Source organism: Molossus molossus, unplaced genomic scaffold, assembly GCF_014108415.1.
Source record: "Molossus molossus isolate mMolMol1 unplaced genomic scaffold, mMolMol1.p scaffold_m16_p_8, whole genome shotgun sequence".
NCBI classification, from domain to species: domain Eukaryota; kingdom Metazoa; phylum Chordata; class Mammalia; order Chiroptera; family Molossidae; genus Molossus; species Molossus molossus.
Window position 1 is genome coordinate 102396134 of NW_023425402.1, and position 144179 is coordinate 102540312.

A 144179-nucleotide genomic window follows, 5' to 3' on the forward strand; every position below is an offset into this window, starting at 1 on the left:
TTTGAGCAGCTCCGTCTACAAATATACCTCAAAAATTCCCCAAATGCGATGTTACTTTACACATGCTTCCTCAATGCCCCCATTTCTAATCCGTAAAATCCCAAATTCTCGGGAGGGTTTATTTTATTCTCTAACAGTCGCATCCATGGTGGCCACAGCCGTGGTCACCTGAAAATCTGAAAACACCTCGAACACTCTTTCGTTGGCTGCGTGGACGGCGCAAAACAGAAAGACTTCAATTCCATGTGACTAGGAGTAAGAAAAATATACAACTATATTTAAAACACTTAAATTAACAAGATAGTACTTTTCCATTCTAACAAAATATCATACATTCAGTTTAAACAAGAGTTAATATCCAGACACACTTTTCCAAAATACCTGAAGCTACTTGAAAATGTGTGACCGTGAGACTTGCCAAGATGTTTCTAATTAGCAAAATGTGTACTATTGAGGCACTGCCTGTCCTTTCCTGGAAGACACCCCCTGAACAGGTCAAAATGCAAACTGGTGTCTCTCATAAACAAGTCCTGCTGTTTCGTGTTTCTTAGTGAGGCTTTGGCTATCAGCAAATCTTACAGCGTCTTCTCCCTCAGAGACAATATCTAACAACGATGCCCTCAGAACCATAAACTTCTCAGTGTGTGAGAAGCCGTATCTCAGTGTTTCTGCATGAAGCCACCGCTGCTGAGATGCTTAGGATCAGGGATGAACCAAGTGTAACCCGTCTACATGTCTGAGAATGGCATGTCCAAGTCAAAGCGGCTACACTTACAAACGTGAGGTGTAGCTTGAAAAGTCAAAACCACGATGTTTCCTCCGCTGGCTGTTCCGGGTGAAGAAGTTGGACCACAAACCAACACACCTGTGTGACAATGGCCACCAATTCTTTCCCGCCCCCCAAACGAATGCTGCCCGGGCCGCTCCTCCGCACTGCGACCTTCTGGCCGAGGCTGCGGTCTGGAGACGGACGCCTGTTCCCACCCAAGGCAGCAAGGAGAGGGGACCCGGCCACCTCTCCTCCTGTCCCCAGCCAGCACCAAGACCCTCTGGTTTGTTCCCACCCACTTCCTTCACCGCTCCAAGAAGGTCGGCCTATGATTTTCAAAAAAAGAAGGAAAATGAACTTGCAAAAGGTGTCTACATAATACTGTGCGTGGAAATCGGCACGGCCGGCCACTGAGGGGGAAGGCACTTGGGAGCAGGAGACCGTGGGGAGTCCCCGGAGGGCAGGGCTCAGTGAGTCAACAGTTTCAGGCGAGTCAGCCAGCTGACCAGCAGGGACGGCTCTGTGGACGAGGACTTGGCCCCGGAGGAGCCAGGTTTCTTTTTGGTCCCTTCCTCCTGGAACGGGATGGTGGCGCTGCTGTGGAGATCCGGACCGAGGTAGCACCGGCTGCCTCGGATGTAGTCCGCGCCGCGGACCAGCTGCCGCTCCACGGTGGGCCTGGAGAACCGGGCCGGGGGCGAGGGCCTTTCCTCGAAGATCGGAGGGATCCGTTCGTTACTGAAGTAGCGGCAAAGGGCGTCCTCACCTGTTTTCACACAAAGACCACACATCCATTAAAATAACCAGCCGCGTTCAAGGCTGTCGAGTGGGCCCAAAGCCTCCTCAAACTTCTGACACCCTCTGACAGTGGGCACCGCACCCTGCTCTCCTCCCAGGGTGGGCTACAGGGCCTCTCTGCCGGCCAGGCCCAGCCCCTGGGTGTGCAGAGAGCAGACATGGACAAGGGCCGTCATACAATTTCACACCTGAGAGGAGACAGGTGGGCAGAGCAGAGTCCGAGAACCTGCCCTTTACCAGTGTAAGAACTTCCATAATTTCACTTGAAACCAAAAAACAAAGAGAAAGCTGTATAGTTCCACCACTCCGCCCCCACCTGTCCTTCTGCAATGCCTGCAGCCTGCTTCCAGACGTGGTTCTTATCCTGGAGCCCCCAAGGAGCACTCAGAAAGGTGGGGTGCCTTGGGGTTCCACCTGAGTGAAGGGAAGGCACTTTTCATCTGTAATGGAGGGGGTCCAAAACCTTCAATGCTCTGCAATCCTTGTTCTTTCTGAACAAGAAAGACTGATCCCATCCCAGATGCCAGTAGACACCTGGGATTGGTAGGGAGTGTTAATGAACTGAACCGGAACCGACAATGCAGGGCACTTTGGCATTCTTTGGACCATAAAATTCCACTGCTAAAAATGTGCAATGATCCATGTACAAGGGTGCCTACTGAAGCATTCTTTACAATTAGGGTTTAGATAAAAACAGAAATAACCTAAATGTCCAACAATGAATCAATAGGTGTGACAGCCATAGGATGGATTACTTATGTAACTATTTAAAAATTTTTTCCAGATTATATTCAGCTTCCAGAGCATTAGTGAACATCTATTTCTTCTATTCTGTACATTTTTTCTAAGTGTAGACTTGTGTATATGAAAACAACTGGAAGATACACAAACCCTTCATAGCAATTATTTCTAGGTTGGGGAAGCAGATTACAGCTGAGTTTTCTTTTCTCGTACCTTTTGGATGTTCTTCAATGTACTCGTTTTGGTTTTGTAATCAAAGGGCGAAAGATACTTTTTTTAAAGGGCCCATTGTCAAAAAGCGACATATTATGTGAGTCGAAAACAGAAGATGTCCAGAAGAAGCAGAGGCAGAGACAGAAAGGAGGTTGGCAGGTGCCAGGGGCTGAGGGAGGACGGAATGAGGAGTGGCTGCTTACAGGCCTGGGTTTCTTTGTGAGATGATAAAATGTTCTCGAATTAGATAGTGGTGATGGACACACAGCTCTACGACTACACTACAAAGCACTCGATTCTACACTTCCACAGGCTGGGCTGTGGTATCTGTGAGTTACATCTCAATAAAGCTGTTGTTTTTCTACTGTGCAGACATCTTTCATTCTAACATCATCATATAAGAAACGTGACAGGACGGGGGGGGGGGTCAAGAATGTTTCCATTTACTGATTCCACACTCCCCACCCTGCCCCTCACCTGCCTCTCTCTGTCTGTACAGGAATAAAAGGCTGTCAGAGCTTAAAGGGCTGAGAATGGCGGCAAAGCTGTTGACATCCCTAAATCTAAATAAAGAACAGCCTGCCACCTGCTGACAGCTCCACAGACTCACACGTCAGCTAGAGGTGTCTTGGACCTTAGACAGGTGCCTTCTCTCTTTTCCACCTTAATCCAGGTGATGTGAGTACTCGGGTGACAAGCTTGACCAAGTCCCGGAGGATGTCAGGGGTTGATGACTTTGAGAGTTGCGCCTCTGAAATGTTTTTCTTCTTCCTTTTACTATCTGAAGCCTGCTGAACTGTAAGCTGTGACCTGCTTTGTTTCACTTCTACCAAAGGAATGTCATAATGTCCTGCCAGCGCGGATACAATCAAATATAACTAGCAAAAAATAAGAGTATTTATAAACATGTCCCTCGAGATTAGTGCAATAACCAGTAACTGATTATAGGGTGAACTAAACACAAATTTCTTTTCCGACAATAATCACTCTCTAATGCAAGAAGGATGGAGAAGGGGGGGAAGGGGGATCCATGTTTGTTCATGGAAAATTAAACAGACTCCAGGAACCATAGTCATAAAATTTAGGATGCGACTACATAATGAATAATTTATGTCTACTTGTTTAGAAACTGGCCCACTGATGTCTACAGCCTTTTTCAAAGCACACACTGCTAATCAGGAGATTTACTATCACTCATAGGATTGCATAATTTTGCCATTCTAGAAAGAAGCAGGAGCTGAGAGGTCTCCGGCATTCCTGGTTTTACAGATGAGAAGTCAGGGCGTGGAAAGGCGAAGTACTCCATCCAGTTACCCTAACACATGTAGGAAGGGGGCTGACACCTGGACCTGGGTTTGTGGCGTCCTTATGTGATGCGATTCGCTTAAGCTTACCTTTCTTCCCAGGACCCCGAGGTCTGGCGAAAGGGTCCACGATGCCCATCCAGCTGCCATCCGCAGGCATAGACAAAGGCCGGGGCTTGCCTGGGGGGAGGGAGAGTCAGGAAGGAGACAGTGGGTGACTTTTGGGCTCGGAGAATCCTTCCCTTTATTTGTAACATAGACCACCACCCCCGCAATATCACACTCCCTAAGCAGAAGCAAGAACATATTTTAAAATAGGGGAATTCTCGGGAAGCATCGGTTTCCACAGCCAGCAGCAGGGCAGGGTGCTGAACTGGAGTCTGGGGGTGCGCGGGGCGGAGCAGCCCCAGGCTGAAGGCCCAGGCCGGAGAGTTAAAGCTGGAACATGATCTCACCCGCGGGCTGACGCCAGGAGGAGCAACCGCTCAACAAGGCTTCGCTTCTTTAGAGGGATGAATAAAGGTCTCATACTTAGAATTTCATTGAGGTTTATGTTTTCCTCAGATTACCCGCAGGGTCTGCCAAATTCACCCAACAGTTCCAAATAAGGACGGGGGTGGGGAGGAGAAGGGCACCCAGAGGAACAAAACAAACACTCGGAAACGTACCGTACGAGGGTGTTTTCTGCCTCATTTTTGTGGGCAGAATGCTGGTTTCGACCGAGTACCCAGGTAGCTGATCGGAGTCAGCGATAGTGAACCTCCGCCTTCTACTCTCCTGGTCCAAGAAGGAGTTCGGGGACTCGGAACGCTTGGGACCTGGCGCTGGCCGTTTGCACTTGCTGGGTCCTCCGTGCAGAAAACTCCAGTTCTCATCCCTGGAAGACAGTGAGCAATCATGCAGCTGCTCCCCAGGCCCCCCAGGCTGAAGACCTGCAGGCGTCGGGGATGTAAAATGTCAACCACCTTGTCCACAGGGGGGAAAGCATGACTTTTTCAATCCCACTTGTTCCTCAAATACAGAGATCCTATTAAGTGAGGGTAAATACCATGGCCCTACTACTTAAATAAGGGAAAGTTTTTTTCATATGCGTTCAAACCTACCTTTGAAAAGATGGTTCTAGTTTCCCTGCACTTCTGTCCTGTCACTGAATCACCAATTTACTACAGGAAGCTCAAATGCAGGTGTGATCTGCTTTATTTTATTTTTTAATATTTTTTCTTTATTGATTTTTAGAGAGAGGGGAAAGGAGAGAAAGAGAAATAGAAACATCGATGAGAGAGAACATAGATTGGCTGCCTCCTGCATGCCCTACACTGGGGATTGGGCCCACAACCTGGGCATGTGCCCTGACTGGGAATCGAACCAGTGACCTCTTGGTATATGGGTCAACACCCAACCACTGAGCCATGCCGGCCGGGCCAGGTGTGATCTGTTGAACCACCTTTCTCATGCCCAGGGTAGCATCTTTGCCAAGACCCAGAAAGAAAGACACTTGATGTGTAAGGGAACTGTTAGATTTGAAAATTATGTCAAAAAACACAAAGGGGCCTTTAGAGTCCCCTAAGAAGAATGTTTATTTTCTAAACGAAGTATAGAAACTGGCAAAAGTTGGATCTTTGGCAATGTACTTCTTTCTAAACGTCAACTTATACTAAAAGTTAAAATTGATTTTAACGAGTCTAAGTTACCAGCGGGTTACGTTTTCTGCATTTGGTAAATTCCATTAGGTGATCCCTGTAAAAACTAGTAGACAAAATCCGGAGTCCACTGGATCCAGAACAATCCGGAGACCAGCCCAGCCTGTGTGCCGTTCCCAGTGCGTTCCCCCTGAATCTCTCTCTTTCTACATCTTCAGCCTGGAATGTCACTTCCCCATTCTCACAGCTTTCAGGACTCACCACTGCTTCTCTGTAAACATCTGCATCTATAATTCCTCAGAAAATATCCTTCATTTGGGGAGGCGGGTGTCTGTGCGTGTGTATGTGTGCACATGTGTGCCTAAGTGCCTCCCCAAGTAGATTAAAAGCCCCACTTCCTCTTCCTGCTCACTATATACATTAGCCTCTTTCCTACCGCTGCTCTGTGATCCCTCCTCCCTACAATTTCTGATAGAACAGCCCACACACTGATCATCACTGAAACGCTTGGGCTCTGCATGTGAACTACCTGTTGCTTTAAACATCCCTGCGATCCCATGGACGCACGACGATGGGCTGTGACTACCAACCAGAAAGCCCCAGATCACCTACGGCGACTGCTCTACATGCTGTGATAAGTTCTGGGCAAACCAAGACTCGAAGAAGAGGAACATGACATTAGCTCTTCTTTGTGCCAGGAAGAAATACAATAGAAGCAAATAGTTCAGCTTACAACAAAACAAATGAATACTCCAATGTAAAATAAAACATTACTCTAAGTTCAGCACAAACTTTGTCTTAGGAAATATTATAACATAATGGCATATTTCTCAATTTATTCTTGGATAGCTGACTGAGACATTGGCAGTTCTCTGGGGCAAGAACTACATCTCTTTCTTGTAAGATGGTAACCCAGGCCTAACACTAAGTAAATGTACATTGAACGAATGAGCCAGATTCTCTAGTTTTACCAACATATGTAAATACGTAAGTTGATATAAATAAACCTATATTTCAGACCTAAATCATCCCCTATATAACACTGAATATGACCACTGTCATTATACCATATAACATTTAAGATATCCATTATAAAGCAATGATCTTTTTTTTTTTTTTATCCTCACCCGAGGATATTTTTCCATTTTTTGTACAGATAGAGTGGGAGGGAGAGAAAGGAAGGGGGAGAGAGAGAGAGAAACATCGACGTGAAGGGACACATCGAGTGGCTGCCACCTGCACGACCAACCAGGGCCGGGGACAAACTGCAACCGAGGTACGTGCCCTTAGCGGGAACCGAACCCGGGTCTCTCTGGACCACAGGCCGACGCTCTAACCGCTGAGCCAAACTGGCCAGGGCAAGCGATGATCTTTAAGAATTTAAAATACACACATATACATAAACACACACGCATGTGCAAATATAGTTCGTCCACACCTACATTCACATTTTTTTTAAGTGCTAGGAAGAACACATCTCTCCCAGCAAAATAAAGCTGTAACTTTAGTTAATGTCCCAGAAATATTTATTATCTTCCTCTCCAGAGATGAATTTACCATGTCGTTCATGAAATTTCAGCTGCAGAGAGCTCCCCAAAGTCCAGGGAGGAGCCAAACGGTGTGTTCCCAAGAGCATGTATTCATGAAGAGCCCCATCCTTACCAAATTCTAGGGCTACAAGACCCATGGAATCTGCATCTATCCCTACACTTCCCCCCAAAGAATCACAGTTTTCTCCCCAGTTTTATTAAAACATAACTGACATAATATTGTATTAGTTTAAGGTGTGGAACATAATGATTTCAGAAGATGATGGTGATAGTTGATAGATAGATAGATAGACAGACAGACAGACAGACAGAAACGGTCACCACAGTAAGTTTAACATCCATTACCTCACATAGGTACAAATTCTTTTTTCCTTGTGATGAGAATTTTGAAGACCTACTCTCTCAATAACTTGCACATATAAGATACAATATTGTAAATTATAGTCACCATCTTGTACATTATATCCTCAGAACCTTATCTTTTTTTTTAATCCTCATCCAAGGATATGTTTTTATCGATTTTAGAGAGAGAGGAGGGGGAGAGAGGGAGAAACATCCATGTGAGAGAGAAACACTGGTCGGTTGCCTCCCGTATGCACCCAGCTGGGGATAGAACCCGCAAGCTAAGCATGTGCCCTGGCCAGAAACTGAACCGGCCACCATTTGGCATATGGGAGGATGCTCCAACCAAGCCACCCAGCCAGGGCAGGATTTATCTATCTTATAACTGGAAGTTTGCCCCTCTGACCACTTTCACCCATCCCCCCATCTCAGTCCCTCCCCCACCCCCAGGATCACACTCTTGAACAGCAGTTTAAGACCCAGCCCTGTCACACTGGACTTCAGCAGCGTTTCCTCGCGAGATCCCTGTGATCACACCACCACTTCGCGCCTCCACGAGCAGGAGACACGCAGGCCACGAAAGTGGACAGTGACGTACCGGGGAGAGTAGGGAATGGCTGGCGGAGGAGGAATATAAAGGTCCAGGATGGCTGGCTTTTCCTTCTTCAGCGAGGTATCCATGGTGCTTTCAGGGGACTGGGATGTGGTGGGCGGAGGCGAGGTCTGAAACAGAGCAAGTGCCCAAGGGAGGAGGTTACCCCGGAGCCCAGCTCAGGGCCGGCTCCCCCCGAAGGCAGCGCCAGGCCTGCGTCCACAGGCGGCAGGCAGGCCACGCGCAGCTTGCATTTTCCTTTGAGACGCTCAGAATTAATGGGGACATCTGAAAGGCCATCCACGCAGTGAGAAACAAGCTCAGAAACCAGGTGCCGGGCTCTAGCTCTGGCAGCCACGGGCACACCCACCCTCCGCTTCCTCCTGTGAAGCAGCCTGGGAGCCCCCCTGCACGGGTGGAGCGAGGGCTCCAGGGGTAAGTGCGCACGACCTCGACCTCAGCTGCCCTACCATCCACCAGGATGTGGGCTCAGGACTCATCCTGGCTATTCCGTCGTCCCCCCTTATCTGTGGGGACACGTTCCGAGACCCCTGTGGGTGTCTGAAACCTCGGATAGTACCGAACCCTATATATACTGTTTTTTTCCTATACACACATACCTATGATAAAGTTTAATTTACAAATTAGGCACAGTAATAGATTAATAACAATAAGTAATAATAAAATAGAACACATAATCGACACAGCTTCGTTTTAATCACACTACTGGTATCAAAGACCTATTTGCAATAAATGTTATGTGAATGTGGTCTCTCTCCCTTCCCTACCCTCTCAAAATATCCGACAGCCAATCTGATCCTTCGTGACTGAAGGGCAGGCAGCACACAGTGTGGACACGATGCACTAAGGGATGGTTCATGCCTGAGGTGGGACGCAGCCGGATGGTGAGAAACTTCACCACAATATTTAGAAGTGTGAATAATTTAACATGGATAAATTGTTTGCTTCTGGAGTTTTCCATTTAATATTTTTGGACCATAGTTGACCACAGGTAGCTGAAACCGCGGGTCACTAAAACCATGGAGAGTGAAACCGCGGATAATGGAGGACACTGTGTATCTCTCTGGGAAAAGTCACTGAACTTCTCTATAACACAGAAATGAATGGCGACAAGAACAGAACCAACAGGGCAGCTATGAGAATTAAGGGATAGAATACTCAGAATATGCTCAGTACTCTGCTTGTCACACAGTAAGTGCACAGTCTCATGCTGTTTAATTCAGCATCCCATACACACACACACACACACACACACACATTAATTTTAAAAATATAAAATCCACACAGCTTCCTTTTAATCACACTACTGGTATCAAAGACCTGTTTTTTAAAATCTCATGTGAGACCTTCACTGTTACCTCTTCTACAGACTAACAACAACGGCCATCTCTTTTGGTTGGTAAAGGGACAGAAGGAAATCTCAGGGTCAAGGCACGAAGACGTCCGGGGAAGGCCAGTGGGAGGCGCCCCAGGAAACTGCGCTAGGCCCTGGGCAGACATAAAAGGGCACCGCAAACCCCACCTGGCCCGGACGGTGATGGAAGAGCCCAGGTGTCCCCACACTGAGAAGGTGAACCAGACTAAGGGCTGGAAGGACTGGAACAGCCAGTGCTCAGAGTGACCACCCTCTTTCAGGGGACACAGGAAAACAGGCTCAGTCTTGAGTCTCCTGTAGGTAATCACCACATCCTGGATGTTGGCCGTGGACACATCAGCTGTGGGCTCTACTCAATGTGTCACGGATTGACATCTCAATCTGCTGATCTTAGACGAGGTCTGAAATGCAGGGCCAGGACCCAGGTCCCCAGCAAGGGAAAGAGAAGTCAACTGGAGCGCTTCCTCAGGACAGCATCTCCGAAAGCCACAGTGCGAGGCTGCCTTCCGAGCAGGAGCCCTCGTTTACCAGGGCCGTGCTCGAAGACGACGACCACGACACAGGGCCACACCATGACGCTGACAGAATCGAAGAACCTCCCTCCCAGGAAAGGTGGGCACCAGGCACACAGAGCCCTGGAGGACACAGAGCGACCCAGGGCTCAGGTTCTGTAGCTATCCCCACCCATGGCGAGAACACGTGGTACCTAAGTGTAAAACGGCCTCTGCCTTTCGATGGCGCTTCTCTCCCTGGGGCAAAAGCAAAATCGGGTGTCTCACCCCTCACCATCACCTCTTCCCCCAAGCTCCACAGGTAGTGGAACTTGGCATGAAGGTAACAAAACCAGGGAAAAGGGAGGAGGTGCACCCTTCTTAAGTGGATCTCCAGAGGTCGAGGGACCGACTCCGGCCTACACTTAGACCTAATTCTCACCTAGCTTCCGAACACAGCCACTTGAAGTTTCCTCTATCGCTTCAGACTCTGTGATGCTCAAAAAACCTATCCTCTCTGCTTCCCCGACGGCTCCTTCCTCACAGCCTAACTTCTGTCACTGGCCTGTCCCCCTGTTCACGGTCGCATTTCACACCTGCCCTGCTGATCTCCTCACCCCTCACCCCGAAGCCTTTGCAGCAGTCAACACTAACAATGCGAAGCCTTTGCAGCAGTCAACACTAACAATGTGAAGCCTTTGCAACAGTCGACACTAACAATGCGAAACCTTTGCAACAGTCGACACTAACAATGCGAAGCCTTTGCAACAGTCTAACAATGCAAAGCCTTTGCAACAGTCGACACTAACAATGCGAAGCCTTTGCAACAGTCGACACTAACAATGTGAAACCTTTGCAACAGTCAACACTAACAATGAGAAGCCTTTGCAGCAGTCAACACTAACAATGAGAAGCCTTTGCAACAGTCAACACTAACAATGAGAAGCCTTTGCAGCAGTCAACACTAACAATGAGAAGCCTTTGCAGCAGTCAACACTAACAATGAGAAGCCTTTGCAGCAGTCGACACTGACAATGAGAAGCCTTTGCAGCAGTCGACACTAACAATGAGAAGCCTTTGCAACAGTCAACACTAACAATGAGAAGCCTTTGCAGCAGTCGACACTAACAATGTGAAGCCTTTGCAACAGTCAACACTAACAATGTGAAGCCTTTGCAACAGTCAACACTAACAATGCGTGGGGAGTGAGCGTTAGGAGGAGTAAGCACCTTGCCTAAGGTCCCACAGCTAACAAGTGACAGAGCTGGTATTCAAACTCGAGGGGTTCAGATCTGGAGCCCCAATCCCAACCACTAGGCTGTGCTGCTGCGTGTCTTCTTCCAAAGAGCTTCTTGCTTCAGTCTGTCACTGGAATCGCCATCGGCTGCCTTTCCTGGAACCACATTACTAATCATCGGGAAACACGACCGCTCCCACCTGGTGCTTCCCCTGTCAAACTGTCACGGGCTGAACTTTGCGCCCTCAAAATCCATAGGTTGAAGTCCTAACCCCCAACACCACAGAATGTAGCTCTATTTGCAGACAGGGTCTTTAAGACATAATTAAGTTAAAATGAGCTCATTAAGCTTGGTGCTTAATCCAGCATGACTGGTGTAGCTGTAAGAAGACGCAGAGACACGTGTGCACGGCCATGTGAAGACACAGGGAGAGGGAGGCCGTCTGTAAGTCAAGGAGACAGGCCTCGGTGCAGCCAACCCTGCCAACACTTTGATCCTGGACTTCCGGTCTGCCGAACTGGAGAGGATCGGGTTTGCTTTCGTCACCCAGCCGGTGGCCCTTCGTCATGGCAGCCCCAGCAAACGAAGGCAGGTACTGCTGTAACAAACAACTGCCAACCTGTTACCTGTGGGGTGAAGTCCGCGCTCCTGCCCTGGCAGTCTGTCCTTCTCGGCCCACCAGCCCAGCTTTCTCTCCTACTCTCTGCTGGGGGCGGTGGGGAGGGGAATGCCTCATCTACACATTCCTGCAGTAGGGCTATGGTGCCCGTATACCCATGGCCCCTCTGCCAGCCAGCGGACCCAGCTGCCCTGAGTAGGTTGCTAAAAGCTCACAGTTGTCCCCTTCACTGGAGAATAACCCGCAGCTGACAGCTCCTCTGTGGTTACACCTGCAGAACGGGCCAAGGCTACACAGTACTGAGATACCACCTGCTGGCTTCCTGCTCCTTATCTGTCTCCCTTCCTCCCTTCCACGTTTTCCCTGCAGCACACATCCTCCGAAAACAGCTTCACAAGGATCTGTCACAGATTCTGCTTCTAGGAAACCTTGCCTAAGACACCACCCTGCCCCAATGGCATTTGTGGGTGTGTGTCTCAAGAATGGCATTCATCTCCTCTGGGACAAGCCCTCCCGTCTGCCAAATCCCACCTAGCATTCCAGGCTCCAAAGTGTTCCCACCTCGACAGGAAGGGCGTCTTCTCCCACCCAGCCCACCCCCGTCTCCCCTTCTTCAGAGCCCAAGATTTGTTCTGTGCCCCAAGAAGCTGGCAGGCACCCCATCAACTCCCAGTGATGAAGGAAGACCTCTGAGCTGTCAAGTAACACATTCCGAGAATTCCCCCCAAATTTAAAGATGTTACACCTTGCGCTGAGCAATGCACACACAGTGGCTGGGCTGTGACTGAGATGTTCATTTATAATTTAAAAAGAGATTTTAATGACGTGCCCCTCCTTGCTTCACCCTCCACGTCCTGTCATTTAACCCCCTTCCACACACACACAAGGAACACGGGTAGATCCATTTCCTGCGCTCAGTGCATCGTGAGGTATCCAAATGAATGGCTGAGATGGCTACCGTTCTCTTCCACTTGAAGATTTGCAAAATATCAGTTACATATAAACTGCAATCCAATTTTATCAAAGGGCATTCAAATGCTATTGCTTTTCATTCATGGTTTAGGAAACCAATGCTAAGGATTGATGACGTAATGAGGAGGTTGGTCAGTGGGCACAGTCCATTCAGCTGTAGGATAAATGAGTGTGCTATTTGCAGAGAATTTAAATAACAAAACTCACCAGAAGTCAGTCTGCTTTTTGTTACCACCAACACTGGCAATTCTAAACAACGTCTAAACAACGGAATGATACTGGCCACACCATGTGGACCGTTTGCACTGTCCCCACCCCTGACTCCACTGCACATGGTCTCTCAGGTAAGTGCGCAGACTGGACCCAGTATCTCAGTGTGCACTGGGCACGAGGGGAGGACGAGAATGAACGTGTGCAGTGTGGCAGCCACAGGTGCAACTGAGGAACTGAACTTGTCACTGTATTTAAACAGTCGCATGGGGCGGGTGGCTCCCATACTGCCCGGTGCGAGTCGAGAATGTCCCTTTTCACATAAGCAGGGCTCTGGGAGAATTCCGCATACACAAATTCCTGAAAGCAATCTCCTCTCCATGTTAACCGGGCGAGACAACAGACATCTAGCGCTGTGGGTGCCCTGAGAGCAGGCGGAGGCTCGTAACACACAGGACAGCGACCAGATACCTGCACGAGAGGCGGCTTCCAGCGCAGGTTTTTCAGGGGCGCAGGGGTGAAGTTGAAAGAACCCGTGGGGCGCTTCTTGAGCAGTAACACGACACCTGTGGGATTCTCTCTCAACTTCTTCACCAGGTTTTTTAGCTGCCATCCCACCTTCAAAGAAAGAAAATGAGGAGAGGGGACTCCTTCATGAATGAGGAAAAGAAAGCAAACCTGTGAATGTGTCTCAAGGACATCAGCTGTGAGCGAAGATACAAACAGGCCACTACAATGGCCACATCTTCGCACCACTCACAATGATGGAAAACTGGATATAAATCGCGAATGTTAACAATTCAGGCAAAATGGCTTTGGATTTAGTTAAACTTGCTAGAGGGAAATATTACGTCTTGAGGCTCAGGGGGAAACTCACCACAGTTTGGCGGTTAACCTGAATGACTTCATCGCCAGCGTGGATCTTCTGAGACCTGTCTGCAGGAGACTGTCAGAAACAGAGAGACCCATCTTATTTTTCTGAACTTTCTGCTTTTATTCCTTCTTCCCTCTTTCTTCTGTAGACAACGAGCAATGGAAACAGAATTTTCTCAAGAAATGTTACACGGTGTACGTGAGTTCCCTGAGACCACATTGTCTGTAGTGAATACCTGTGTTATCTGTTTTATTAGTCGATTCTTAGAACAGATAATCTGTTGGTTACAGCAGCCAGGGTCATGGCACCTATCGAGAGTGCGACACAGTATCGGCATAATGAGCTGATAAAAGCCATCGGTTCATCCAAAAAACACCTTACCTTGACTCTTACCAAAACTGATCTTGTGGAACCTGAGCCCCCTTTCCCATGTGAGGACCATCACTGACACTCACCTCCACCTCCTCTCAAGCAATTATTAAAGCCAAATCTTATTTTTACTCAACTTTGTTTTACATGTTATCACAATGGTATTAAAATAGATGGCAAAAAGAGAAAAATTTTTAGAGACAATAAATTTTTTTTTTCTTTTTTTTTCTTTTTTTTTATCCTCACCCGAAGACATTCTTCCATTTTTTGCTCAGACAGAGTGGGAGGAAGAGAGAGAGAAAGAGAGGGAGAAAAACATCGATGTGAAAGGGACACATCGAGTGGCCTCCACCCGCACGACCAACTAGGGCTGGGAACAAACTACAACTAAGGTACGTGCCCTTAGCGGGAACCGAACCCGGGTCTCTCTGTACCGCAGGCCAACACTCCACTCACTACTGAGCCAAATCAGCCAGGGCTTTTTTTTCATTTTCAGGTTGAATCAAGAACACACACATTTCCAGTATCAAAAACAAGCAAACAAACAAAAAAAACTTCCAGACTTTGTTTTCCCAAGAATACTTGACTACAAATTTGAAAATATCAATATATTCACATATGTGTGTGTATAGAGATTTATCGACGTAACTTACTTGTCAAATATTTTGGCCCTAGTATTCTTGCTCATTTAATCGAATTAAAATTGTTTATAATTAAGATATCTTATATGAGCAAAAGAGAAGGAAAAGATAAATCTTTGATTTCCAATGATAATCAAATGGTATCTAGGCCATAGTATTTTATTTGGTAACTCATGTAACTGGCTGAATCTCAAACAGTTTGCAACTATCCTTTTAAAAAAAAAAAAAAGTAGCCTTTGAAGATGAGGAGGTGAGTCTCAATTAACTCAAGACACCCTTACTGAATTTTCTCACTCAACTGTTGTGATAGGCTTGACTAGAAAGGAGCAAAAGCTCCTGTGATCATTATTTTTAGAAACATTTAACACGTTGCCATAACAACCAGTGATGCCTCACCTTGAGAAACCAGCCCTAGGGGTACCGGAGGGAGACGGCCTAACTCCAATTTCTCTCTTGAGGCACGTAAAAATAAATGCACCTACCGACGCCCCTTTCTGCCCCTGTGTGTCAGATGCTTCACACACAGTTACAGACCAACTTTTCCAGTTCAGCTTCCTGGACTAAGCATTCATTGAGGGTAAGCTACACATCATAAAAGATGGCCCTGAGGCCAGGAAGTCGCTGTTTACAAGGTGTGCAATCTTCAAAATTGAGCCCCAATGTCCTGAGTTGACTTCCCTTCCTAAGGATCCTCATGCATTCATTTCTCAAATGTCCTACCAAGTGATTAAGAGTTGTGCTTGGCAGAACACTGGTAAAGAGAGAGCTTGATACCAAAATTCCCCCTAGGGCAGTAGCTCGTGCCTATCTTCACCATGAGCCGGGCTGCTGAAAAATGATGCTTGCTCTGGTTTGCAGCAGAAGGGTGATGACCTGAAGAAGAATGTATCCATTCTTCAGAAGCTAATCTAACTCCCACCTCATCTCAGGGGGGGGGCAATGGGGGAGGCAGGAATATGGATCCTGTCAAGGTCTTGCACAACATCAAAAAAGAACCCGATAGAGAATCACTAGATACTGTTTAGCCCGACCTTGGAATGATGGTGGCTCCTCAGATCACCTCCACACCGAAGAACAAGGACTGGAGGGCTGAGATGGCCTCCGGCATTGCTTCAGCCTGGGCTCCAAGAGAGACACCTCCCACCTGGAGACAACTGGTGATGCAGTGGGTGATTCCGTCCACTACCGCCCACCCACTAGGCTTTCATTCAGACTTCCACTCTGGAGTCCTAGCGACCTTAAGTGACAGCGGGGAAGCTGTCCTGTGGCTGGCATTTTCATCCAGCATGAAGTGTAAAATATCCAGGTGAAGCCCGTAGAAAGTCTACCCTTTCCTAACTTCCCACCCTCACCTACAAGACTTGGTGAATGTTCAGTACATTCCAGGTACTCGGCGAATACAACTGAATGCCTGAAAGAATGAGAGACGTTCTCAAATGGATCGCCAAGTAGAATCAGTTTTCATTTTTTGATCTTTAACTGGATGGGAACCACTCCTCTCTGGGATGACTGACGTCCCCTCTTTTGCTAGGATCAACGACATCCAGGTACACCTGGGTCACTCACCCCATCTTATGAGTCTGGCAGGAATTCTAGACAATGTAACGTTACATTTGACATTTCATCTGATTCTGAAACAGCTTGTTTAGTCTCTCATTCAACTCTCATGCTTAAAACAAAATCGGGAATGCATTTTGAAGATGAAAAATCTCTGTACTTTCTGATAACATTATAGTGTTCTACACATTTATCCAAGATTGAAATTGCTTCAAGAAGACCAGAGAGTATTTGGAACCACACAGGTCTGGTTGTTGATGCAACTCATCAAATTGCTAACTTCAACTCTAAAAACCAAAATAACATTCACCATCTTTCTGAATCCATCCAACTTTAAAACAATGCACTGAGTAGTACATGAGCATATACTTATCATGGTTCAGCTGAAATACAAAAAGTCTCACATAAGGATAAAGGAGGACCTGTGTGATGCACTATGCATTTTTTTTTTTTTTGCACCCTCCCCAGCCTCAAAGCAGAACTTCCTGTGCTGTTATTGTCTATCAGGTGAGGTGGTATAAAAATTCCTAGCGATGCCCTGGCAGGGTAGCTCATTTGGTTACAGTGTCATCCCAATACACCAAGGTTGCAGGTTTGATCCCTGGTTGAAGCACATATAAGAATCAACTAATGAATGCATAAATAAGTGGAATAACAAATCGATGTCTCTCTCTCTCTCTTTCTCTCTCTCTCTCTTTCTCTCTCTCTCTCCCCTCCCTCTCTTTCTCTCTCAAAAAAAAAAAAAAATTCTAGTGGTTCTCAGTGTGTTTTCAATGTAGCTCAACAAAGAATGCTCAAAGACACTACCATTTTCTGCTCATTCGTCATTCGTCTGCCGGGACCACACTATTTATAATTCATTGACTGCCTCAAGCAATGTCATTTTTTTTTTCTTACTACAAAAATCGTGTGTGTCACAAACCCTAACCACATATCAAGCCATTTTATGTTATCAAAAGATCTAGCAGCTGAAGCTCAAAATTCAACAAATATTTCCACCAAACAGATTGGAAAGTAGGTGCCAAATTTCTTCCATTTTAAGAAATTATTTCCTCTTGTCCTAGTTGATTAAACAGTAAGATTATTTCCACAGACACATGCTTCATTTACACAGATCTTGGAAGCCAGTCAAACGTTCCAAGCTTCATACCAATGTCATTTAAAAGCTAGCTATATTATAGGTTGCAAAAAGAAAGCATTCACTTAGCTCTGCTTTTCACAAGTTCAAAATGTTTAAGGGGCTATAGAAATGGCATTCAAGTAGCAGAATTTCCAAAAGAAAGATAACAGTGTACAAAGTCTATCGCAGTAGAGACAGCCTTGCTCTGTCTATTCAAAGGATTGGTGGGGGAGGGGTGATCCCTAAATTTCAGTATCAGGCCAAATATTATGAAATACAACTCTATAAAAAGAATCTATGTCATGCAAAAAACCCAAAGTAGTTGCTTTGGTGACACATGTAAATGCCACTGAACAAAAAAAAACAAAAACAAAAAAAAAACACCCCATTTTCCACATATGCTTACCAGTTCCAGTCTTATAAGAGTGATTTCTCAACAGCAAAGAGATCACTGTTTTTGTGTTTATGCATTAACACTTCTAGGGTGCAAAAGGAATAATTAACACAAGGGTGGGGGTAAAAACTGGGCAAGGAGCGTAAACAAGGACAATAAAGGACAATTTAAATAATAAATTGACAACAGCTGGTGATAAGCAGCGTGCTAGCCACAGAAGTAAGCAAAACAGGCGCCCACGCTCCCCCGGCAGATAACACAGCCTGCACACATTTACATGAAGAGTACGGGGACTCTGTGTCCAATTTGTTTAAACGTCCAACGGCTTTTACATTTCACGGGCAGGCACTTACGTTCTCGGTGGTCCCAGTGATCACGTGCAATCCATCATAGGTCGATTTGATGTACATGCCCTAGAGTGAGTCACAATACATCAACCCATTACTCCAGCGGTCAGAAATACAGCCGCAAGTGCGACTTGAACTTATTGAACATTAAAGGTAATCCCTGCAGAAAATATCCTTCTTCAGCCTCCTGAAACATTGTGAAACAAGATCCCACGAGAGGTGAAGGGCAACCAAACAAACCGAAGGACTGGTGAAAGAAATCAAAAGCGACATCTATTTGATGCTGTCATTTGGGACCAGGCTCACGGAATTTTGCTTTAACTCTGGGGACTCGGAAGGAATCTTCTCAGCCCCGCAGAATGAATGAGGCCTTTGAAGCAAGGACTGCTCTCTCCTGACCATCTCTTTGTCTAGTGACACAATATATTCAGTTAAATTTGGTTTCAGCAGTCATTGCAGGGTGACTTACTCAAGCCACTACCAACCCAGACCAGGGTGTATGGACAAAGCTGGTTAAATAACACAACACAGGAAGCAAATTATGAGCAGACCCCCTTCCGTTTTAAGGGAAGCATAAGATAAATACACTCCTCCCTAAAAGGCCCGATAGGCAGACTCAGAGGTGAATCTGTCACATCATCCAGAACACATTTCTGCAGTGTGGTACATCATGTATAAAAAAAATTTTTATTAAACTTTTATACGATGGGGAAAGAGAGCAAAAAGTAGATTGGGCAAAGAGTAGTTGCTCACCCTGGTATCAATATCACAATAACATAGACTCTCCCAAGAAATCATGTTGCCCCTGAACTTGCCCTATTCAGCCACCTACACCCCACTACTGATATAATACCTTCAAGGTTCTCCCCGTTCCTCGCCTCTCTGGTTGCTTTTATTCTCAGTGATCAGCTTCTCCCTACATGTGGTACTCCTCTGCCCAGAGCATTTGCTTATATAACTTTACCATCTGAAATGGCAACTCCATTTCTGCCCACTCGGGCCATTTCTCTGCTTCAGTATGTAACTCTAAAGTCATCCCCTAGCCCAGCTGGCGTGGCTCAGTGGTTGAGCATTGTGGTGAACCATGCACCAAGAGGTTGCTGGTTCGATTCCTGCTCAGGGCACATGCCCAGGTTGTGGGCCCGATCCCCAGTGAGGGGCATGCAGGAGGCAGCCAATCGATGTTCTCTCTTATTGATGTTTCTATCTCTCTCTCCCTCTCCCTTCCTCTCTCTCTCTCTCTCTCTCTCTCTCTCTCTCTCTCTCTCGTATCAATAAAGGAAAAAAGGTCCAGTCTACTATAATCCATCATTTACCCTTAAGCCAAGGAGTCTCGTATAAATATTTCTACCTACTGAGCATGAGGCTGGTCAGTTTGGTTTGCTCTTTGGTTTTCTTTGGCTTTCTACCTGAGAGCAGAGACTGCCTTGATTTCTCCCACAGCTGCTTCCTCCTCATCATCCTCAACAGTGGCTACAGTCACTGAAGCCACCAATTACTGCACGGGTACTGCGTGCCCAGCACCTGGCGGTCAGTACCCCTCATCTAAATACTTTCAACAACCCTGCGGAGGCCGTTTTTATTATTCACTTTGACAGATGGGGAAACTGACATGTAAAGAAATTAGGCCACTTGAGGGATGGAATTAAACCCTGACTCAAAGCCTGTAGGTTCATCAATAGGCCTCATAGTTTCTTCACTTAAATTCCAGCAAATTAATCTCATGGGCTGCACGCTGGGACTGCGAGATCTAGGAGTCTAGGTGCTGATCTAGTGTCTAGGCAGCTACCTGTGTGTGTTCTCAGGCCTGTTGTTCTAGAGCTACAGTACATTACTGCTGAAACATTTCTGAGGGATTTTTAAGAATCATTTCTTCCAAGCAACCTCTTCTCCCCTCCATCCTAGTAACAGAGACTTTCAGGACGCATGCTATTTGGTATCCAGAAGCCATTTTTAATTTGTGTAAATGTTTTCTATTTCCTTGCATTGCTAAATCCTAAAATAAAACTGTTCAGACAGTTCCTTCAAGATAGGAGCACACAGTTTTAAAACTGCATTTGTTTTATACTTTGAAGATATAAAACCTATCAAACAGTTCAAGACGGCAAATTGCAAATGACATGATGGAAGACAGGCTAATTCTATTCAGGATGACAGCGAAAGCAATGAGGAATTATGAAAAGAGCTTTAATAAATGAGGGTGTGTTTTTGTTTTGTTTTGTTTTGTTTTGTTTTGTTAAATAAAATGGGTGCTGTTGGAATTCTTACCAGGCCTTCCCCAGGTTTAACGTTCGGTAAGTGGACTTCCTCCAGGCATGCACACTGGCTCATGACAGGATCCGTGGTAGATCGGATTGTTTTGTCACAGATGCCATTTAAAACCTTGACCTAGAGTGGGAAAGGCAAAAGTCAGGAAAGGTTCAATCATTAACCAAGTTTATCTCGAGCTGAGTTCTAAAGGAATGCACTTCACCCATGATCTTTAGCTCTGGTCAGCAATGATTCCGATAGTACTACTACAGAGCAATTTAACTCCGTATTTGCCACCTGCAGGAACGGTGCCGTGGCTTCGGCTTTGCTGGAGAAGTGTGGCTTTATATTGCTACGGCCACTGAGGAGCACAGGCCGGGCGGGAACCCCCTCCTGGCAGTTAAGAATCATCGGTGACCAAACACCTGCATGTTTTTAGTGATCATTCATATTCTCTGCATACCAAATATGGACAAGGTTAAACATTTGCCTTCCATGCACCTGTTTCATTTTAATAAAATTTGTTTTTTAAAGCAGTTTTAGATTTACAGAGACGTTGAGCAGAAAGTGCAGAGTTCCTATATACCTTCTTCCCTACCCAGTTTCCATTAGCTGTATTATTATAACATAGTTAATAATAACAAGATAGTATTAACATCTTGCATTAGTGTTACATTTGTTACAGTTGATTAAGCAGTAGTGAGAGAGTATTGTTAACTAAAGTCCATAGTTGAGATCAGGGTTCTCTTTCATGCTGTCCAGTTCTATGGGGATGGATAACTGCATAATGTCATGTATCCACCATTACAATATCATGCAGATATCATGCCAACCTTTTAATTGTGTCGTTTGTTTTCTTATTGTTGAGTTTTAAGGGTTCTTTGTATATTTTGGATATAAACTCTTTATCTGATATGTGTTTTTAAAATAGTTTTTCCCGGTCTGGGACTTATCTTTTCCTTCTCTTAATCCTGCATGTCATGGAGCAGAGTTTTAAATTTTAATGACGTCCACCTTATCCATTTTTCTTTCACGGTGCATGCTTCTGGTATCTAAAAACTCATCGCCAAACGTAGGGTCACCTGGAATTTCTCCTGTTTTTTTTTTTTCCCTACGAGTTATATAGTTTTGTGTTTTAAATTCAGCACCACAATCTTTTTGATGATGGTGATGCTCACATTCTTTGAATGCCAAACGCTGACAAAGTAAAATTGTAGAGACAACATGAAGATCCCTATTATATGGTCTCTGTGTAGAAATCACAGTGCTTACATGTGGTTATTTCCCCCAATCAGATTCATCTAATCTTTCAAAACTAAACAACCAAAAAAATCAGGAAATTCCAAAGAGTGATTTCTTTCCAAGGAGGAGAATCCACAAGTGACCCTCTTTAAATTCCTCCAATTTGTTTAGCCTCCCTATTTATGGAAAACATATTTATAGCAGTTTCATTGCTAAATTCCTCAACATCAGTAGGAGGAGGCCTTATCAAAGGAGCACAGGCTGGCTTCTGTCAAAAGGAGGAAGCGGTGATGAATACTCAGAAAATGCTATGAAACAGTCACAGTACATTCTCCTCCATCATAACGTTTTTGCCAATAATTTTTTTTAATCAAAATGGTCCTAAAGCCAAATTACAGATCCATCTAGCCCTAATTAACAGGCTAGCTATCAATTTGAGTATAACTGCACACTGATGAAATGTTCATGGGGGGGGGAGCAAAAGTGAGCCCAATGTATCCAAGTTCAGCACAGAAAGCTTCACAGTAGTTGGTCATGTTGTTAAATAACTTTTATTCCCTTTCCATCTGAATGAATAGACCCATATCTCAAAAGCCAATATTTCAAAGTATATCCTGAAAGAATTGACCACAGTGCATCTACTTTAGTTAAGGTAATCCTTGGGAAAAGGAGTTTTACCAGCACTTTGAGAACGTATACTTACTACGGCCAGAACTTTATCCTCCATTTCTGCTACAAGACAATCCTAAGAAGGGAAGAAGAAAAATGAAACTTTAAGAACTAGAAACTTTCAAAAATGGTTGGCTTAAGCTGTTAAGATATTTCCTGGAGCCAAGGTGGTCCCTGACATGTGCCCCACCCTGAAGCCCAAGCAGCACCGGACAGACAGTCAGATGGAGGAGAGACGTGGACGGAGAGAGAGGAGAGTGGGAATGGAGCGTTCATTCCACTCTTCCAGGGCTCTGCTCAGTCCTCACCCAAGGAGCACATCTGCCCAGGGACCCACCTGCAGGGCTCATTAACCTGAAAACCTACCCAAATCATTGAGCTGAAATCCACCTGCTGTCCAGACTGTGCAGAGAGTAGTAAGCCAGAGGTCAAAGTCCACAGAACCTGCCCAAGCTCCCAAATGTGACCCTGGGCTCAGCTGGCCCCGGGCCAACAAACCAGGCGTCTTTAGCTCTGGGCCTGCCTAGGAGAATAGCTTTCAAATGAGGGCTCCGCCACAAACGTTTATTTTAGGCACCGCTGAGATTAAATCAGATATTTCTGTCCTTAATAGATGAAAAAGGTTCAACAAAACATTCATTTAACACAGTGCCAAAAATGTGGTCGTGAGGTATGCTATTAATGACACTAAATAAAGGGCTGGAAGCAAAGCTCTATTTCCTCAGCTTCAGAACAAAAGACTTGAAACTGTATGAACCGGTTAGCTGATTGCAGGCCTCGCCATTGTCCTGTCCAGAAGCCGCCAACGTGGAACAGCCGGTGGGAAAGTCTCCCAGCTTCTGGGAGCTGCCTGCAGCGGGCTCCCGTCTAGGGCCCGTGCAGAGCCAAAGGGAGACCAGCGACAGTCTTCAAGTTCACTCGGCACCATTTCCCATAACCCCACCCTGGGACATTGTGGGGGAAATGCTACTTGTTTTATATACGTGAAGGATATTAATCAACGCCATTGGAATCGTCAGAGTTTCCCTTCGATCAAAGTCGTTTCGGGATGGGAAGAGCTACCGATTGTCTTCTTAAAAGTTTTCCAAATTTTCTCTACCTGGCGCAGTGTGAGAAACAATCACCGTTTCTCACAGCTCCTAAGACTTACACCGACTCTCAGGAAAAGAGCAGAAGAGCCGCCGAGTGAGGAAAGGTTTATACAAAGAAATTCAGAAATATATTTTTACATGCTCGAGTCTGCTATAAATTCAAACTACGGGAGCAGCCTCTGTAAAACGCGAGTCATTAGAGCTCAACAATGTGCTTTTCCTCCTCCAATCATGACACAAAACTAGCCCCCACCCTCTTAACACCCATCTCCGTTAGCCACATCTGAAGGACAGAAGTATCAAACAAGTGTCAACTTCAGAAGAACAGAACACTGTGTGGTCTTCTGCTAGCAATGAACTGATACTTTGTACATATGATCCTCCAGAGCAAATCCCAGGATGATCAGGCACCATCACCACTGTGCGAAAATCACCCACAGGCAGAGAGCGCCTCTCCGCACACCAGGGCCCAACATACAAGGTGGACGTGTGACCTCTTGCTTCCTGCTATTTGATTCTTTGACCGATCCAAGAAGCCACCAAGAAAATGGCTTTCTCACTGTGATGATAACGGTTCAAGTCAGCATGTGAAAGGGCTCGCTTTGCACCTTCCACGTAGTGAATGTGGTCCCCACACCCTTTCCCACTGGGAGGAAGCAGCTGCAGGCGTGACTTCATGCTGTCTGGCATGAAGGCCACGCCATGGAAAAAGGCATACTGGAACCAAGTCACCTCCTCGTGAGCCAGACAATGGGGCTGAGCTTTGTCACATCCCTGGGTCACCTGGCCCAGCAGACTCAGGCCAGCCTACCTGGCAGAGACCCAGCCTAGGCAGCCATCTCGTGCCCCCTCCCTCCACGCTCTTCCTTATCCTGCCTTCTACTACCTGAGGAGCCTCGGGCAGGCCGTTTAACCTCCCCGGGCCTCTGCTTCCTTCTCTAAATCAGGGGTGATCGATCCACCCTAGAGAACTACTGAGAGCTGTGCGCGATAACACGTGTCAAGCACGCGGTACGCAACTGATTCCCAACCAGCGCTCCATAAATGTCCCTGGCTTTCTCCTCGTCTGCTTTCGGGGCTACCTTGGTTTCCATTCTGTTTTCTTGGGCGTTACATTTCTCATTTCTTTCCACACAGGAAGTCAGCACCTGCCACTGCCGTTTCGCCATTTCGTCTCTGGCCACCGTGGTTCCAGTTTTCATGTCATCGCAACTTTGGGAGGACAGACTGACGGCTTCCCTCCCTACTGAGATAAACTCAATTTTTCTCCCAAACTGCCCACTGAGCTTATATATTCCTTTGTGTATAGTTTTTTTGGATATGTATATATATTCCAGATACATATATACATACATTTCTAAAATGCTGGGTCACTATTTGTCTTCCTATTACACTTTTCCCCTTTTTTCTTTCTCAACAATACCTTGTAAAAATCCCATCAAATCATCTGGTAAGGCAAATATTAGCATTGCCATTTTACGGATGGAAAAAATGGAAGCTCGTGAGTTTTCAGTGACTTGTCCAAGGTCCCAGAGCTAATTAATGGTAAAGGCAGGATTTGAACCTATCTTTCTCTGAAGCATATACTCAGTGAATACCAGCAAACCACAAACAAACAAAAACAATACCACTTATATCCTTTAAATTTGGGTTAAATTTCTCCTAAAAGACAAGTGCTCATCAGCTTATTTGTCCAAAGTATTGCCTAATCCATTTAAACATACATTTTTAAATCATCATTAATCACCTGCCAGGCGTCATGAGCAGAGGCAAACGTGAGGAGGAGGCTTAGTGGGTGCCCTTCTCCGGACGTGACCAGATCCAAAGCTCAGCCTCCCAGGGGAGATCTTTATACGATCATTCATATTATATAAGGAAGGCAATTCACATCATATCATCTAAGGCTATAAGGAAAACACCACCGGAGACAATGCAGTAAGCCCAGTGCGTCCAGACAAGCTCAGTCACTGGTTGAAGGACCCAAACGTCACCTTTGCATTCTGGGCTACTCTAGCCACACATTTAAAACTGGATTCCATGCTCAGCACTTCCTGTACCTTTCCTCCTCAGAACTTCTCTAACTTGATATAGATTTTGCTTGTTTATCTTTTCTTTTTCTCTTTCCCCCAGAGACTATAAGAGATCTGGGACAATTTTATCTGTTTATTCACTGATACCCCCCTGCCTAGAAGAGCAGTAGGCGCATAGTACGTATTAAATAAATATTTACGGAAGGAACAGTCCAAATACCTACAAAGCCAACACCAACCTGCTCAGGCAAAACAGATTCATCTTCTGAAAACAAATACCACTCCAGCCTTCGACTTCATCACTTTCTCCCCCTCTCCCTACCCTACAGCAAGGGCAGCCTGAACCAGTCACACAGTTTGGGACCCTTTAAATAAAATACAAAGGCACCTGTGAACCCCAAGAAAGAAGTTAACTACTAAAAATGGCTCCTAGTGGCTAATTGGGCTCAAATTTTATTTTTTTTCTCCCTTTATTGATTTTAAAGAGAGAGGAAGTGAGAGGGAGAGAGAGAGGACCATCGATGAGAGAGAACATCAACTGGCCACCTCCTGCAGGCCCCCCACTGGGGATCAGGCCCACAACCTGGGCCTGTGAACTGACCGGGAATTGAACCAGTGACCTCTTGGTCTACGGGTTGATGCTCAACCGCTAAGCCACACCGGCCAGACATGGGCTCAAATTAAACACACACACACACACACACACACACACACACACAAAACAGCCAAGCAACTGTTTCTATACGGGGGCCTCTCGTGCAAACGGCACTTCAGGGAGAAGCGGCACTGAACTGCCTGCCTGCACAGCCTCTGCCCCCTGAGCCAACCCTCATAAAGGACTTCCTGGAATCTTATTTCAACCAATAGGAATGAGGCTTTCCCCGTCCATCGGAGGTGCACAGATCAGATCAAACCTACCAGAGCAGCTGTATTCTGACCAATCAGGATAGTGTCTTTTGAACCAATGAAACTACAAGGATTTGGAGTTCTCATTTGCATAAAGACAGACCAATCAGAGACCAGAGGCAGGGACTTCTGTTTTTATAAGCCAGCTCCCCTCTGGCTCTGGAGAGCACGCTTTCCCTTTCCAAGGAACTCTGAAGACTGTTTCCCTGGCTGAGCTGAAACACCAGAGATGTCTTGCTCAAGCAGAGGGGTGCAGACCACCCAGGCCAGAGCAGAATGGCACGGAATGGAGTAGGCCCGAGCAGAGCAGAGCACTGCTGTCTAGCCAGAGAGGGCCCCGGCCCCTGGACTGCCTCACAGCCATACTGTATCACAGTTGAACCATTTTTCACTGAACAGTTTCCTTCTTTGCCACATCCCAAATTGGGGATTCCTGTTGGTACTGAATTGGTGCCAACAACTATCAACCACCCACTGACACACCCATGAGCAAAACTTTCCCATTATAATTACAGTGTTTGACTCTTACACTATCATTTTAACTGATCACAAGTAAATTCGTTTTGTTGTTGTTATTGTTACTCTTAACCTGAGGATACTTTTCCATTGATTTTTAGATAGAGTGGGAGGGAGGAAGGGGAAGAGAGAGAGAGAGAAATATCGATGTGAGAGAGACACATCCACTGGCATCTCCCAACATACCACTACTGGGGCTGGGGATCGAACCTGCAACCCAGGTATATGCCCTTGACTGGGAATCACACCCATGACCCTTCAGTCCACAGGCTGACACTCTAACCACTGAGAAAAACCACCTAGGGCACAAGTAAATTTTTTTTTAATCCTCACCTAAGGACAGTTTTCCATTTTTTTTTGTTGTTGTTCAGATAGAGTTGGGAGGGAGGGAGGGAGGGGGAGAGAGAGAAACATCGACGTGAAAGGGACACACTGAGTGGCTGCCACCCACACAATCCAACCAGGGTCGGGGACAAACTGCAACCAAGGTACGTGCCTTTAGTGGGAACCAAACCCGGGTCTCTCTGAACCGCAGGCAGACGCTCTAACTGCTGAGCCAAACTGGCCAGGGCACAAGTAATTTTTTTTAAAAAATCAAAATAGGATGTAGAATATAGTGGGTAAAGGAAGCAGAGAAGAAAAGGAAACTCAAGGTGTCAGTGAAATAAGTGTCTTCCACCACTTATGCCAGGTCTCAGTGGCTGGGTGATTAATGTATCACAAGTGGCATCAGACTGTTTTTGCCAAAATTACTTTACACATAAAAAAAGAGCAGAAACTCAAAGCCATGTTAGTTGTTCTGAGCTCCTTTCTAAGAACACGGCCTCAGAAGCATGTGATGAAGTCACGTGTGTCTTCAGTTCAGTGGCTGCTCCGGGTTGGACCTCAAACAGCCAAACTCCACTATTCATGTTTGAGGAACAAAGGAAAGCACATGGCTTTTCAGAGCTGCACCTGTGACATGGCACAGACAGGACCGAGGAAAAGGTGTGCCTCACTTTGTGCCAAATCAGCAGTGGGAACAAACATGGAATCGAGATTTTAGAAAAAAATGGAATGTAAGAAAAGAATAACCTCTTTCTTACGTGTGATATTCTCAATTCAATCCAAAAATATTTTATAGTGTCTGCTAGGTGCCAGGGAATATGACAAGAAGTAACCCTAAGAGCTGATGGTCTAATAAGAAATTCTTGGGAAGTTGAAGTCACAGAAACTAGTTAAGTTACGGATTAGCTGATATAAATCCTCCTGGCCTTAGGATGGGCCAATGAGCTGTGAGCGAAATTGACACGTGTCAATTCCGAACCAGAACATTTGTCAATGTGAAATCCTCCAGGGTTCTTTGTGCCTCTGCCAGGGGACAAGGAACATGAGATACCAGTCGCTCTGCCAGCCTCCATCCTGAAGTGAGAAGAATTAGAACAGCTCCCCCGGCTGACCCATTTGGATGTAGATAATCAAGAAATAAACTGCTGAGGTTGGGGGTTATTTGTTACTGTACCCATAACCTAGCTCATCCTGACTGGTAAACCCAACCACCAGAGGTCAAAATGAAAAGAAGACTAAGAACAAAGATCACAGTGAAAGTCAGTTATTCTAGAATTTCTATTTTTAAAAAATTAAATGCCCTAACATTTTCGAGAAAGTACAGGGCGATTAGCTCAACTATTTTGAAATAAGAGAAAGTAATTTTTGAGGTAAAGGCCACTGGTTATTTTTTCAGAAACCTTCTACACAATGTCTCTAGTTTAAAGCTTCATCTCTCCCCAATTCTAATGGAGGGGAAGAGTGGGGGGAGAGAAAGCATGATACTTCATACCTGCATGTAAACCCCTTTGAAGATGAAGAAAAGGGGGAAAGGGAGGAAAAACCAGTTAGGAGGCAACAGTGATGTACTGACCTTCTGGACTATAGTGGTCAAGTCCAAGCAAAGCTGAATGATTTTGTTCTTCGTGACTGAGATATCGGTGATCCCTGTAAATGGGGCCCTGGAAAGCAACAAAAATTCTCTTTTAAAAAGTGTGGGAGTGGAAGGGAACCCACCAGGATCCCACACTGTGCTGACAAGCAAAGTTCCTCAACAGGCTTAAATGGTTGGTTATGCTGGGGTAACACACAAAACAGGAATCTGAATAGAAAATAGAGAAGTGCTAGATTTAAAAACCACATTAAAACATGAGCCAAGAGAATTAACATCCCTTCAGAAGCCAACTAGCAGCCTTCACACACCCAAATAATCATTCATGTTTAACCATGTAAAACACAGCCGGAGGACGGTTTCACTCTCCTCTGAGCCGAGGTTACTGTGTTTCTGCCAGTCACTATTCAGTAACTTCCAAGAAGGATCTGGAAATCCACCACTGATCCAGAACTCCTGGAGAGGTCCAGTGGAAGGGACAAGGAAGGGATAAGGAAGGGAAAACGGTCCATTTTCCTAAGACGGAGTATAGGCCTCTGTGCCCCTCGGGCCCTCCTGTAACTCACCGGTCCAGCCAAGATAACAAGGCCTTGGCAGCACCTATGAGCTCCACCACAGAAGTCAAGAATTCATTGGGGGGCTTGTGGGATGTGTTCCCATCATAAGCTGGACTTTTCCGCCGGCTACTTATATAATTCTGTAAGTTGTGAGAAGACGCTCGCAATTTCAGAACCAAGTTCTTCATATTGTCAGTTTCAAGGCCATAATTCTGTGGAAAATAAAATCAAATGAAAAAAAATTCAAAACAATTAACAATGTCCAAATTCTCATAATAACTCCAAAGCCCACTGAGTAACATGAATAACTCCTACAACAGCCACAAAACCTTCTCTCATTTACCCACTGTGCTGAGTTCACCCACAACAGCCACACTGGCCCTCCCAGAGCCTCCTCTTGCCTCGGGGACTTTGTTCTTGCTAGTTCCTCTTTCCAAAATGCTCCTTTCAACAAATCTTGGAAGGGTCAGCTTCCTAACATTCAAATTAGCCCAATTCCCCCCACCCCCTTCTTTGAGGCTCCCAGGACTATCTAGAGCAGAGCTTCTCCACCTGGGCCCTACTGACATTGAAAGTTTGGAGATTCTTTGGGTTGTGGGAGAAGATTCCTATACATTACAGAATGCTTTGCTGGCCTCTACCCACTAGATATCAGTAACACCCCTTCCCACTTGTGACAACCAATAATGTCTCTAGACATTGCCAAATACGCCCTCAGGTTACTCTCCAGCACCTCACCCGTCACCTCTCTGAGACCCCTGATATGCTGCTGTCTTCCGCCGTGGGACGGTGAGGACAGGGCGCTGTGTGCGTCCCTCACTACGACATCCCCAGAGCAGCAGACAGTAAATCAGAGATTGAGTAGAGGACTTCCCACCAGATGAGACTCTCACAGAAACAGAGCAGTACTAACCAAATGCCAATGCACCTGAAATGTCATTTCCATCTCAGGAGCTTCTAAGCTCTGTTCTTTCTGAATGATGGCCAACTTACTCGGGTGCTTTAAAAAAATCAGTTTCATGTGACAATATTGCCTAGTCCCCCTTGCAGATAAAGAACAAATCCCAGGAAACAACGCATAAATCTGGGATGACTCTGGCAGAAGGTGGGAGATGAATTTCTGTAGCATCATCTGTTTAATCATTTTAATAAAAAGTGAAGATCTTTCTGGGGTATATTATACTGTGTCCACAGCATCTCAAGGGGAGAATGTGGTACCATTTAAACAGGGGGACAAATATAATGGCCAACGTGACTGAACGCTTCCTCTATACCAGGAACTGGGCTAAGTGCTGGATGAGAATTATCTCAGGTAAACAGCCTGTGCAGGTGGAAATGCATTATCTCACTTTACAGGTGAAAAAACCTGGGGGACAAAGACATTGAATAATTCTCCAGTGACACAGCTAACCAGTGGCAGGGGGGATTTGAATCTGGGCAATCTGCTCTGAGGACACAAGCTTTTGAACATGATACCTCATGTTCCTCGTCTATGCTTCGTGCCCAAGGCAAGGCAGAGTGATAAGACAGAAAACAAGAGGGGCAGTGGTCAAGAAAGAATAGTGGACAGGGATCCCAGAGCTAGCTCAATCCAACATGGTGGTTATCTCCCCCCAATTCTATTCTGACTGTCCCACCCCATCTACCATGTTAGAAGCTTCATCAGCTGGCTTTGCAGACCTCAGACCTCAGTCCACTGACACCAGCAGGCCCTCTGGATCTGAGCGATGCTTCTGTCCCCTGCATCTAAACTGTCCCTTAGCCCCTCTTCTCTTACCTCCCAATCTCTAACGCCCCACGGAGGGCGAGCCACGTCTCACACAAAGCATAAATATACCCAGGAGTTCCTTTTGGGGGGCAGGGGGGTGGGTGGGAGATGGACCATGGCAAGTGATAACAATAACAACAAGACTTTACCTAAATGAAAACTTTAATTTTGTTTGATGTTCAAATGTATGTTGCTTCCCAGTAAAATAAAAAGTATTTTTTTAATTGTGATAAAAATTTTGAAGAGTTAAGTACCAATACAAAAAAATATAAAAAAACAACAACTTCCAGATCCATTAACTGAAAACTCTTTTACGAACATTAAAAATAAACTGTATCCCTGGCCACTTTGGCTCAGTGGTTAGAGTGTCAGCCCGTGGACCAGAGAGACCCAGGTTCAGTTCCCACTAAGGGCAGGTACTTGGGTTGCAATTCGTCCCCGGCCCCTGTTGGGGTCATGTGGGTGGCAACCAGTCGATGTGTCTCTCTCACCTCGATGTTTCTCTCTTTCTTCCTCCCTCTCTCCCTCCCGCCCTATCTGAAGATAAATGCAAAAATGTCCTCGGATGAAGATTCAATAAATAAATAAATAAACTGTAAGTTTCATAATAAAAAGGAATGCTCATGTCCTGGCCAATTTGGCTCATGGTTAGAGCGTCAGCCCGAGGACCAGAGGGTGATGGGTTGCAGGTTCTATCCCCGGCCCCGGTGGGGGTTGTGCAGGAAGAAACCAATCCATGTGTCTCTCTCACGTTGATGTCTCTCCCTCCACCCCCCATCTAAAAGTCAATGGAAAAATACCCTTGGGTGAGGATTAACAAAAAGAAGAGGAGGAAAAAAAATGAGTGCTCTGTATTAACAGAAATGTTCTGTCTAAACCTTACATTCATCCCTTTTTCCCCTCACTGTCCCTTTCTAGAGACTAGAATATGATATTGTCCTTCAATAGCGAGACAAAAATAAAAAGATGGATTTGCATCATGGCTTTTCAATTCAGAGAAGCAGACTCACAAGTGAAAGGATAAAGAGCCACATGACACAGCTTGTCCTAAAGGACTGAGGACTACCACTGAAGGGAACTGTCCCCTCATTCAGTCATTGCCCAGCCTGCCAACTTCTATCACGAGTTCCGAGCTAAAAGCAGGAAAGTCGCTTTCTATGGGCGTCACCATACATCACTTGGAATTTTCATTACTACTCACAACATTTACTTCTTGAACTCCAAGGGGATTAAATGCAGGCTGATGTTGCAAAAAATTTCAAACCTTAGTCTCCTACAAACCTACCAGGTTTGATATTAAAATAAAGGGGAAGTGGTTACTAACTGGTTCTTCTTTCCACTCAATTTGCTCTGATTCTTTTTATTTTTTTCCCCCAAAACAAATCATGGGACCGGAAAGATGGATAGATATAGCTATAATAAAAAATAATTTTTAGAAGAAGGGAGGAAGGAGTCAAGTAAGGCAGGGACATTCCTTCCCCAACACACCCCACCCCCGTTCCATGATAACAAGAGAACAAGAAACCGATTAGAGTATCTCAAAAGAACCTCTACTGCAGAAACATAATCAAGAAAGGATTATTGACTTAAGTGCCCCACAATGAAAGACAGAAAGTGAGTAATTTCTCAGACTAGATTTGATTATTTTCACTAAGCTTTTCCCTAAAACCTATCTCCTTCAGAAATTGTTTGAAGATAAGGTATCAAGAAAATACAAACTAGGTAAGAAATGAAATAAGCCTCTGAAAATCTACATACTTACTAAAAACTCTCCCCAGAGATGCCACTTCATCAGCAGTTAGCCATGGGGGGTGGGGTGGGGTGGGGGGAGGGGGTCATCTGTTGGTCTGGCAGAGAAATGACAGATGAGACAGGAGAAGGAAACAAGCAGATTCTCTCTTTTGGTGCCCTAAATTACACACATTTTAGTGAAGGGAAATCTTGTACAACTTCTACCTTCTTTTCTCATTCCTACTTGTTTTGTCCCTGATTCAATATTCATGATTAAGGAGTGTCGGAGATGCACAATCAAAACCATCTTATTCACTTGGGTCAATTCAGTTACAACCTAAGAACTACACTTCACACTTTCCTAAAGGCATTAAATAAGCTCCTAAGCAAGTTCAATACCAGCTGCCGGCGAAGATGACTCCTCCTGCATGGTTTCTCCCCATGAAAAGGGGAACATGTTTTAATGATTTACATGTGGGTAACTGATAAACAATAAATAATCTTAGGGGTGTCGAGTGCACAGAAGCACCCTGGGCAGGTCGATACATTACAGGTATTTCATTTAATCACACATTCACCTAATACGTGTGTCAATTCCAACTTGGTTCATCTTCTCAGCCTACATCAACGTCAAGAAGATACATCTGTCCCTGCCCTGTTCTTCAGGTAACTAGGGTCTGGTTGATTAAGCAAAGAAAATGAGTTCTAATTACACATTATTACTCTCAACCGCACCCCCCAGACAAATGCTCTTCACAGAACTTTCTGCAATGAAAATGTTCTCTGTCTGCACTGTCCCAACATGGTAGCCAGTGGCCACTGTAGCTACTGGGCACTTGTAGCTAATGTGACTAAGGAACAGAATTTTATTTCATTTCAATTCATTTTAACTGACAGTCACATGTGGCTGACAGCTACCCTGCTGAGAAGGAGAAAACTGGGCTCAGACTCTGAACTCAGCCCTGGGAAGTCACTGTCCTAAACCACTCCAGCCCACCAAGGTCACAAAAGGTGGCTCCACTCCTTGCTCTCTCCCCATTACCAGCTATCTGCGGTCCATCTGCTCACTGGCTTTGGAATCATAACCAGTAGCTGTTCTCCACTTTAGGTTCCTATCCATCCCATCTGCCCTTTTCTTTCCAAAACTTTCCAATGGCTTTGTTTTTTCCTGCCCCACTCCCCTCACTTCTAATTCTATTCATTTCCTGTCCATCATAACATCAACATCCGCTAAAGTACGTTTACATGAAAACCCTTGTATGACACCAGGGCCAAGGCAAATAGCATTAACTAACCGCCCAAGGGGTGAGTTCTTCAAGGCAAAACATTATCACCGATTTATAGACACAACGGTCTATATGGTGCAATGGATTCGTAGCATAACTTATATATTCATTACAATAACAATATTTTAAAAGGAGATGATCTCAAGACCAAAAGATACTTGAGTCAAACGCTCTGAAACCCTGCCCACCCCGCATAGGCGTCCCTGCGCCGTGCCTCCCTGGCCCTGGCCAGAGGCGGCCACTGGCACTCGGCACTCAGAGCATGTCCAGAATGAGTCTGAGGTCAGAACTTTGTCTACAAAGGAAATGAGAAGGAAATTGTAGGAGATAAAACACAGCTTTAGGTTCTGGCGTTGGTCCAGCTTGGTTCGTTTCAGTCTAATAGTTTAAGGGGCAGGGGAGGGGGAAAGCAAAGAGAGGTCGCTGCTGTGTTTATCATCCAACTTGCTGTCCACAGCGCGCCTCCAGCCCTCCGTCCCTCTCGCACTCCATCTCCCCGCCATCTACTGTCCTCAGAGTCCCCCCGCAAGGTTGACAGAGATGGTTCAAAGGAGCAGAAAAGACTGAAAAGCACTGTTCCCAGAAACCATAATAAAAGTGAACTCCAGCATGTTTCACTGTATAAAAAAAAAAAAAAATGCAGTTCAATAATAAACAGGACCCTCAGACATCTTCCGGGCAGTGCAGAAACTCGCTCGCACACGGCCACCTTCTGTGGGTGGGGAGGGCAGAGGCCACCGCCGGCGGGCCCGGCGCGCAGCGCGCAAGGATCACCGTGCACAGAGCTCGCCTCCCAGGCAGTGCGCACACCCCTTGGCCACAGCCTCTCCCTCGTGGCAGCTCATTTATCAACCACAAATAATTTCCCCATTGCTTTTCTAAACAAGAACAGCGTATCTCAGCGCAGAAGACAAGGCTCTGTCCATTTTAAGCAAAAGAACACGCACAATGCAGTGAGTGTTATGTAATCAACGAAACGCAGACCCGCAAGGGCAAAATAATGGGGAGCACATTCCTTCCCAGCATTCTCCGTGATGTCATTGTATATAGCCCTGGCTCAGGTTCATGGCATTACTAACCCAGCTTGAATGCTGCCCAGTCTGTCCAAATCCTGACAGTTCAGGAAACTGCATCTTTAGCATGGCACCATGACCCACAGACATGGACCCACCCTGTGCCAGCCAGTTTGCAAACACAATGGCCTCACAGGTGCTCTCAGCCCACACCGAAGCCCCCCCACCCCACCCCCCACAGCCGCAGGTGTAATGCGGCCGTCAGAACCTGGCAGAACTGAACTCAGTCACAGTCACGCCAAAGCTCAGTTGTCTGAGAAATGGAACTAAGTCCACATTTTTCCTATGTAGCTACCACTTCATAGATTGATTATTTCAACACAGGCACCAGTTACTTAAATATCACAAATGCCTGTGAAGCATAAAAATGCTTTTTATAGTAACAGAAACAGACAGGGAAATCAGAACCCACTTGTCATTGCCATTTAGAAGACATTTTCATTCAGGACCATCTCCATCTTTTTTTTATATATAAGAGATTTAAAGAGTAAGACTAACACAGAGGTTTTCTGTAACAGGTACAGTTTTCCCCTAAAGGTCAAGATAGTATTTTAGGCTTTGGGGGGCCCCCATGGTCCCTGTTACAAATATTCGACTCTGCCACTGTGGCATAAAAGCAGGCAGGGATGACACATAAATGGACGGGCATGGCTGTATCCCAATAAAACTTTACAAAACTAGACGGTGGCCAGATTTAACTCACAGGCCACAATTTGCCAACTCGTTAATCTGGAACGTGATTTCTTTTCTTCCCTTCTCACACTATCTTCAGCTCACATCATCAGACCATTAAGAAGATGATGCTAGGCTCCATGACAAACAATGGAGATGTAAGAGAACAGAGTTCTGGCGAACATCATCACGGTACAGATCACCGTTTCCTGCACTGACCAGTGCACAGAGAAGGTCGACAGCCTCCAACACAAGTTCCTGGTGTCCGATTCGAGTGACGCCCAGCTCCTCGAGATCCTGGTGGGCGATCCGCAGCAGCTGCTGGCCGTTGATCTTCTCGCGTTCAAACGTGTGCACATACTGCTGCAGGCAGTCGTCCAGCCCTACCGGAAAAGCAGGAGAGGCCATGAATGTCACTGTGTTCCGTTACTCCGGGCAATCGCCAATCATGCTCCCGTTTGATTGTTTACATGTGTGACCCACCTGACAGACACCTTTCAATTGTGTCCTTGTCGTCTCATCTCACACAGATTTTAAATGTGCAGCTTAAAATTTCCAAATGGAACCAGTTATGTTTTAGGACAATTACCTTCCCACTCCCTTTCAACTAAGAGAATAAACACTAACCCCCTTGAAGTGCCAGTCATCTGTAGTAGACACGTGTCTGTGTTTGTTAAGCAGCTCTTCCTTTGGGACACCATCCCTCTCCCAGCCCGTGTGATCCCCACTGGGCCTGCCAATCAAGATGCTTTGCCACAATATTCCATCAACCAGCCGGTATTAGGTTCTGGGATGACCATGTGACTCAAGAGGAACCAATTACAATCTTCCTTGATATTTGATATATGGACACAGAAGACAGAGGTTCTCTCTTCCCTTCCAAATGGAAGTCATAAGGACACAACCTTGGGGGCATTGGCAGTCATTTTTCTGATCAGTTTTCTGGAGATAAATCCATGTGAGAGAGGAACAAACTGCCCCAATATGCTTGTCCCTTGCAAAAGAAAAAATTCTGACGAATGCAGAATCCAATGTATAAAGTACCAGCAGCGGTTCCAGAGAAAGGCGATGTTACGTGGGTTAGCCTATGGAAATTTTCCAGGCCAAACACTACTGCCAACGGGGTTGTGTTCTAATGTTCTTATATACTGATAAAAATTAAAAGAGATAAGCCAAATAGAACTTGGGGGTCTTTACTGCTGGATGGAGAACACACTGGTCAACCTAATAACAAAAGCCATCCAGTGTTTTAAACAACTAGATTTATATAAACTCAAGCCCAACACAAAGGATAAAAGCTCAATGTAACTAGAACAATGTATGTGAAAGGCATGCTGCTGCCCCCTCCCCCACCTCAAACACACGTGTGCGCGCACAAACACACGTGTTTCATTCACCCCTCACAAAAGTTCTGCTTTGTGAGTACTCTCTGGACTGGAAGAAGTAGACAAAGGTCTAGCACTTATTTCTGGCAATACTCAAGTTCATGGATCTTAAAATCTAATGTGCTGGGGTAAACGACATCTCTGCCCCACAAACTCTCCCCATTCCCCTTTATATAGGATACAGGAAGAAGAACAATTTCCTGATAACCATTTGGGGCTATTAAATATAGAAAGAAGAGGTAAGGAACAATTAACTTTATGGTAACCAGATGAGTTGGAACCTATCCATCTTCCCTGAAATGACATCTGTCTAGCAGACGGGCTCCATCGCACAACAAGCGAGGTTGGAAACATCCATATAAACCTTGCTCCACTTGGACCGCCTTGAGCCACAAGTTATTTCCATGACACATGAGTCAAGTAGGCCGTGGAGGCCACACAAGTCAGCAGGTATTTACAGTGATGCCCCACCTGGGCTGCAGGGCTGGGTCTCAGCACCTGTGGCCACCCAGGGCATCTGCAGAGGGGCAGTGTCCATGGACAGCAGTGACAACAGCCAAGAGCCAAACGGAGCCTCCTGACAACTCTATGCCTAGCACATCAGTGGCTAAGTTAGGGCTTATGGATGCTATATAACCTGTCCATAGTCATGGAGCTTGTAAGACGCCAAGAGAAGGATTTTATAGGCAGTTTCTTCAGCTTCATACAGAACAAAAGAGGTTGAGTTCAAATAAAGGTCCGTTTGACAAACGCTCTGCTCTTTTGCATTCTTCCCAGCAAACACAGCCGTATAGAAACTCCTCTCCAAGCACCTTCCTGATTAAGCAGTAAGAATCATGGACTCTCACAGGTCCTTAGAAGGTACTTCAGATCTTACTGAGTCCAAAACATTGGGAAAGTATGAACAAAAGAGTAGGTATTGTGAAGTTTAAAATCACTGAGCCAGTTCCAGCCAGGTCATGACAATACCCCCCACTCTCCTCCCCTTCAGGATGTTCTCTTTCCTTCTCTATCGTTATGGCCAAATGGTGTCTCCTTAACATTCAAAGGTTGAAGTCCTAACCCCCAGTATCTCAGAACATGCCCTTTTGGAGGTAGCATCTTTAAATAGGAAACTAAGTTAAAAAGAAGCCACATGTATGGACCTGAATCTGGTATGACTGATAGCCTTATAAGAAGAGGAAACACACAGAGTGAAGACCATGTGAAGACACAGGGGAAAGAGCCACCTACAAGCCAAGAAAAAAGGCCTCAGAAGAAACCAACCCTGCTGACACTGGGATCTCGGACTGCCGGCCTCCAGAACAGCAAGAAGAAGAAAAAATTCTGTCGTTTTACCCACCCAGTCTGTGGGGCTGTGTTACGGCAGCCCAAGCAAACCAACATGAACCTAATAACATTTTAACTCATAGTCACCCACACGTGATCAACTCTTTCCCGAACAAAATAAACAAGGTCCAATGACCAACTGAATTGAAATTCATGTTCGCTGTGCCAAACAAGTTCATTGCTCAAAATATAAGCATAAAACTGAGAGACTCTTACTAGTTTTCATGTGCAGAATAAATTAGTCCGCTAAAATTAAAGTGAAGAAACCATGTACAATGGAAAGTCATTAAATGTTACCTCTGAATAATAAAAAGTAGAAATAAAGATGAGGCCAGATTTCTCTCTTAACTCACAGTGAAGTTTCACTGAAGAAACAGTACTTCAGAAGTAGCTTTAGAGCCTTAAGGAAACATTTTAGACACAGAGAAGTTGAGATGGAAGGTATGACGAGAATTCCAGGGAGGAGGAAGCGTCCAAATGATCAGAGATTGAGAACTAAAGACTACAGAACATTTCCCCAAAAAGGGGGCCAGAATCCCCGTGAGGGTTCTGAGAGAATATAAATGATCCAACTTCAACTAATCGAAAGATCCCTGCGATGGAGGAGAAACATCTCACTGCGACCTACTCAAAAACAGAGTCCACCGGGAGCCCAAGACTTCCCCCTCTGGGGACACACACAAGAATACGCTCGGTTTTAAATAGCATTACCCCCAATTTCATTATTCTGATACATTACGGCCTATTGTTCACTTATCCTATTGTTTAAGATACAATTAAACATTTATAAATAGCTCAATCAAACTATTATGCAATCCCACAAAGGAGGGAAACAAAAATCCCCAATTTCGAGTAAACTGGTTTGAGCACTGGCAATCAACCATCCACACGCTTCTACCTATTTGCCAGTTCTTCCCTTTCTGTAGGGGGCCTTACAGACGGGACCGAGAGAAACACAAAATTCAATACGATTACGTGAACACATTCCATTCACACAAATCAGGTTAAGCAGATAATTCGATGGGGAAAGAATCGTGAAGGAAAAGCAGGGACAACCCCAGACGGGGACCCAGACTAAGAGAGGGCCCAGCCTTCCTCCACTGTCGCTAAATAATCCTAAACTTCCAAATGCACAAGGAAAATGTCTTGTGATTTTGAAAAGACTGTTTTATGGTGCACACGAGGAAGCGCAGGGCAGTCAGTGCTAAGAGCCGGACCTCCAATCCCAGCCCACTCCTTGCTGACAAGGTTCCTGGGGCAAGTCCCTCCTCCGCCTCGTTTGTAAAACAGGGATGACAATACCACCTAACACACAGATCGGTAACGAGAAGCGAAATGTTAACACTTCTAGAGAGCTTAGAGCACGACGTGAAATTTACAATGTAATGTATTCAGGTCCTCAATTTTCGAAGTGTTCAGAATAAAAGTTGCCAGAGAAATCAGAAATGTCCAGATGTGTAGGTAGCCCCTTCTGGAACAGACTAAATTGGAAATAAAACAAAATCTGAATGGTCCATGGTACTACCTTCCTCAGAAAGTGTTCCCAAATGTAAGAAATTGCCAAAATCACAGATTCCACCTAAAAATGTTGTAGGATTTCTATCAGAACATTAGTACCCTAAACATACAGTCATCCTTTGTTTACTGCTCGTTCTGCAGCAACTAGAACATTGCTGGTGCACAACAGCATTTGTGAAATAAACAAACAAAGGTGGAAAAATAAAGTCAAAGAACTTCACATAAATGTTTTCAAGCTGGCCCTGGCCGGTTTGGCTCAGTGGCTAGTGTCAGCCGCGGACCAGAGAGTCCCGGGTTCGGATCCCACTAGGGGCATGTACCTGGGTTGCAGTTTATCCCTGGCCCCTGTTGGGGTCATGTGGGTGGCAACCACTCGATGTGTCTCTCTCACATCAGTGTTTCTCTCTCTCTTCCTCCTTCTCTCCCTCTCACTCTATATCTCAGGATAAAATGCAAAAATGTCTTTGAGAGAGGATTAAAAAAAAAAATGTCTTGCCCTGGCCGGTTTGGCTCAGCGGTTAGAGCGTCGGCCTGCGGTCCGGAGAGACCCGGGTTCGGTTCCCGCTAAGGGCACGTACTTCGGTTGCAGTTTGTCCCCGGCCCTGGTTGGTCGTGCGGTGGCAGCCACTCGATGTGTCCCTTTCACATCGATGTTTCTCTCTCTCTGTCTCTTCCTCTCTCTCCCTCCCACTCTATCTGTACAAAAAATGGAAAAATGTCCTCGAGTGAGGATAAAAAAAAAAAAAAAAATGTTTTCAAGCTGCATTAAAGCCTTCTGAACACCCAGTTTAAATGTTGCTCCCTGTCTAAACCCTGCTGGCTTCCCACCGCACCTGGGATCAAATCTACATCCAACGAAGTCCACTCTGGTCTGCCTGGCTCCTGCCCGCCTCCCTGACCGCATCTCATGCCAGTCCCCCAGCCACTCTGCTGAACTGCTTACAGCCGACGTTTCAAGACCGCAAACTCCTTTCCACCGCAAGGCTTGTCTGCGTGACGTTCCTTCTACCTAGAATGTTCCTGCCTCCTCATTTCCCCGTCTCAGCTCACGTATCACACCGCAGGGGGGCCTGCGGATCCCAGCATCCATAGAATCCCCGTAACCCGTTCCTCCCTGTTGTCCTGTTGGCTTCCCTCATGGGACTCAGCAGATCTGTGTGTGTTTATTCATTATCCTGGAGGTGCCTCTGTCCTTTCTTTTTTTTTATCCTCACCCGAGGACATTTTTCCATTTTTTTTGTTCGGAGGGAGAGAGAGAAACATTGACATGAAAGGGACACATCGAGTGGCTGCCACCCGCACGACCAACCAGGGCCGGGGACAAACTGCAACCGAGGTACATGCCCTTAGCGGGAACCAAACCCGGGTCTCTCTGGACCACAGGCCGACGCTCTAACTGCTGAGCCAAACCGGCCAGGGCGCTTCTGTCCTTTCTAAAACACATCCCCACAACCCTGCCTGTCTTGTCGCCGCCACACCTCGTGCGTGACAGGGCACAGAGGAGGCACTCAAACACTGGTTGGATCCAAGAGCAATTGAGAAGCACAGCCTGGTTGCGGCTGAAGACCACAGTTTAGAAGCTGGAAACATGAGGTGTACAGTCCCTGCTACCTGTCAGGATCCTTCTCAGTGACCCTGTCCAACTCCCACCTTCTCCCCTTCTTCCATGGCACCCCTGGACGAGAGCTGTGGACATCGCAATGAAAATGAGGCTCCAGCCTCACTGCTTACAGTGTGGACAGTGTGCAGAGGAAGAAACTCTGAGGGTCTTCAACACCACATCCCACAAGGTTGCCAGAATCGTAGCTTCACCCAGCGTCAGCTCTGGGGTGACTGAAGCGCAGCTTTCTCCAGGGCCGACACCTGCCCCACGTCCTGTGCTACTGGAGTGGCCTTACTTACTCTCAGTTTCCCTTTTCTTCTGAGGTCACCTTCACACTGTGAAGGAGGAAGAAGAGCAGGTGGCCCTGTGGCCCAGTTGTGACCTCGAGCAGGTCACTTGACCTGTGCGCCGAAGTGTGAAATGCAGGGGCTGGAGAGCGGATCCCGTGGTCCCACCTGCTACGTGTCTGTGACTCTGCAACCTTAGTGCACTGCCGTCTCCCTCCCATCTTCAAGTTCGAAGGCACCACCAGCCTCAAAGCCCTGCTCACGGGAAGATCAAGGGCTCTAATGCCAAAGCCAGCTCCCGCCAACAGGGCAGGCGACTGGGGGGTGAAAAGTAGGACTTCTGAGATTATACATTATAAGATCATATAGGCCCAGAATTAGAGCAGAATTTTAAAGATTAGCCCTGGCCGGTTTGGCTCAGCGGTTGGAGTGTCGGCCTGCAGTACAGAGAGACCTGGGTTCGGTTCCCGCTAAGGGCACGTACCTTGGTTGCAGTTTGTCCCCAGCCCGGTTGGGGTCGTGTGGGTGGCAGCCACTCGATGTGTCCCTTTCACATCGATGTTTCTCTCTCTCTCTCTTCCTCTCTCTCCCTCCTGCTCTTTCTGAACAAAAAATGGAAAAATGTCCTCGTGTAAGGATAAAAAAAATAAATAAATAAAATAAAGATTATGCTCTTGCCCTGGCCAGTTTGGCTCAGCGGTTAGAGCATCAGCCCGCGGACCAGAGAGACCCGGGTTCAGTTCCCGCTAAGGGCATGTACCTTGGTCGCAGTTTGTCCCCAGCCCGGTTGGGGTCGTGCGGGTGGCAGCCACTTGATGTGTCTCTCTCACATCAATGTTTCTCTCTCTCTCTTCCTCCTTCTCTCGCTCCCGCTCTATCTGAAGATAAATGCAAAAATGTCCTCGGGTGAGGATACGGAAAGAAAAGAAAGATCATGCTCTTGTTTGTGTACCCTACTTGACAGACACATGGTCTGGTACAGGCTCAAGGGGGACTGACTCAGGATGCAGACCAAGCAGGAGAGAAGACGAGGCGATATCTGAAGAGCACTCTGAGCTACTCAAAAAAAAAAATTCTACAATGGAAACATTCACGCCAACACATATCACAAACTTCTAAAAATACACTGAAGAGCCAGATGCCCGAGTGAGCCCCAAAGCCTGGGTTCCAGCGTCCTTTCCCGAGCATCGTCACGGAACCAGAGCCAATACAGGTGAGGAACCGCACAGACTGCATTTGGTGGGAAATCAGAAGACTTTCAGTCCTAGACCAACAAAACTGATGGCTTCAAACAACTTCTAAGATCGTTAACGTGAAATACAATAGGATTGCTATTGCTTACCCAACACTATGGGTAAGAAGGAGTTTTCTGTGACATAAAATTAAGAGGGAATAATATGTGAAATTACAGATATAATAGAAGCAAAGGGGTAAAAGTCACTTACTACATGGCAAGTACCTTAATCCTCCTAATGTCCCCACAAACATAGACCGTAAGTGTCCCATATTGGAGATGAAGAGATGAGGCACAGAGAGGGGAGGTGACTTGCCCAAGGACACACAAAATCAGGGCTCACCCCTGGGGGACTGGCACCAAGGCCTCTGCTCCTCACGCTGAGATTCCGCCTCTCCAACCTCCAAGGCAGGATCTTCACAGATGTGCCCTTAACTCTAATGAAAGTAGAGTTTTCTGTAATAGGAAATAGCACAAGCCATTAAGCTGACTTAGTTGAGTACCTCAGATTGCTCTCAGGAATTCATTTTATTTTATTTCATTTATTTATTTATTATCCTCACCCGAGGACATGTTTCCATTTTTTGATCAGATAGAGTGGGAGGGAGAGACAGAGAGAGAAACATTGACGTGAAAGGGACACATCGAGTGGCTGCCACCCGCACGACCAATCAGGGCCAGGGACAAACTGCAACTGAGGTACGTGCCCTTAGCGGAAACCGAACCCGGGACTCTCTGGTCCGCAGGCCGACGCTCTAACCGCTGAGCCAAACCGGCCAGGGCCCTCTCAGAAATTTTAATGGCATGTAAACACTAAAGGCTCTCTCACCTACATGTGTCAAATGAGAAAATTGAGAAACTGGGGACACCAGCTCCCACACAGGGATATATTGTCAATAAGCAGTCTGCAGGTTTGGTGCTCCGCGTTCTTAGTAACTAAAATACAGGTGAAACGACCCTCTTCTTTCCCAATACATCTGGATAGAATTCTTTTGTAGCTCTTTCACCTTCGAATGTGGCCCTAGAAACTTGCCCTTTAGGCCAGTGGTGACCACAGACAGTGATACAGCAGTGAAACTGGCTGCCTTTAAAGGGTTAAGTAATTCTGGAATTCACAAAAGTCTCCGCCTGTATTTCCCGAAGTCATTTTCCAAATGATCAAATTTAGAAAAAGACAGGTCTTCTGTATGCCATTAGCACCCCAGAAAAAGACAAAAGCAGAGAGAAACAATACTACAAAACAGAAAATGAGAAGTAGCTGTCAATGCATGCCTACCTGTCTATCCTGAGGCTACATAAATAAATAAATAAATAAATAAATAAATAAATAACAGGAAGGAAGAAAGAAAAAGAAAAGAAAAGAAAAACCTGTCTGTGTTTTGCTCCCTAAGTAGAGAACAGTGTAGTTTACTTGGCTCATGCATCGACTGGCATCTTACCACAAACACAAATAAACGGGGCACCTGCCCTGCCGGAGCCCGCTCAAGCAAGGATGCTGCGAAGTTGGGAAATCCCGTGAAACTGGAGGGTCCACTCTACCGTAGCCTGGGACTCGGGCTCTGCCCTCAGAGAATGACCTGAGAACTCTATGAAAGAAAACTTTGTGGGGAAGGGACAAAGGATGAGAGAAGAAAGATGTATTAAGTTATTCTCCACTTGTATTATTTTTATATGTTTCTATTGATTTTTTTTTTTTTTTTTAGACAGAGGAAAAGGGAGAGAGAGAGAGAAACATCCATGTGAGAAACATTGATTGGCTGCCTCCTGCACGCCCCCTACTGGGATCAAGCCCAAAACCCAGGCATGTGCCCTGACGGAGAATTGAACTGGGACCTCTCAGTCCATGGGACAATGCTCAATGCACTAAGTCATGCTGGCCGGGCTATTTTTTATATACAGAGGGTCAGAAAAATGTGGGCGTGCTGCTCTATGAAAATGAGTTAATCAAAGAGAATAGGGTAGGAATGCAGGAAGCAGACACAGGACAGCAAGAAGGGAGGTGAAGTTTTGGGGGAGAGTAAATGCAGATTGGATGGCTACTCTGTTCCACCGAGTGCCCAAAGAGCCTTGAAAATCATTACCAAGACCAGTCCTTGAGTGAAACAGCAGGTACTGAAAACTTTTCCATGGAACCTCCTACCCCACTCTCACCACCACCAGCACAACCAACGCCCCCAAACTCAGGGATAGATGACTCAAATCACGTCCATCCTTTCCCTTTCCTGTTTCTGGTTTTAGAGAGGCATGGCAACCAACAAAGCAAACGCGTTCCGCCTGGGAGTTCTTAACACGATATTTTCCCCAGAAGAGTTCATTCTATCTGAGTTCATTCAACGTCGAGATATTTGATTAAGCATCAACTAGACGCTGCCCAACAGCACTCGTGGGAGCAGGGGGACTTAAGGAGGGGGACTTATGAGCGCCTTCAGGAATTCCCATGAAAATATGGTCAGTAGGTGGTCCTGATAAGGGCCAACTGAGAATGCCATTTTCTTCTCATAATCATCAAAACATCTATTTAGTCATCTAAGCAAAATCCACAGCTCCTATTTCTGAAAGGTAATTTTGCATGAGGCTTATGCGTGATAGAAAAAAAAAATCATACATCTGGAATGATATTTTTCTATTAAAAATATAAGTATTTAACTTGAATTTTATTTTTACAATATATTTATTATTTTTATAGTATGTAAAATATATGTGAGTATATAGACAGATAACACACACACATATACATTCTGCCAAAAAGTAGAAAATGATATGTATATACAGAAAAAGACCAGAACAATGGTTTAAATTCAAATCTCAAAAATTGATTCTGTAAGGAACACAGGAAATGCTGAGGATATGCATTATATTAAAAGTTCATCTCCCTAGAAAAGTCTTCAGCCAGATCTTTGCCTGGCTGACTTTCTTAGGTACTTCTGATCTCAACTCAAATATCACCTCTCAGAGAAGCGCTCCCTGACCATTCAATCTAAAAAAAGTCCATCTACGTGTCAACTGATGATTATTGTTGCAAATTCAATCCCAACAGCGGCCCCCACTTTGAGGGTGGTGAAGAAGGTAACTCTCAGGGCAACAGCTCAGGGTGATACAGCACGGCTCTGAGAACAGCACAGCTATGGGGCAGCTCAGCAGTGTTACAGCTCAGTGTGGAGGCCCCAGCTCTGCTCCGCTCCACTGAGGTGCAGTCCACCTTGCTCTGCTCTGGTCTGCTTTGCTCTGTTCTGCAAAGATGTCTTCCATGTTTCTGCGCCAGCCGGGGAAATGCAGTCTTTAGTCTTCAGTGAACAGGGAACGTGCCAGAGGGTAGCTGACCTACATACAGAGATGAGTGGTCGGTTCTCATGCAAATGAGAACTCCAAATCCTCACAGCTTGATTGGTCCCAAAAGCAACGTCCTGACTGGTCCCAATGGAGCCACTCTAATTGGATGTAAAGATGCTACAGTGAATATAGCTGCATAGCTCTGATTGGACAGGGAAAGTCTCAGTCCTATTGGTTGAAATTCAATTCCAAAAACTGCTTTAAAAGGACTAATTTAGCCAGCAGAAACACAGTGCAGGCAGGCAGTTCAGTGCAGGTTTCTCCTTAAAGTGCAGCTTGCATGACAGGCCCCTATTTAAAAACAGCTGCCAGGCTCTGTTCTTATATTTGAGCCCAGTTAGCCACCAGGAGCCCTTCTTTCTCATATGTATCAAAATCACTTCTATCATACCATCTTTGTGTTTTCTTCTAAAAACATCAGTATTTGAAATCACTGTGCTTATTAAGCTAAATAAATGGCCTTCTGCTTGCCTCCTCCCTCTAAACTGCACTGTAAGAGTTAGGGTCCTCACCCTGGCTGGTTTGCTCAGTGGTTAGAGCATCGGCCCATGGACCAAAGAGTCACAGGTTTGATTCCAGTCAAGGGCATGTACCTCAGTTGCATTTCGGTCCTGGCTCTGGTCAGGGTCGTGCGGGAGGCAACCAGTCGATGTGTCTCTCTCACATCAATGTTTCTCTGCCCCCCAGCCCCTCACCCCACACACACTCTATCTGAAGATAAATGGGAGAATAGCCTCAGGTAAGAATTTAAAAAAAAAAAGAGTTAAGGTCCTCGTTTATCTTATTGCCTGTATATCTCCAGTTCTGTGAACAGATTCTTGCTCATAGTTAACACTCAGAAGGTAATTGTTAAATGAATGAAGAATGAGTGGACGCACACACTCCGAAACAACCAGAGGGCATGATGAAAGAATGAAAACACAGTGGGCGTGGCGTCAGACAGCCTGGCTTCAAACCCAGCTTGACCTCTTTATTTCCTTTGTGTCCAGCAGTCACTTACTTTTACACCTCACTTTCCTTAGCTGCAAACTAAGATAACGTGAAGTACTGGGTTTAAGAGTGCCTTGTAAATCATGAAGTACTCTATTATTGCTATTAAAGAGAGCTTGAGTCAATATTTATAAGTGGCAGCAATGAAAAGGTAAATTAGAATACAAATAAGTGAGTTAATCTGGCAAGAGCAAACTTTCTCATCTTCAACCCCATTTTGCAACTCTGACCTTGGCTGGCTACCGCTCAAGTGTGTGACAATTTGTTTACAAATTATAGTGGAAAGTAGATTATAAAGGCCCAGGTTCAAGTCCCTATTCTACCATTCAACTTCTTTAAGCCTCAACCTCCTCGATTATCTGTGAATTATATATGAATAGCCCACATATCTTAGAGCACCACTATGAAGATAAAAACGTAATGTTGTGCTTTGCACAGCCGAGTAGAGCACACCCATGCCAGTCCCTGTGAGAATTCTGACTCCAAAGGCCAGATGGGTACTATTGGATACAGCAATGGCAGGAGTCCCATCTCATGACCAGTCACACATTTTTGTGCTGTCTGATTTTTTTATTAAAACACAATTCACATATCTTAATGCTGTGATTTTTAGTATATTCAGAAACCTGTGGGACCACTATCTAATTTGAGAACATTCCCATCATCCCAAAAAGAAACCCACATCCAATAGCTGTCACTCTCCATTCCCCCTCCATCCAAGCCCTGTACTCACTAATCTGCTTTCTAGCTCAATGAGTTTGTCTATTCTGGACATTTTGTGTAAATTAAATCATACAGTACCGGGCCTTTGTGTCTGGTTTATATCACTTAGCGCAATGTTTTCATGGTTTATCCACGTTGTAGCATATATCAGTACTTCCTTCCTTTTTATGGCTAATATGCCATTGTATGGCTATACTGTATTTATTTTTTCAATCCATTTATCACATGATAGAGACCTGGGATATTTCTACTTTTTGGCTATTATAAATAATGGCACTATGAGCATTCATGTACAAATTTTTATGTGAACATATGTTTTCAATTCTCTCGAGCATATACCTAGAAGTAGAAATCATTGAGTCACATGGTAACTCTATGTTTAAATTTTTGAGGAATTGCCAAACTATTTCCCAAAGAGACTGCCCATTTTTCATTCTTACTAGCAATTTATGAGGGTTCCAATTTCTTCATATCTTCACCAACACTTGTTATTATCCATCTTTTTTATTAGATCCATACTAGTGGGTATGAAGTAATATTTCATGATGTTATCAGATTTTAACATCCAAATTTAAAATAGGCCCTCAGAAACACAAACTGAATGCCAGATAACAGGAAAAAAGTCCAGATTACACGGTATTTCCAAACTTTGGTCATTCAAGAACCAACTTTATGATTTTTGCCAAATGTGTCATTTCTACTATTATGTACTTAGTTTTTAAATTTTTTTAATCTTCACCTGAGGATATGTCTAGAGAGAGAGAGAAAAAAAAACAAATAAACATCAATATAAAAGGAAACATCAATCGGTTGCCTACGATAAGGTCACCAACCAGGGATCAAACCACAACCTAGGTATGTGCCCTGACCAGAAATTGAACCCACAACCTTTTTGGTATATGGGACAATGCTCCAACCAACTGAGCCACCCAGCCAGAATAGTACCTAATTTTCAAAAATCCATTCACTTTAGCCCGACCAGTGTGGCTCAATGGATTGAGCATCACCCCAGGGACTGAGAGGTCCTGGTTCAATTCCTGGGCAGGACACATGCCTGGGTTGTGGCTTGATCCCCAGCAGGGGGTGTACAGGAGGCAGCTGATTGATGTTTCCCTCTCACATGGATGTTTCTATCTCTCTTTCCCTTCCTCTCTTTCCAAAAAATTAATAAAAACATATTTTAAAAAGAATAAAATAAAAATCAATTTATTTTAGACATCATTGTTAGTCTTTAAATCACTGCTATAAATTAGTGTCACTTGCCATAAATATAAAGTATCATAAACATAAATATAATTTTTTTGTTTTAATTCTCACTCAAGGATATTTTTCCATCTTTGTTCAGATAGTGTGGGAGGGAGAGGGACACATCAACTGGTTGCCTCCCGCACGACCCCAATCAGGGCCGGGGACGAACCACAACCGAGGTACATGCCCTTGACTAGAACTGAACCCATGACTCATCGATCTGTGGGTGGATGCTCCAACCGTTGAGCCAAACCAGCCAGGGCCATAAATATAATTTTTATTTTATTTTATTTTTTATTAACTTATTTCTGTTATAGATGTTTCCCCTTTAAAAAAAAAAGACAAAAAGCAAAGTTAGCTGGATATAATTGTCTCCCAGGGCCTGCTTCTTCACGTTAAAGAGGAAACTGCAAGTGACCGGTGTTGAACAAATGCTCGCTCCAATTTTCCCTGGACCTAGTCAGACCATCTAAAACCATCTCTAGGACCATCACAGGCTCCTTACTTTGGAAGACTGCTGAAACGTGTCAGGAAATACCTTTCCTGAAAAGGTCAGAAAATAAGTTCTGTAGTGATTATTACTTCGGGAGGGGGGGGTTGTTCAAGGACAATGCCCCAAACAGCTGTCATATTTTGTTGGCCTGTTACACTTGGCTGAGGGGTGTCCCTTCTTTGTGTTCAAGTTTCCAATAAGTCTGACCATGATCTATCTACCTGCAAGCACCTGGCTGTTCACGTTTCAACAAAACAACTTTCAGAGCAAATATACATAATACCGGTTAAAATAACGAGCACCTGCCGAGGGTAGGCAAGCCCAGACAAGGACCTGAAATGCGACCAAGTGCCTGGATGGGTTTGACGGGCAGCACTGGACCGAGTGTAATAAAAACACAATGCCCGATTGTGATCAAACACTTTCAGCCTCCCTCACCCAGCCCAACACACATACTATTCATACACAAGTTAGATTTAAAAAAAAACAAAAAACAATGAGGGACAGGATATCTGGGCACCTCCAGATTTGAAGACTAATTATCACCTATCATCATCCAAGCTTAATAAAACACTAAATGGCATCTTACATTAAAGGAGAAGAGTGTATGTCCAGGGTAAAGGTATCCCATCGACTCGGGCTGGACACTCCGACCCAGCCCTCAGCTCAAACACTCCTTCCGACGGGACAGCCTCCCTGGCTTTCAACACTAAACCCCATTTATTATGGGTCACGGCACCTTCACTTTTTCTTCATGACACATCTCACTTTATAATTTCATATTTGCATGGCTGCTGTCTGTCTCTCAAACACAACAAGCTCCATGAAAACCCGAACCAAGTTGGTTTTGCCTATCATCATACCCTCAACAGGTACGGAGTAGCTATTCAAGAATTATTTGGTGAGCCCTGGCCAGTTTGGCTCAGCGGTTAGAGCGTCGGCCTGCGGTCCTGAGAGACCCGGGTTCGGTTCCCGCTAGGGGCACGTACCTTGGTTGCAGTTTGTCCACAGCCCTGGTCGGTTGTGCGGGTGGCAGCCACTCGATGTGCTCCTTTCACGTCGATGTTTCTCTCTCTCTGTTCCTCTCTCACCCTCCCACTCTACCTGAACAAAAAATGGAAGAATGTCCTCGGGTGAGGATAAAAAAAAAAGAATTATTTGGTGAATGAATGAACTCAAAGGATGTCAAAAATGTGTTATTTGGTGTAAGGGTTGGCCATGTTTAGAGTGACCACCAAGAGTACATTTCAAAATGGCAAAAGACAACAGGGCAGGAGCTCTTCAGCTTCATGAGTTTCCTGCTGACAAACTGTAGTCCAGTCCATCCCCTACAACAGACGCCTCCTTTCTTTCATGGAATTTCCAAACAGCTAAGATTCTTGAGTCTACTGATGAGCTGTCATGGCGTTTCTGCCGGTCAGCAAAGGAGGAGGAGGTGACAAGGAAGGGGAAAGGCAAAGAAACTGAAGTGTGTTGAGTGCTGAGACTCAGTCACAGAGTCCTTATTTGATCCACAGAAAAACCTTGGTTATCACCATGATAGAACTCAGACTTGTAAAATGTAGTGACTCGCTCAAAGTCACACCGCTAATGAGTGACCAAACAGGAACGAGCATCTAGTTCTCTGTGAGTTGAAAAAGTTACACAAGTGCCGTAGAGAACATGTGAGTTGGAGGAGGCCTAAGACACAGACAAAAGTTAGCTGAAGAGGCAGTGGCGGGCTTATAATACAACCACTGTGCTTATACAAGCTAATGTTTATTGACCATCTCCTATGTGCTCGACACAGGACTGAAGCATCTGACACACTTCAGATAAATTCTGTGAGGCGGGCATTACTATTATCTCTATTTTATAGAGTGGCTTAAAAGACGCAACCTGAGCAAGGTCAGATCACTGGTGTCTGAGATCTGAACCCCAAACTGTGTGAGACCATAGGACAGCACTTAGCCCTTCCTCCACCTCCCACCATGATGCTGGGAGAGAGCAGCACGAGCTAGGTCTCAGAAGAGAAAGGAGGAAATTATACAGTGTGTGAATTTCCTAAGTGCCTACCGTACAGCAAGACGATGCATGGAGTGTGCTGAGCAGAGATGAATGATGTAGCCCCTACTCTCAGAAGTTCGTATGAGTGAAAGACAAGAAGACAGAGCAGGTCTTAGGAATGTAGGGGCAGGAGCCAGGTTGCCTACATTCGAACAATGATTAGTTATGCAACCTTGGACAATCAGGAATTCCTCTGTGTCTCAGTTTCCCCCACTACAAAATAATAGTACCCGATGGGGCTTTTATAAAGAAAAATGGACTAACATAAATAAAGGCCTTAACACACACTGGCATACCAGAAGTACCAATACACATTACCTATGATTATATTCAGAACTCATGAAAAGCAAGGTTAGATGGAACAGGTATGGCCAAATCGAAAGTCTATGGAAGGAGAGGAGATTGCAGTGGTATCTGAAGAATGTGCTAGATGGACAGAGGCTGAGTGAAGTCAGGAATTCCCTCAGACCAAGCCTCTGAGCAATTGTTGAGAAGTGACGTTAGCCCAGTGAAGATGGGAACTATGGCATCGCAAGAGAAAGAAATAGACAGACTAGAAATGTCCATGACAAGCAAAAATTAATCAAAGATGACCCCAAGAGCTTGAACAAGGTTAATTGTAAGAATTCAAACTCTAACCAGACTGGAAATGGCAACCAGAAAAGGGTGAACAAATCAGAAAAGGGAGAGAAACGAGGAAGATGAGGTAATGCGTCTCCTCCTGCACCTGCTGAGCTGATTCTGAGTCAGGAAGGGGGCACCGCCTATGCGCACCAGGAGGCTCCAGACAGGGGCCCTGCGTGAGAGCTGGTCCGAGAAAATTACCATTTGCTGAGCATACTCTAGTACATGGTCAAATGCACGTCTCATTTACTTTTCTAGAGTCAACAAGATCAGTCTTATTATCTCCCTGCCTTTTATGAGGGAGGTGATGTTAGAGGCACAAAGAAAATTGCTGAAGATGACAGCCCTAGAAAGTGGTAGAACTGGTCTTGAGATCCAAGTTCATGCAACCCCAGAACCCATTGTCTTTTCACCGGGAGGCTTAGAGAGAGGAGCTAGGAGCATGAACGAGCTGTCTTGAGAACAGAACAAATCAGAGTTGCAACACACATCTGGCCCTTTTCCACCTTCCCATCCTGGGCACTATGCTCCTCTTGGCCAGCCCTCCGTCACCGTCTATAATACAGCAATTGTACTCATTAGTCAAGATCCAACACTAATCCTCCCCACTCCGTGAACCGCCCCCACCTTATGTGGAAGTGATCACCTGCCCCAACTCCCCGATCCTGCTTCCACCCCACCTACCCGGTGTGCACAGACAATTCTGAACTCAGGTAGGCTAACCTGGATGTCACACGCAACACCTCTGATGAACGGCTGTTCCCACGGCTGCACCTGCCCTGGGTCTCTTCCCCTCAGCTCCACCTGAGTTTCTTCCCCTCAGTTAAAGGTCTAACTTCCAGGGAGAGATGACTCTTATTCAGCCATGGGCATTAGGGCTATGCTACTCACTGCGCCGCTGACAAATTCCAAGTGCTGCAGTTGACTCTCTCCCATTCCTTCCTCTTCCAAACCAGAATATGAATTTCTAGGAAGAAGTCATTTCCCCACGTTATCCACAATGCCTTGCATGTGGTAGATGCCCAGTAAATAATTGTTGTTATCAAAGATGACACCCTGACTGATGTGACTCAGCGGTTAGAGCATCGGTCCATGGACCAAAGGGACTCAAGTTCAATTCTTGGTTCCATCCCCGGTTCTGGTCGGGGCACATGCAGGAGGCGACCAATTGATGTGTCTCTCTTACTTTGATCTTTCTCCCCCTGACCCCCACCATTCACTCTCTCTAAAAAAAAATCACTGGAAAAAAATATTCTCGGGTGAGGAGTAACAAAAAATTTAAAAAACAGGGATAAGCCCGGTCAGTGTGCCTTAGTGGTTGAGCATTGACCCATGCACCAAGAGGCTGCCGGTTCAATTCAAGTCAGGGTACATACCCAGGTTGTGGGCCAAATCCCTAGTGGGGGGCATGCAGTAGGTGGCCAATTGATGTTCTCTCTCATTGATGTTTCTTTTCTTTTTTAATTCCTCACCCAAGGATACTTTTATTTATTTATCATTAGGTAGAGTGAGATGGAGGAAGGGAGGGAGGGAGAGAGAAAGAGACAGAGAGAAATATCGATGTGATAGAGCCACACTGACTAGTTGCCTCCCGCATGACCCAACCAGGGCTGGGGACGAACCATAACCAAGGTACGTGCCCTTGACCAGAATCGAACCCGCGACTCATTGGTCCAAGGGCTGACGCTCTAACCGCTGAGCCAAACTGACCAGGGTTCTCCTCGATGTTTCTCTCTCTCTCCCTCTTCCTTCCCCTCTCTTTAAAATCAATAAAGAAAAAAATAATAAAGATGATGAAAAACAAATCTTTGGTATAGTGACACCTCGTGACCTCACTTCACACACCTTGGAACCCAAAAGTAAGCCACAAACCCTCTAGACAAACAGTATAGGGGACAAACAGGCCTGGGTTTTTGTTTTTGTTTTCACTCTGCAAACCCAGCGGCATTGCCAATATAAATAATTTTTTTTTCAGATATGGATGGTTTAATATTAGGAAGAATTTAAAAATATGAGTCCCCTTTCTTTAAAATGTTAAGCCTAGATGATAAAGCACATCCACCATACCTACACAGGACTTCTCACACAGACCCACCCAAAGCCTCTTTACTCTCATTTCAGTAAGTAAGTTGTTTTCCAGCTTTCAAAGAGACAAGTTGAGTAAATTCAAGAAAGGCACATGGGGGAACGCTGGTGGAAGTATCTGCTACCTAGAAACCAGTAGCAGCCTTGAAAAGATGTTATTCTGGAGTTGCTCACCAAGCCAATTACAGGCATCACTACATTACAAAATTACAAAACAAAATGCATGGAATGTTGAATGCACTGTTTCTAAACAAGAGAAAGTAAATAATTTGTTTTAGAAAGACTTCTATCCAAAATGAATGGAAAATTGTGATCAAGTTCAGTTACCGGGGAAATTTATGCATGTGAACAGTTTGTTCCTTCAAGCCCAGTACACAGGATGATACATCGTATCAGTTATCTCAGAAGAACTGCAGATTGTTCACATTATCTTTTTAAATTCTGTAGACAACCTAACTGCAAGACACAAATAGGTATGAGATCAGCTGGCTTAAAGTCTATTAAAACCTATTTTTACATAGGGGACTTATTTTATATTAAAGCCTTCCATGCATGTCAAAGAAATCATTGATTGAGATTTCTCAAATCTTTCTAGCATTGAACTATTAATAAATGAAGAAAATGATCATAATTGTGTGCCATTTAACGGGGATATGTTCTGAGATGCGGATCATTAGGCAATTCACTCTTGTGTGAACATGCAGAGTGCACTTACACGAATCTGGATGGTCTAGCCTGTTGCACACCTAGGCTGCATGGGATAGCCTGTTGTTCCCAGGCTACAAGCCTGCACATCGTGTTAATGCTTCTTGCAAGAGATATGGCAAACATGAGATACACGAGGTGCTACTTTACAGCAAACTTTTTTAACATAGAAGTATAAAGAGTACACTCTAAAATAACGATAAAGCGCCCTGGCCAGTTTGGCTCAGCAGTTAGAGCGTCGGCCTGCGGTCCAGAGAGACCCGGGTTCGGTTCCCGCTAAGGGCACGTACCTCGGTTGCAGTTTGTCCCTGGCCCTGGTTGGTCGTGCGGGTGGCAACCACTCTATGTGTCCCTGTCACATCAATGTTTCTCTCTCTCTCTCTCTCCTTCTCTCTCCCTCCCCCTCTATCTGAACAGAAAATGGAAAAATATCCTCAGGTGAGGATAAAAAAATAAATAAATAAAATAAAATAAAATAACGATAAAGCGTGTAGTGTAGTAAATACACAAACCACTAACACAGTCATTTATTACAAGGATCAATGTTCTGCACCTAGTTGTATGCGCCATAGTCTGTGGTAGGACTGGCAGCCACAGTAGGTTTCTTTACAGCTGCACCCCACGAACACGTACATGTTGCACAACAACATTACAAGGGCTACGATGTCACTAGACAGCTGGAATTGTTCAGCTCCATTATAATCTTATGGGACCACCATAGTATACGTGGCCCGTTGTTGACCAAAATGTCGTCATACGGCACATGACTATTTATCGTTATGACCTCATGACCTCCGTTGGAATGCTTGGCTTTGTAGAGTAGGAAAAAGAACTCTCAGAGCTTCTCTACAATTTTTGGTACAGTTTTAAGACATCTCCAGTCGAATGAGATTGATGTCAGCTACTGACAGTTAACTGGGTCAACAGGCTTGGGCCATCCAAGGCGGCCTGGGGGCACGGCCTCCTGACACGCTTCCTTCCCTGGCCCTCCACGTGCACCCGGGGCTCCCTTCTGAGAGACTTGTCATCTGCTCCATGAGTCATTCCTTTTCCTCGTTCTAATACCAAACATACTCGTGAGTGTCCCTCCTGCCCCTCACTGAGTCCCTTCCAATGGTTCCCCAACACTCAGAGGACCAAGTCCAAATTCAACACTCAGCGCCGACACTTTGAGGCACTGGGGACACAGTCAGACCAGCAGAAGCTCCTGTGCGGCTCCATCCTAGGGGCAGGAACCAGGCGGCAAACACGCTGCCCTGGAGCAGGCCGGGTGCTAAGTGCTCGGAAGGTGCTTAGAGCAGGGAAAGGAGACAGACTGACACTCATCGGAGAGGCCTCGAAGTGAGCGGGGCCAAGTCCCAAAGGCACTAGCATGACCCCATGGCAGCCAAAGGCCTCAGAGCTGGCCCCAGGCTTCCTGGCCAAGTTCCTCACGGGTCTTTCTCCCGCTTGTACCCGATTCGTTCTAACACACCATGCTACTTCCCACTTCCGTGCCTCCAGAAGGCCTCCACCCTCCCGTCTGATCTGGTAAACCCTCCTTAGCCTCTGAGAGCCACCTGAATCGTCTCCTCCTTGAGGAGCCCGTCTCTGGACCCCGGCCACACCACCTCCCACCCGGCAGGGCGCATCATCCCCTCTTCCTGCCACATGGACCACGTCTCTCATTCATGCCTGACTCCTTAGCAGAATGGAGCTCTTTCAAGGTCCTTCCAGACAGCTACACCTTTAGGGACTCAGTTAATGGATGAATGAAATGCATGTCCTCTTTTTACACCATCTTTGAGATCTGCCCATGAAGGAAGCATAAAGCCATGAATGCCCTTTTATGTAAACTCTTTGCAAAACTGACTCTTTTTTTCCCTGAAAGCTGCATGTTTTAAAAGCCCTTTTGAGTTTCCCCCCTATAAAATGATCTTGACACCTAGCCATGTGTCACGGCACATGAAGCAGCTATAGCTCCGCAATTGGAAAAACATTGTCCTGTGAAGGAAGAAACCCTATCTGCCAAGACACTAAAATGATTGTGCAAGATGTAATGAGAATGTAGGGTTGGACACAACAAAAGCAGCTGATACTCTGTTTTATGGCCTGGGATCATTTTCACAAAACGTTCTTTTTTAGGAGGATAAATGGTTTAGGAGCAGGGAGGATCACACACTCCTTTGGCTTTTCTTTTTCTACTTCTAAACTCCAGACCTTTACAAACTCAGCCTACACCTTCCCCTATCCTCCCGGGACCCAAGCAGAAGAGCAACTGAAAGAGAAGAAAATAAATGTAAAAAGCAGAGACCAGGACACAAGACATATGGCTCTTGCCCTGGCTGGTTTGGCTCAGCGGCTGAAGCATCAGCCCGCAGACTGAAGGGTCACGGGTTCCATTCCCGGTCAAGGGCAGGTACCTGGGTTGCAGGTTCAATCCCCAGCCTCGGTCAGGATCCTGCAGGAGGCACCAATCAGTGTGTCTCTCACATGGATGTTTCTCTCTCTCTCCCCCTCCCTCCCTTCCACTCTCTCCAAAAAAAATATCAATGGAAAAATATCCCCCAGCGAGGACTAACAACAACAACAAAGACGTGGCTGACTATAAAGGAGACAAATTCAGGGTGAGAAATTCTTCCTTCAGTGCGGACTCTCCTACCACTGTTTTAGTTTCCATTTTGTTTTCAACGTTGGGCAACTCAAAGTTGCAGAAGGGAGGGGGGCGTTTCAGGGTCGGGTGCTGGATGCAGTCAGGTCTTAGCTGCAGGAATGTCAGCAAGATCTCAGGAGGAGCCGCCTGGGCCACGCTGCCAGCTGTCCCTCCTCAGCCTGAACTGAGGCTCTGAAACTGAAGACCCTTCAAAAATAACAAAAGCAAAATTCAGCTGCCCGACCAAACTCCAGCACAAAAGAAAGAGGAGGGGAAATCGTTTCCATATTTCACATAAACACAGATCTTACTGCAGCAGCGAGGAATGCATGAGTCAAACAAGGGCTGACAATGATTACCGCACAAATCGAGCCCCTGCTAAAAATTCATGCGAGACTGTGCACCGCGGAGCTACGAGGATGGGCTCCCCTACTGCGAAATGTTGGTGTTTGTGTATTTCAAAGTGGCATTTTTTAAAATAACGTGTCCTTCCCTGTGGGATTCTAAATTTTCTGGTTCAAGAGGAAGCACCTGGAAGAGACTTTCAAACGTAAAACTTGGGCCAAAGTCATCCAAGACTTTGTACTTGTAACTGACTGCAGCTGTATATGGCCGGCGCTACCAGACTCCTTCTCGCTGTGGTTGGGATTAGTTCTGCCCTTACACAGATCTGGGTTCACTACAGTGCAGTGATCACGGGGAGGGGGGGCCGTGGAGGCAAAGAAATCACAGCGTGGCTGCAACTCCACCACGGTCATTTTTGGGGAGAAGGAAACTTCCTTTTTGTTGACTGTTAGACACGGAAAATTATCCCTGGTGAACAGTGTGGAGACCCAGGCCCCTGAAGGTCTGGAGCTAGGGCCAACTCATTTCATGACAAAGAAACACAAAAGAAAAAGAAAGAAATCACAAGGACCTCTCCTGAGCCTTTCTGTATTCCGTAAGGCGAGCTGGGCACTCCCTCCCAGGGTCTCATTAACCCTCATAATAACCGGATGATGTGCTAGTAGCCCCTTTGCAGGTGGGGGCTTGGAAAAGCAGCGCTCAAGGTCACACCACCAGTAAGCACTGGAGGGGGCATTCTCTACTCTGCCCCCGATGGCGCTGCCTCCTCTCCACCGCAGGTGAAGCTCCCGTCCAGGAGGGTGACTGCCCCCGAAAAGTAAAGCCTTCAAATGTGTGAGGGGGGTGGGGAGGCCCCCAGGGGCAGGATGGACGTGGGAAACAGCTGTCTCCTGGATTTGTTCTTTGTGTGATCAGACTGACTGGTGCCTAATACATGAATCAATGAAGAATGTAAATCTGTATCTGAAGGACCCATATTAACCATTGAGGGGACATGTCCCTGTCGTCCTTGTCAAAGAAGTGACACTGCTGAGCTGTAAATAGCAATTCACACCCAACAAAAGATATACCATGTTCTTAGCTTCTTTATGTCCCCCAAACCCCAGTTTCCTTGAAAGCCAGAGTAAAAGAATGAACTGAGTATGTCGCATCATATCTAGAGATTCTGATTTCTTTATAAGGCCGTGACCTAGGCTGACATCCTCAAGAAATGTGAAGGTCCTTCTAATGCTAATTTGATAACAAGGAGTTCCAATAAAAGATCGAAGTAACTGACCGCGGATGTCCATCTCCCCTCCAGAAGGTCCCTCTTGAGGGCAGCAGCTGGCAACTCACATGTAAGAAAGGTGATGCCTTCAAAAAGAGAGATTAGAATAACCAGCACACGTTGCCCTGTGTCCTTCATAATTACATCATTTTTGAGCTTTTATAGTTTTATGCATGTCTGCGTTATTTTTAAAAGTGAACTGATGACCAGGTTCTGATCACTCTGAAAGCACGGAAGACGAGAAATGACGACAGGTGGCTGGCCAGTTGCCTTTTCCGTTTGTCTAAACAACATGCACTGAGGTCATCACGACAGGATTCCAATAGCAATTGCTGCTCCTGGGACAATGGCTGTTGCCCTTTGGGAAACAGCCCCAGATGCCCGCAGTCACGGTCTGCTGGGGTTTGGCACGCTCAAATGTACAAGACCATTTTACCAAGTTGTCATCAAATGCTTCCCATGACACCAGCAGCCCGTGGATGTCTCAAAACTCTTCCAAAGGGTTTCCCTTATCAACTCTGGGTCCCACATCTCAGCACTGATATTCAAACAAGTCACCTTGTCCTTTGGGTCAAAAACAGATCAATCTCTCTTAGGCTTTGCAAAATTATAAAGCAAGCTTTGGAGAAAGATACAAGTCCCACGTTGTCCCTATCTCTTAGTCATGGACCTCAATGACTGTGCATCAGGCCACCTCTCACTCTGATATGATCCTGCATCAGCAGAGTCTAAATGTTTGTTCGAAGCAGAACTGCGGCCACGGTATGAACCCAGAGCAGTGTTCTGCAGTGCCAGCCAGCCTGCATGTAACATCCTCACTCTGCTCTCAGCACCAGTGTGGGTTGGCCAGGACCTACTCCTGTTCCTAAGAGGTACCTGGGTTCATTTGGCCATTCCTAAATTACTGAAAACGTGAATTAGGCTTGATTGTCTACAAATCACTTCTAAAGTGTTTGAGGTTTAACTAAATGGAGTGATGTGGGAAGATCTTGAAGATAGTATTAAATGTTAAAAAAAAAAACAAAAAAAACTGTGGGTCAGATTCAAACTAAATCCATTTATATGGATCAATGGAGATAATTAAACATGAATATGTGTAAACATTCATGCACATGCCTAGGAAGGGTTCTGTTAGGTGCGCTCACCCAACTTTGGAAAATGAGAAGGGTTTAGCAGGAAGGGGAAAATTAGACAAATTTTTTTTTTTTTTTATATTTTCTTCAGATAGAGTGGGAGAGATAAAGAGAGAGAGAAACATCGACGTGAAAGGGACACATCGAGTGATTGCCACCTGCACGACCCAACCAGGGTTGGGGACAAACTGCAACCGAGGTACATGCCCTTAGCGGGAACCGAACCTGGGTCTCTCAGGACCACAGGCCGAAGCTCTAACCGCTGAGCCAAACCAGCCAGGGCCAATTTTTTTAACTATCTAGAATTATAATTTCAAATTTAAAAAAATAATTTCTGTATTATTGAACCAATGAAAGTCAAATCAGCAGGCAAGAGAAAGAAGATGGGGAGAAGAGTAAATATATGAAAACAAATCGCATTGCATAGCCCCCAGACGTTTAATCGCTGAGGACTTTCCATGAACATTCTTGCGATGACCAAGCTGCTCCGCGAGGCCACGCTTCTGCCTGCCTCGGGAGCAGCAGCTGCTTCCTCTCTTCGTTATCTGCTTCCTCCAAGGCCGTGAGAAATGACAGGAAGTTCTGTCTGGTTCCAGGGGCTGAACATGTGAGCTTGCATCCACACCTTCACCCCAGGGGCGTCTTGGGAGGACAGGAAGGTCCAGACAGAACCTTCTGCCTCTAGATTTCTGAGTGCAAAGCAAAGTATTACTCCTGAGCCTTCTTCCCTGACCCATCTCGGCCACTGAGCCTCCAGGCACCTGACCCGCCACACTCATCACGACACCAGCCATCATAGTCAGAGACTTTTAACATCAGCCCAAAAGGAAACAGAGGATCACAGACGACCTTTCAATGCCTCTTGGCATTCTGAGGAAGGCTGGGGAAGGTGGATGATGAGAATACCACCTAGTGATTTCTGCAACTGGCTGCGACCCCACGACCAACTTCTCCTCCAGCATTGCCGGTGGACTGTTCAGTTTCCTAAATCTCTTCCCCTAGAAGGCCCCAGCCTCAACCCCCTTCTGGTTGGCAAACTCCCTGTTATCTTTTAAAACCATCCTCGCACAACTGACCCTAAGCTACACACATGCACACACACACACAGCATTCTATGCACCTCTGAACTACTCCTGGACCCGCAAACATGTCTGTTCTGGAAGGTACCGCCCCCTATTGGGTAATACTTGGTGTCAGCATCTCCCTGCTAGACTGAAAGCTCCTGATCACCGCACCCACAAAAGCCAAGAGCGTCTAGGACATCCCCGACGGCTGACGGGATTATGGATCTGGGCTGATGCACAGACAGCAAAAGGGTGCCCACACTACCGCTGGTGGGTGGGCCCTACAAGGCTGTAAATTATATAGGATCTGGGGGTGGGGCACCATTAGGGTGAGGTTGGGAATTAGTATAATCAGAATCATTCAGAACTAGGAGTCTGGAGAATTCGGTTCTAGTCTAGGTCCTGCCACTAGGTCTTGGCCATGGAGGTCTCTGGGCCACAGTTTCTTTACAAAGTGAAACAATGTATTCATTCAAAAGCACGTGTACTGGGACTTCATGATCTAGGGTTATCACCAACCCTCAAAGTTCTAGTTGGTGAGGGAAAAAACATGGAAATCACAGTGCTAGAACCACAGTCCTAGGGAAGGTCAAGAAATACCCCGATTTTCCTAATACACAGGCCGTTCTGGTCACGAACCTACACGGGATGAGCACCTGAGCCAAGTACCTAATACTTCCACACTGTAAGGATGCTCCTGGTCTCCCTGATTCCAAACCTAATATGATTTCCCCCACTTCCTTCCCCCCAATAAAATGAATAAAAATATGAAAATAAAAATAAGCTGCTGTTATCTTAACTGCGGCAAAGGCCTCCGTTGCAAGTTTAGGCAGCAAAGGTCACCGACAGCAAGCCCTGGGACTTTAAGGCTTATAAACAGGCCGTCAAGTAGCCACACAGGCCTGGCGGCTGCTCCCGGCCAACTGTTCCAGGCCTCCGGAGGGGTGTAGCTCCTCTCCTCAGCCCTGCCTTCTCAGAAGCAGGCCTGCCCGTTCCGCGGAAGCCAGTCTGCCAGTTAGCTGCGATTTTAACTCTCTCCTTGCGGTGTTTTCTATGGACTTTTTTCAACTTTTAAATTCTGTGTACAAGGTTGAAATTTAATAGCATCTAACATATGCTGTACGTTAAACCATGTGTTACGGACCACATCTCCCAGAAGTCTAAGCTATAATGTTGGGGGAGGCTATAGACAGCTTACAAATATATTTTTTAAGTCATAGATAAATATAAAATAAGTAGGCAAATACATTAAGTTGGAAGCTGACCTAGAACAGCAATTTTCAGCCGGTGTGCCATGAGAATTTTTAAAACATGTGATACCTGCCCTGGCCAGGTGGCTCAGTTAGTTGGAGTGTCGTCCTGTACACCACAAAGTTGTGGGTTTGATCCCTGGTGAGGGCACATACGGGAGGCAACCAATCAATGTCTGTCTCTCTCTCCGTCTCTTAAATCAATAAACATATCCTCAGGTGAGGATTTTTTTTTTTAATGCAATACCTGATTATTTAGATTGTCAAATAAAAAAAGATGATGCCCTGGCTGGTTTGGCTCAGCAGTTAGAGCGTTGGCCTGCGGTGTAGAGAGGCCCGGGTTCGGATCCCGCTAAGGGCGCGTACCTTGGTTGCAGTTTTTCCCCGCCCCTGGTTGGTCGTGCAGGTGGCAGCCACTCCATGTGTCCCTTTCACGTCGATGTTTCTCTCTTTCTCTCTCTCTCTCTCTTCCTCCCACTCTATCTGAACGAAAAATGGAAAAATGTCCTCGGATGAGGATTAAAAAAAAAGAAAAAAAGATGACAACAGCTTTGGCCAGTTTGGCTCAACTGTTAGAGCGTCAGCCCGTGGACCAATGAGTCACGGGTTCAATTCTGATCAAGAGCACATACCTCAGTTGCGGTTCGTCCCCAGCCCTGGTTAGCTCGTGCGGGAGGCAACCAGTCAGTGTGTCCCTCTCATATCAATGTTTGTTTCTCTCCCTCTCTCGCCCTCCTCCCACTCTGTCTGAAGACAAATGGAAAAATATCCTTGGGTGAGAATTAAAAAAAAAAAAGAATGCCAATAGGCAACACAACAACAGCCGTCTGGTGTGAATGAATCAAAAGTATACCTATTTTTATGTCAGATCGGCAAAAAGTCTAGTTTTTGGTGTGCTGCAGGATTTTAGTACTCAGTTTACGTGTGCCATGACACGAAAAGGTTGAACACCACTGACCTAGAAGAAAGTTTCTCAAGGGGGAGAGGGCATTCTGTCGCCAGTACAGAGTTATCCAGGTTTAAGACGACTTCTCTACCCCAGTCACTGCTGAAATCCTGTTCAGGAAGCGGGCACACGTGGACGAAGGTGTCAAGACTTCCCCGAACTCCTGTCACGGGCTCCAAGGTGCCTCATAGTCTATTCATCTATAGAAAAGCAAATCAGCTAAACTCTTAAGCTTTTTCTTTAACTCCCCACTCCTCCCAAAACAAACACCAGCGATGAGTCCTGCTCCTAACCCAGGTCCGCTGTGGGCACTGGCAGCAGGTCTCATGTCACCGCCAGGTGCCTCCCTGCACAGGTGCCTCCAGACCCGAGGGGAGCGCTGTCTCCCCTCTGCACGTGGGACCTAAAAGTCCGATGAGGAGTTTGCCGTTTTCTGTGATTCTGAAATGAGGGCAGCCACTCCGGTGAGTAAAGAACAGAGATAACCCCCATCCCGAGAGCTATTCCCACAGTGCGCACAGAAGCAGGTCTTACGAAACGATTCCTTGGCTCCGGAAAAGAAGCTGGGCGGGTTTCCTTAATTGGGCTTGGCGAGAAACAGCACCTTCCGCGTGGGGCCCATGACGACGGAGAAGGATTACTCAGTGGAATATGTACTACACCATGGACACACCCAAGGATGGCCGTCACACCCACTGGTATCACAAGCCACGGTGAGGCAGGAAATGTAATAAGGCATGGACTTTAATTGTGGTAAAACAAGAAATATGAACGTAAAGGGCCTGAGTTGGTGCCCAAGTCCCCTCTGGACTTTTAATGACTGCACTCGAAGGTCACTGTTATCGTCCGTCAAGTCTCAGAACTCTGTGTAAGCGGAGTAACCAGGGAGAGATTAAAGAACTCATCCGTATCTTGAAGTTTAAGAGTTAGAACTGGCATCTCCTCTTTTCAAGGCTACTTTATATCATCACACTCCCCGAAGAGTATGTGACCCAGCCTTCTCTCTACCATTCTTCTCGCCACCTTGTAATTTACCAGTTGTGAAGGGCAGGGTGTCTTTGTTTAATTTGAAACTATATACCCCAGGATATCCCCATAGTCTATGCAACAAAACAACAGCTGGAGCTTCACTGAGCACGGACAGGGACTGTGTCAATGTTTCACCTACATTCTCTACTGAATCCTCAACACACACCCTGAGCGTTTAGTACTGGGATGGCCCCAAATTTGAAAATCAGCTAGTTGACTAAACAATGTACACACATTGGCCAACATCACACATCTATAAGTGACGATAAAGAATCTAAACTTAGGCAGCCGACCCTGGTCTTAACCACTATGTAATACTATCATGGCCACAAATGTTCAGAATGAGGAATGGCCCACACACCAACACCCAGAGTACGAGAGAGAGAGAGAGAGAGAGAGACTGACTATGAATGAATTTGTTTCCAGGCAAAACCCTTAAGAATAAAGCAATTATTCCTCCACTGCAGGCCATGAAGTGCAAGCCTGTGCCCCTCCCTTCCCCCGAAGCAGACACCTTCCACTAAGCCACATCTGACCTTCCTGTCGAGTGTTTACCAAAGACCTTTATTGCACAGCCTAAACCTAATTTGAGTAGATACACAGACACCATCCCTGACCATCTAAAGAACAAATGTTAATCCTATCATTTGGCTATGAGATGAAAATGATCTTTTTTAAAAGAGATAAAAAAAAATGTTGCCCTGGCCGGTTTGGCTCAGTGGTTAGAGCATCCGCCTGCGGTCCGGAGAGGCCCGGGTTCGGTTCCCGCTAAGGGCATGTACTTCAGTTGCAGTTTGTCCCCGGCCCTGGTTGGTCGTGCGGGTGGCGGCCACTCGATGTGTCCCTTCACGTCGATGTTTCCCTCTCTCTCTCCCTTCCTCTCTCTCCCTCCCACTCTATCTGTACAAAAAATGGAAAAATATCCTCGGGTGAGGATAAAAAGAAAAAATGTTAACTACCTGGAACAAAAGAGAAGAAAAAGAAAACCTCTATTCCTTACATTTCATTGCACTTTTTTTAGATTTGTCAAAAGCAAATAAAACCGACCGTTACAGTCACAAGATCTACAGTATGCAGTCTGCTTCTATAAGAAAAATAGTTTTATAATGTTTTTATAACATTATAGTTATATAGTTATCTCCAGGAATGATAATTACCTACCTTAACCCACAAAATTGTTTTCAGATCTTCTGATGACAAAGTCATCGTAAAAGATTGGTTTCTCTGCTTTCATCACTTCCAGGAAGTCTACCACAACTGTGTTTAATAAGATAGATTTTTCTTGAGTCCTTAGATTTCTCCCTGAATTCCTAAGATTGCCTACAGACATGTGTACTTCTTTTTCTTTTGTCCTAGTCTTAGAACGTGATCTTTTGCTCCTTGATTCATTAGAACATGATTTTAGGACATGGAATTTCTAAGGTAGCATGGGAACCTTACATTTTATCTCAAGTTCAAGTGAATTTGCGAATCAGAAAATAGAAAAAAAAAAAAAAGATACCAATATACATGCTACCTTAATACAATGCTTTGGCAATCTCCATTTTGGTGCTTTTTAAGAAAAGATGAAGGTAAACAAAAACACCCTTGGGGTGTGAAACCAACCCACTGATGCAAAAAGAAGTTATAAAACAGAATTTCACGTTGCTACAATATACAGAGGAGGACATTTGTTAAAGAAATAGCTATAAATGTCCTCCATGGGATCACATACTCCCAGACCATGGGGCAGGGGTGGGGATGGGGGTGGGGGAGCGGACTGGTTGGTATTTTTTTAAATAGTAACTATTAAAAACTAAAATCTTACCTTGTTCAATTATTTTAAATACCACATTCCACTGAATTACCATTGTGGACGGAGGAAGATAGAAGCCTTCCCAGACCGAGTGTGTGTTTAAGCCTGGGAATGATGTGGCAACGGCAACCACCCACAACAAGCTGGGAAACAATGCGAGCGAGAGAGCGCGCAGCCACACCCTGCGAGGGGGGTTCTTATTTCGCTGTTTTTCATCCTACCATAATCAAGCCCATTAGTTTTAAGTATAATCTGTGTGTTCTTTCAGAGTTCAGGACCTCAGAAATGAATACCCGCGTGGCTGCTTCTGGAGCTGCCGTAGCGAGTGTGATTCATCGGGGCCCAGGTCTAAAATGTTCATGGCACGTGTTCCAAGAATGAAGCAAGCGGACGTGCGAGTGGGGGAGGGTAGGCAGTGTGTCTTACATACTTGGACATCCTTCTGAGGTTGGGGGTGGGGGGAGCCTTCCTAGCCCGTGCAGGCTGTTGCTGACCCCTTCTAGAGAAGAAATTCCTCCAAATGCTATGCTACACCCTGGCTCAGCCCTCTGGAGAGAAGGCTCTGAGCACATAAAGACTACATTATATGCTGAGCTAGAGACAGTGATTAATCATTAATCAGCCACCGGCAGCAGATTACAGGTGACAACACACAGAACACCCACAACTCGAGGTGTGACCTCCAGGCGCACAGGCCCTCAGCACGCCCTTCCTCTGTCCCTGGCTGTTCCTGTCCATCCCTCGCTGCCCCCTTCTCTCCCGCCGCCGGGCGGCCCAACTCCTGCCTCCTCGTGAACTCAAGGCAACGTTCCAGTAGTTCTTTCTATTTTTTTAATGAAGTTTTTGTGTTTCCTGATGCGAAAAGTCTAATCAGTGTCACATTTCACAGATCAAAGGAAATAAGTACCCAGGAAGTCAAGTTAATTTTTGCACAGAGCCTTTAACTGATATTTCTCCTTGAGAGTCTGAGGTTCCCCTGCCTTAGTGACTAGTTCACTTGCGGGCTAAACCCCAGTGTAATACTATGTTCCACGAAGAGAGCCAGGCTCCCCCCAGTAGAATCCTGAACCAAATAACATGTAGGAATCTCACAAGATATATGCACGTGTATGTACACACATACACCCCCTCCACAAAGAAGGCCACTCAAAGATGGAAGGCTCTTCCTCGGGTTCTGCTTGTTCAGAGGCGCACGCGGCCCTGGGGATCGAGCCTCCAACCAGAGTTGACTGTTCTATCTCTATTTGTACCAGTTTTCCTGCCAAACCACCTATGGGCTATGAGAGACATTATTTACATGGGACACCACCCTCTCCTGGTTCCCTTCCACTCCCTGGAAGTAACTTCACAGCAATCTTTGCTGATTGCTCGCTCACCTCCCAGACTTCTAAAGGTTGAAACTCCCCAGATTTCCTATCTCCCTGTGCCCCCTCATTTGGTGACATCCCGTCATAATACCATGCAAACCCCAAAGGTCGCCCAATTTCTAGCTAGTCCCAACCTCCCCCATTAACCCAGACACATGTATCTAACAACCTACTTCGTGCGGTGGACTAACAGGCGTTGCAAATTTAAAATCCGATATTCCCTTAACTTTCTCCTCCCACACGCTCCCACCTCCCCAGAGATGAATCCTTCCAGCTCTCCAGACCAAACCCTTCCTAGGTCTGCTCACACCAGCCTGCGCTCCTCCAATCCTGCTGGCCTCTCGGAACGCCGGGCACATGGCACCCCTCACGGTGGCCACGGCTACCACCGGGTCCAAGCATCACTGCCCGAGCATCTTTTTTTAACTTTGCTTTTAAATTTTTTTTTTTCCAATTACAGTTGACAGACAATATTATATTAGTTTCAGGTGAACAACATAGAGATCAGACATTTATATAACAAGAAGTGATCATCCCAATATTCCCAGGACCCACCTGGCACCATACACAGTTATTATAATATTATTGACTGTATCCCCTATTCTGTACTTTACATCTCTATGCCTGTTTTCATAACTGGCAATGTGCACATTTTAATCCAGAGCATCTTAACTGGTTCCCTGATTCCCCCTTTGCCCCTCAGTCTTCTCCCCACAGCAACCGTTGTAATCTTAAAATGTAAATTGATAGCACTCCCTGGCTCAGAACCCTCCCATGGCTCCCCCAAACGCCACACTAAAGCCAAAATATACAGAAGGATCCCTAAGACTCTGCACCATCTGGCCTCCCCCTCCTCTTCCATCTCTTCTTCTCCTGCTGCTCTTCTTTAATGCTCTGCTCCAGCCACACTGGCTCCTTACTCCTTCACCGTGTCAGACACTCTCCTGTCTCAGGACATTTGCACCCGCTGTTCCCTCTGCCAAGAACACTCTTCCACGTGCCCGCTGCTTTGCTCACTGAACTCTTTCCCTGGTCACCCTAGTTAAACCACATCCCCACTCCTCTCCGGTGTCCCCCTTCGGCCCGACCCCACAGCACATAGCCTTTCTTTGGGCTGTGAGTTTTACTTATTTTCCATCTACCCCACTAGAATATCGGCTCCAGGATGACAGGGACTGTTGCCTGTTTTCTTCTCTGCTGTTTCCGAGCTCTTGGAACAGTGTCGTACACCACAGGCACCCAATAAATACCTGCTGAATGAAAGCATGGTGACTTCCAGCCCTCATCAGACGTGGTACAAGTGCCAGTTAAAATGAGTCCCTCTATGTCACGCACTGGGGGTGTGAAGAGTCAGAGTGCATGTGCCCTATGTGTCCCAGCGACAGAGCACTTGCCTGGAAGCTTCCGTTCCAGAGCCGGGATGAGTGTGAACGACAGGTAGCGTCGTCTCAGAACGCCAGGCCCCTGGAGCTGGCGTCCACCTGGAAATCACAGGTGAGAAATTCGCAAGTTTTCAAGGAAACATCACCATGCAGAGCACTCGGAAGAATTTTTAAAGAAAAATAATTTACCATTTTATAGCTGATTCTATTGAATAAAGGATCTTGTTCCTATTCACGAAGGAGCCAGGTTAACTTGGCCCGAGGCAAATCACAGAAGCAAGCTTATCTGTCTCTGAGGGCTGGCTGGGCCAGGGATGAGTAAGGAAACGGCCATGTCATGCCTGTTGAGAAAGCACCTGCCACCCCCTCCCTGTCGCGCCAGGCCCTTGAAGAGCCCTACACATCCTTGGCGCTCCTCCAGTCGGGCCTTCGACGGGCGGCTTGCTCTGGCCGCCCAGAGGAGGCAGCGATCTCAGGGAACTGGTTCACCCACTCGCATGGCAACTGCACGATGTGGTGGCCAGACTGCGCTCGTCTCCCTGAGACTTCAGGGACGACTCCGAGATGCTGTGCTCTCTCCGCACTGCTTTTCCAGCTCCATTAAAGGCTGCCTAGTCCTCTCTGGTTTGTTTTGTGTGCTCTGACTTAGAAAGCGCTGCACAGAAATAATTCCGGGTGTCGTATTCATGTATATTGCATCATTTCACACTCAAGTGTGAGGACCTGAATTGCAGCTAACACTATCCAACTTTAACACATCTCATGTGCCAAACTGCATGATATTTACACTTCATTAACATGAGATTATTATAGTACTGCAATGAGACTGGGCACTTTCTTTTTTGTTGTTGGTACATGCCCCTAGCGGGAACCGAACCTGGGACTCTCTGGTCCGCAGGCCGACACTCCAACCGCTGAGTCAAACCGGCCAGGGCGAGAGGGCACTTTCTAAAGGCTGCTTTATTTTTAAGTGTTTATGTCAGGCGAGATGTTGGCACCATGCAAGAGGTATTATCTCCAAACTAGAATGGCTTCTGAGGTTGGTGTCTGTAAGGTGTGCTAACTCTTGAACCCGGCAGCATCTCTCAGAATTGAACACATTTTTAATGGTACTGCCGTGCTAAGGCACTGAGGCACAAAACCTGGACATTAGGCCCCTTCTTGCCACTTCCACATTCAGACCCTGTGCAGGCTCCCAGACTGCTCCTCAGCCATGCCTCTCTCCGCATTCCCTCCCTCCTCTCTTTCTCAAGGTCTCTGCTGTAGCTCGGGCCTCTTCAACTCCCACCAACAGTCCACCCCCAATGCCTCCCAGAGCTGGCCTTTCCACCTCCAGTCACCACTCCCCACTTCCCACCACAGTTCTGCAGCAATCTGCCTCCTTTCAGCCCCCTTTTTTATTTCCCCACTATCCAGTGAATTTCAAATAAACTTCCTAAAAGTCAGCGGTTCTCAAACTGTGGTTCCAGACCACCTAAAAATTCCTCTTTTTACACTGAAGAGTAACTCACAATGGTCTGCTGGGACCATCAACACAGATGAGTGTTTCTGGCTGAACAATACCTACATGGAATTACATATTACAATTTTAGAAATAATGGAATTAGTTAAGCAGTAAAATGAAATTATAGTAATAAACAGATTTACTGAATAGTTGATGACTAGCTCATTATATTCACACCTTATAGGTATGTTTCTCACTTGGACAATTAATACCTGATCACAGTTGTACACTGAGGCAACTGGCCAACAGATATATTTTGTTTGTCCTATGCCAAAAAAAAAGAACTGTGAACAGTTTTCTAAAAACTAGAAAGTGTCACACAGAAATCCAGACTTCCAGCTTTATTTGAAAACAAAGAAAAATCAGAAGACCCAGAAACTGTAGGTCCACAGTCAGCAGAAACTGAGCAATGAATGTGTCTTTGTATTTGCTGCAGTCGCCACCATTCCCTAATGTCTCAGATACCCACATTTCAACTTCTGACATTGCCTGCCTGGCTCCTGTAGGTATCTGAGTTTGTAACTCTAATGGCAAGTCTCAGTGCTATTCCTGGTCTTCAGCCTTCACTCCTGTATGTATCTTTTTGTTTGTTTTTTAATCCTCACCCAAGGATATTTTTCCATTTATCTTCAGATCGATGGGAGTGGGAGGGGGAGAAAGAGAGAGAGACATTGACGTGAGAGAGACACATCAACCAGTCGCCTCCTACATGACCCCAACCAAGGCCAGGGACCGAACTGCAACCCAGGTATGTGCTCTTGACTGGAATCGAACCCATGACTCTTTGGCAGCCGCTGAACCAAACCAGCCAGGGCCTGTATGCATCTTTTTTAGTTTGGACTCCCTTGGCCTTTGTCAATTGCTCAGAGCTCCCAAACTCCATCTGCCCTGATTCAGTGTCTACGTACTAAGACCAAAGATTTTTACTTGGAGCTGCAACATATTTGCCACACTAAGTATTTCTCTTTCCTGCTTTTTCTTTCCCTCACTTCTCTTTGTATCTGCTTGCATGCTTTAAAGCCAAAACCTGAGTGCTAAGTGAAAGAGAATTATCCACGCTCTCTCAAAATGGAATGGGAAGGAGGGGATTGTACTCTGCTCCTCTCTTAGGACAAGGTCTGGAAATTTCACACAAAACCTAAACAGACCTGAAACGTTCCCCCTTCTGTGTTTTCCTGGGCCTCCGCACTCACAGGGGAAGACAACAAAAGGATCCTGGGCCTGGAGCGGAGCCCCTGGGGAGTAACAGCTTTAACCCTTCCCTGCCCCCCTATGGAAAGGACACTTACAGACCCAGGTACATTAACTCACCCACTGAAACATTCAACAACCGTCCCTACTGGAAAACTTCTTCCTAATCGATCATTACATATTGGCTAAAAACCAACTGTAGACAGGAATTATGGGGCACAGTCTGACCTACGCCATCTGTTTTTGTACACTCCACGTGACTGGTATAGACCAGTGGTTCTGAATTTTACCAGCACCAGAATCACCTGGGGACCTACTCAAACACAGCATCCTGGCTCCCACCCCAGAGTTTTGGGACATCAGAGCTTCTGATTCTGTGGGTCTAGGGTGGGCCCCAGTAACTGACATGCCCAAGTTCCCCAGTGATGCTGCTGCTGAAAAAGTCAGTCCAAGAACAACAGTGACAAGATGTTGGGAGGCGCCACACGTCCGTGGCTGGGAAAGGGTCTCCTGAAAATCTCAGTTGACAAATATCAGGAGCCAAGTACAACAGCGGTATATTTACAGACTTTCTCCACCTCCAGAGGGGTCTTTCTTTACAGACGGCTCTTCAGAAGAGTCTCCAGTCTGGCCTAGGGCTGCCTGCAACCAAACCACTTCATACCACATGTCTCTAGACGTCTTACTCGCAAAGAATATTTATGTTTCTCCAAATACTTATTAGGAACAATTTTAGGCTTTGGGGTAGGCAGTCGTTTTCCCAGATGCTACTCAGAGTCGTGTCATCTGCTCGCGGTTAGTTTAAGACTCCAGTTGGAGTTGATGTTAAGACGGTGCTGACAACGTCAACAGGTGCAACGTTACTTGCAGTGTGGCCCACTCTCCACGTTAAGCTGGGTTTCCTCGTTGCAAGGAGCATACTGCGGGTAGTCCTCAGGGCGGGGTACTGTCACATTACTGAGAACATGAAAGACTGTTCGGTTAACTCAGGTTAAAGCTGGAAATGCGGCGACACACACGTCCACGCCTAAACCCGACGGCGCTGAACGGCCCTCTGTCGCAAATCCTGAAAATAGGAAATGGAATGTTTCCTGTCACTAAGAAGGTTGTTCTCGGGAAAGCATGACTCAGATCATCATCATCACGACCTTTGCTGAAGGAGAAGTCGGGGGTTTTCCTCCGGGAGGGCTAACAGGGCATCCTGGAGGTGGGGGCGGGGAAACCAGGGGTGCTAGTGAGAGGGCGCCCAGGTTATTCCAAGACTGCTTCAACCTCTTCGCTGCCTCCTCCTCCCCTGCTGAGAAGCCAGGCATTGTTCAAAAACGTGTTCAACTCTCACCTGTTGAAAATTTGTCAAAATGCCATCCATTCAACAAGAAGTATGGTGCTTTATTTTCTAAAGCCAAATGAAGACATTCTATCAGTGGAGCAAAATATATTCAATCAGACCTCTCTACCACCTCCGTTGATGCGAATGTTTCTTTAAGTTTTCATATAGAAAAAGCTTTCTTATTTTTCCAACCTACTGATGGGCATTCCAAGGAACGGTTTTGCTCTAATAAGCACAACTGTATTTGCCCTTGTGATCCCAGGTTAAAAAACTGTTCAATCAGCCATTTGATGTCAAAGAAAACAAACTAGGCTAAGTCCACTGTCACAAAAACCCCATTCATAGATGAATAAACAGCTTCAGAAACTGTAGCTCCCAGCAAAACGTGCCAGAAAAGAACAATGACGCAGACAAAGCGTGTGCAAAGAGACAGGCTGCTCCCCGTTTCCAATAACAGGGGACTAATCAGGATGAGGGGAGGGGAGAGGGCTCTCTTCACTGGCCCGGAGAGAAAATCTATGATCTACACCCATCGATCCCCAGTTCGAATATAATTTTTAAATTGCTGGGATGTGAAGTGATCAAGGAACCAACGGTACCTAGAACTTGGATCCTCAAATGCTAGAGCCATCCAGATGCCATCATGTAAGAATGTCGCCTGGACAGCAGAACTCATTTCTGCCCCAAGAATGCACATCGGATCAAGTCACCCCCTGCTCTCCAGAACAACCAGGAAACACTGCAAAGTCCTGGCCAAGAGAAGACCCTACATGACCCAGCCTGTGTGTGTCTCACCTCACCCCCCCCCCATTCTTGCTCTTCGGGGCTCCGCCACTTCCTTCCTCAAAGGCTCCAGGCTCACCTGCACCTCAGGGCCTCTGCACTACCTGTTTTTCTGCCTACAATGCTCTTTCCCCCAATTTTCCAATGGCTGGTTCCTTCTTGTCATCATGCCTCCATGTCATCTGTTCAGATGGGTATCCCTGAGGACACCATCCAAAAAAGTCCTCCTCTTCCCCGGTCACTCGCCTTCACATCTCTGCTCTACTTTGAGCTTATCAGCGGCTGATATTTTCTTCGCTCATCTGTTTGGTGGGGGTGCTGTTTCGGTTCCTGCTGTCTGCCTTCCCCAGATCGACCACGTTAAAGCAGGGTCCCAGCTGGACCCCTGCAGCCAGAGCTCGGTAGGTCCTCAGGAATGATTTGTTGAGTGAATAAAACTTTCTTTTTACTGTAGGGAGGAGTCTGTCATCAACGTTAGTGTTCCTCTTGAAGCCTTTTCCAAGAAGCTACCACTAAACCTTTCTGTGAGCCCACCTCCATCGAAGACATGCAGCCCTGGCTGGTTTGGCTCAGCAGTTAGAGCATCGGCCTTCGGACCAATGAGTCGCAGGTTCAATTCTGGTCAAGGGCATGTACCTCACTTGCGGTTTGTCCCCAGCCCTGGTCGGGTCGTGCAGGAGGCAGCCAGTCGATGTGACTGTATCACATCAATATTTCTCTCTCTCTCTCTCTCTCTCTCTCTACCCCCTTCCTCTCACTCTATATAATAAGTGGGAAAATATCCTCGGGTGAGGAATAAAATTTTAAAAAAGACATAAAGGTCCTCAAAGGAAGTGAAAGGAATGTGTCCAACAATGAGAAGACAGAAAACGGAGTTGACTGAACTTACCACCTACAGAAGGGAGGATCGAATTGTCCTCAATGTTTAGTGAGCCTGTGAAAGGTAACTATCAGCCAAACTTATCATTAATCAATAATCAGTTTGTGAACTTTCTATAATGTGCATTATGCAAAGTGCTGTCCTCATATTACCTCTTTTAATTTTAACTAAGACCCTGAGAGTTGGCTGTCATCAGTCCCATTTTACAGACGAGAAAACTAAGGAAGACTTGGAGAAGATAACTTACTTACCTAAGCTTTCAAACCAGTTAGGGCCAGAGAGAGAATTTGAATCCAGTTGTACTTTGTTTCAAAGCCTATGTATTGTTCACTAAAATTGCCTGACCTTCTCTCCCAAAAGTTACAATGAAGAGGCTGTGAAGAATCTACAGCAAGCAGGAAATGGGGTCATAAAAGTTGCAGATGTTGCTTAAGAAAGTTAAATGTATTGCCTGTGTGTGTGTGTGTGTGTGTGTGTGTGTGTGATTCTACCAACCCAAAATGCTAATTGTATCAGACAAAAAAATTTGTAATATAACACTCAAAAATAACAATTAGAGTCAAAAAGAGAAATGACTCATTCCATTACTAAGATGCTTTCTGAAACAATAAAACACAACAAACTACCAAAAAACAAATAACTGGTAGTATCTAAAATAATAAAAGGTCAGATCTAAAATATGTAGGGAATTAAAAAAAAAATTCCCCACTTAAGCTGTGACATTTTTCTAAGAGGAGAAGAAATAAAACAGAAAAATAAGGAAAGATATGTGCCCTGGGAGTGTAAATCCTGACGGGATAATCAACGCACGGAAGCCCGAGGTTCTCTGAAGCCGCCGTGGTGATTGGGCGAGAACCGCGGGCACCTACCTGGGCCAGAGGAGGGACCACGGGCTGGACGGGATGACAGAGCAGAAGCCTGTGGAGTCTGGTCCCAGCGCCTGGCCTTCAACAACTCATTTAACATCCAAAAGCCTCAGTTTCCTCATCTGCAACAGAGATGTGCCTTCGCTGGGCATCTCTTGGGCTTGTGAAGAGTCAAATGGGGACAAACCTGGAAGAATTCTGCAGAGCTCGTGTAAATAAAACTTGCTTTATTCGCGGAGAGCCTACGCATGGCCAACCCAGCGGTGAGCGCTCCAGGACAGTACGAAAGGAGAATAAAGATGGAAAACAAGATGAGAACAGCAGGCTCGGAAGGGTCAGAAACGGAGGCAGCGGCATGGAAGCGGCACGATGAGGCAGAACCGAGGCCCCCACAGCTCCGTGCAACGATGTGACCTCAAAGAGAGGTGCCCAGGTGAGGCTGAGCACAGAGAGGTCCCCTCCCAATCTCCAAGGACAGAACTCAGTCACCTGGCCTCGGCACAACCCATACTTTCAAAGTTTTGAGAACCTGGTCATTTATCTCTGAAATGACATTCGGTGTCATTTTCCATCAACAATGAAACCGACCCCTGAAATCAGCTAAGTGTGGTGAACGCCACGTCGTCACAGACTACAAGAGAGTGTGACTGGCCAATTGAGGATCCTCAGAACAAACTTCAACCACAGTGCCCACTGACGCTCTTCTTACTGCTTGTCTTTAATAAAAAAATAAAAATAAATAAAAAGTTATTATGAGAACTCTGCAAGTCCCAAGAAAGATGTAAGAAATCTCAAGAGAAATCTCATTTAGTTTGCTGAGAATTACCTGATGCTGTTGCTAGGTGGTGCTTATAAATACAAGCACATACCCTAAGATTGCCTTTTTGCGTTAATTAGTGGCCACATCAAGCATCACTGGAGAACTTGAATAAAACAGACTGAGTCCGTGTCAGATCAGATAGCAGGGCCTACCGATGTAGTGTGAAGACGTGTCTGCAGCTGCGTGCTAATACGATGCATCGCCAACTGTATGGGCACACACATCACCCGGGACCTGGTGAATGTGCAGATTCTGAGGCACTGGCCTGCGATTCTGCATCTCTCACCATCTTCCAAATGATACACATGCCCAGTCACACACCAGGTGCCAGACAGGTCAGCCGTCAACAGCAAGAGCCAGTCCTAATGCTATGCTCACTGGAAGTCCAGTGACTATAAGAAAAAAGTTGAGAAAATGTTTTGAAGGTTCATGATTTTGGCAAGAGGCATCTCTCACTCAGCTAACCAAACCCTGCCTGACCAGCTGCAGGTGCTGGCTCGGATGGTCTGAGGGGTGGGCGGATGGCAGGGAAATCTCTTTGGCACCAACTGAATGGTAGAAATCAACCTTATAACAGACCCAACTGCTCAGAGAGAAGAATTTACGTCCTGGAGCTATAGGATAAAAGACGAGAGGAAGCAATAAAAACAAGGAGTGGTAATTTATTGAGAGCTTACATACGATCACAGTCAGGGGTAAAACGGGGATATGAACCCAAAGTCTGATTCTAGAGTCCACACTCTCACACATGGGACCCTGAGCAAATTCTCTTTTTGTGTGGGTCTCTCACTTGTTGTTCCTTCATCTTTAATATGGGCTCATGATGGTTCATATACCTCATTGGGTTTTCTGAGGATTAATGAAGTCTGAATAAGGCATTTAAACCAGTGTCTGACACATAATAAATGCTTCAGTGAGTGTTTTTTCAATTATTATAATTAAGAAGATATTACTGAATTATTTGAAAGGCAAGGTGCCATGAACTATGAATTAATTTGATTTACAAATAACTTTCCTGATATGTACCAAATATGTGGGATAAGACACACATACACCCAATGACTCTCCTTCACTAACACCTGGTATCAATAACTCACATCACGGGAATCCCGAAGGTCTAGTCATCCTCAGGGTGCAGATCTAGGATCCTTCAGGCATGACCCTGGCAAGATCCCCCTGAGAAGATGGAATGGAATGAAGCCAAACCACCTGGGGTCTAACTCTGCTCTGTCACTTCCCAGCTGTGTGACATTGCCCAAGGAACCTAATGTTTCTGGGCCTCAGTTCCCTCGACTGCAAAATGGAAATAAAAGTTCCCACCTCGAGTAGTTGGGCATATTAAATGCTAATGCTTATACAATGCTTAGACCAGTGCTAATATTTAGTGAGGACATACTAATATTATGATAAATTGGTGACAGTGTAGCTAAAGATGAACACTAATAATAATAATAAAACAGATGAATTAATTGGTTCTGTGGACATCAACCATTTTCCTAACGCACATATCTGCCTAACAACAGCAACGTGAGCTATAGACTGCGGTTGGGTTTAGAAAGTTCTGAATCAAAAGCTTTCTACAGTACTCATAATCACCACAGCCAAACCCATTCCATACCAAGAGTGGCAAAGTCTACAGGAAGAGCTGCTTATCAGTAGGATGTATTTATAAAATGGGGGCTGGGTAGAAAGGTTAGCAAAGACAGCTTAATAATAGTCCTATAAGCAAACAAGTTTGCATACATCAGTAGTTCATTAAAAACTCAATACTTTCCCATCATTACCGTGAGAAATATTCAAGAAATGTAACATGTAGTTTGGGAGCATGTAGCCTCTTGTCATTAAGAGTTAGCCACATACTTGCTCCTTTTATCTTTTCTAGATTCTAACACAGAAAGTATTGAGGTCATTCTATGAGATTGTACTTAAGGGTCCAAAAGGGCACAGGCATTCTGTATAAAGTCCCCACGTGCTAACCACAGGTATGTAACCTAATCGGTATCCAATGCCCGGGGCACCAAGATACTGGAACACCCATAATCGTTATCAGGTCAGTAGGAAATTTTACCTGGATGAAAGCAATCCCGACCAAGTCCTAAAGTCAAGGCAATTGGACACCAAAATCATTTTAATTTGCTCTTCCTTTTAAATGCTAAACAAACATAACAGGATGTGAATTTACACTTCTCTCCCAATCCCAAGAGAGACAAAAAATAAAAAAGACACAAATCTCAAGGGTGTGAAGATCTCACTCCATAGTTTTCCTGTGTGCCTGTTAGCATTTTTCTGGTGGTACATTATCAAGTAGGCTGGCAGAGGCTCAGGAAACCCAGAGTGATAAACTGTAACCCTTTCTTTACTGGGGAGCAGTACTGTCCAGTAGAAACAGAAGCCACAAATGTGAGCCACGTGTGTAATTTTTTAGAAGCCACATTTAAGAAAGTAAAAATAAATAGGTGGTTAATTTTAGTGATACATTTTATTTAACCCATCTCCAAAATACTATCATTTCAACATGCAATAAGTATTCAAAACTATTAATGGGATAGTATACAAGCACACACCTTGTGTACTTTGCATTCATAGAATATCACAATTCAGACCAGCCACATGTCAAGGGCTCAAGGGCCACGTGTGGCTACTGGCTACCATATTGGATAGAGCAGCTGTCAAATTCAAAGACTGCAGAAATCATCAGTTTCTTAGGTTGCCTCTATGATGGATATACAGGTAAAATAGATCAACCAACTCAGCCTGGGCAAGTCGATAGATGGGGAACATGGTAATACCTTGAATGGGGGAACAAACCTAACTTCAAAATAGGCTCTGGGTATTTATAGCTTTTAAGTTAATGTTCAGGACCAAGCACTGACAATGCTAGTTCCTTTTTACCCAATGTATAAGCATTTGTTGTTTTCATCATCACTTTAAGAGCCCAAGAAATGCTGGTCGCTGGACAAACCTCTTCTCAGGAAAGAGTGAATCCCTTCCCTCTCCCAAAGGAGCAGTAAATGGTCAGACATAGCCCACTGACACATTCCATACACCCCATCCCACGTGGTCTATGTCTAGCGCAGGCATGAGAAATGAGATGCAGAGGCGATCATTACGCCCCCACCGTGGGTGAGACAGTTTGAAAGATGACCTCATCTTACCAGTGTTACCTACCTCACAGGCTTACTGTGATGACCAAGGGCAATAACAGAGAGAGAGCTCTTAGCAAACTGTAAAGTGCTATACAATTCTAGTTATTAGTATTGAGAAAGGACAGCATTCCTCACCTGGAAGAGCAGATAGAAGAAAGAAAAAAAAAGTAGTAATGAAACAGAGATGCTGAACTGGGGGCTGGGGGTACTGGGGGGGGGGGGCACTAGGGACCCATAAAAATATTGGTTGTTCTTGTTGTTCTTGGTGGACTTCGTTCTCTTAGAAGAGTATAAAGAGGCCTGAAATACCTCTATCCCCTTTTTCTCGAAATCTTGGGAAGGCATAAAAAGTAAGCGCGACAGCTCATAGTACAAGCTCCTACCCCTGCTCAGTCACCCATTACCACCCCATCCCTCCGCTTCCCCGCATCCCAAATACAGTGTAACTCAGGTCAGTGGTTCAGAACAGCCTTCTTCTTCCCAGGGTTTCACTGTGGCCTACACATGCAGCGCCCCCGGGGTACCGGCGCCTTCCGGAGCAAAAGTTACCGACTCCGGGGAGTCTGGCTCAAGGTTTCTCGCCGACACGCGAGCCGCGGCGTGGGCTCCGGCGCTGCTCTCTGGCCTTTTCCAACAAACAGACGCTCGGCGAGCGGCCGGAGTCTCCCTATACCTGTCCGACGGCCCCGTCCAGCCTGCGACTGCTCTGGGCAGGCGGCATTTCCAAGGTCCAAGGAGAGTCACCCACACAAAGGCGCCTTGTGCCTCGCGCTCCAGGACCGGCAGCCGGGACACCGGTCACCGCACCCCGGCAGCACAGAGAGGGCGCCCCTCCACTCCTGACACCGACACCCCCAACACTCACCCTCCAGAGAAAGGCCATCCCTACTCCCTGGTTTAAAGATGGGGCTCCCCTTGGCTTGCCACAACCCGCACCCCCACTCGAGAGGTAGGGCGAGCAGGCCACTCTGAAGAAGTTTGCATGGTCACCACGCGGCGCTCTCACGCTTCTCGCCTGCAGGAGGGACTGAGCATCCGCTGCAGCAGCTGCCCGCCCGCCCCACCTCCAGGGCTGGAGACGCGGCCCCCACGCAGCTCACCTCTGGTCCAGTCCACCACTTGTTTGGGGCTCCACTTGGTCACGGGTTCCATGGTAAAAGGCGTCGCTCCCAGCTGGGCTACAGTCGGTGGTAAAGTCCTGCTGCCCGTGTCCACTGTCCTGCCCAGGAAGGCGCGCCCGGCGGCTGTCCACGCGCCGGTCAAAGCTGCATGGCCGCGGTCAGCGGGTCAGCCCAGCGGGCTCAGCCTGGCAGCGCGGCCCCTCCGGGGCGCGGGACAGCCGTGCGGCGGCTCCTGTAGCTGCCACCGGCCAGCGGCCGCTCCTCCTCCTCCCACCCCGCAGGGAGCCCGACACAACTGCGCTCCCGGGCTACTGCAGCTGCGAAGACGCGGGGCTGCGACCCCACAACCTGGCCTCTGCTGGGCGCAGGATCCTCCTGGCCGGCCGCTCCCCGCTCCTCTGCGCTACGGCCGGGCCACTTCCTCCGCTTCTCCGCCGCGCGCTCCGCCGGCTCCGGCTCCTCCTCTCCGCGGCGTGCTCTCCGGGGTCCCAGCTCCCGTGCGCGCGTCCCCAGCCTTCCCGCCGCAGTCCCACCTCCTGCACCTCCCTCTTGGCGCTGGGCTGGGAGTAGAGCGGAGCCAGCGCGCTCGGGTTACAAAGTTTCAGCTCTGGTGGCTGCTCACGGAATAAAAGAGGAGGTGGGGCCGAGGCCCAGCGAAACTCGTGGGAGGGGGCGGGTCCGCCCGAACAGGCGACTCCGGTTACTTTCCCTCTCTAAGCCCTTTGCGCACACACCCGGAGCGTCCCGGCAGGACTTTCCTTTTCAGGGGGCGGGCTCTAGGCCGTGTGTGCACCCGGAGAGCCCGCTGGCCTGGGTGAGGCCGGGTCCTGGGCAGCAGAACAGTCTGTCTCAGTGCGAGCAACGATATACTCCAAAATAAAAGGAGGAGGATCTGCGTGCCCTGTTCACGTTATATTGCTCTGCAATGAGGCCTTCCTTAGCTTAAATTTCTTATGGTAAAATTGTTTTCCTTTATATTTTAGATGACATAATAACAATTTAAAGTCACTTCTCTTCGAATGCTACTGCGATAACTTCGCCACCAAAATGAACCATAACACGATGGTTATATATTGCCGTATTATAGTATCATATTCGCACAGTGGGCCAAAGCACAGTTGGATTAGTCATCCATCGTGAAGGAAAGTTGTCATCACTACCCACCCCCACCCTAATTTCCGCGAGGGACGCGAGGAGGAGGGCCCTTCCACATTCGTGGGTCTCAGTCTGGGGCCAGAGCTACCCCTGATCTAAGGGAAAATCCCAAATTGGAATATTTACCTTTCCTCCTTCAAGCCCCTCCCCCCGCCCCAAATCTCCTCTGCAGTCCCAGTGAGCTCTACGTCCCACTCATAGATTCTTTTGGCACTTACTGATTCTTACATTCAACTCTGGCGACTCTATTTACATCCTCCCCTTGGAGACTGTTAACCCCTTGAGGGCAGCCCCTACCAGATAGAGAGCCTTCTCTCCTGTCCGATTTCCTACCAACCAGCTGGTAGCACCTAGTGCAGACCCAAAGGTGTGGTTGGGACTTACTCATTCTGTAAGTATCTGTGAATGCCTCCTGTGCGCCCACCACTGCACTCATTAAATATTTGTTGAATTAGTGTGATGGGCACTGTTTGTACAGGTCTGTTTGGATGCGCATGTTGAAAAGATGGCTAGCAGCAAGCCCAAGCATCCGTTGTATGGTGTGATGAGCTAGAATAAACAGGAAGAAGAAACATTTTAAAAAGTAAAACAGCCCTGGCCGGTTTGGCTCAGCGGTTAGAGCGTCGGCCTGCGGTCCTGAGAGACCCGGGTTCGGTTCCCGCTAAGGGCGCGTACCTTGGTTGCAGTTTGTCCCCGGCCCTGGTCGGTTGTGCGGGTGGCAGCCACTCCATGTGTTCCTTTCACATCGATGTTTCTCTCTCTCTCTCTCTGTTCCTCTCTCTCCCTCCCACTCTACCTGAACAAAGAATGGAAAAATGTCCTCGAGTGAGGATAAAAAATAAAAAAATAAAAAATAAATAAAAAGTAAGACAATATCCATGACACTTATCCATGACACTTATCTATAGTGCTGAGGAACCACAACAACACAGATATGCAGCTTTCAAATACAATGATTTTTTTTTTTTAAAGCAAGAGTTATTGGCAGACCAGGAAACTTTGCATAGGCAATAATAAAATTCCTGGTACAGTAGGTGTCCTTTAAAAAAAAAAAATGACCTTTTAAACTTAATAACATCAATTGTTAATCATCTTTATGACAGTAAGTAGGAGAAGGACCTTGACATTTGTCATTGGGTCTCCTGGAAAAAGTAACAAATTTTACTCACATCTTTAGTTACAGCAGTCACTATATATATTTTCAATTATGATGAAAGTGACCACATAATTTATCTCCAAACCAAGATATTCCTGAATATGAAATAGGGTCTATCGATACTCACACTGGAATAACATGAATAAATTGAGTCATATGGTCCCTGTAATTATAAAGAGAGGTCAAGTGTTAATGATTTTGCTGTAGAATTTTACTTGATGTTTTCACAATGTTTTCAAATGCAATTGAATTAGTCATTACTGAAGAGGTAAAAGCTAACATTCTGGGAGTCAGGCAAGAGTTTGCAAAAATGTATCCCACTGAGTTAATACACTATCTGTACTCAGTACATAAATAAATCATAGCTAAAGAGGAAGGCCATGCTAAGATCTCTAAATGGAACACCAATTAGCTATCTAAATGAATTAGCGTTCTGTTTACACTTCAAGTTCTGAAGGCTAATTACTATTTAAATAAGACCTTCTACCTTAATTACAGCTGTTAGCATGTGAAAGTTTTAGGGAGGCCTGCCTTCCTGTCTGAAGACATCATCCAAAGTCACTGATGGCATATACTAAAGGCAGAATCTCAGGGAAATAAATAGCTTTGGAAATTAAAGTGGATACACAATGATCAGTTTAGCTTACTGAGTTTTCTTCTCTGCTAGCTGTAATCTGTAGCAGTGCTGTTACACTGTTCATGCCATCTTCTTCAGAAGCCGACCTCCTCACTGGCACCCTGATGTATACCACAGTTCCTGACACTCACCAGGAGCTGAATAAACCTGTTCTTAAGTTGAACTGACCGTGGAGAAGAAGTGATACTAGAGCCCCAGGTCTCCCAGATTTCTCTTTGCAGCTCCCTGCTGTTTCTGACATTGGGTCTCCTTACTATTTAGATCATTTTTACTCAATAAAATGTTTGTTCAGTACTTGTAAGACACTAAACTAAGCACAAGGAGGGTTCAGGACACATGCAAGTATTTCTTAGAGATCAAAGTGGCATGTGATTTTGTCAGGGGAATTTTCTTCTGCAGTTTTCAGAGAGAGGAAATACCCTGGGAGACCCTGACAAGAGAATTTTAAGGGTGATGTGATATTCTCATCCTGAGCCAGCCCATACTTTATTATTTCATTTATTTGAAAACTAGGAATAGGGCATTTTAGATTAGTGGTTATGATTAGAATTTATCTGATAAACACAGGAGGAGCAAAATATGCAAACTTTGAGACAAAGTATTAATCTGTAAAAAAAACAAAACAAAAAAAACAACCCAGTCTCCTTCCCAGTCCAAAATGAAAGAAAAAATGAGTAAGTAAAGCTAGCTGCTCCAAATATTAAACTTTATCTCACAACCTAAGATTATCTTTTTCTTCTCATCACATTGTTTTTATTGTTTGTTTGTTGGGTTGGTTTTTTTTTACTATTTTTAGAACATTCAAAATGACTTAATATGCCCTGGCCAGTTTGGCTCAGCTGTTAGAGCGTCAGCCTGCGGTCCAGAAAGACCCGGGTTCAGTTCCCGCTAAGGGCACGTACCTTGGTTGTGGTTTGTCCCCTGCCTTGGTTGGTGGTGTGGGTGGCAGCCACTCGATGTGTCCCTTTCACATCGATGTTTCTCTCTCTCTCTCTTTCTTCCTCTCTCTCCTCCCACTCTATCTGAACAACAACAACAACAAAAAATGGAAAAATGTCCTCGGGTGAGGATAAAAAAAAAAAAACGAGTTAATATTGTCTTCACATAAAATCGTCTCATGTATGTCCCTTATGTTATGTTATCTTTTATCTTGAGAGAAACTGTTCTTATCAATGATGTCCCTCACTGCAAAGTCATTGGTTAACTAAATTATCCAGGCTGCTGATGATCCTGTCTGTCATTTAACTCCATTTGGTCTGAATTCTTCACACCAGGGTAATGTAGTTTTCTTCCTAAATAGCCAGGTTTCCTACCAGATAATTCTGGTAGTAAGTCCTCAATTTTTGTTTGTCTTTTCTGTTTTCTTAAGTCTCACAAGAGCTGCCTTCCTTATTTGAATTCTTTTGATCATTCAGTCACTTTAATGCAGTCATTCTACAGATGGAAATCTGGTATTTGGCTTTTTTTTTTACTGAGCCCCATCTGTAACTCAGAGTTCAATGTCAAGTGAATAAACATTCGAAAACCTCACCTACTTAAAGTCAGACTTAGAGAAGTTGATTAAATTTTGCAGCACGAAAGAGCAACATTGACACCGGTAAATCTGTTGTCCAGAATTGGTCACTGTACTTTTGAAGAGTCATCACACGAGGCCATTACTGAGCTCCCTTCCTGCAAGCGCTCAAACAGCCAACAAAGGTGCATGTTAGGGACGAAGGAAGAACAATCAATCCGCCGTTTCCCCCACAGATTTATGATACCTTTCGTTCCAGCTATCAAGTTGCAGAGTGTCCAAAAAGAACAGAATACCATCACACCAGTTGCTCTTGTCCATTTAACTTCATGGGACTCAGAGTCTCCAAACAAGTACACGTGATGCCAAGAGTTGCAGACTCAGTGATTTTTGTTTCAGACCTAAGTTCCATGCTGATAAGAACAGACAGGAAAAAAAAAAAAAAAAAAAGATTGATGGGAGTCATTCTGAACCTCAAAATAAAGCCGTAATCTGATTAGGACAATAAACTTGTAGCATGAGAAATGAAACACAGATTGAGTATCACAAGCACACAAAGCTCAAATTTTACTAAATTCTTTCAAGTATTAAACAAGAAGAACATATAAATAATTGTTTATTTACTTTTTTAAAATTTGAGTTTGGCATAACAGAAATATTTTATAATGCTATTTTAAATCAAATAGTATGTATGCATACTGATGCTCCAGGCTAGCCTTTAGCAGTTTTAATGAACTTTGGATTCAGACTAAACTATTTGTTCTTTCATTGCTTAGCTACAATTGCATAAAGACAAGAACATTTTCTCTAGTTTTATTCTATCAGGGGTATTTACACTCTACAGCCTCTGCCAATCCACACATCCAGGTTTTCACCGAAAGCGCATTTAGGCCTCCCATCTGGGATCTTTAGATACTTGAGCCTGTAAAAAGACCCTATTGCTTAATTTTTCACAACTAGACCCTTGTATTTGGAAATGTTGTAATTATTTGGGGTGGGGGGAAAGGTGGTAACACAAAGAACATGTGAGAAAAGTAGGCAATGTTTCAGTCCACTTCAACATCAAAAGGGAAGGCACGAAAATCAATACCAATCAGTGTTTTCCTGTAGGGAGCCAGATGATTCCATAGGATTTTAAGAGCATTCCCAAAGGTCTCATTGAATGGGAAAACACACTTACTGCCAAAAAGTCAGCAAAATGGTTGTTGAAACGCACAACCCGCTCACAAATGATAGCAACAGTAATTGTTTTACAGTGTTCATTCCACTGGAAAAAACTCCCAGATCAAATCTCTTTTTTCCACTTGAGTTTCATATACGTTTAGCTTGTAGTTACAGAGAAAGGGGGGTTATACCCATTCATTTTCCACTTTGCCTCCTTCTCCTGAGTATATTCCCAGAGCAGTTGCGGGGTGGGGGAGATTCCAGGAGCTGGAGGAACCTCAGTTTGGAGGCCAACAGAAAGCCCCGTGGTGGTTAAGCTTGTGATACTTGAGTCCCAGGAAATCCCTACTGCTGGGCAGAATGAAATAAACAGGGTACCTGCAGACAGCACCAGTGAGGTAAGCCAGCAGGCCCTATATCTGCTCCAAATGACACCCTCATGGATGCCACACAGTAGCCATCCTGGTGACCATCCCAGTGGAGCAGGAAACAAGGAGAAGTACAGTGACGATGCTGGCCTCACCTGTGAGGACCCCGCCTACACTGCCAAGGAGGCCAGGTTCGCCTCCAGTAACACCTCTTCCAGGAAGACCTCCATCCCCTTTGTGCCCAGGTCCTGCAGTTAGATAACTTCATCTTCACCAAGGTGCTGGCTGAAGAGGGTCCTTTTCTCAAAGAACTCATGTTTTAAAGGGGAACTCTTTGAGGTCCCCACTAACTTTTTATTATCCCAATCTCCTAAGCATCCTATAGCTGGCCAATGTGACCTTGAACAAATCAGCCTCCATGGCACTATATACTTACAATTTAGGTTCAAAGGAACTTTAATCATCCTCTACTTCAAAATTCTTTCTAGTGGTGAGACAGCAGTTGTTGGATGCGGAAGAGGGAAAGGCAGTTTAACTTGAGGGACTTGACGGATTTCTTTCCACCTACCACCATAAGTCCACAGGGCTCACCATGGTTGTATAGCCGCACCCGCTGACATCGGCTTTGAACATGGGCGATGGAACAGTGATGATGGGAGAGAAAGGAAGAGATTCAATACTGTGTATTGTTTATAGATTTTAAAATAAGATGAAGTGATGCAATTTGTCAGAGGCTATCAATAGTGTAATGATAGCAAATCATACTCTGGTTATCAAATTGAGGGTTTTACTTATGTCAGTGCTGAAATAAGTTAAAAGAATTACATGCACAAAGAAGCCCTTACTACAGTTACCAGTCATCAGAAGTCAGCTCTGGTTCCTCCTTGGAGTGTTGCTCCCCACGAAAGAAATGTCACCCGGAGTGAAGTAAGGAACCAACTGCTAAGTCACTTCTCGCACCCTGCACCTTACCTTTCCCCACCCAGAAGGTCTCACAGGCAAACGCCGTTTGAAAGTTAATGTCACTGGATTGTTACAACTTATATTCTATTTAGTTCTGTGGCTCTCCTCCTTTTTTTTCCTACTCAGAAGAAAGCATGTCCACAAAATGACCTCTAATTCAACTACTATTTTACAAACAGTGAACATCTAAAATCCATGGTTTTGTTTTTCCCGGGGGAAAAAATGTACTGGAAGGTTCTAGTCTTGGCTGTGTTTACATTCATTCACGAAGGAATGATTCACCCAGTCATTTATTCTCTCTGAGGTCAGAAACAAACCATCTACAGTCTCTCCTGGCTCTATGTCATCATCACTTTAACTGTTGCAACACTGCTTAACATTGTTTAAAAATCAGCATAAATACATCTGAGGTTTGCCTCCTCCGACCCGAAAGAATTTTCAGATACAAAATGGCTCCAATCAGCACTGTTGTTTTGTTTTTGTTTTTGTTTTTGTTTTTCATTTTACACCCTTTGTATAAAATCCGATGTCTTCCTCTTCAGTTCGCATCCTTGTGCGAGCAGAAGTGGGTCAGGTATCCCAGGCACTTACCTGCCCAGCCAGGCAATGGGAGCAAAGCACCTCTCCTACTCCCCTTTTCCTGTTTACATCTGGCTCCCACAACAGCTTCTATGTAGGGCAGGATCTAGGAGGAGAGATGAAATCCCCACATAACTGACAAGGTCTGAAGTTTAACAGATTATCTTTTACATTTTTTTTTCTTATTTCTTCTTCTGCTGGCACTTGTTTCTGCAGTCCGGAGCTGGGGGTAAATTAGGGACAGTTCAAAGAATGGTGCTCTCTCCGGTTACTAATTAATTTACTAAGAAACTTTAAAGCATTCCCTTCTGAGAAAAGGGGCCTTCACAATTGACAAGTCATTATTCTGCAAGGGTCCAGAGGCTACATCGCTGATGATCTGCAGCCGAGCTGCCTTACTGTTAAAGCTCCCCGTAGGTTTCCCGTGGACGACTGCCCAAAGGGGAAGTCCAGCCGTGGAGAGGAGATGAACCTGATGAATTCCAAATTTACTGTTTCAGTCTTTAAGAGATAAGTCCTTGGAGTGTCAACACACATGGGCCACAAAGGCGGAACTTCTCATGTGTTCCAGACAAATACACAAAGATGATAGTCAAATTGGCAAAGCATTACTCCTTCACCCACGTGTCTCTGTGTTATCGATATCCTCTGAGTAGCCACAGGCAATATCTCACCAGCTCTTCCGGCTAACATGTAGCCGATCACGACTTTAAATGTCATCCCATCATACAGCATTTATGTACCAATAAGCCTGGGTTCCCCAGAAGCCACATTTCTACAGACTATAGATGTCCCCCCAGAAGTAACTTCTTTGAGAGCCAGAGGGGATTTTATATTACTTCTGAGCCATATGATTTGAGTCTCCCAGTCATTAGATAAATCATGGTCAATGCTAATGTAAAGTAATAACAAGTGGTCTTAAATTCATCAATGAATACCAAAAAAAAAAAAGTTTTAAGCTCCAACATTTCCATTAATGGGTCCCTAAACAGTGTTGACCGCAGAGTAGCAAAACGACCAAAGCAGGAAGGAAAGAGTCAAGCTCAAGAAACCAAATTTTCTATGATTCTTTGTCCAACATAATACTAATAAACAACAAAACAGCTATAAAATAAGGTATTATATACTAACAAACAATGTATATAAAATATGGCATAACTGATTTTTGAAATATCTCTGAAATGTACCATTTCATTTGTTTAATATGTTTTTAAATGTATCCGAGTCATTAGGGTGGTTTTTAGAAATACCTGCAAATTCTTTGATAACACTCCTTTAAGAATAGAGCTCAACTCCCCACCCCTGGAGTGAGCTGCTTCTACCAGAACATGGAAAAAGTGGAGATATATGAATTAGAGAACATGTCTTTTTTTTTTTCATGTATTTATTTTTTATTAATTAATTTTTGTTACAGATGTTTCTCCTTTTCCCCCCACTGATTCCCCCCTCCCCATCCCTCCCTGCCCTGTCCCCAGTTTGTTGTCCATGTCCACTGTTCATGCATACATGCATATAAATTCTGTGGTTTATCTCTCCCCCACCACCCCCTCTTCTGGGGATTGTCAGTCTGTACCCCACTTCCACGTCTCTGGGACTACCCCATTCCTCAGACTGTTATGTTTGTTATATTTCACAAATAAGTGAGATAATATGGTACTTGTCTTTCTCTGTTTGGCTTATTTCACTTAGGATGATATTTTCCAGGTCCCTCCATGTCGTCTCAAAGGATAAGAGATCTTTCTTTCTTACAGCTACGTAGTACTCCATTGTGAATATGTACCACAGCTTTTTTATCCATTCGTAGAGACCACGTCTTAAAGGACATGTGGCTCCACCGCTTTCTCTTGGAAACCAGCCTCCACATTGTGAGGACACTCAAGCAGTCCTGAGGAGTCATCCACGTGCTGAGGGATCGAGGGCCCTGCCAAAGACCAGCACTAACCTGCCAGCCACGGAGGTCAGCCACCTCAGAAGCGATGCTTCAGCCCAGGGAGCCTTCAGATAACTGCAGCCTTGGCCAGCATCTTGAGCACAGCCTCATGAAAGGCACCGAGTTCCACCATTAGCTAAGCTGATCCTAGATCCTGGACTCGTGGAAAGTGGGTGAAATAATAGGACAGTTATGGTTTTTAGCTGCTAAATTTGGGGAGGGGTAATGTGTAAGTTCTGCAGAAATAGATAACTAATATAGAATATTTGAACCCTTTTTACGGTAAGATTTCTATCACATAAATATATAACATGTCACTATCTCAAATGTTATTAATTTATCCATTCTCAATCCCACCCTATTACAAAGAGAAAAATTCTGTTCTGTTTTGTGTTTCGAACTTAGAGTGAAAAACAATGCATCGCACAGAGTAGGTGCTCAATAAACATTTCTTGAATGTACAAATCATTTGTTGAATTTGTCATAATCTCTATCAGATAAAGAGTGGAGCATAAAAAAACTTTTTCAACTATTGTTTTATCACTAGTAAATGAAATAACCTTCATCAAAGGGTCTAAATGTTAATAATATTTATAGTAATGTTAAGATCATTTTATTATATAGACCCAGTATCTGTGAGATCTATTCATTGACAAAAGGAAAAGACTCAACTGGAGATAACAGTCTATAATCTGCACATCATGTTAACCAACAAACAAGTGTGAGAAGGGGGAGCTCTATGGAAAATTAAACAAAAATCAAAATAATATCCAAACACACACACACACACACACACACACACACACCAGAATCTGGTGGGGGAGAATGGACTAAAAGTTCTTACAAGCACGTGGTTAACTCTATTGATAACTTGGAAATGTTGAGAGGCTGTAACCTGAGAACAATGTGGTAAGTCTTCTGAGAGCCAAAATAAATAGTCCAGTGTTCCCTTCCCACACCGCGGAGCTGGGGCTGTCCAGTGTATGCTGCAGAGCCAGATAGGTTCGTCGGTTGTTCTTCTTTGTTCGGGCAGCTTTCTTATGTGTGTCTAAAGGTTCATATAATCAATCTAATTAGTTTCCACCCATGTCCAACTAAATCCTTCTCCACTAAATTGACTCTTTGTTCAAGTAACACAATTCCTCTGTGCTCTTCCATGGCCGTCACTGTCTTCTTACTTTCTTTGTACTCCCTGAACATGAAAGAAATGCTCAGCAAAGGACCAGGCTGTGCTTTACTCTCAGGTCCAAGACGGCTGTCAAAGACTGTGATTATCAGCTCAACAAGGAGCTGAGTATCTACCACAAGCTCCTATTGTTTTAGGTGAGGTAAATGAAACAATATTTCATTTATTAGGTAATATTTAAAATATTATCGAAAAGAACATCTTACCCACCCTGCAAAAGGCTACTGTAGCAGACAAGACCATCATACTCATGCTAGGGAATTGGGAGAACTGCATATTAATTCAGCTTCCTGGCTGAATTGTGCCACAGAGATGGAAACTGTGGAAGTTTAGTAAAATCGGGAGTAGACAAACACTTCAGACAGAGGACAGTTTAGTGCCAGGTCTTGTATCATTTGTTTGAGCTAAAACCAGATTGACTTACATGTGCTGAAGAAAGTAATCCTGGAAAATAAAAAGAGAAGAAGGGAGTGGACAGAGAAAAATGATCGTGCACAAATAAGTCAGTTACATAAAAAGGCTTAATGAGGGGATTCCACCTTTAATAGAAAAGTGACGACGGATTCTTTATGGAGTAGTGGTGCCTGGGGAAAGAGTTAGAATTGTTGGATGGTCATATGTTTGGAAGCAGAGACAGCAGGGAGGGGATTAAGGAGTGTGTATGCGACCAGAGGGTGACTCTGATGGGCCCAATCAGCACCCACATTTCTCCCTTGGTCAGTTATTTTGGAAATTTAAAGACCAGTAAACATCAGGAGCCAGTACAAACAGCCATTATACTAGAGGAAGGAAAAGCACAGTAAAACAAAGGGAGGTGCTGAAATGCACCATCGTGGCTGATGTAAAGTCATGACAAGAAGCAGCAGCAGCAGCTCGGCCCACGCGTGCTGCCATCGCCTGCCCTCTTGTCCACCCCACGGCATTGCTCACGTCAGACCCTGTGTTGACTCGGACGGACACAAATCCCGTCTTCTCGGAGCTTGCTTTTCAAAAACAACTTTTTTAATCCTCACCCAAGGATATTTTTCCGTTGACTTTTAGATAGAATGGGAGGGGGAGAGAGAGAAGCATTGATGTGAGAGAGACACACCAGTTGGTTGCCTCCCACACAACCCCAACCAGAGCCAGGGACTGAACCACATCCGAGGTACGTGCCCTTGATGGGAATCAAACCCACAACTCTTTGGTCTGCAGGCCAAAGCGCCAACCACTGAGCAAAACTGGCCAGGACTGGAGCTTGTTTTATTTTATTTTTTCAATATGTTCTTATTTATTTTTTAGAGAGAGAGGAAGGGAAAGAGAAATAGAAACATCGATGTGAGAGAAAAACATCAATTGGCTGCCACCTGCACGCCCCCCACTGGGGATGGAGCCCACAACCCAGGCATGTGCCCTGACCGGGCATTGAACCAGGACCTCTCAGTCCATGGGAGGTGCTCAATCCACTGAGCCACACTGGCCGGGCTGGAGCTTGTGTTTTAATGTGGAGGAAATAGAGCATACATAAAATCCATAATGAAATATATATGACAATTCAGTGTTAATTTTTTCACATTAAACAAATATCTTTTCATGAAATTTTCAAATGGGGGGGTCTTTGATGTTGATTCCCATCTTTACCCTTTCTCGGAATTATCTCTCACCAGGAGTGAGGGAGCTGAGGCCCTACACCCCAGCATCCTCATCACGGTGGAGAGCTGTTCCCAGGCCAGCGTGAACTGCCCGGCACGGGGCCGGCTCTCGGGCCAGAGAGCGCCTCCGGCGAACGGACGTAGGTGCTGGCAGGACGTCAGGCCCAGCTTGCTCTGAACTGCTAGGCTGGGGAAAGGGTGGGGCCAGGTTGGCTGCAGTTTATAATTACATATGCCGCATTACAGAGCGCATTACCAGCGGGCACACTGCCCGCAAGGGCCAGACCCAGAGGAGGACATCTCCGGGTCTGCCCTGCCTACCAGGGGAGGCATTTACGGAGCCAGGGGGCACAACCATCTGGAACCCAGGAAATCATAAGTAGCTGGAATCCCAGAAGTCCTGCCTGGGAAGGGTAGAATTATGTTCCCCAACTGAAAATATGTTGGAGTTCTAATCCCCAGTACCTCAGAATGTAACCTGATTTGGATCTTGAGTTCTTACGTAATCAACTTTCAATGATGTCATTAGAGTGGGCTCTGCTCCGATGCGGGTGGTGTCCTTATAAAAAGGGGACGTTTGGACGCAGAGGCAGACACAGGCAGAGGGAAGATGATGGGAAAAGGCCCAAGTAGAAGACGCCCCCCTTAAGAATGCTGTCTCAACCAGACCACCTGTGCTGGAGTACCCTGTGTCTTCCGCATGCACCAGAGAATGGATTTCTAGGTTGTCTATTGTTCATCACACCAAGTAATTTGCTTCTCATATAAACCTGTACATTATCGAGAAAGGCGTCTTCAGGTTTCTTAGGCACCAAGAAGTAGCAGCTGAAGCTCAGACAGACACTTGTGGGGTGGCCGCCAAGGATCAAACCCGAACGCCGGGGTGGAAAGCAGTACATAATCATATGCGTATTAGGTTAAGTAGGAAGTGAGTCATGCATTCAGGACTGAAACATACAGAGTCAAAACCAGAGGAGTCGGAACTTACTAATTCATCCAAGCTGAGCAGAATGAAGGAGAAATAAGAGGTTTACTAAAAATAGATGATTCCAGACCCCGTACAGGAATGACAGGGCTTAATGAAGCACATTCAAGCATCAAAAGGGCAAAAGGCCAGTTCAGACTGGCTGTCCGAGAGATAGGGATTCTGCCTCAGGCTGAAGGAACATGGGCCTATGTGCCAGGTGCAGGTTAAGACTGAACAAGGATAGGAGTGAGGTCCAGAAGGGTGATTGTGGAAGTCTAGCACGATGTTAGGCAGAAAGATAAGAAGATGCTGACAGAATAATCTAGAATTTTTTTTTCTAATTTTTTTTTTTCTTGATTGATTTTAGAGAGAGAGGAAGGGAGAGAGAGAGAGAAACATCGATGAGAGAGAACATCGACTGGCTATCTCCTGCCTGCCGCCTGCCTGCCGCCCACTGGGGATCAGGCCCACAACTTGGGCATGTGCCCTGAGAATCGAACCGGTGACCTCCTGGTGCATGGGTAGATGCTTAACCACTGTGCCACTCCAGCCAGGCAATAATTTGGACTTTTAAATGACCCCTCAGTGAGCCGATTATGACTATAATTGCATTAATATATTCATCTAATAAAACTTTAGAATTTCCCAATAAAAGAAAAATGGAAGTATGATTATTGACTTTCAAAATAAGCCTTTGATTTATCAAGTGATGATAATTATGATAAAAAATAAAAATAAGTAAAACAGCCCTGGCTGGTTTGGCTCAGCGCTTAGTGTCAGCCCGCGGACCAATGAGTCTCAGGCTCAATTCCGGTCAAGGGTGCGTACCTCAATTGCAGTTCATCCCTGGCCAACCAATCAATGTCTCTCTCTCTCTCTCTCCCTCCCTCCCTTCCACTCTAAAAAATAAAATAAAATAAGTAAAACATATACTTCCATGGGCCAAGAACAAGATGTTATTTTATTTTTGCATTTAATAATCCCACTAATCTTATGAGGTAGGTATTATCAATAACTTCAGTTTACAGGTAGATATTAAGCAGTTCAAATAATTGGGCCAAGGTTATGTAGGTAATCAGTGGCTAAGGTTCTAAGCTAATTCTTCTGATTCTAAAGGTTTTGTTATTTTTTCCTTTTGTTATTAACTACATATTTTAATTGAAAAAACTTAAACAAATGCTTGGTTTAAAAAATATCACAAACCCTAAATAGGTCATAGCCATTTTTTTCTACTCCAGATATTCAGTTCTCCTGGACTCACCCCAACAGAACCACTGTTACCAGGTTTTTATATGTTCTTCTAGAAAATCTATGCAGCATCTCTCACTGTTTTTTAACACAAATGGTAGCACTCAATATTCTCTATAAAAATACTTTGTAAAGCTGTTTTGCTTAACCTCTACACTATATTGTTTATTTCCAAATGTTAAGCTTTTCCGATGATATGTCAATGGTGGAATTTACACACAAAAAAAGAAATCACATATAAATGCTCAGCAGCATAGTCACAAAAAGTATACCTGTAGATAACCAATATTTTGGGATGGTTTAAGTGTGACCATAACTATTAGCAACGACCTCTTAAGTTCCTTAAAGCCTTATGATGATGATTTAGTGTAGTCATTTTCAAAACGTGGTTTGGACCCTGGATGGTTTGGCTCAGCAGTTAGAGTGTTGGCCCAGGGACCGAAGGGTGTCAGATTTTATTCTGGTCAAGGGCACTACCTGGGTTGCAGGTTCAATTCCCCGTCCTAGTGGAGGTCATGCGGGAGGCAACCAATCAATGTGTCTCTCTCACACTGGTGTTTCTCTCTCTCTCCCTCTCCCTCCCTCCCCCTTTCCACCCTCTCTAAAAATCCATGGAAAAAAAATATCCTTGGGTGCGGATTAACCCAAAAAAATGTGGTTTGGGAACACATCATGGTCCCTAACTGCCTCTCAGGTGCTCCATAATATCAAAATTATTTTCATGATTAAACTGAAATGCGATTTGTCTTTTCCACGGTGGATTTTCCAGAGGCTGCATGTTGGGTGATAGAGCAATGGATGCATGCAGACAAGGATACGGGATTCAGCTGTCTTCTGTTAAGCCAGGCATTGACAACACCTGCAAAAACGTAAAACAATGCGTTCTTCGTGTACATTGTGTTTGGTATAGTTATTTTTAATTTAAAAAATATGTTACTTCAGTTAACACTACGATTGCTATTTTAAATGAATTATAAAGAAATATTTCACAATTTTCTTCATTTTAATTTTTATTATGGGTAAATACTGGTACATATACCTCACATAAACCCATATGAGACCCCTCAGGGTTCCTGATAATTTTTAAGAGTGTAAAGAGATCCTAAGACTAAAGAGTTTGAGAACCACTGATTTGGTCATTTAGAGACATGCTATTACATTATAAATAGCATAAACCTGGTCTGTTTGCAGAAGAATGATCTGAACACGGAAGGTCACAAGGCAGCGTCAGAAGCAAGAGAAGTTCATGAGAAGAACAACTATCCCCTAACTGCTAACAGTGCACCAGGAATATTTTATCACCTAAAAGCAACAGGTTTTAAAATCACATTTTTTTTAAGAGGAACCTTTTTTCGTGTTTTAAATTAGGAAAGAGCAGGACGAACAGGGAAGCAGTTTGGTATTTAATAATCTTGGTAGAATATGTGGTAGGTGACATGAAGATAAAACAACAGAACTCAGCCATTCCAAGAGAAAGAAAGCTTCCAGAGTGTTCTCCTAGATGCGACATTTGATGCCAGATGGCGGCACAGTTTAAGGATTTTACAGTCCCCGCAAGTTCATTAGAAATGGAATTGGATAATATGACTAGAATGACAACTGTGGGGATTTCCAAAAATAAGACAGATTTTTTTTTCAGGTTTTCAAAGTTGCAGTTAAGAAGTCTTGCTGAGATGAAACAGTAGCTCCTTGAAGGGCCTGAGTCGCCCTCTGCCCAGGTCTCAGCTGCTCGCACAGAAATGCAGGGAAACCCAGACCAACGCAGCAAAGTGGGCCGGGACAGGTGCGACCTCCAGGGCTCCCTCCTTCCTCTGCCTTCCCTTCACCTGGCAGAATCCGCTCCCCATCCGCCTTCCCCCTGGCTCCGCGCGGAATGTCCCGTGTTCTCTGCTTTCTTGGCCTGAGTCAGGGTTCTGGCCTGACCACCAGCTAGCTGTGCGCCGTCTCCTCTCTGTGCCTCAATTTTCTTGTTCAAAAATGAGAAAAGCCCTGGCCAGTTTGGCTCAGCGGTTAGAGTGTCGGCCTGCGGTACAGAGAGACCCGGGTTCGGTTCCCGCTAAGGGCACGTACCTCGGTTGCAGTTTGTCCCCGGCCCTGGTTGGTCGTGCGGGTGGCAGCCACTCGATGTGTCCCTTTCACGTCGATGTTTCTCTTTCTCTCTCTCTCTCTCTCTCTCTCTCTCTCTCTCTCTCTCTCTCCCCTTCCCGCTCTATCTGTACAAAAAATGTAAAAATATCCTTGGGTGAAGATAAAAAAAAAAAGAGAATAACTGAAATTTGCTAAGATGGTATAACTGACGTGTTCTCCCCAAGGGAAAAAAAGATAAATATATAATGTGATGGCGGTATTAATGAATTAGATGTGGGGGAGTACTTTTGTAATGTATCATATCAAATCAGCACAATGTGTACTTTAAATCTTTTATAGTTTTATGTCAACTATACCTCAGTAAAGCTGAAATTTTTAAAAATTATTATTATTTTTTTTTTATCCTCACCCGAGGACATTTTTCCATTTATCTCTAGACATATTAGGATGGAGGAAGAGAGGGGAAGAGAGAGAGAGAAATATCAATGTGAGAGAGACACATCTACTAGTTGCCCCCCACACAACCCCGAACAGGGCCAGGGACAAACCGCAACTGACACACGTGCCCCTGGGTGGAATCGAACCTGGGTCTCATTGGTCCGAGGGCCGAGGCTCCAACTGCGGAGCCAAACTGGCCAGGGCTAAAATTATTTTTTAAATGCCTATCACACAGGGTTACTGAGGTTAAATGAGAACACTTTACCTCCACACAAAATTGGGTAATCACTGTTAACCCCCACAAGTCACATCAATGTAGGCTATTCATCTGAGGCACGCCCCACACTAGGTGGCGGTGTCAGAGGTGCCTCTGACACGCTGCGTGTCCAGAGGAGGAGCCAGGTGAGAAGTCCATGGCTTCATCCCGTGGCTGGGTGGAAATGCTGGTGGAGGGTTACTATGGTGCGTGGGATGGGCCCTCTCCTTTCTCCCTGACTCCTCTACTTCAACACATGTGATCAGTACTCAAGGATTCAGGGGAGCCAGCCCTTAATCTCAATGGATACTTTTATTTCTATATAACTGTCCCTAAGCTTTGACCTCCCTTCCCTTCAGATTGTTATCTTCTTACCCACCCACCATGGGGACCCACAGCCCTCCAACCTCCTGCTCACTCCCTTGCACCGCAGGGCTGGGAGTGTGGTGCAGGAGGATGGGAGACGGGCAGGGCCAAGGACTTAGGGAGGACTTTGCTTTGGAGACAGAAGGAATGCCACAGAAGGCAAAGGACGGAATCCCGAGTACTATAGTAAACGCAGTTAAGATTCAGTGACCATGATGCCAGAAAGGAATGGTATGTGTTAAGGGGAACATTCTAGACTGATTACAAATAAACCAAAGCAAGAAATCAAGAAGCTGTGTGTTTTTTTTGTAAAAATAGGGTAATAATTATAGCAATTTACATAAAATGCTCAACATTTGTGCTTAATTACCATGCATCTCTGTGATGATTATGTTATTACTTGTTCTGTGTGAGCTCACCTGTATTGTTTTCTTTGCCAATGATAGCACACAGCTGGGTGTTTACGTGTTGCCATGCATTGTGGTGGTCATGTCCCTGTCCTGAAAGACCAAAAAAGGTCATAAAACACCAGCTGAGCCTGCAGGGCAGTCACAGAGGCAGCCCCTTGTCAACGTGTGTGTGTGTTTTCCTCCTCTGTGTCTCCCATCTCTCCCTTTTAATGACCCGCTTCACTTTAAAGAGGGGCAAAGGTTGGTGAGTCTTGAATACTTGCCCACAGTAACTTCGTCTGGAATAGTGATTTAAGTTACTTAACAGAAGTAGCAAACTAAAACACGCAAATAAAAGGTCCTTGTGTGACTTTCAGCTATAAAGAAATCTAGAGAGACTGTCCTGATTTTACATCTATTTTTTCCCAATCTTTCATGCTATTGAAATAAACAACATTGGCATAACTTAAGCTTGATTTCTTTTTGGAGGGTATGTGTAGACAATGACCTAATTTTTTGTAAATCATCTTCCAGGAAAAAAAAAAGTGGTGATGAGAAATATTTTTCTCCTATTAATTTATGTGACAAGTTAAGAGGCAGGAGAAAATAGAAAAATAAATAAAATCCAGCCCTGATTTCAAAGGCATTACAACATAGTACAAGGGTCGGGCACCCTGTAATTATGCGATAGGGAGCTGTTATGGCCTTTGACCATTTGACAATGCACTGGGAAATTGTAGAACAAAAGTTTATATTTGCATTAAGATTTTAAGTTTAAAAAAAAAAAGAGAGAGCAAAAGACTGCTTTTATTACAAAATACAATCAAAATCTGCTGAACAGATTCAGCAATAATCAATGACAGTGTTTAGCAGCAAATCCTATTATTAAGAAGCTAATCAGCCCTGGCCAGTTTAGCTCAGCGACAGAGCAATGGCCTGAAGACCAATGAATCGCAGGTTTGTCCTGGCCCTGGTGGAGGTCGTGCGGAAGGCAACCAGTCGATGTGTCTCTCTCACATCAATGTTTCTCTCTCTCCCTCCCACTCTGTCTGAAGATAAATAGAAAAATATCCTCAGGTGAGGATTAAAAAAAAGAAGAAGCTAATCAGTGAAATTAGGTGTTTGGGGATTTTGTTGTTGCTGTTTTGGTTGTTGTTGTGTGCATCTTTTTTCTTATTGTTCATTTGCTTTTAGTTTTTTAATAATAAATGTCTTCCCCAGCTACACTGTCCCTTATGCCATTTTCTGGTACAGTGGATTTACATTTCTATGGCATTTAGATGACAGCAAAATCTGATACATGAATTATAAAATAGTCTTTTGGAAACAATTTTTAAAGTAAACCTGAGTTAGGAATAGAAAAAACAGGTGAAGAAGAAGCTGAGAATTTTGTGCTAAATCCCTGTGCAGATCACGACAGCATGTGGGGAGCAGAGCCGACCCTCCACTGCGCATGCGGGGAGGGCAGGCTCCCGCACTGGCCAGACGGCACTGGCCGAGCTCGCTGCACAAACTTGTATCTGCGTAGCAGTGAGGACGGTTTGGGAAACTGACAAACAGCATAAGTAAAGGATTCTCAGAACTTCTTGCATCCCAAGCATTCAGGTCTGCCCCTCCTGGGACCTGCTGGAAACTAGGAGACCCGACATTAACTGCTCTGGGTGGTAGAGCCAGAGAGACATGACTATGTGGACGGAGGACCAGAAAGGGAAACACTTCTCTTAGGATCTTTTGTGTTGTAACGTTAAATGAATGTATTGAAGATCTTAGAGAAGGAGTGGAGAAAGACAGCTTCTAGCCATAGTCTATGACAAGGCATGGTTCATGACTCGTTATTATTAATCATGTATAAGATGCCACCCAAGCTATTTTTATTTAGTATAAGCTTTTATTCAATGTAAAAATATACATAAGGGTCTTTGTAAAGGCTAAATATATTTTTTATTACACAAAGCTTGTTATTTAATGGGTCTTTGTCTGCTTTATACAGAAATTAACCTTGTTTATACAGAAAAGCCACTTCCGGGACTCTCCTGTAGAGATGGCAAGTACTAAAATTCCACCTAAGAATAGTCGTGAAAATGCTTTTACTATTTAAGTTGAAAGCAGAATGCTGATACTTGGCTCCTTTGCCCAATGTTAGATTTATAGGACTATATATATTACAACTATAATAAGACACAGACACACACACACACACACACACACACACACACACACACACACATACACACAGAAAGAGTGGACTTGCCCAATTATTAGGTATCTCCAGGTTTAACCAGTTAAGGAAGTGCCGACTGTTTTCCAAAGCAGCTGCATCTTTTTGCATTCCATTAATAAAACATGTGGGTTCCAACTTCTCTACATCCTTGCCAACATGTTATTATCTGCCTTTTTAAAATTAATATGGTCTCATTTTTAATTTCTGATATTCTTACTTCTAAAACACAAGCACTGTATGTCAAATATCAACCAAATTAAGAAAAAAGAAAGAAAGTTCTAAACTGTAGAGCCCTGATGAAGCTCGGCACAGCAGCCGGACTCCCCTGTTTCCAGGGGGAAATGTCCCCCAGGCACTGTCAGGACACCACCAGCTACGGGAGGCCAGTTTCCCGGGGGTCTTGAAATGATCAGTCAGACAACTTTTCATTGCAAGAGCCTCCATCACACATCTTCCTCCTGCTGTGTCCATGCAAAACCAGGACCAAGCAAAATAGTACCTGTTACACAGTCCGCTGCAAGCCGACTGAGAGGTGTGTGTTCATTTTCTTTCTTTTCTATAAATTTACATTTTACAATGGTCATATTTCATTAAGATGAAAAGTAGATACCAGTGCATTAGATATTTACCATAAAAAGTCACTTCTTTTTTAAGTGGCTTAAATCAGATTAGGGATGATTTTTTTTTTTTTTTTTTTTTTATCCTCACCCGAGGACATTTTTCCATTTTTTGTTCAGATAGAGTGGGAGGGAGAGAGAGGAAGAGAGAGAGAGAGAAACATCGACGTGAAAGGGACACATCGAGTGGCTGCCACCCGCACGACCAACCAGGGCCGGGGACAAACTGCAACCAAGGTACGTGCCCTTAGCGGGAACCGAACCCGGGTCTCTCTGTACCGCAGGCCGATGCTCCAACTGCTGAGCCAAACCGGCCAGGGCAAATTAGGGATGATTTTTAAAGAAATGTGAAATAATGTGCCCTGGCCATTTTGGCTCAGCAGTTGAGCGTCGACCTGTGGACCAGAGAGTCCCGGGTTCAGTTCCCACTAGGGGCACATACCACGAAAAAAAAAAGAAAGAAAAAGAAAAGAAATGTAAAATAATGTTATTTTATATTGGGAGTATATTTTCCATCTTCAATGCAATTCTTACTTTTTAAAGAAGTTCCAACTTTTCAACGAATACACAGTGCCTAACGAGAAGGGGTGAATCCATTTAGCCGTTAGATTGTGTACAGTCCCAAGTATGACTGTACTATCAAAAACTCCAGCATAGCAACCTTGGCCAGTATAGATTCCCACAGAAAAAAAGTGCTACGGGCAAAACTGTGGATCTATAATAGAAACAGGACCTGACTATACACATGGACTTCCCCATTTTTTCTTTGTTATGCTTAAAGAAGCACCTTCAACTCAATAAAACACCAAGCACGTTGTATTAAAGCTGCAGAAAAGCTAACGTGGGACTAAAACCACAGCTTCATGCCATTTTAACTGTGAAAGAACATCAGCGAAATGTGACCAAAAAATTCTTACCTGAAGAATTCTTCAGAGACAGTGGTTATATGAAATTCTCTCGTGATTTGTTCACTCAGTGCCTTGATCACACAACTATTTCTTCTCGTTGGGAACTCCCACTGATTCCAATTTAAATAAATCAGGTTTGCGTTGAGAGCCGCTGCTATGGAAAGAGCCCATCATGCGCTCAGCAAAGTTCTTCCACATTTTTTGGAGCAAATATATAGAGCATCTCACATTCTTTTCCAACAACACCTGTGATTTTCAACCTTATACTATATTAATATCGCACTGAAATAACATGTCTTTCATTGAAGATCTCACAAAACTTAGTTCCACCAGTACAACCCCTCCTGGCCCCATCCCTTCCAAGTGTTAGGAAAGTATAAAGTGTTAATTTTCATTTGCTGAGAAGGTTGAAGTCAGAAGGTGCAGGATTTCTTTGTACAGAAAAAGACCTTGGTGATCTATAGATCACTAGTCCTCAAAAAATGGTCCTCAGGCCACCTTCAGACTTATCAGAAATGCACATTACCAGGCTCCACCTGGACCTATTGAACAAGATACTTGGGGGTGGCGAGGTTAACTAGTTTTTTTTGGTTTTGTTTTGTTTTTAATCTTTGTTGAATGTAGAATGTATTACAGATGTTCCTCATTTTTCCCCCATTGACCCCCTCCTCCCCACTCCCGCCCCCCTCCCACCTTTTCCCACACTATTGTCTGTGTCCATTGGTTATGCATATAAGTTCTTTGGTTTATTTCTTCCCACCCCCCCAACCCCTTTCCCTTTGAGGTTTGTCAGTCTAGCAATGAATTTGTACTTCTTAATCCCTTCACCTTTTTCACCCATTCCCCCAACCCCCCTCCCATCTGGCAACCAACAAAATGTTCTCTGTATCTATGAGAATGTTTCTGTTCTGCCTGTTCATTTTGTTTGTAGATTCCATTGTTGATAGATATGTGTTCATTGCCATTTTGTTTGTTCACATACTTTATCTTTTTCTTCAAAAAGACCCTTCATCATTTCATATAATAACGGTTTGGTGATGATGAACTCCTTTAACTTTTTCTTGTCTGGGAAAGTCTTTATATGGCCATTGATTCTAAATGACAGCTTTGCAGGATAGAGTAATCTTGGTTATAGGTTCTTGCTTTTCATCTCTCTGAATATTTCTTGCCACTCCCTTCTGGCCTGCAAAGTTTCTTTTGAGAAATCAGCTGACAGCCTTGTGGGAACTCCCTTGTAGGTAACTAGCTGCCTTTCTCTTGCTGCTTTTAAGATTCTCTTGCCCTGGCCAGTTTGGCTCAGCGGTTAGAGCATCGGTCTGCGGTCTGGAGAGACCCGGGTTCGGTTCCCGCTAAGGGCACGTACTTCGGTTGCAGTTTGTCCCCGGCCCTGGTTGGTCGTGCAGGTGGCAGCCACTCGATGTGTCCCTTCACGTCGATGTTTCTCTCTCTCTCTCCCCCTTCCTCTCTCTCCCTCCCACTCTATCTGTACAAAAAATGGAAAAATATCCTCGGGTGAGGATAAAAGAAAAAAAAGATTCTCTCTTTGTCTTGAATCTTTTGCATTTTGATGATGATGTGTCTTGGTGTGGAACTCTTGGGGTTCATCTTGTTTGGGACTCTCTGTGCTTCCTGGACTTGTATGTCTGTTTCTTTCACCAAGGTAGGAAAGTTTTCTGCCATTATTGTTTCAAACAGGTTTTCGATTTCTTGTTCTCCCTCTTCTCCTTCTGGCACCCCCAAGATGCGAATGTTGGCACGCTTGAAGTTGTCCCAGAGACTCCTTACACTATCCTCATTTTTTTGGATTCTTTTTTCTTTTTTGCTGTTCTGATTGGGTGTTTTTTGCTTCCTTATATTCCAAATTGATGGTTTGCTTCTTGGATTTACGTACTCTACTATTGAATCTGTGTAAATTATTCTTTATTTCAGTTAATGCCTCCTTTATTTCTGACTGTGCATCCATCATTTCTGACTGGTCTTTTTTATGCTCTTGAGGCCCTCACTAAGTTCACTGAGGTTCTCACTAAGTTCACTGAAAATCCTTATAAGCAGTATTTTGAACTCAGCATCTGTTAGGTTGCTTATCTCCATTTCACTTAATTCTTTTCTTGGGGTTTTGTTCTGTTCTTTTATTTGGAATCTGTTTCTTTGTCTCCTCATTTTGGCTGCCTCCCTGTGTTTGTTTCTGTATATTACTTAACAAGCGGTATGGAGCTAGCTGAGACCAGATGCTGCTTGTTTGAAAGAATTTAGAAAAAACCTGAAGCAGGATCCAAGACAGGCCAATCCTATGGTTAAGCAAGTGGCAACAGCTTGGGTGGGCTTGAAAGTTGGGTTGGGTTGGGTTGGGTGGGGTGAGGTGGGGTGGGGTGAGGTGGGGTGAGGTGGGGTGAGGTGGGGTGGGGTGAGGTGGGGTGGGGTGAGGTGGGGTGGGGCGGGGCCTCAGGGAGTCACCAGGGCGGGGCTACCAGTGTGAGTCCCAGATATAGTGACTGTTTGCTGCCCCAGGAAGGGCTCACCAAAGGAACAAAGGCCTCTGACAGCACGTTTGTCCCAGAGAAAGCCCCCTCTCCAGCCCTCGCTCCAGTGCCAAACAGCTCAGTTCTTCCCTGTATGTCTCTGGCGCCCCTCTAGCTGCCTCCCCTCCAAGCTTAGAGGGAGAGAGTCTGATAAGTCCGTGCGCGGGCCCTTTAAGGAGCTGCCTGGGGTTCCAGCCACTTCAGCCTCCCTGAGCCTCAGTTCCCGCTGGTTTTTCTAGCCAGAAGTGATGGGGATTCTCTTCCTGGCACTGGAACCCTGAGCGGGGCACCTGGTGTGGGATGGGGACCCCTCAGTCCTCAGGGAGGACCTTCCCAGCCGAGGTGTCCTCCTGATTTTTATCCGCCACACATGGGTGTGGGACCAGCCCATCCCCTCCGCCCTCCTACCAGTCTCGTGTGGTTGCTGCTTTAATTCCGTAGTTGTAGGACTTCCATTCAGCTGGATTTCAGGCACTTTTGAATAACGGTTGTTCTGTAGTTTAGTTGTAACTTTGATGTGGTTGTGGGAGGACGGTACCACGTTTACCTACCCGCCATCCTGACCGGAAGTCAGGTTAACTAGTTTTTAACAAGTCCTCCAGGTGATTCTGATGCTTGGTAAAGTCTGAGAACCACAGACTTAGTCCGCCACATTCAATTGATAATTGAGGCATCTAAGCTCAAAATCATTCATGTCTAATTTGAGATGGATTCCAAATCTCTTGCAGATTTCAAGGGTATGAAATACATCAAGGCAAATTTCAAGTCCTTTCCCCTTGACAGTACTGAGTTACAGGTGCCACAAGACTGGACACAGCAAAGAAATTATTGTTTTCAAAATCCTGCCCCATCCCCTTAATTCCCGCTACATATATGATTTGTTACAATAGTCAGGGTATGGAATTTGGACTCAAGAGAATTCAGTCCTGGTCGGTCTCTACCATTAACAGCTAAGAACCCTCAGACAAATAAATCACTTACCTTTTCTTGTGCTTACATCTCTACAAAAATAAGAAGGTTTATTAGATTGCATTAGAATTTAAGATTATCCCTAGCTCAAAAATTTTGTGATTCTGACTCTGATTTCTAAACAAATTTTCTCCCGGTCACCACGCCAGTTGGAAAACAATCCATTTCCCTGGATTCCAACTGCCATTAGTTTGCTTTTTCTCCATCGTAAGCCTATGTCCTTTAAAATAATGTCAAACTATATTTAAGTTGCGATCATTAAAGCAGAATTTAAAGAATGAATCATGAAACTAATCAAGAGAAGAAAATTGCCTAAACACACTGGATATTTTTACTTTTTCCCAAGAATGGAAATTTAACATGCATACATGGTCAGTTTAATATTCACACAGTTTACTCTGTGGATTTGACCACAGTCCAAAGATAGCAAGAAAAAAAATTTAACTACTTAAAGCAAGTAGTGTTATAATGTAGGTTAAAGCGTTGGCAATTGGCAAATTCAGCTGCTTTTTAGTTCGCTCATGTGATAGCATATGTGTATAGACGGTGTTCAATACATAGGAGACATTTTACCTCTACGCAGAACAACTTGCAACTTCACTGAAACTGAAAAGGAACAGTCCCGAAAGTGAAACCACCTGGACTTCCAAAGAGAGTCACAGTGAGAGGGGGCTACGTGGTCCAAGAACCACAATGACACTGACCTCTGATCCTATTTGCAAACCAAGAGTCTGTCTAGGCCACCAATATCCGAGTGCTGATGGATTTCTTAGACCTCGAATCAGGGAGACAGCATCGTTAATGCCCATAAAGTGTCTTCGTGTCTTCTTAGGACTCTTCCAATAATGGCTATTGAACAGGAAAAGTTCATTTTTCAAGAAAGGCCAAAGAGAGCTACTTTGGTCAAGATGTTTTCCTTACCCATCAGCGGTAGAGTTTGTTTTCTAACTTAAGCACAAGTCTAAGGCCATAAATTCATTCTGGATATACATTTCTGTGTAAGAAAGCGTTTTTAAAGGATAAGAACCTTAACAGTTAGATGCCAAAATAAAAATGTTGCGAGGTTTTTAATTACATGAGAAAGTGTGTGAGAAAAGAGAAGGAAGGGGAAATAACAGGACTTCAGGAAATTTCACAAGTTGTTTCATTTAAATGAGCTACAGCAATTTATAGAAAAGAAACGATGAAATCAGTGTCACAAAGACTCACAGTAACTTCTTTTGTTAATAGTTCCATGAAAATACTTGTACATTTTATTTTATTTGGTTTGATTTTATACAGAAAACAAAATGTACAAAAGTTTAATTCACTTAATGACTTCATCCAAAGATAGTGGACATTAAAAAAATAAAAGCACAATATTTTAATGACTATTTCATATACGTGTCAAGCAAAGGAAGCTAGAAAGAAGATACCAGAGATTTTAAGTAATTTTTGAGGACAAGAATATTATATGCTTTCAAACTATGTTTTTAAATGAAAAAAATGAACTGGGTATTTAAGTCCATAAAAATATACCCTAATTGGACCTTGAGCTAGATAAATTATATATCAAAACATTATACCTAGTGACTATTCCTTACTTTTTCTTATTGGCTGTAACCAGATCCCATGGTTCTCCGTGAAGAAAACCAACATGTGCATTGAGGCTGGAAGGAAATTGTCACAGGCCCCCCCCTTCCCACCAGCACTCGATGCCATCCTTCTAAGGGAAGGTCGGTTTTGAGTCTTCAGACTGGACCAGACCCGGGTCAGTTTGGGGAGTGAATGGGGAGGGACCTCACTGAAGACAGCCCCCTCCCTGGCCTACGCGGGAAAGCTCCCTTGGGTACCGTTTCCTGTCACGTCTTACTGCAGTTGCACTATGACTTCTGTTTCTCTTGGACTCAGCACAGAGCGACTTCAGTTTTGGATGAAACTGTTGGCTTAAGAAAGACACTTCAGGGGGAAAATATAAGCTGAATGGAGTTAGCAAGGGCCTCAGAAGGCAGAGTTCCCGACCCCTTCCAGCCTCCTCACTGGCAGCTCTTTGAAGGTTACCCCTCTCCTCTGAGCCTGCTACCTACCCCTGAGCCTCTCCTGCCCCAGGCCCCCTAGAGTCCCCTCCCCTCTGCGCCAAGACAGTGCTACCATAGAGGGGAATCCCTCCAGCTCCTCTGCCAGCGCCAGGTCTTTCTCTGTCTCACATGCACAACCCACTGGCTGCCTACCTCAAAGGTGCGGACATTCCGCCAGCGCCCCGAGCGCCCCAAGCGACCCTGAGCTCAGGTCATCCCAGCCGCGAGGCTCAGCTTCACGAAAAGGCTCCGAGAGGCTCGGCCATTTGCCAGTCATGGACCGTTTCTTCAGTGTCACGCTCCTCCTTCATGTCTCTGAAGTCGCATCCCAGACTTGGGGAACACTGTTCAGAAATTTGCTGAGCGAGTAGAGCTGGAAAAAAACACACAGAGAAAAGCAAATATGTGAGGTGATGTGTTGACTAGCTCAAAGGAGGGTCCTTTCACAAGGTTTACATATCAAGTCATCGCTTTGTACACTTTAAGTGTGGTACAGTTTTATTCCTCGATTATAGCTCAATAAAGCTGGGAAAATAAAATACAGGAAAAGAAGCATCCCTATCAAATCTTACGCACACACACCTGTGCCGGCTCCCATCCTGCCGGTGGCTTCTGGTGGCTTCCTTATCAGTTACTCTGGGACTTCCCTTTCATCCCAAACCAGCCTTTCCTCTCTCCTCTGTGATGGTTAATCTTATGGTAAAACGTTATTTCTGGGTGTGTCTGTGAGGGCGAATTCTTGCTCTCTCTCCTTGAGCTGGGACATCTAGTTTTTCCCGCTTCCAGACATTTGAGCTTCGGAGACAGGCCAGGGTTGGTTGGTTGGTTGGTTGGTTGGTTTATTTATTTCATTTATTTATTTATCTATATATTTATTTATCTATTTATTTCTTTTTATCCTCACCTGAGGACATTTTTCCATTTTTTGTTCAGATAGAGTGGGAGGGAAAGAGAGAGAGAAACATCGACATGAAAGGGACACATTGAGTGGCTGCCACCCTCACAACCCAACCAGGGCCGGGGACAAACTGCAACTGAGGTTCGTGCCCTTAGCGGGAACCGAACCCAGGTCTCTCTGGACCGAAGGCCGACGCTCTAACTGCTGATCCAAACCAGTGAGGCCAGGGTTTAAACTAGTGCAAGGATTCACCCTTTCTTCACCTTCGTGTCCCCTGGGCCCCCAGGGGATTGGATGAGGTCTGCCCACACTGGGGAGGGAGGCTCTCGTTACTCAGCCTGCTGACTCAACTGCTAATTTCTTCTAGAAACACCCAGCGGGGAGGGCTGCTCACCTGGACATCTGTGTGGCCAGCCCCTTCCCTCCAGCTAGGCCTCAGCACAAGTGTCCACGCAGAGAGGTCCCAGCCTCTAAATCAGGTGGGCCCTTGATGGTTGTTTATAGCATTTGCCAACCTATGAAAACTGCATGGATGTTCCGAGCTTATGTGTGTCTCCTCCCACTAGAATGGGGCCCCGCTGGGGTCAGGGTTTTACTCACTGCTTCCCCGCCTTCCCTTCCCCCTAGCAACAGCGTCTAGAACAGAATAGTTACTCAATAAATATTTTCTGAAAGAATGTATTTAGCCCGTTGGCTCATTCCTCTCGTGTACACGCAGACTCGGGTTTGTTCCCGGAGACATGTCTTCTGTCCCCCGGGAATCCCACTGAGCTCCGGTGCTGGCCTGCATTTCACGAAAGATAGTCTCGAAAGGAGCTTCCCCCCTTCTTCCAGTCACACCTCGCCAACTGCAGCTGGACCTCTGATCCCGTCACTTACTTCAAACTGCCCTGTGTCTTCCTGGTGGCAAAATGCAGTCGCCTTTTCAAATTCACACTCGAGCCCTGGCCGGTTTGGCTCAGCGGTTAGAGCGTCGGCCTGCGGACCAGAGAGACCCGTGTTCGGTTCCCGCTAAGGGCACGTACCTCGGCTGCAGTTGTCCCCGGCCCCTGTTGGGGCCGTGTGGGTGGTAGCCAGTCATTGTGTCTCTCAGATTCATGCTTGACCCAACTATGTAGCTTTGTCTTTTCATCCCGGTATCCTCAGGGCCTAATTCTATCTCAGGCACATGGTAAGTGCTTAGTAGTTGTTGAATGAATTAATAATTGATTAATAACTTGATCCAGATTAACACAGACTCCTGAAACTCTCTCTTCATTTCCTTCCACAACATTGTCTTGCTTTTTCTCAATTGGCCACTTCGCTAATAATTCTTTCTCCATCTTTTTCTTTTCTTTTTTATTATGATTTTTAAATTTTTTTCAATTATAGTTGATACAATAAATGCAAATCAATTAACATGATGCACCACAAAAACAAAAACAAAATGAGGGATAAAAATCAGATGATTGTATGATCAATAAATGTAAAAAAAAAAACATTTGATAAAAACTCCTGCAATGTGGAAATAGAGGGAAAATACCTAACATAGTGAAGTCCACATAGGACAAACCCACAGCTAGCATCGTAACCGATGGTGAAAAGCTAACGTCATTTTCCTACAACCAGGAACAAGACAAGGACGTCCACTTTCACCATGTTCCGTCTTTTTCACGGGCTCTCTCCTTCATCAGTCTGTGTTTTTACTATTCGCCGAGGAAGATCTTAGCCATCCCAATGGCTTCAGTTATCACCCATCTCAAAGACCCTTCAGTCGGCACCTCCTGTCCCAACCTCTTGCTTAAGCTCCAAGGATAAATCCCCAACTTCCAAAATATCTCTTGATATTGGCAATGCCTAATTACATCAAGTGAAACTTGTCCAAGTGTAGCTCATTCCCAGTTCCAAATCCACTCCGATCTCAGGTGTTTGCATAGGTTCCTTCAGTCCGCTGCCCGAATTTGGTGCTGCAAAATATTGCCTTCCGCTTCCACTGACGGTGTCCAACACTGCAAGCAGAAGAGGAAGGGAAAAGGGACTGAGATTTTGTAACCTACTTTATACCGTTGCCAGTATAGCAAGTGTGCAGTTTCACACACTCCAACTGAGATGTGCAGAAAAATGTAATTTCTTTAGTTTGGTCTTTTTCCTAAGTCTGGTTAATAGAAAAACAAATTAAGTTAATGTTCAAGTCCGTTGAAAGCATAGTCCAGTCCAATAAATTAAATAGACCGTTTAAGGAATGCCAAGTCCCTTTCGGGAAAAAACGCTCAGTCCCTCCACCGGCCTCCCCTCTTCTGCTTCTTTCTTGAAATGTCATCCAGGTTGTTGACATAGGAAACATCCAAACCTGCAGAGCATTTTTATGAGTTTATTTGAGCCAAATTGCCGGCATGTGCCAGGGAGCAAGATCTCAAATGCTCTGGAGAATAACAGTATACAGTTTCTTTTATACATTTGAAGTTAAGGAGGGAGCCCTAGACAGTTTTGCTCAGCGGTTAGAGCATTGGCCCATGGACCAAAGGGTCATGAGTTTGATTCCTGGTCAAGGGCACGTACCTCGGTTGTGGGTTCAATCCCTGGCCCTGGTTGGGGTCATGCAGGGGGGGGGGGGCAACCAATCAATGTGTCTCTCTCACATTGATGTCTCTCTTGGCCCTCTTCTCTTCCCCTCTATAAAAAAAAAAAAAAATCAATGGAAAAATATCCTCGGTGAGGATTAACAAAAAAGAAAGAAATTAAAGAGGAGAATTAAGGAAGATGACTTGGAGGTGGGAGCAAGCAAGGTGGGGATTGAACTACAGGATAACTAATAAGATCACGTGCTCTCTTGAGGGTGGTTACCACTTATTTCAAAGGCATGTTAACCGAGATGTGCAGGAACAGTGGACGGGGCTGCTGAAAGCAAAAATGAAACTTTTGCTAAAGAAGTTATATGCCCGGGGGTGACTACCCACCAAGACCTGCCAGTTAGGAATTTATGATCAGATCACCCTGTGCGGTGACTTTCTATAGAACTCCTTTTTTCACTCACGAGGGATATAGAAACACAGCCATGGGATAGATGTGTTTTTGAGGTTTGGAGGAGACACTGGGGTTCTCAGATCTACATGGCATGGTACAGAGTCCTGGTCATGCTAGGGGTGGGGGAAGCTGTGGTCAGGTCCCTTCGGCTTAGTCAGGACCAGAAGGGCCCCAGAGTTCCTGATTGTGCTGGGGGTCAGGGAAGCTGTGATCGGGTCCCCTCAGCTTGGCTTGGTCAGGACCAGAAGGGCCCCAGAGTTCCTGATTGTGCTGGGGGTCAGGGAAGCTGTGACCGTTCCCCTCGGCTTGGTCAGGACCAGAAGGGCCAAGCTGCCTCACCTCTTTCCCTGAGCGGGTGCTCCGGCCCCCCTCTTGCCCTGTCGCAGGTTGTCTGCCTGGCCTCAGAAGGCCCCACGGCTGGCTCAGCTTTGTTTCCACGCAGGACCAAGGCTGAACCTCAGACAGCATCTCCACTGCATCTTTTCCGAGGCTGCCCCGAGGCTGCGGTGGAGATGGCTCCCCTCCCCGCCTTGGCCATCTGTAGCCCACTGATCGAATGGCCCCCCTCTCTCGGGCCTCAGGGCTGACTTTTGGCCCTTCTCCCTCTCCTTCCCCATCACACGAACATACTCTGCCTCCCTTTCCCCCCACCAGCCCCAGAAAACGGGTGGACGTTTCTTTTACTTCCCCCGTGTCCTGCCCTGCGCCTTGCTGATTCCATCTCTGGTGGGGGCAGCAGCCTCCCCCTCCTCTCTGCCATGGGAGAGTTCCAGAAGCCCACTTCTCCAAGCTAACTTGCGGGTATGCTAAAAAAGGAATTAGAAGAATTTGGAAATATTTTCTCAAGATAGCCTGGCAAGTCTGATATAAATTAAAGCTGCTGAAATGAACTTGATGCAGCAGGTTGAGGGATTTTGATTGATCCTAAGGCAACATGAGGGGCCACTGACCACTGTAAACTTGTTACATGTTTTCTTTCCAAGATCGCTTTGGCTACGGTGGAGAGCGTAGATTAGATGCTAGTGCTTCCAAGATTCGGTTCCAGATTTTGCACCCACGACACACATGGAAAATGGTGACACTAGTGGGCACATTGGGGAACAGAAAGAGGTGGCCCCAGGCCCTGCCCCGCTGCCATGAGGACGGAGGGGAAGCATGCACCTGGAGTCCATGGGTGGTTATAAAGTAGGATGTGGAAGTCTGCAAGTCAGGAGACTCTCTGAAAGGTCATTGCAATATCTTGCGAGAGATGATCATTGTCTGAACAGTAGCTCTTCCAGGCAGTGGATACGGGGAGAACTGAATGGAGTTGAAGAATGCTATAGAAGGACACTGTGTTTGATTGGACTGCTGGATACAAGGTGGCCCCAGTTCCTGGAGATTGAGAGGGGATTTCCAAAGCAGTAGAAAGAGGTTGATGTTCTTGCAAAGTTTGAAATAGGAAGATATTACTATGGGGCAAAGGAGTTGCTGATAACTTTACCTAGAATGTTTTCTAAGTGATACAAGACCCTGGAGATCATGTTACCCAAGCCACCCATTAAACAGATAAGAACAATCTTACTGTTTACTGAGTACCTCTTATTTTTTTAGGCAATGATCTAGCTGCACTGCAAATATCACATCATTAATTCACAGGTGACGCTATGAGGTAGCTGGTGCTATTTACAAGCGAGGACCTGGAATCCCTGACAAACTTGCCTGGACAACTTAGAAATTCAGATCCAGACCTCTCTGCTGCCCAAACCAATAACTTCCCCACTATCCTACACTTCTTTAAAGGGAATTCAATTTACTTTAAAAAGTTGCACATCTATGTATGTCTTAAAACTTCTAAAATGCCTCCACTTATGCCTAAAGCCATAGAGCCAGTCAATAGTGGGCCAGGATTAGACCCGCCTCTCCTCCTGGTTTTTCCATGCCCTGTGCCTTTCCTGTCCCGAGCAAAGTGCATATTGGAAAAAACGAGACTGCGTTTTGTTCGTGAGCCGTGTAGGCTCCATGTTTTTACTTCCCAGCCACCTGTGTACCTGTAGGACCTCCCCACGCTGCAGCATTACCATGCTGACTGTCCCTGTAGGGGCTCCGGGGTTCTCTGCTTCAGCACCCCTCTGTGTCACAGCATCCTCACATTTAGTGGTGACTAGAGTTTCACGTGGAGGTAAAGAATGGGGAAAGGTGGCCCTGGCCAGTTTGGCCCAGCAGTTAGAGCAGAGGCCTGCAGACCAAAGAGACGCAGGTTCGATTCCGGTCAAGGGCATGTGCCTCCGTTGCATTATATCCCTGGCCCTGGTCGGGCTCATGCGGGAGGCAACCAGTCAATGTGTGTGTCTCCCCCCGCCCCCCACTCTATCTGAAGATACATGGAAAAATGTCCTCAGGTGAGGATTAAAAAAAAAGGTATGGGGAAAGGTGGACAACATCCCTGAGCCAGTTCATACACAGATTATCAGTTCTTTGCGTCTAGGTCTAAAAGGCAAAGTTTTAAGACTTTGAAACTAATTTGCATTTAATTCAATTTAAAACTGACGTCTTTCGCTTCTCATGGTGAAAGACACAAGATAATTCTCCCCATTATTAATGATGCAACATACATTACCAACGGGGTCAATTGCTCAAAGTCCGGATGATGTCATTTCTGCGTTCATCTTAACCATGCCCTAGCCCGAGGGCAGTGACTCCTTTCACTCATTATAAAAAGTCAAAGCTTCTACCTGGGTGAAGATATGCTTGGTGATATGATTTCATCTTTGAACCATGACATTTCTAATTCATTAAGCTTCTGCTAACTTAAGCTTCTTAGCGATGTATGTTTTGAGTATAAACAAATGCCAACTTTACCACCAGCACCAGCAAATTCCTTAGATGCCTCAGCACAATCACGAGAACTAAATTGTTGCGAGGTAATTGTGTGGATTAATGTGTAATCTCGAAGAGCAGTAACACCCTGGAGAGCTTCCTTGCTGTAGGGGGAGCAGCCAGATGGGGGGGGGGGGGCACAAAGCACAGGCTTTCGCCTCTGTGAACAGGCTGGGTGACAAGTTCGTGTTTTGGTAACGAAGGGTATCTAACTCTCCTGAGTTCAGCTGGGCCGGAATGCCCTGGGAAACTCATTGCGTCCCCAGGCCTGGCCGTGAGCCAGATGTGTTTTTCTGAGAAGAGGTAAATATTGTTATGGAATTTCTTATAGGATTTAAACTGGCAACTGAGCCTACAATGATCACTATACATTTTCTGGGGCAAAAAGAAAAAAAAATTCTATAAATGTTCTGACCATGTATTTCTTAGCAAATCAGAGTAAAAGAAGTATAATTATTGCTGTGATTGAGATATTTCCTACATTTTACTACTGTGTAAGGATTCTATGAAGTGAAATTTTACAAAAGAACATTCCCCACATTTAAAGGTGGGGTTAATGTGAAAGCAAAAACAATGATCAATATGTAAAGCAGATTATGGCCACCCGAAGTAACCATGTGAAAACATAATCTTTGTGCCCCACTAGAATTTTTAGGGCCCTGTGGAGGAAAATGTCCACCGACTGATAGGCCAAATTTACAGCTCACGTGGGTCTGTTATTTCCCTACTCATTCTATAACCTTCTGATGGTAAATATTGTTAATAAAAAAAAAAAACACAGGGATATAATTTAGAAACAGAAAGTTGAGTGAAGAAAGCAAGTTACAGCAGTCTCTATACAATAAGAAATTATTTTTTAAGGTTTCTAACCAATAAACCAAACAACATTTTGCTTAGAGGTACATACTTGTGAAGTATACTAGTATAAAATTGTTAAACAGCAAGGAAATGCACAATCAGTATCCCGTGCTCTGGAGTTAGGAGACAGAAGGACAGGATCTGAGGCGGTACACAAGTAATTTCAGTGATACTGGTAAAATTCTAGTTCTTATGTTGGCTAGCAGGTTCATGGATGTTTATTTTGTTTAATCAAAGTATCTTGGAGTGGGGCCCCGCATTGGTATTAAAAACAAAAACAAAACAAAAAACTAAAAACTCACCAGTGGTTCTAATGTACACTCAGATTTGAGACCCACTGAACTAAACTATTCACATCTGGCCTTTGTTGACCCATCAAGTTCATTGCCTGGGAAATAGAAGCCAACCAAGCTTAAAGTTCAAGGGACTGACTGTCCGGCCTTGGTCCAGGGCCTAGTGGAAAGGTTCTCAACCCATCATCAGAAGGTTTACAGACATACTAGATGCACACTTGCAGCAAACACATTGAACTGTCTTCTCCTCATTTCTTCTTCCCATCATGTGGCTAAACGTGAGGACTTTAGGGGAGAAGGGATGGGACAGATTGGTGAGACATGTCCTCTGGAACAGTGTTGAATATTGAAGCGTCATATCAGGAGAGAACCAGCCAGCAAAGGTAGAAGCCCAAGACCATGACCACAAAAGCTTTGTGAGAGTCACCTTGTCAATTTCCGCGTGGGGACTAGCAGTGTAACCCTGAAACAAAAACTCTGTGGACTTGTCTTCAGGCTAGCAAAAAATGAAACTGGGGTGTCTATTTGGGGCTCAGCAGCTTGTCATAGAAGAAGAAGAATCAAGGCAGAGAGTGAGTTGGAGGCACTTTAAAGAGATAACAAAAGCATGCTGACTCGCTGGGACTTGTTGTTGGGGGGCAGCAGAGGGGCTTACCAATGGACAGGCCATGGGGTGACCAACAGTGAGCATGTTCTGGGGCTGATATTCCTGTTCCCTTGAGGACAGCACCATGAATGGCCAATGGTTGTATCCCAGAAATCTCCATCATTCCTCTCAGTGGGAACTGGGGGGCAGCAGGGATCTCCCTCAAGTCACCCAGCTCTCTCTGTTCTCCTGCCCTCAGGGTCTAGCTTCAACTGGGGGAGCAGCCATCGTAGAAATGATTTAAGATCTCAAATTGTCAGATATGGATAAAAGGCATTTTGAAATATTAGGACATGTTACAGTTAATACATTCACCACAACAAACTCCTGCTAAGTACTAGGAAAACATTTAAGGAAAGCAATTTTGTCCTTTTAGGATTTCCTTATTTACTAGCTTCACAGCATTGCTATGTGTATTTTACTTTTTCATGATGTAACCAGAACCAAGGTTTAACTGCCTGCCACCAAATGAGTCAAACTCATTAGACAGAGCTGGTGAAAAAGGAAAGTGGTTTATTCAAGTGTTGGACACCTTAGAAGATGGGGGACTCTTGTTACAACCCCACCTCAGTGCAGGCAGAGGTTTTTATAAGGAGAGAGAGGGAAAGCAGAACAAAGAAATCAAGAGAAGGGGGTTGAAAAGTTCTCTACGTACAGGCAAGCACAGTCCATTCTGATAAGGATCTCAAAACCGGTCAAGTGATGGTCTGGTGTGTGTCATCCTGGTCTTTGTCATATTGGTTCTGCCATGGTTCTGTGGCTGCAGGTCAGCAAATCTCTCAGAACTGGGATGACTGAAGGTCTGAATCTGCATCTTCTGAAGTTAGTTCTTAGAATTCTTACACAAACATGCTGTTTGTCTACAAGCTACATTATTAGTCAGAGTCAGCATTTACAAAAACAATGTCAAAAAAATGGTGGGCCCTGGCTAGTTTGGCTCAGCGGTTACAGCGTTAGCTCTCGGACCAATGAGTCATGGGTTGGATTTCGGTCAAGAGCAACCAGTCAATGTGTCTCTATCATATTGATGTGTCTTTCTGTCTCTCTCTTTCTCTCCCACTCTATCTAATGATAAATAGAAAAATATCTTCTGGTGAGGAATAAAAAATAAAAATAAAATAAAAAAAGAATGGTGGGGTGTACTACAACTGCCCACTGTTACAAGTCCTCCCTGTTACCATGACCTAGCCCCTGCTTACCAGGTTCACCTCTTGCCACCAGCTTTGGGTACACTGACTACTTGCAAATTCCCAAAGACTTCTCTCTACTCTCCTTCCTGTTTCCTGGCCATCCCTTATGTATTAAGTTTCAACTGCAACATAACTTCCTCCAGAAAGCTGTCCCTGACCACCAAGCAGAGTTGGGTGACCATCCTACATCTTCCTTTAGCGCTCCATGCATAACGGATCAACCATGTGAAGTTCACATCTCTCTGCCTTCAGAGTAGGCTTTTTGACAAAGAGCTCCTTAAAAATCAGGGACTGACTCTTATTCACTGTATCTATGGTGCCCACCACAATGGTTACAATGTGATAAGTATTCAAGAATATTTGCCTTCATGCATGATTAAATGAACAGCAGTTTTCAACTGAGGGGTATGGTGTGCATCTGTGTGTGCATGTGTGGGTTTGGTGTGGGCTAGAATGGTGATGAGCACCTGCAGACCACCCATTCACCGTGTTGGAAGTGGTGGAAACAGAATGCTCCAAACCTTGTTGGGGAAGAATTTACTGATTCCCATTGTTCTGGAGGAGGAGGACTGGAGAGTGGATCTGGCTCACAAATGACTAAAACAAGAAATTCCAACACAGACAGGATTCTCATTCTCATTCTCTCTCTCTCTCTCCCTCTCTCCCTCTCTCTCTCTCTCTCTCTCTCTCTCTCTCTCTCACACACACACACACACACACACACACACACACACACATCCACACGTCTTTGCTCTGGATCAAACAGATTGGCTTTCTTCGAACATTGAGAGAAACAAACCACCACCGGAAACACTGAGCTCATGTCTTCCCAACATCTCAGAGAAAGCCGTCTTCTCTTCTTGGTCCTAGTTTTTATCCTGGACAAGGGCTCTCTTCTGGCTCCAGTCACATGCTTCCCTGCATTTTCTGGGCTGAGCCTGTGACAGGCCTCTTGGTTTATGAACACCCCACACGGCCCTCCCCATCCCTTGTTCTCTGTGTTCTCTCGTTCCTGTGTAACAATTGATTTGCTTTTTATTTTTCTCCTATTTCCTATCCTCGTGTCAAAATCTGTTCTAAAATCTATCATAACATCCAAGAAAAGCACAATTAAGCATTTCTTTAGATCTCTGTACTTATAATACAAGACAAATTTTTAGGATTGAAAGTGTGAACTCATAAACAGTAGATCAAGTCAGGTGAGGCAATTTTATACAATCCATCCATTTAAAAATACAGAACGTAGGGTGTTTGAACAGGTTTACTGTAGCTGCTTATGTCTTAAACAGCTGTCAAAATAACATTTTGTGGTGGACACTTCTCCAAATAAACTTTATTCAATGACATTTCAGGTCTTTCTGTGCATGCCAGCTGTCAAGTTTGTGGGGAAAGCATCCTGTAATTTGAGGGCACGTCAAAACCAGAAGGCATGTTCGGTTCATATTTCTGCATCAGTGAAATTGCTGCCAGGAAGCAGAATAGTGTCCAGGAAAATTTCAATCAGGTACCAGAAATCTGCAGGGATGGCTTTGTGTTTCAGTAACCACTTTGTGGACACAATGAGGGGAAATGACCCACTAGAAGAATAACATCTGGACTTGTCCAAATGCATTCATTACTTCAGACCTGGTCAGTTGAAATGTCACGAGAGTGATGATACCATCATTTTCGAATGTGTTTCCAAAGTGCCAAATGAGGTTGGACCCAGTATCATTCTGGGTGGCATGGAACATTTGCTCTCCTAACATCCTGGAAAGTGACATTTATTTTCTAGTTTGTGTTTCTATGGCAGGCTGACACCATGTTCTTACTTTGTGTGCCACAACCTCATCCCCTAAGAAACAAAACAGAAGCTCCCAAACCCAGCGCTGAACAGACCAGCTGGCCCTGCGTGGAGTGCAAAGTGATCTGAGGTAGACTCACATGACCCTGCCTCCAGCTGGTAGCTCACTAGCTACAGATGTGAATAATGTGGTCACAGGCCCTCTGACCTTGAGTGTTCTCCTGTATTCAATGGGGATCATCACACCAGCCTGACTCAGGGTGAAGACAAGGAGCATGATGACAGCGAATGTTTACACAGTATTGGAAGTGTACATGATCGTGTAAGTGGACAGGGACATGTGGGAGAGGAAAAACAGGAGAACTGAGAAGTGGGACCTGTCCAGTGAAGAAAATTCTTACCTCTAATTCTAACAATGTTAAACAGATGAAAGGGATACTTGGATAGTATCTACTAGGAAAACTCTCCTGATGCCTGCTCTGTATTAAATATCACCTGACCCTGACTCTTCCATACTGTTTCAGACACACTCAAACCAGTGCAGTTTCCCGGAAGCAGTGATTCACAATCCACCAAAAATGCACTTGCTAATCTTTAGAGACCATTCAACCATGGCCTCAACAAAGGAGTCAACTCGTAGAAAATACTGTGGAAAGGAATTTTACTGACCAGTTCTGAACTGCCTGGCAGTATCCAGAGTACCCTCTGGGGCCCTGAGAAACTGAGGTAATGCCCATTTGCTGGGAGCTCAGGTAACTCAGCCATATCAGAGAAGGTTGCCCGAGTAACAGCTGGCATGATGGACAGGGTATTGAGCAAGGGGGTTGCCCAGGCCTGGGGACATAGCTACCCAGTTCCTAGTCACACACTAGAGAATGGATCTTAAATTCTACAGAAACACACACAAAAAGGTTTGCTGTACCCATACAATCAGAGTCAAGCAAGAATTATATTTACTTGTCGTTTGTCTTTTGATAACTAAAACTGAATGCCTTCAACGGTGGTGGAATTACTGATCAAACCAGCTACCTGACTGCATCCTTCAGGGAACAGGAGCAATAATGGCCCCGCTGCGATCTGTATCTGCTGCTGGGTGATACAGAGGCAGGGGTGAGGAGTGGCCGAGCAGGCCCCGGGGTACAGCCCATCACGGAGAACGTCAGGGGCCCTCAGTTAAAGGACCCACACCCTCCTGGGAGGACCCAACTGCTGAAGCAATAGTTCAGCTTTGGGATGGGGGAAGGCGATCAGAAGAAGGCGACAAAATTAATAAGTTAATATTGGTAACAAATACAGTCGTCTGAACACTAACTCTAATGCCTTCGCTCTCAAGGACAGCTCTGCCTCCCATTGCTCCCTCTGCTTCCTCCCCTGACTATTGCTACCTTTGATTTGAGCAAGACTTCACCCGAGTAACAATGTCAGCAGCGAGGACAAGAGGTCTCCCACACGGTGTTGGGTTTGGGGGGCGGGGGTGAGAAGAGGGTTCCTTGCCTCTCTCAGGAAGACTCTGTGCTGCAGTTAAGAAAAAGACTGCCTGGATTCCAACCCCAACTTCCCCATGTCCACTTAGCGTCCAGGTGATCCTGAGCAAGTCACTTAACTCCTCCAAACTTCACTTTCTTCCTCTGCACACAGGAGTCTACAAGTAACAGTATCTGTCTTAGAGGGTGTGTGTGGGTGAACACTGAATGAGACCATAAGTAACACATAAGGCAAGGAGTCAGCACTTATTAAGACTTATTATTGTTCTTGGATTTACTCATGGGCTTTGTATGTGAGGTTATTCTTTCAGGAAAAAAAAAATCACAGTATTTGTAGAGAGCTATGGTCTTCAAAGCTTCAAGCAAAGTGCTGTATTAAAAGAGTGGGGAAAGCCCGGCCGGTGTGGCTCAGTGGTTGAGCGTTGACCCATGCACCAAGGGGTCGCTGGTTTGATTCCCGCTCAGGACACATGCCCAGGTTGTGGGCCTGATCCCCAGTGGGGGGCATGCAGGAGGCAGCCAACCGATGTCTCTCTCTCTCTCTCTCTCCCATTCCTTTCCTCTCTCTCTAAAAAGAAAAAAAAGCCCTGGCCGGTTTGGCTCAGCGGTTAGAGCGTCGGCCTGCGGTCCGGAGAGACCCGGGTTCAGTTCCCGCTAAGGGCATGTACTTCGGTTGCAGTTTGTCCCCGGCCCTGGTTGGTCGTGCGGGTGGCAGCCACTCGATGTGTCCCTTTCACGTCGATGTTTCTGTCTCTCTCTCCCTTCCTCTCTCTCCCTCCCACTCTATCTGTACAAAAATATCCTCGGGTGAGGATTAAAAAAATAAATAAATAAATAAATAAAAAGAAAAAGAAAAAAAAAAACCTAAAACAATAAAGAAAAAAAAGTTTTTTTAAAAAGAGGTGGAAAAAATCAACATTATCTTTGTAGAGAGCTCTGCATCTCAAACAATCAGCTTCTCGTTCATAGTTCAAGTTCAATTTGTGTACACAAAGTCCTAGAGACCTGATAACAATTAAGAATACTCACAGGTTTCCTCCTAAGGTTCCTTTTAATCATTGCCTCAATATTTGGGTGGCCCTTCAATTGGCTGCTTTTGTTACTTTGTATCATCTTTCTTTCGAGTCTGGGATACCTGGGGGAAATTTCTAAACTGGAACGTTTGCTGCCCTGGTCCTTCTTTCATGTTCTGGTTTTAATAATGAGACACTATTATTCTAGAGAACCCTTCATAAACTGCATAGTGTTTCAAAATCTGCTTATTTACATTTCTCACGGCCTTGCTGTGGTACACCGTGTTCAGTAGGAAACATCTGTCTTCGGGGTTTTCGTCATGAGAGACAGTTCACTGCAGGGCAGGGCATGGCTGCATGCACACAGATGAGTCCCCAGTGGGGACTGGCCGGGGCACGCGTGTCTGCGGTGCCGTCCACAGCCATGTCCTCAGCCAAATGCTCCTGCTCCTGAGCAGAGGACATACAGAGGTGTGTTCCAAACAGAAATGCCCCGTGGCCTTCCAGAGGGCGTCTGTTCGTGACCAGAGCCAAGCCTGTTGCTAGGACAGAATCTTCAGTAATTCAACCATGTTATAACCTCGGGTGCTCTTATCAGAGTGAGCTCGGTTCTTTGAGGGATACGCGCGATGGGGAGCTCGAATAAATCAGGACAATCGCTTCCCATTGACATGTCTCGTTTTCATGGAGCTCCTGAGTGAGAAGTACTTTGAGGGTCTTTCCTGTTGCATTTGCATAGGTCCAGCCTTCACATGCTGAAGTAACAAGTGAAATCCTCCATTTTTTTAAAGATCTGGACTATCTTGCAGAGGCCAAGGATTTTAGACCCAAACAAAACAAAACTAAAAAGACTACTGTTTCTAAATCCAGAAGGCAAACCTTCCCAGATATAGACCACTGCTCAGTAGATATTTTTTACATTTACATGTGTTATTGGCTTTTAATTGAGTTAGTTAAAATTCTCCAGGGTGATTGTCCAACTCTCTGATAAACTGGGGCAGCATTTGATGAGAAAATGAAGTGACCGGCTCGTTTTAAAATGAAGTCACCAACAGTGCAGGGCTGGAGCCGGCCCCAGCCAGCTGATGAGAGCTAAGTGTGTGCTTCTCTTCCCAACTCCACCTCCAGTGTCCTCACATTGGGAGCTTGAGATCAGCTATGGTGGAAGTATTTACACCATGGAAATGGGCATGTGCTACAGATCAGACAGCTGGGTGTTAAACATGTACAGTCACATCCCAGTTCTAAGCCTCCACTGTAAAGTCGGTTCCATGTGAAGTATGTTGGCCACAATGAGGCTGTTGGGAAAGAGGAAACAAAGAAACGTGTGACAATCGAGAGCCTCTTAGGATGCAGGCATCACCAAGTCTTAGAGGTGGATATCAAAGCTGCCTACTGAAGAAAAACCACCAGAGTGAGGGCTGGGTTATGCATCTGTGTCTGTGTGGGGTACTTTTTAAACCTAAGGCTTGCCTTTTATAAGTTTTCCTACTTGATTTTATTTTTTTATTTCAACCCATATTTCCCGATACAGTACTTGCAATATCTTATTTGGATCATGTTTCTGTTAAGCAACAGATTAGTCCACTTGAGTAAGAATACTTGGTAAACTGTAACGAAAATGGTGACTACAGAAGCAACACACGACTTTAACACAGACGCTGTGGACGTCGGAATTGTGAAAGATGTTGCTTCCCTTGTTTCAGGCATCAGTTCAGATGGAGACTGCAGCCAGGAATCGAGAAGGCTGAGACTCAGACGGGCGGCGGAAGAATCAGGAGCGATTGCTGAGATTGCAGATGTGTCCTTGGAGACCAAGGCCAAGACCGTTCACACCCTTGTTTTCCCAATTAGTATGAATGAATGAGCACGTTTTACAGTGAAGAAGGCTGATGGGAAAAAAAATCAATCCACATGACATCAGGCTCCAGAGCAAGAGCTCTGTGGATACCCTGGACCACTGGAAAGAGGAGCAGATGAAGTCTGAAACATCACTGGAAGCAAAAATGACAAAACAGAAGCTGTCTTCCTTCGGGCAGGTTCCTTGGAAGAGACAACAATGCTGAGAAAAACAGAAGGCAGCAGGAAAAGAGGAAGGCCAGACAGGACTGACTCCATAAGAGAAGCCACGGGCTGAGTCTGCAGGAGCTGAGCAGGGCTGTCGAGGACAGGACAGTGTGAAGGTCACTCATTCAGAGGGTCATGAGGAGTCAGAGCCAATCCAACAGCACGTAACAACAACGAAACTACAAAACCCAATAGAAACATAAAACATCGCCAGTATTTTCATGCAAATTCGACAAATATGCCATCAATGTGGACATCTGGACCACTGATAAAGTGTTGAAAAAGGCATTGTTATGGTTTGGGGTTCCCCGATACAGAGACTTGGAGGCAGATAGTTTGTTTAAGAGGTGACCCGAGGTTGCCAGAGCAAAGGAGCTGGCAGGGTGAGGGGGCAGGAGGGAAAGGTCATGAAGGCACACAGTCCTGCTGGAGACTCTGTAAGTGTGGAAGGTACAGAATTGTCCCCACAGGCTCCCTTCTTCAACTAGTTGAGGGACGCCCCTGGGGACGATGGCCCCAGCATTTCCAGGCTGCGAGGCAACTTCCCACCACTTCTGAGAAAGCCCGATGCAGAAGGCAGGGCGTCTGCCTGTGCGGGAGCTGGGCCAGCATCATCCACACGTCAAGCTGCAGGAGGGGCGAGGACATGGGCACAGCACTGTGGCAGCTGTTCCAGGTGGGACTGAGGACCATGTTTCGGGGACTGTTTGTAAATTTGATTAATCTTTACTGAATTATTTATTAATTGATTATATCATCAAGTAGTTACTAAACACCTGCTTTTCCAGGCACTGTTTTAGTGCTGAAAATGCAACAGCAAATAAACTCAAGTCCCTGCCCTTGATATACTTATAATCTTATGGAGAAAGACGGAGCTTTAAAATAACTACTAATATAACGCCAGTCAGTGATCTGTGCTGGGGGTGAGGTGGGGGGTTCTTGATTTGAAAAGGATTAGGAGCCCTGGCCGGTTTGGCTCAGCGGTTAGAGCGTCGGCCTGCGGTCTGGAGAGACCTGGGTTCGGTTCCTGCTAAGGGCACGTACCTCGGTTGCAGTTTGTCCCTGGCCCTGGTTGGTCGTGCGGGTGGCAGCCACTTGATGTGTCCCTTCACGTCGATGTTTCTCTCTCTCTCTCCCTCCCACTCTATCTGTACAAAAAATGGAAAAAAATATCCTCGGGTGAGGATAAAAAAATAAATAAATAAATAAATAAATAAATAAATAAATAAATAAATAAAAATAAAATAAAAAGGATTAGGAGGCAGTGGACTTAGAGGGGCAAGGAGTGTTATTTTAGAAAGGGTGGTCAGGGAGCACTCCCAGATGAGTGACCATTTGAGCAGAACCTTGAATGAAGTGAGAAACGGGGGCAGGCAGATGTCAGGGAGAAGGATCTCCAAATGGAGGGAGCAGTCAATAATAGGTTTGGATTAAAAACATCCCTAGTTACATGACCAGGGACAGGTACTGTACTAAGCACGGGATCCCATAGCAAATGAAGGCAAGATGCTCCTTGCCTGTGTGGAGCTTAGGGTGTACTGGGAGGAGACTGACATTAACTGAAGAAACAACCACACAAATGAAAGTAAATTCACGCACTGTGCTGAAGGCATAATGGGAGTTATGTCTTCAAATGATTACTCTGGCTACTCTAAGGACTGAAGGGAATGCAAAAGCTTGGTGTCCATCCACCACCACTTGACACTGTTCATTGCATTATGCTTTACTTCTCACTGTCAAAAATCTGGACATGGGCCCTGGCCGGTTTGGCTCAGCGGTTAGAGCATCGGCCTGCAGTCCAGAGAGACCCGGGTTCGGTTTCCGCTAAGGGCACGTACCTCGGTTGCAGTTGGTCCCCGGCCCTGGTTGGTCATGCGGGTGGCAGCCACTCGATGTGTCCCTTTCACGTCGATGTTTCTCTCTCTCTCTCTTCCTCTCTTTCCCTCCCACTCTGTCTGAACAAAAAATGGAAAAATGTCGAGTGAAGATAAAAAAAAATCTGGACATGGCCCTGGTGCTTAGTGTGTTTCATGATTATCTGCTCCATGGTAACCCTCCTATGTTGGTTTATAAACATTGGAACCACCTGTATCCTACCCTCCAACACAGAAAACTAGTGGGACCCTAACCTGAAACTCAAAGATATTATCGATTCCCAATGCCAAGCCAAAGTGTACCTACAGATTCCAGGGCCAGTGTGGTTCAGTAGAAAGAACATAGACTACGTAGCTTTATGTAAGTTCTTGTACCCCTCTGAGTCTCAAAACATCATGTGGATTAAATCAGAACATGTATATAAAGGACCTGATCTATAATAGTCTGGAAAATGGATTATTTCTATTATTATTATATTGATCACATGATGGAAACACTGTGATTTACGTATGTCTTTTGTCTGAACCACAGAAATTATTAACATAGTGCATACAGAATTGAAGCTAAATAAACAAAAAGCACGCCCTGTCCACCCAGGACTGGTACCACCCTACAAGGTAAGCCATTCACAGGTGCGTCTGGGTCCACTCCACATTGGCGGGTTCAAGACAGCTACACAGGGACCTCCCCCAACCTAGAGGTCAGCCCCAGGCCAACCTCCCACACCAGCAAGGGAAGCTGGGGTCCATTTTCACCTACTTTACTGTCTCTTGGGCACTAAACTTAATCACATGTTGACTAGACTGCAAGCAATGACTACAAATCCAAAGGGAAGTGAAAATTGGAAATAGTGTTGAGAGCAATAGCTTACTGCTGTTGTCTGATTGGAAAAGGCAACAACACACACATTACGTTCAGATGTGCAGGGCAGGGGTCTACAGATTTTCACGCTTTGGATCCTTTCAATAAACCACCTACTCTACTCATGACTTTCTACCACGACAGCAGTGTATATATGTATACAGTGTAGATGTATATGGTGCTGTGTGGCTGACAGCGCATTCTGACACAGGTGACTTCACTATTATCCAATAGCCACCCCACGAACAAGGCTATCGGTGTCCTTGTTTTAGAGTTGAGGTCATGAGCCTCAGAAAAAAATGTAATTGGTTCACCCCAGAACCCACATGAAATGGATCTTACGTCAGGGTTGAACCTGTGGCTCCTCGCACAGGGTGTTTTTTTGTGGGTAACTACATGTTGCACGGAGTCGCAGGTCCCTAATTTCCGAATGTCATCCCACAGTACAATGGCAGCTGTCAGCAGGGAGTGACAACATGCGTTTTACCTGTGGCCCTGAGCTGGGGCTGCAGCAGAGAATAGGCAGCCCACAGAGTCAGTCCGAACAAGCCAAGTGGTCACTGATCCAGAACTCAAGTTGCCAGACCTAAGGAAGTGTGCTTTGAAAGTAGAGTCTCAGCCAAACCAGCAATTTCCCCAAAGCCCATGTGACCTCACAGGCAACTGAGTTCGGTGAGAACACAGGCTGCTTTCTCTCATTCAGTAAAGCATGCAGTGTGGGTTGAACATATTATTTGAGGATCTCTTTGAACCAATTAATAGGATTGAAGAAAATCATCCAAACTTTACCTAAAGGTCTGGTCTTCAACTTTGGTTAAAGTTTTGCTCAGTAAAGTCTTGTCAGTATGGGATCTTGACCAAAAGGTTTGAACAGAGACCTTTGCTCCTAATTTGTAAATTCTAAAGTTCTTATAAATTGTTTTTCTCGTTAACAGAAATGTGTGCGGTGGAAACTCTCTATTGGAACAATCTGAGGAATGTGTGGGAATTTCCTTTGGTGGCCACAGTTTCTCTGCCATGAAACTTAATAAACATGCGAGCTCCGTGAGGGCAGATTCTTGTCTCATCTGTTACTCATACATCCTCAAAACCTGGCACATGTTGGAAGATGAGTGAATGAATGAGCTGTGATGATGTGGGAGAATTTTATGTTGCCTTTTGGCAGAAAGATTGCTTGTTTGGAAGGCGAACTAGAAAAAAAAGATGCCTTCATTATAAAGTACAATGATTATCTTGATAAAACAATATTAAGTATCTCCCCTTTTACCTGATGCAGTAGCTGCAGCTAAGACATAACCTACTTATTGCATTTCCAACATGTAGGCTTCAAAATTACCACATGGTTATGCATACAACAGATAAACTATGTAAAGTGTGAAAAGTACTAATTATGTCACTCATTGTTTCCAATAAGAGATAAGGATGCCACACCAGAGTCCTACACAAGGGACTGTGGTCTCATATCCTATGTAACTTTCCTGAAAGAGGAAAACCTGTTTATATTATCTGAGCTCAGAACCTAACTGCACTTTAATGCTAAACACAAAGTATTTTGCTCCATTTTAATATATACAGAATCCTCTAGGAACACAAACATCTTGTAATTTGAACGAAGATTGGGACTTGTTTTGTTCAGAAATTTACCCAAAGTAAATTGACTGTTGAAGAAAATTACCATCAACAAATGCGAATAGTATTAGTATTAGAGGCACCAATTAGAGAGCCCCTATGTTTTGTATCTGCTGCATTTACAGTGATACTAAAGTAACATTCAACTGTATGGATTTAGACTTTCACTTCCATATGTGAAGTATTAATGGCTACAGGAATTATTCTCCTACCACGCACAAATTGAAAACTGAACAAAATACATGAAACAACTGTTTTCAGACATTGGACATCTGGCAGAGCTGGTCAGACTGTGATCCCTGACAGGAGAGATCAGAGATGCGTGGTGGTTGCCCCAGCTTACTGCCTGGAGGCAGTTTCCAGGCCACAGCACAGAGCCCAGCAGTCTCGCTGAGTTAGGGAGAGAGATCAGACTTAAAGAGACCAGGGCGGCTAGAATTTGTGAAGCAAAGGACTGGCAAGGTGGGAGTTTCGGAGAGGGAGAGGGGGGAAGAGGGGAAATGGGAGGGGAGATGGGGGGGAGAGGGGAGAAGGGAGAGGGGATAGAGAACTCCCAAGATCTGAAAAATGGTCCTCTTAAATCTTTAACTAAATTCTGATGATAAATGTGATAACATAGGGAAAAAATACTAGATCAGATTAATATCAATTAGACACTACAGAAGAAAGATCAGTAAACTTGAAGCAACAATATCTCTCCAAAATGAAGCACAAAGAGAAGAAAGACTGGAAAAAAAATAAACAGCTTCAGTGACAAATGGCACAACATCAAGTGGTCTAACACATGTATAACTGAGTAGCAGATAGAATGGGTAAAAAGAAACAATGGCTGAAATTGTCAAAATTTGATGAAAATGATCAACTCTCAGATTTAGGATGCTTGAAGAACTCAAATAAGAATAAACAGAAAGAAACCAAGCTAAGAAACATCATAAAATCAGTGATAAAGAGAAAAATCTTAAAAGCTCTAGGGTAGAAACTATAGGGACACATTATATACAGAAAATAAATAAATAAAAATGACTGCTGACTTCTCATCAGAAACTTCTCAGGCCAGAAGGCAAGGGAGGAACCTCTTAAAGCACGGCACTGAAGAAACAAGCTTTCTATCTAGAATTCTATACCCAGAGAAAATAGCTTTCAAAATGAAAAGAAATAAAGACTTATTTGGGTGTGCAAGATCTGAGTGAATCCATTACCAGAAGAATGCACTACTACAAGCAGTATGAAAAGGAAGTCTTTCAGACAGAAGGAAAATGATACCAAATGGAAATTTGGATCTGCACACAGGAACGAAGAGCATAGAAATGATAAGTGTGGCCCTGGCCGGTTTGGCTCAGCAGTTGGGGCGTCGGCCTGCGGACCAGAGAGTCCTGGGTTTGGTTCCTGCTAGGGGCACTAACCAAAACATTTTTAAAAAATCTATAAGTGTGTGGAAATGCATTAAAAGACATTTTTTTAAATCATTTTAAATCTCTTTAAAAGACAATCATTTATTTAAATCCACAGTAACAGCATGTATTGCAGGACATGTATGACAAAAATAACACAATGTATGACGACAGCATGTGAGAAACAACAGTGCAAGGGCAGGAAACTGAGACGCACTGTCTGAAGGTAGCAGTGACAAGTTGAAGAGGCACATTGTGAACCTCGGAGCAACCCCACCAAAAATTGAAACAAAATGTATACTTGCTCAGTCAATAGTGAGGAAAAAATAATCATTTTTTTAAAACCTCAATAAATCCAAAAGAAAGTAGCAAGCAAGAAAAAAAAAAAAGAGGACTAAAAACCAAACTGAACAAATAGCAAGATGATCTATTTTATCCAAACTATATGAGTATTTACCTTAAATGTAAATAATCTGTCCACTCCAATGAAAAAACAAAGATTGGTTAAAAAAAGAAAGCCAGACCTAACCACAGTACTGTGTGAGAGAAAAATACTTTAAATATAAATAAACAAATAAATTAAAAGTTAAAGAATGGGAAAAGATATACCATGAGAACATTAAGAAAAAAAAAGAGCTATATTAATATCTGATGAAGTAAATATCACAACAAGAAACATTCTTAGGAATAAAAACATGACACATTTTCTCATGACCAAGGTGTGTATTCATCAAGAAGACACACAATCTTAAATGTTTATGCACCTAATATCAGAGCTTCAAAATAGTGAAAACGGATAGAACTGACAAGAGAAGTAAAATAATTTGAGATTTCAACACTCCTCTCTCAATAACTGACAGGACAAGTAAACAGAAAGTCAGGAAATAGAAGATTTAACACCACTATAAATAAAGTTGTCTGATTACTTCTGCCAGGACACCCCACGCAGCCAGAGAACATTCATAAAGATAAATGATATTCTGGTCATAAAACAAATGTACTTATTTAGCCTTTATATCAACATGTTAAATATAAAGACAAAGTCTGGGAAATATTCAGCTGAATATTGTTCCTACTTATAAGTCAGAACTTATTCATTGCAACAACAAGCAAGTCTCTGACTACTTCATTATGCCTTCTTGTATAGCAACTGCGAACTTTATATTAAATTGCTTTTTATTTTTTATGTTACATATAAGGCCTGTATAAAATTTGTGTGTAAAATACCTTAATAAATTTCATTTTGTGGCAGAGACCTGAGATTGCAAAGTCGTCCTAGAAAGGAGCGCTGGGCACAGTGCAACAGAGATACGCTTGTCGGGAGCAGAACTGAGAAGGTGTTCGTGTTTCTGCTGCCTTTACCAATAGTGTGGGAGCAAACCCAGCAATGGGGTGGAGTTCCTCATGTGTACAGACTCCAGTTTCTTCCCCTTGCCAAAATGGTAGACCGATGTAGATCACTATCACTTTGAATTTTGCGTGCAGAAAACTCAGTTGAAAAGAATTTTTATTTTGTTTTTTATTTTTCCACCCACATTTACGCCCTCCATGCCCTCTTCTACCTCCACCCGCCCCCTTAGCCCCGTAGTCACCACTGTTGTCCATATCCATGGATTCTCTCTCTTTGTTTCCTTTTCTGCTCCATCCTTCCTCCCTCCCCAAGGCCCCCAACCAGACCTGTCTGCCAAAAACAATGTTTAATACAATAAATGCAATACAAACAGAGTAGAGTGCAGTGGTGTCATTACCAACCTAGACATGAACATCATATTCTGTTCGTGCAGCAATAGTGGCAGCTGATTTTTCTAGAAGCCCCACCAAATGGTTCAGATCACATGTGTGATTCATCTTCCCACAGGTGACTGAAGTGAAAGGGCTTGAGCTCTATATTAAACCAAATGAGAACTTTGTTCTCACACTCCTGTTAGATTTTATCTCATTGACGTGTGAATCCTACTTCTAGTCTACTGAGATCATTTTGAGTGTTGATTCTGAATGTCATAGGGTTGCTTCCCATCCCCCACTTTTGTGTCAGGGGTAAATTAGATTATAGTCTTCAGGCAAGAGGTGAGCTGTCTTTGACATGGTCACATTTGCACTTTTTAATCATCAGTATTTAAGCAAATCAATACGTGTTGCTGGAAAGCTCCAGTAAACAGGTCTAGCGGTGTGGATGCCAAAGCTGGGGGCTCGGAGGAGCAGCACACTAGAAGTCTGAGTGACTGCTGTCTCGCAGCTCTGCACCCAGCTCTCTGTACCACTGAGGCTGGACGTCTGCAAACCACGTTCTCCAAACTCTCTCATCAGCTCTGTGTTGCTAGGTCTGTCAGAAAGAAGAACTCCATCTGAAGCGGAGAGAAGCCTTTTGTTTCCTGGCAGCTGCTGGCAGTTTGGGGCAGTGTTTAAGACGGTACTAGGGTGGGGTGCTCCTTCAGCACCCTGGAAGTGACCGCGCCTTTAATGGTACCAACCTGGTAGAGAAGATCTCTTCAGTTGATCCAAAAGCCCACAGTGCCACATTAGGTGGAATCTCAGAATCATGGGCTTAGATCAACCCAGGAATATTTTTAGCTTCCAGTATGTGGGTATCACCCCGGGACCTTCTTCTTTCTTTCTTCTCCCAGCACTTCTAATGCATTTGAAACCAACTCCCTGTATTAAATGTGCTCCATTTGAAATACCCAGGGTCGGTCATCTCTGCTTTTCTGTTTGAACTCTGATCAATACAGTAACTTTTGGACCACATTCTCACAACTACCAGTTTTTCAGGAGGGAAAAAGAAATCATTGCTTGGGCAATTACACCATGTCAAGCATTTTGTTAGGCACTGGAAACATGAAGTCAAATCAGTAAGATATAATCCCTACTCTAATAGAGATTTCATTATGGCTAGAGAGAAAGAAAAGTAAATAAATAGCATCATTGGATACACGTTAAATTAAAAATGTTGTGGTCTTGGGGTCACGGAGAAGGAACAGCAAAATAAACATGGTTAACTGGGGAAGTGAACCTGGACTCTGTGATGCTTGAGGGACATTTTGCAGGTTAAGTAAGACCGACGTAGATGAAGAAAGTGGGAAGGGCACTCGGGTTCTCGTAGGAGGTAGAAATATGAACTACCAGGATGACTTTGGGAACGCTGTGTTCCGAATAGTTGGAGCTCACAGATGCTGTCGAGTTAGGAGAACAACCACCTACTAAAGATCCCCAGCCTTTCAGGGATAGCAACACTGTTTCAACTCCGGGGTTTCCTACACTGGTTCTGAAATCAACTCAAAGAAAGTTTTTCTGAAGAACTTCTTTAGAAAACATACTAAGCTACATTCCTTTATCCTTGTGCACACACGAATGGAAGCGCGCTCTCTCTATAAGGAAAGATTTTTATCAACCCCACTCAGAATGTCCCGTGTTTGTATAGTGGCGTTAATAGGTTCCTAGCCTACCTCTGTTATAAGTCCTACACAAATTAACAATGAAACGATTAACAATCCTGTAGCCTGCAATTTACCATCTGATATTCATCTGAATGGGACGATTTTAGCGTGGGCACATTCCAAACGGGAGAACACGTTCTCCTTTGCTGCTTACAAAATTCAAAGATTAAGAAACCATTGAAAGCAGAATAGCACCAGGATAAAAGAAGCTTTATTTTGACTACGGTATTTTCTCAGATGAAGAAGATTTTTGTCATTTGGTTATAAATCCTCTCAGGGCAGAAACTCCATTCATGCCACAGATATTTATTGCGGAACCATTTCATGCCAGTCACACCCATTCAGGTGCTTGGAGTGAAATAATTTAATTCTAGAACAAAACAGTGACCTTCATTTTTATCCAGTCTAGTGGTTTGCAAGTTTTTCATGTTTGTTTGTTGTGTGTTTTTTTGTTTGTTGGGTTTGGTTTTTTTGGCTTTACAGTTCTTTCATCAAATGAAAGTTTACATAAAAGTCCAAAAAAATCTGGGAGACGTAAGGACAGCTGCCCCGCTGAGGCAGCTCAGAGTCCCTAAGCTGTGCCCACGGCCACTTTCTGCCCAGTGGTCCCTAAGGGTATCCACAGTCACACCAAGGCTTCCGAGAGCACAATTTGAAAATGGTTGATCTATGCTCCCCCTCAGATAATAACTGAGAACTAGAGAGATACAGAGGCTAAGAGATACTGCTGTCCAAGGCCACATAGATGGTGAGGGGTGAACCCACTTAGAACAGAGTCTGTGATGATTGAAGTTCATGGGGTAACAGATTTAGAGACTAAAGGAGTTCAAACTTCAAACCTTGCCCAAAGGAACCCAGGTTATATACATGAAAGTAAGAATTTCTTTGTTACTGTTGACATTATTACAGATGTCCCCTATTCCCCTCTCTTTGCCTACCTCCACCCAGCCCCCACAGCCTTCACCTACACTGTTGTCTGTGTCCATGGTTATGCATATATGTTCTTTGGCCAATTTCTTCACCTTCTTTTATCCAGTCTCTCCCACCCCACTTCCCCTCTGACAGCTGTCAGTCTGTTCCATGTATCCATGCCTCTGGTTCTATTTTGTTTATCAGATTATTTTGCTCACATATAAGTGAGATCACGGTAAGAATTTCTAAAAATGAAAATATAAGCTATTTTGTATGTTGTATGTCATGTCTGGATACTTACACTCATTTGCATGTTTTTATCATATTCATAAATGTGAGAAGAGCTAATACAAATGTATTGAGTAAAGAGGTTTTTAGGAACTGTTGGAAAAACCAAGCTAGAATTTCATTTTGATGCATGACTTATTGGTGATAAAATATACTATTTATTATTGGTTTCAGAAAAAATTTACCAGATTTATGGATTATAAAGGTAGTTGGACATGTCTCCAGTTTGAAAGTGGATGAAGTAGCATCAAATGTAAAAGCAGTTAAAACATTTTTATTGTGCAATATGATTAGAGAGTTACCTTAAAACTATGTCCATGTGCTGGAACTTGCTCCATGAAGCAACGCTTTAGTAAAATTTAAATTATACAAGCACATGAGCTAGAATTGCAATTAGATGTAATTGACTTCACCAATATAACTGCAATGTGAGCCTTACTATATAATTTACAAATCTGTACACAATTAGTTTTGTATGATCTTTTTGATCTCTTTTTACAGTGCTATATTTCATGATCGTTTTGATCTCTTTTTACAATGCTATATTTCTCTACGTTATGTGAAATCCAAAAGCCTACTACTAAGGCCATTTGCAGAGAGTACATATCTCTGACACCCTTAATAAAATAACCATCCCCTTGTCATTCTGGCTCTTGGCTTGGTTGATTGGGCAATATCTCCAATTAAGAGAGCCAAACTGGTTCTTTGCTTAGAGAGAAATTGCATTCTTCTTCATGGTCATCCGCACTCTCATTGTAATCCTCAACCACCACCACCACTATTACACAAAGTATTGATTAAATATTTCTTTGTATGTTTTATAAAGAGACTTCACAAATGCATCACAAATGCATATTTACTACCCTCCAGAAAATAACTTAAATGGAATGTGTTATTAATTATCTGCCCATCTTAGCCAAAACTTCAAGGTCTCTAATTTCCACCCAGATACTTGAAAATAAATTTAAAAAAATTTTTTATTGATTTTTTTTGTTTTGAGAGAGAGAGCAAGAGACATACATTCATATGAGAACAAAATATCAATTGGCTGCCTCCTGCACGCCCCCTACCAGGGATCAAGCCCAAAACTCTGGCATGTGCCCTGACTGGGAATCGAACCAGCAACCATTTGGTGCACGGGACGATGCCCAACCCACTGAGCCACACCAGCCAGGGCTTTGGAATTTTAAATAGCAGTTCCAGGAAACCAAAAGCTTTTGACAATCATAGGGAAGAGATTTCCTGTCTTCTGGCCAAAAGTTGACTTCCTAACAACGTTAACAGGATCAAATAGTTACTAGAATTTCTAGTTCTTTATCTTTGACACACCCTCTGCAGTGATTTCAGTTGATCTTAATAAGGTCACTGTCTCCCAGGGCTGTCAGGATTGGCTCAGGAGTCTCTGGCATACGTTTGGAGCTTTGAAGGAGTTGGCACCTTTCAACTGTGTCTGTTCTCCGCTTCTTCTATCAAGTCGCCCTGATTAGCAACTGCTCTCAGTTCCTTGGAAGTCGAGTTTTATAGCCCGGTTTTATCCTCTGGGTGTGATCATAGACCCTTGATTATCAGGAACAGAGCTCAGGCCACCTTAAGAAAAATGAAGACATAGAAAGATATGTGGGTGCCAGAGCTTAAGAGCTATGACATTTTTAGGCATGTCTTGAGACAACTCTCCCCCCTCTCTCTCCCACAGCCTGTGTGGTCTCCCTTTGAGACAGAAGTGACATGGCCTCAATCTGTGTGTCTGCTCCATCTTTCTGGAACCTACTCTGTGTTTTCTTGAGACAGTTTTAGAGAAAACTAGTCTGGTTGGCTTAACTAATTACTATCGTCCTATGAGGCAAAGGCCTTCACATCTGGCCATGGGTTGGGCGCTCAATCTAATACCATCAGAGGCAACCCTTTTACAGCTACGGTTAGATACTGCCTCACTAAGCAGAAGGCTATGGCCAGGTTGCTTTCTATTTAAAACGACAACAATCAACAAAAACACTTCGTGGCAGCAGGCACTATAATCAACCTGCCCAATGCATGGTTAATCAGAAGGCACAACAAGGGTGCCTCAGCCGTGGTGAGTTAAGAAAGGATTTCAGCCCTGGCCGGTTTGGCTCAACGGTTAGAGCGTCGGCCTGCGGTCCGGAGAGACCTGGGTTCGGTTCCCGCTAAGGGCGCGTACCTCGGTTGCAGTTTGTCCCCGGCTCTGGTTGGGTCATGTGGGTGGCAACCACTCGATGTGTCGCTTTCGCATCGATGTTTCTCTCTCTCTCTCTCCCTCCCACTCTATCTGAACAAAGTATCGAAAAAATGTCCTCGGGTGAGGATAAAAAATTAAATTAAATTAAATTAAATTAAAAAAGAAAGGATTTCACACAAGCCTAATACTTCCTCCTCGCTGCACACTGAACTGGCACTCCCCAAGCTCTGGGATGCGACGAAGGAGAGCTTTGGCTCAACTCAACCCTAAGGTACTCTGAGTGATATATCCAGAACCATCTTCCTTTGTTCAGTTACCCATTTGTATTTTGAATAATTGACCCGGAATTTTGGTCTGAATATTCCAGCCATCTGAAATTCCATTGGTTTATCTGTAAAATTGATAATAATTACACTCATGTGCACTTAGTAAATAGATCACACTGGTCAACATTCTCTCCTACAGTCAGAAAATCAAAGGGTAGATTACTCTGCTTTCTGCTACCTTTCTAGTGACGTCGATTTGGAGAACAGATTATACAAACCTTAAGTCCTGATTCCCATCTGTGGGAGTAATAATATATTTCTTTAAGTTTACTATTTGAACATACAATAATCACCAAGATTTCAGAAAGCTGGAGAAAAAAATAGGCCTTTGAATGCCTGGGCTAGTTTTAAGAGAAAACCCAGCAACCGTATTTTTTTTAAAATATGTTTTATTTTATTTTATTTATTTATTTTTTTTCAGAGAGGAATGGAGAGATAGAAACATCAATGTGAGAGAGAAACATCGATTGGCTGCCTCCTGCACAACCCCTACTGGGGATCGAGCCCGCAACCCAGGCATGTGCCCTGACTGGGAATCGAACTGGGACCTCTCAGTCCATGGGACGATGCTTGATCCACTGAGCCACACCAGCTGGGCACAACCTAGATTTTTACAACAGCAACTCACCTCTATGGTCCATCCTCAGATCAATGAAACCCTAAAGGAATGGTTTGGTGACCTACATCACTCTTTCTAATCCCCCCATATAAAAAAAGAAAGAAAAACAAAATACGTTTAAACTTTTCTAATTATCTTCTCCCCAGTCTTTTCAGACCCCTACTAAGTTGGGTGGCATGTCTCTTCAGGAATAAAGATGCCCAAAAGTGTTCAGTGCTTGCTCAGGCAAAAGGGACATTGGAAAAAGATGACCTTGCATGTTCATTAATATTAGTTTGGAAGTAACACTCCTTTTTCATTAAATTATCATCATTTCCCTTTAAAATATGCAGTTAAACATGTGGCATTTCTCAGTTCCAAGAAAACGAAAACTAACATTAAATGAACTGAGAGCTAAAAATGGATCCAATATTGTGGGGTCAACAAAGCCTCTGCTATTCCGACCCGACGACAACACCACTGTACTTACAGTGTGTGCATCTGCTTCTATCTACTATGTGCACATATTTACTCTGAGGAAATGGGAAAGCAGAGCTCGGGCCCGGGGCAGTAATGTAAACAGCATCACACGTACTCTCAGCAGGAATCGTTTGCCCACCTGTCTTTCTTGGAAATGTTTCAACTGGTTGTTTTCTCAGGTTCGTGTACAATTTCATTAGGCCCTGGAAACACCTCGTCTGTGTCAACTGTGCTGCCCACGGGAGAGGACATAATGCACCAGGTTCGGTTCTCTGGGTGCGTGTCAGACACAAATATGTGAACTTATAATTATGAAATAATGTAACACATCGTAATAGAGAGGAGAAGAAAAGGAATCCGAATGCCGCCTGGGGAGAAGTAAGGAGGGAGTCAAGGAGGGCTTCCTGGAAGCAGGGACCACTGAGTGTTAAAGAAGAGCAGCAGGAGTCAGGTAGAAGGAAATACATTCCGTCCAGGGAACATAGCAACGAGAAGACCTAGGAGATAACGAACTCTTCATAAAGTCTTTAAAGCCTTCAGTGTGGGACACCGGGTAGCACAAGGAGTTTAATATCGCTAGAACATAAAGTGGAAGTTAAACAAGGATTAAGAGAGGAGGCTGGCGTGATCAGAGGAGTGAAATCACATAGAGCCTCGTGCACTACCGTGTTTGGAGAAGGCTGCCGCGGTAGGAAACTCTGTTCAATACGATGTAATAAAAACTAATTATTGTAGACATGAGAGATTATCCAGGAGACATCCTGTCACTTTAATACTCAGGGAGGAAATTAAAGATATTTTCATATTGGAAACCTTTCGCTAATTCGCATCTCTGCGCCATCGCCATCTACGCTTTCATTTTCTAATTCCAGCCACTGCGGCCTAATGGCAGTTCTTCAAGGGGCAGAGAAAGGAAGTGCAAACCATAAAAATAATTGTAATTTCAAAACAAGTCATCAGAAGGGTCTGCTTACACGTTGCTTTCTGCACAGAACATGACAGATTAGGAAGTTGAATGAGAGGAAAGTTCTGTCTTAACCCAAGTTTTCTGCAACTATGAAAGGCTGCAGCGATTGGCTCATACGTGGCTCAGATGCTTCTCGGGTCAAAAATACAAAGCAAGGCTGGGGCTCACCCAAAGGCTTCATAAGGAGGAAGCAGATCCTGTCACCACTGTCGTCGGAGTCCTTGTGAGAAAGTAATCCTCGCTTTGCTTCCTCCCCCACTTCTCTCTCCAGCTCCAAGTAAGGCAAGTGTCGTGGGCACACTGAGCTGACCCCCTTCGTCCGTGAGAACGTTGCTCGTGCTCCTAGCTCACACAAAGGGGAAACAGAGGTCAACGAGTCTTACGGCGAGGGGGACCAGATGTCCTGTTTTACCAGGCACCGTCCCAGTTTATGTCTGTGCTGTCAACATAGATACCAGCCGTGGCTCTTTTCACTCTCAAAAGTGTCTCCGTTGGGATAATAAATTATATGGTAATTCTACTTCTAACCCGTTTCACAGAAGCTCAGGTCCACTCCTGCGTCTCTCTCCCATTCATGCCACACAGCAGCTCACACGATGGAATTCCAGTGAGTTCCTGTGAACCGACGAATTTGGGCCGTGCCTTAGGGATTATGGTTAAGAGTTTGATCCATAATTATACATTCCAAGATCTTTCAGATACACTGGAGAATTACACTTAATAAACATAAGCCCTTGCTGTACTCCTCTGACAAATGACTAGGTAACTTTTAAAAACACAAGGAAGGCCCACCTCCCACCTCAAGCAAAAATGAAAAGGCACTCAGCAAACCTAAGGCAGAGCGTGAGGAGAGCAGAATGGGGAAGAGGCCGTCAGAGGGGCCCTTCCTGCAGAAATGGCCTTGGGTCTGGGTGTCAGTCCTCTGGTCTGCGTTCGGCCATGAGCTGGGTGGGCAGCTTTTTCCTAATAACACTTCCCTCTTCTTCTCTCCCCATTTCATTTTATTTATTTATTTCTTCATTTATCTTCAGATAGAGTGGGCGGGGGAGAGAGAGAGAGAGAAACATCGATGTGAGAGACACATATCGATTGTTGCCTCTAGCATAACTCCGGCCAAGGCTGGGGACTGAACTGCAACCAAAGTGCATGCCTTTGACCGGAATCGAACCCGAGACTCTGGTCCACAGGCCAAGCTCTAACCGCTGAGCCAAACCGGCCGGGGCTCTCTCCCCACTTTAAACAGCACGTTCTGCAAAGTCACTGATTCTTTCTCACTGTCTCCTCCCCTGACTCTGAATCTTTTATAGAAGAGTCTGAACTGTTGTTTCATTTTTTAAAAAACAACCTTTGAGACATAATTGACAAGAAATAAACCGCACATACTCAAAGTGCACAATTCAATTAGTTTTGAGGTATGTTTGATCCTATGACACCCATGCCATGATCAAAATAATGAACATGTCCACCACCCCTGAAAGTTTCCTCCTGCTCATTGGTTAACCCTCCCTTCAGCCCCTCCCGCTCCCAACTCCCATCCTCAGGCATCTTTCATTTGGCTTAAAAACAAAAGAAGCAAACAAACAAAAAATTCTTTTTCAAAGCAGTTCCTTTCAAATACTTTTTAATTGCTTAATTTAAACCTTCTGAAGCTGTAAAATCTCTTGCTAACCCATGTGAAACATACACAGCAGGTCTGCCTAGTTGTCTGGCACACTCTGCCCATTAAAAAATAAATAAATAAAATACCAGAAAATTCCAAGAGAGCAAAGAACATATTTGGCTTGTTTAACGAGCAGAGGGAAAGAAGTATTTGCTTTAGCTTAAGGCCATTTGCAGCATTCTTTCCTATGGGAAGGGGATGCCGGGAACAGCTAGGCACTGAAATGGTCCAAGTTTGTATGCAAAAGCGAGAGATGGCATTGCTGAAGGAAATACCCACTCGGGTCATAGAAATCGGCCGTATTTCACCTGAGTGGAATGCCTTCTGTTTCCGTGGAGGCGTTAATTATTGAGCAACTTCTTCATCAATACTTTATCTAAGAACCTAACTGGAAACTTGAACTTTGAAAAAGAAAAAATGCTGTGTTTATTCTTGGTTCAGATTGCACTTGCTTTGGGAGGGGAAAGTCCCTCTCCTTTTAATGATGGGAAACTGGGAAAAGCACACCGTTCTGAAATCTCAAGATCCCTCCATTAACTAAGTACCTGAGCCTAAGAGTCATTGCACTTCAGTTTCTCTCTGGTGTAACGAGAGCATTGAACTCGAAGAATCTGTAAAGTCCCTTCCGGCTCTATGTTTTCTAGTGTGACCTTTTCAGGAATATCTTCGTCAGATGTGAGGGCGATCTGGCTGCGACATCTGTCACCCCATTGATTGCCAGGGTTGATGCGGCTGATCTGGCTGACTAGGCAGGTGTCCCCCTCCTCCGTCACAGATCCATGTGTGTCCCCCCCTCCGAGCTGAGCACTGGATCAAACGACCTTCCCCCCAGAGGAGAGGCCCGGCCTTCCGTCCAGGGTATACGACAAGCTCCACTCACCTGCCGGAACCTCCAAACAAGCACTCATGGAACATCTTTGTCCAGCATGAGGCTCAGCTGGTTCAGACATACCCCGAGTGCAAAGGAGAGGCCTGTTGGCTCTAATAACCACCTTCCCCTCCCACCGCACTTCTCCAGGGTGGCTGGTGTGTATCTACTAAATAACTCTGACTGATTTGAGCAGAAAATGCACTTATTCAAAATTTCAAATATTAATAGTCAAGGGGATGTAAACTACATTCGTGAGAAAACATTGAGCCCAGGGCAGCCCATCACACCACATAGTTGGCAACCACCGTGGTGCCAAAGAGATAGCCCTCTGCAACTGTTACCAGCTCCTGGTTCAGTGAGCCCCAGCCTCTTTCATGCCATAGCACTAGAGGAAATTATAGTTGTATTGTGCTCCGGGGTAAACAAGGATGCTTATGGTCAGAGGTGACATATCCAAAGAGTTGGACCAACCTATTTGCCACCACTGAATAATGCCCTATCTCAGCATTCCCGCGACATAGCCATGGGCACACGGGTGGAGCTCTGCCCTAGATACTGTGTCTACTTGGCTGAGCCTGGTCATATTCCCTAGCTGCAAAGGAGGCGAGGAAAACAAGTATCAATTTTCACCTTTTACTTCTATAGTAAGGGGTAGGTTCCCATAAATTGAGAAATTCCCTCCAAACAGATAGAGGTAAAGGGTGGATGTGGGGTGAGAGGTTGGGAAGAGTTGCCAAAAATCTATTTCTGTGCACATATTTATTCCAATGGATCTTTCCAAGACCAACTGTGGCATATGACAGAAGGAACTATGCTTGGGCTTAGAGACATGATTTCAAGAGGGCCTAAGACCTCACGATCATAAGCTCTGTCTGCTTCCCTGGATCCACTCAGAATAGCAACACTAGTTCCCGTGAGCCCATTCCCTCCAGGTTCATTCCATGCTGCAAACAATAAACAGACTTGCCCATACACCCAGGAACCAGGGCCCCTACCTCAGAGGCTCCTACTCTGGCCACATCCCTCCTGTTTACAAGAGGCAGCCAGGGGACCAGTCTGAGTCTGCATGTCCCCACTCTGAGTGCACACCACTCACCCTTTCTAGACTATGCCCTGGGAATCCAGGACCCAGAATTCCCTGCCCAAATGATATGGAGCCCACTTCCAGGGCTGATGCAGGCCTTTTCCTGAAGGTGCAAGCATTGCAATATTGGGGTGTACACACTCAGGACTGAAGGATGGCCAATGGGTGAATATCGTTGAGACACAGGGGCTGGAGGGTCTGCACTCATGTGAGGAGCCCTGGTAAAGGACAGAGACTAGGGGGAGAGAAGGGGACTGGGCTGCAGGTGGAGGTCCTCTGTCTATGTTCTTGTCCCAGACCTTGCATCTTCTACACCAACTCAAAAGTCAAGACTTCCAGGCCATTTCAAAGCCTGATTATCTACCTCATGTGGCCCCTCAGAGCTCATCTATACCAAAATTGGAATTGGTTAGCCCCATTCAGAACTGGAAGACCATGCAGAGACAGCCACCCCCAGCTCAGCTCACTGGGATAGGGTTCAAGCCTCTGCTGGCCAAGCTGCAACTCCCGGCAGGTAAGGGCACACTGCTCTGGGGGATGGTGTACAACACTGGCGTACACTCACAGAGCGAGGAACGGGAAGGGCATGCACCAGGACCCAAGGCAAACAGGAATGACGTGAGGACCCCCAGTGCTGCTCTTGCCTGGGAGCCTACACCCACAGACTTTCACAGGAGCGCCCTCCTTGCTCCTCAGCTGACACTGTACTCTTCTTGGATGGATCAGCCATGCTGGTGCCACCTTCTATTACTCTGCTTGCTACAGGGATGGACTCCACAGCTGAACCCGCCACAGCATGACAGACTCCAGAGGGCTCCGGGACTGCTCAGTTGCATCATTTATTCCAGCCTCT

The 144179-nt window shown here is 44.9% G+C and overlaps 1 protein-coding gene across 2 annotated transcripts; it reads right to left on the reverse strand.

The window, feature by feature from the left end:
- Positions 1-386: 386 nt before the first annotated feature.
- Positions 387-81467, reverse strand: CNKSR3 (CNKSR family member 3). Of its 2 annotated transcripts, none has more exons than XM_036247898.1 (13): positions 81317-81467; positions 36106-36269; positions 29366-29568; positions 28782-28869; positions 22373-22414; positions 20446-20565; positions 18184-18243; positions 13753-13821; positions 13347-13493; positions 7956-8080; positions 4494-4702; positions 3916-4005; positions 387-1447 (listed from the first exon to the last, which is right to left on the reverse strand). In XM_036247898.1, exons 1-13 carry the CDS (start codon positions 81366-81368, stop codon positions 1263-1265), a joined length of 1554 nt encoding a protein of 517 aa, XP_036103791.1. In that variant the 5' UTR covers positions 81369-81467; the 3' UTR covers positions 387-1262. The 2 variants fall into 2 exon arrangements, with proteins under 2 accessions (XP_036103791.1, XP_036103790.1); XM_036247897.1 differs by having other exon boundaries at positions 387-1535.
- Between the last annotated feature and the right edge of the window lie 62712 nt (positions 81468-144179).

What these genes read in the sequence shown, in the direction of transcription:
- CNKSR3 (XM_036247897.1), bottom strand. Translation starts at nt 81,368, where the DNA reads ATGGAACCCGTGACCAAGTGGAGCCCCAAACAAGTGGTGGACTGGACC. An exon ending in TCGACCTTCTCTGTGCACTG is followed by an intron (nt 29,569 to 36,105) that starts GTCAGTGCAGGA and finishes TATTTTCCACAG; the next exon opens with AATTATGGCCTTGAAACTGA. An exon ending in TCACTGGGACCACCGAGAAC is followed by an intron (nt 13,822 to 18,183) that starts GTAAGTGCCTGC and finishes TGTTTCTGACAG; the next exon opens with TCTCCTGCAGACAGGTCTCA.